The sequence below is a fragment of the Telmatherina bonti genome (assembly GCF_933228915.1).
Source record: "Telmatherina bonti genome assembly, chromosome: 9".
NCBI classification, from domain to species: Eukaryota; Metazoa; Chordata; class Actinopteri; order Atheriniformes; family Telmatherinidae; genus Telmatherina; species Telmatherina bonti.
Genome location: NC_136627.1, coordinates 25,532,976 through 25,677,154, shown reverse-complemented (window position 1 = coordinate 25,677,154; position 144,179 = coordinate 25,532,976). Strand labels below are relative to the sequence as shown.

The 144,179-nt window shown below is 39.2% G+C and overlaps 3 protein-coding genes across 9 annotated transcripts; all 3 read right to left on the bottom strand.

Annotated features, from left to right (window-relative positions):
* Positions 1-4,373: 4,373 nt before the first annotated feature.
* On the bottom strand, positions 4,374-6,813 carry LOC306760350 (ras-related protein Rap-2a). Its single transcript, XM_079246162.1, has 2 exons — positions 5,955-6,813; positions 4,374-5,368 (listed from the first exon to the last, which is right to left on the bottom strand). The coding sequence occupies exon 1, from the start codon at positions 6,557-6,559 to the stop codon at positions 6,008-6,010; it is 552 nt and encodes a 183-aa protein (XP_079102288.1). The 5' UTR covers positions 6,560-6,813; the 3' UTR covers positions 4,374-5,368; positions 5,955-6,007.
* Positions 6,814-28,081: 21,268 nt separating this feature from the next.
* p2ry1 (purinergic receptor P2Y1) lies at positions 28,082-32,459 on the bottom strand. Of its 2 annotated transcripts, XM_079246354.1 has the most exons (3): positions 32,421-32,459; positions 32,112-32,332; positions 28,082-31,865 (listed from the first exon to the last, which is right to left on the bottom strand). In XM_079246354.1, exon 3 carries the CDS (start codon positions 31,834-31,836, stop codon positions 30,778-30,780), a length of 1,059 nt encoding a protein of 352 aa, XP_079102480.1. In that variant the 5' UTR covers positions 31,837-31,865; positions 32,112-32,332; positions 32,421-32,459; the 3' UTR covers positions 28,082-30,777. The 2 variants fall into 2 exon arrangements, with proteins under 2 accessions (XP_079102480.1, XP_079102479.1); XM_079246353.1 differs by having other exon boundaries at positions 32,112-32,431.
* Positions 32,460-61,081: 28,622 nt separating this feature from the next.
* Positions 61,082-130,238, bottom strand: LOC306760845 (muscleblind-like protein 1). Of its 6 annotated transcripts, none has more exons than XM_079246856.1 (9): positions 130,151-130,238; positions 104,689-105,700; positions 79,319-79,489; positions 75,557-75,778; positions 72,524-72,763; positions 68,949-69,099; positions 66,999-67,090; positions 66,716-66,789; positions 61,082-64,833 (listed from the first exon to the last, which is right to left on the bottom strand). In XM_079246856.1, exons 2-8 carry the CDS (start codon positions 104,860-104,862, stop codon positions 66,733-66,735), a joined length of 1,107 nt encoding a protein of 368 aa, XP_079102982.1. In that variant the 5' UTR covers positions 104,863-105,700; positions 130,151-130,238; the 3' UTR covers positions 61,082-64,833; positions 66,716-66,732. The 6 variants fall into 6 exon arrangements, with proteins under 6 accessions (XP_079102982.1, XP_079102980.1, XP_079102983.1 ...); XM_079246854.1 differs by lacking the exon at positions 130,151-130,238 and adding an exon at positions 121,219-121,340; XM_079246857.1 differs by lacking the exon at positions 130,151-130,238 and adding an exon at positions 121,219-121,340 and having other exon boundaries at positions 68,949-69,066.
* Positions 130,239-144,179: the final 13,941 nt, after the last annotated feature.

Below are 144,179 nucleotides of genomic sequence, written 5' to 3'. Positions count from 1 at the left end.
ATTTGAGAAGCCCTGCAGACAGCTCAAGATTCTTCCATATTTGATTATAATAGCAGACAGATAAAACTTCAGTGCATCAATACCACCACCCACTCTATGACCTGATTTCCACTGCGTCATAATTAAAACACTGATAGTAACTGAGCTCAATTACAAATCAAGTCTTGAAGCATCCCTTCTCCTCTCTCAGACCAGTGAACAAATGTTGTCAAACCACACAAGAGACACTGTGAGTAACTAGTCCTGTCTGGCTGGCTCCTCTGGCCTAGTTTCCCTTTCAGGTTGAGCTCTGGTGTGAACCAAGACAACTGTGCAATGATTATCTAAAGATGGGTATAAAGAGTATTTTGACCATGTGCCCAGTGGGGTCAATCTTGTGACACAGTGGGGCGGTGTCTGGAGGCCTGTTTGGATGAACCTTGCACTCTCTTTTTTTTTTTTTTCCCCCTTTTGTCACAGCTGCTTCTTCTTTCTCTGACATTGTTATAGTTTATTTGGAGATATTCCTTGTTTGCCTTTTATCCGAGACATGAGCAGGAAAAACAAAAATACAGCAGAGAAAAGTACATTTCCACATACAAAGAGGTCAAAGCTACGATGCTAACAGCATATATCGCAATTTATACCATGCTTTATGAGATCCCAAACTCCCCATCCTCTTCCATCTCCCTCTCAGCTCAGGATAGAGACATGTCCAGACATTGCAGTTGAAGGAATGCCTGGAATGACAGGAATCGTGGGGCATTCCCATCTTGGCACAACCAGCTCAGAGTGAGGAGACCACTCCCTGGTTTTCCAGAGAACGCAGAAGGAAGGAACTGATCGACTGTCAAGTCACGACGGCTTTCACTTTCAGCTGCCCCTTGTTAAAATCAGGGGACAAACATATGTTTAGACTTTTAATTCCCCACGAGGAGAAAAACACACAACTGTCAGGTCTAAAACGGCCCTCTGATGCTGTAAAGAAACCTGGTAGCACAGAGGTGAGTGATGCAACCGCAGCCCGTGTCTGAACAAAGTTCTGGTGTTGGAACGCTGCGTGAATCTAAAGAGCACTGTGTTTAAATCTGCAAAATGTGAGTTAACTCCGGTCTGCGTGTGTGAGTGTGTGATCAAGTGTGGCCAAAGAAGAGGAAAAACAAAGCTCATTCAGCCTTTAACGGTGAGACAAATAAGGCGCAAATGGATATTCTGGGGTTGTTATGGTGATGCACAAGAAGAAACAACAGTAGCGCAGGCTAGAAACTGAATGCTCGCTGCGTGCGAGCTAAAAAATGAGCACTGATACGCGCAATCTTTCCTCAATTATAAATGTAAAGAGATTTGATGTGCCACAGGAAACAACATGCAAGTCATCTGACAGAAAAGAGAAAGCAGAGCTAATAAGAGTTGAATGGATTTCAGAGAGTGCACTGACTTGGACAGATACACAACAAGCACATCTGCCAAGAAAAAAAAAAAAAAAAAAAGGCAAAACCGCTCTGTTGAACACAAGAGAGCCTCAAAAATAGCATGATGATGCCGGGAGAGAAAGAGAAGCCTGTAATTCAGCAAGGAGCCTATATAGTGATTAAGTCCCATGTAAAAAAATGCAAACACACACCACCCACTCTCACTGGCTCTGTCGCAACACTTCCTGTCAGAGCAACTGCTTTCTACAGACTGAGCAAAAAATGAAAAACTTGCATCAGGCCAACGAGCAAAATTCACCCTCGTTTTATCCTATAAGGAGTCAATATTTTGGGTCAGTGTAAATATGCTACTTAAAATACTTGATCATAAAGTAAAATCACACCTCCTGTCATGGGGTAAAAGGATATGTGTGCATGTGGTGACTGGGAGAAAGATGATCAAACAAACCAACACCAAGTCACCATTCAAGCAGCGACTAAACTCCCATCGGTCATGAGGCCACCATGAGCAGCCATACCACATCCCAACCCCCCTTAACCATGGCAACCACATCACATGACCATCTCCCATGACCAACAAACACTGACAGACTGGGCCATCTGCAAACCTGAGCGCCACTGACTTCCCGTTAGATGCAACTGAAACCGGTAGCTTCAAATAGCTGAATTAAACTCTTTTACATGTAGAAGCAACTCAGCAATTCAAGTCCAAATGCCATCTTAACGCATGGACAGTTTACAGGTTGATAGCACTTAAAAATCCCAAACACAGAGACGACGCTGGAGCTTCGTTTCTCAACAAAAAAAGAAAACAGGAAGTGAATCTTTCACCTTGCTTTTTACCAAGAGATAGATAAAAAAGCAACAGGAACTCAACAGGCCTCCTTTCTCTCCAAGGGGCAAATTCTTCTGCTATCAGACGTTTATACCACAACAAGACACTGAAACTGTGGTGCAACAAAGGAGGAGGGTGTGCATTTACAGTAACTGGGGCAAAGCTGTAAAACCTTCCTCTTATGCACTACCAGTCGGATTATCATTGTTTTAAAGCAGAGTTCAGTTCGAGCTCCGTTGTTGCCTGATCACAGAATCTACATCGAGACCTTGAAAGAAACATGCCATTAGCCTTGACTTCACAAAGATAACACAGCTTGAAAGTAGCCATGGCTTGTGGTGGAGATGCAGAGAAGATCTGAGACCTGCTATCAAAAGTCACACGAAGAAAAACAAAGTTCCTCCACACACACACACTGAATATCAATACACAAGGCTGTCTTTTCAGCTGCCGGGAGAGGGAGAAGTTCATCACACATGGAAACATGCACATGGCTACTTCTCAAACACACAAAGCTGGATGAAAATGTACGACATTTACGAACACGCACAAGGTGTGGGTAATAATTCCAAGCTATTGGTTATGCAATTGAATCAAATTCAAATAAAACATCCAACAGAAATTAGTTAATTTCACAATGTGGATTTTAACTGCGATGTTCAACACACACCACTATTTTACTGCACCTGTTGAATGCAATAGTCACACTGCAGCCTGACCTCCCTCCATGCCTTTAAGTCACATGCTACAGGCAAAGCCAAAGAATACATATGATACCATTGCTTACAGTGGATAACGCGGATAGATACCCATGCCGTTGGAAACCCACACAGCCAGCACAGGACATTGACAGGCAGACACATGTGCTCCGACTCACTGAACAAGACCTACAGAATATACACCACAACGCAGATACAGTTCAGCTTGAAAAGCGGCGCTCTCAGAAAGACTGGACTCTCTGTGAGGATTGTCTCGTGTTTGTTTACTCTCTGCCCCTCAAGCCATGCTGCGGTCGGCAGGCCAGCCACCTCTAGGTAATCCCTGTAGGTAAACAGCAGCGGAGCGGTAGCTCGCTCAGTTCTGCCCACCTCTCCACATCATACCACAGAACCCACACACACACACACACACACACACACACACACACACACACACACACACACACACACACACAAGCTGCAGCCAGGCTGAAGCTCTGGGCTCAAACACTACAACACCCACACAGTTAAAAGAGACATTTCCTTTGAGCTGCATTGCCTGGCCTTGACTACGAAGATGCTGAGTGGATTAGAGGTGTGCTGCCTTAATGCTGTTGGTGAAAACTGCTCTGGATCACCAAAAAAGCAGAAATTAAATTCTGTCAAATCTTTTAAAATTGCCTTTCCATTAAATTCCAGCTGTTGAAGTGTGTTTAAAGTGCCCTAACTGTCTGTAAAATAACCAGATATCTAGTTGTCAAAGTTAAGTACTCATCTCTTTTTAACTTCACACAGTGTGAATTTACCGGGTGCTTTCTTTTTTCCCTTTCAATTTGATACTTTACATCACAGTGGTTTGCAACTGTGGCCACAAGGAAAGATTTGTTTTTGCAGCAGAAACAACAGTACGTCGAGGCAGCGGGAGAAACGCACAACTGAATTTTTGAGCTAACAGAAAAAAAAAACCCCTTTCTAGTCTTTACTAAAGCCACAAGAAACAAAAGCTTTCAGAAACGTGTTCAGAACATTTTGAAGATCTGAAAAGTAATAAAACAGCAGCGTAATAGCAGCATTTCTCTATTGCAGTTCTATTTCTTGCTTGGGGAGCTTTCACATATCGATAAATCTTAGAACTTTTAGCCTTACTTCGGTTACTGTGAGTGATGAATATTTGCTTTTTAAACTAGGGCATTACTATGAGCATTTGGTTTCACCTAATATTTATGTGTACTCATACAAAATAAAGATTGTGCCGATGCCTGTTATAGTAGAATTATTGTTGAGGTAATACACTGACACAAAAAAAAACCAGCCGGTCTCTCATTTTTTTTTTTAAAAATCCCATTTGTATTAAAAATCTTTTTTTTCTTTTTAAAAACAGCCGACTGTCAAGCGGCTGATCTGAAATCAAACTTACAATCAGGTTAGATTTGTCAACGATACATCATCACGTATGCTGTTAAAAACAACAAAATAAACAGAAGAAACAGAACTCCTTTGATTTAAGTGGTCTGGAAGGTAAGTGATGTGTACTGTTATCTTGCCAAGTCGGTTCCAGTACCTGTGCATTTCAAGATATAGATTCGGCCACACCAAGCAGACACTGTAGAATGCCGTTAGTTCACAGAAGGCCAACGTAAAACATACAGAAAATCACCGTTCCAATAACAAAAGAAAAAGAAAAAAAGATTGTAGTTATCTTTTTTTAGTTTCCACCCTTACAAGATTATCCAGAAGAGTTTACTGGCTTGTGGACTGCCATGCTGAAGGGTTATTTTGGTGATATATGTAGGTTGGCACTGATTTGTTTTGGAAAGGCACTCGACACAAGGGTGATCATGTCCGCATCCCCAAATCACTTCAGTTCAGGTCTTCTCACACACTTAGGAGGAGGTGAAAAAAAAAAAGTGGCACTCGTCATGTGTACTCCACCAGATATGTGGTTTCTTCTGACTTTGAAGGGGGCGGGGGGGAATAGGACTCAGAGTGTCACAGAGCATAGCTCCACATTGGGTTAGGATGCCAAAATCTTAACCCCAGACAGTGCAGTTATTTAACAAAATATATTCTCTCTCCCTGCCTTCTTCTTGTACACAAATATCCATTTATGAGTTTCTGTAAGTGTTAGCCTCCACATTGTTGCCACTGAGGGGTTTAGCTCCAGTAAGAAGTACAGTTGGAAATGTCGAAGGGTAGTTTTGCAGAAACTCTGGATCTGAGTTGGCGTTGACATCGATGGTGGACACTGATCGTGCAGCAAAGATACTCCAAGCCAGCAGAATTCCTGAAGAGTGGACCCCTCCCTCTGTCTCAGTGGCTCCCCTCCTCCTCCCGTCCCCCTGCAGCATTCCTCCCTTCGTTTTCCTCCAAGGCCAGGGCGAGACACGAAGAAGAGCTCAACAGTACAGACTTGCTGCAACACACTGCACACACAAAGCACAAAAAAGGCTCATGAATAAACGCCAACAACTTCAAACAAAAGATAAAGGAAAGTACTTTGCTTTTAAGGCTTATTCTACCCTCTGTTCAACAAAAACCAACTTGCTGATCCCTAAATGTAGGTCATACGAGAGCATAGGAATCTCCCAACTTTTAATCTAATTCAGGAAATTACCAGTTTAGCAGCTGTTTAACAGCTTTAAAGTGTAAGCTAAAAATTTAAACCAGTAAGTTTGCAAACTTTATCAAGTCAGCCACAGCTTTGTCTTCCAGTACATGATATTAACAAGAAACTTCCTCATTCTGCATAACAAAACAATAGATTACAAGTGCACAACTACCGCATTATTTAATGGTTTTGTTTGTTTTGTTTTTTTTAATCATGAACAGATAGTGCTTAAATCTAGCCTAATTTAGCATAGATCCGGTATGAGCCTCTCCACACATGCACATGTGCTAAATGAGGAGCTCAATAGCAAGTTTACAACGAGTGTACTTGCTATGTAGCGTCGTGTCACAGTTGCCAATGCCATCTTATCATCAGCAGTTTTCAGTAGTGTCTCAACTTACCATTGCAAACTTAAAACTGAGCAAAGAATGAAACTTTATGATTGTCTTTTTCCTTAAAGAATGACACAGGACGAGCAGCAGCGGTCGTCGCCGTTTGGTGTGGAGTTATAGTTCATCTGTCGGACTATTTCTGCAAACAGTTCGTCCACCGAGCTTTTATTTTTGGCTGAAGTTTCCATGAACGGGCAGTTCCACTCGTCCGCCAGTGCCTTCCCTTCACCGGACGACACCTCCCTTTCCCCATCCAGGTCCACTTTGTTTCCAACCAGAATCATCGGCACTCTTTCGTACCTTTTCACACGAATGATCTGATCCCTCATCGGTTTGATGTCCTGAAAACTCTGCTGGTTCACTAGACTGTACACCAGAATAAAACCCTGCCCGTTTTTTATATAGAGGTCTCGCATGGAGGCGAACTGTTCGGTCCCTGCGGTGTCCAGGATCTCCAGGACGGACGGGGAAGAGTCCACCTCGATCTCCTTCCTGTAGAAATCCTCTATCGTAGGGTCATATTTCTCTATGAAAGATCCCGTCACAAACTGGACAGTCAAAGCGGATTTACCGACCCCCCCAGACCCAAGAACCACTACTTTGTACTCTCTCATGGTTCTAAAAGCAGCCGACACTCCTGCTTCCTCTCCGCTGTGAGCCCGCTAGCCGCCCTGCTGGCTTTCAAACCGCTGCGCCGCCGCCAGCAGTTTTGTACGAGCTTTTGTACGGTGGTGAAACGGGGCGTGACCGTCAGCTATCGCCTGTTCGGGAGGTGAACACAGTTGCTTCGGACCACGCTCAGCATTTGTTTTGTTGCATGCTGAGTTCCCGACGACAGCGCAGCCGGTTCTTGTCCGAGCTTCCCCCGTTTTCGTTCAAGCGGCCACCGTGCGCTGGTTGCTCTCTTTTGCAGACAAGTGGCAGAAACCTAAAGCTTCCACTTCCTGTATTGATTGCCAAAATTAAAGTACCACAACTCCCCATTTCCAGTTAAATCACCACGATTACATTTTTACTACTTGGTAAATAATTACATTAGATATTAATTTAGCTAATGTTGTTATGTCTCCGCGTATTCATGAAATACAATTTTAGTTTGAAGTAATAATTATATTATTTCGAAGGCAATTTGTTTAACTTCCGGTATTATTCTTGCTAACTTTTTAAAACTTGACACCACCACGAGTGCTCAGCGCTTCCTGTCCGCACTTAGCACGCACTTTGCGTCCTACGTCACTCAATAACTATTCTCTAGTATTTAGTTAAAGGTGCAGCCAGCCTGTTATCGCACAGTCAGCGCTGCTTCTGCCCCAAGTACCCACGCAGACCTGCCACACCTTAGTTTCGACATCAGCAGAGCCGCACTGCTTGACTCATCATGCAACTTACTGGAAGTCGAGATTTCTCTAATAAGCTTGTTACATCGCCTTAAAATGAAGTAGTCTTGTGATTTTGTCATCAGAGTTGGTCAGAAAAGTTTTAGTGTTATGCAAAGGTTAGTTTTAGGATAATTTTACAAAAACACACTAAATATTCCCGATGGGAATGTGGATTTTCTCCCCTTTAAAGGACTCTAAGTGTTCTTTAGAATGCATACACACCAGAATGACAGGAATAAATCACCCTTTCAGTGAAGCATAACCTCACATGACATATTTTGAAAGCTGTTTTTGTCAGTGTGTATATGGGCTTATTTTGTTTTTTACTGCAACCCTGAAGGCTATCAGATTCATCTTTATTTCCTCCTTCATGAACTTTGAGCCACTTTGTGTAGAAATGTGAAGCAATATGTAACTCAAAGCTGCCAGAAAGTAAAACCGTCTCTTTTAAACTGCACAAAGTCTGTGACGCAAAATCAAAGCAAAAAACCCACGTGATGACATTTCAATAAGATCAGTTATTTAGAAGGCCACTACATTTCTTTATGTGTGACTGTAAGTGTCATCATTATACTTTTATTGTAGATTACACATGAAATTATTACCGTTTCCAATCAGTGCTGAAGAAAACACCAATGGTTAAATTATAGTTAGGACATCTCCACCTTGAGGGATTGTTGGGAAAACTTAAGTCGATCAATAGAAGTTTAATTTGATCACAAATCATTACCATCATTACAGCACACACCCGCGCATTGTGCTGAGCCTCACGAGTGGAAAAATAAGTCAGTGAGTCACTGTGTCGTTGTGATTGCAGGGGATTAAAGTCATGTTCATACACCTTCCCACAGGTGGAAGCACAAGCAGGCGCAAAACAGGAATTTGACACAGATTTATTTTTGCGAGACAGCTGATAAAACATGTGGACTGAGCAATCATGTGGGTTTTCCAGGTGCCCTGGAGGGAGCCACTCCCCAAATCCCATTAAGAAACAAGCCAAAGCCTTTATGAAGACAATCAGCAGTCTTTCCCCATGGGGTGTGAGGGGGTAATGTGAGCTAAAGCCTTGTGATGTGGGCTGTCACATCTGTGAGAATAATCACCCTGAATCTGAGGACCAGCTTGTCTTATCAGAGAAGACCAAACTTTGTTTTCACACACTACCGATAATTAAAAAGACATGGCGTGGTGTGCCAAGCCCTGTGGGTAAATTGTCAACAAAAAACAATCAAAGAGCAGGATGATGGTGATGTGTTGCTTTTCACACAGTTGCCATAGTGGAAGAGTCTCTGGCTTATCACAACTACCCTGCTTGAACAAAAAGACAGCATTTGTGGGAGATATTTCACATTGACTTCAACTCAATCAGGGTTAAAATACCTCCAGCAAGTGTTAAAATAACTACTTTGTTTTCATAAATGGATTGAAAGTACTCTCAAAACAAAATGATCAAACAAATTATAGAACAAACACAATAGTTACAGTCTTTAATTTTCAGTCTTGAATGGTCTGTTTTCAGGAGAGATTGTAGGGCACTTATATTAAAACTACTCTCCTCCATATGCCCTTGTTTCTTATTCAAGTGCAAGCTTAATTCTGACACTAAATATCACCAAATAAAGGGGGAAAAAAAATCTTTCAAGCATGCATGACCAGTATTCCAACCCATTCTTTTATGTACCGTTGTGAGTCTTCCATTTATTAAAACTGGAAAATAGCTTTACTGATCAGTGTTGGTTACATCTGCAACCACAGCCTCCCCCAAAAAGGTCAAAGATGTGCAATGTCCTAATAAATCTGACATTTGAGAAGTGCCTATAAGTTCTCAAACACTCAGGTGAGGAAGAGGGTCAGGTCATTATTAGGTCACCTTTGAAGCTCTTGCTGATGGAACACCATTCTGCATAAAGATCACAACCCTGCTGAATGCTGCAGACTTCATCCAAACTTACAATTTGAGGGTTAATTTTCAGTACGTTTTAAGTATTAAAAAAAAAAACCAACTACCTGGTCCATCAGTGATAATGTTTGTTTAACTTTAGAAAAATCCTTGAAATCCTTCTTTGATTTTTCAGTGTTTGAAAATTCATAGTGGCCATGTTTCAATGTTCCTTTTACTGGCCAAGTCTTGACCTCTATATATATATATATATATATATATATATATATATATATATATATATATATATATATATATATATATATATATATATATATATATATATATATATATATATATATATATTTTATTTAACTGTGTAAATACAATGTATTGTATTATTGTATTTCGATTAGAAGCTAACCAGGCAGTGGGTGAAGTGAGCTAAGCTGTAGCAATAAGTCACAATATAATACAACGTTCATAATCAGATGGCTTTTAGCAAATTCTACAAATACATGAAATAATATCTCTGCCACCTCTTCCTTTTACTTTTCTAGCCTTCAGCAGATCCTGAAAGAACTGTCTGGAACACTAGCAGCTGAATGTTGCTCTGTTTTTGCCATTGCATAATGTTTTTGTCTAGTATTTAATGTTAGACAGGTATACTTTCTCAAAACAATAATACAAAAAAGAAAATAGGAAATACAGTGGCACGGTCATTTACCAAAACAAGTACAAACATATAAAGCAAAAGCTTAGATTGTACAGTTGTACTGCCTTTGAAAGTTTGTATGAACACAGTTTTTCCTTAATATAATCTGAACCTTCTAGACACACTCTTCAGGAACAACTATCCATGTTTCTTGAAGGACTTTTCTCAGGTCCTTATTGGATGATGGCTGCCTTTTGGTCTATTTTCCATAAGAATGATCCTACACTGATCCAGTAATGTGGTCTAGGTAATGGGGCGGATTATTCTCTCAACTTGCTACCTTACCTTAGCGTTTTTGTCCTGATTGTCTTCTTTTTATGCACATGTTGAGATATGGCAAGTTTTCTGATAAAATCCTTTTAGGGTTAAAAATTTTTGATATATTATTTTATTTATTCATTTAGGTGGCATACTACAGCAATGAGGGCAAATCTTTATAATTTGTTATTAGCAAGAAGACACACTGTCAGAAATCCTGGAGAACTATTACTTAAGACCATTTTGAAAGACTGTAACAAAAGTCTGAAAAGAAGTGAAGAGAGAGAGTCAAGCCCTTTACACAGTACCGTAAATATTATATCTGATGTGGTTCACACACACACGTGATTTCATAACAATCCAAACTGCTTAAAAATTTTCATTATGGACGTCCTGCCTCTGTTGACAGACATGTACTGGAGGAGAAGTTGCTTTGTTTTAACTCCGAGGTCACAGAGTGAACAAAATGCAGTCGGGTAAAAATTCTAACCTTGCTTCATCCTTCTGAGTCATGGAAGAAAAACAAAATGTCCTATGTCTTATTTATGTAAGTACTTGATGAATGTATACTTACTGCAGCTCATTTGTGAAGGAATCTGTTGGCACAGGCTCAGTGTTTCATTTACATACACAGATAAAAGAACTGCAGACAGATATCTGATCGTTAAAAGAATCTGTTCACTAAATCGATTTCTTTAATTTCTTCTAGGTTATTGCAGCTCAGTTATGTTTCAGTTTAATCATTATGCCCTCAACCATCATAGCTCATAAATGACCCTCGAAGGGTCAATTTGACTGCAGGGCTGAGACTCTGCAAAGCTGAGTTGGCCACCCCCGCTTTAGAGTGTCCTTCCTCTTTAGTAAGAAGTCATATATCCCTTCTCTTCATTCCTATAGCTTGCTATATCAAATAAAACGGTTAAAGACTACCTTTATTCACATTTTTATGTTGTAGTTTACTCTGAAATCAACAACCAGCCTTGTTAGCTTCCTGTTTAAATTAAACCGGATTGTGTAATTCTTTCTTAGTCTGCTTGAAGTTACTTCAGGCATTCATTATATTTCATTTTAAGCTAAAACATGGAAACCTGGATAAACTGTGTTGATATGTAGTCCTTAAATAGCTCACTGAAAACTAAATATAGCTTCATAGAGGTTTCAATCTAGTTTAGTGCAACTAAATAGGTAGACAAGCACTGCAACACAACATCAGATAACATTAACATTAATAACCTTTTATAATGTCAGGTATTTTTTAGGAGCAAGAAGTTAAATCTAAATATTTTCAAAAATGACAAACAGGAAATAATTTTAAAATTAGTGACATTGGCGATTCGTATCTGAAAAAGAAGTTTCTGTCCTTCTCCTCTATCAGTTACCTACGGTGGTAGCTGGGGTGTGTAGATTGCATGAATGGCCATCCTGGCCTCCCCTCCAGACCTACCTCTGTTTGGCAACTTGACCATCAGGAGTCTACTTAAACAGGCTGGTAAAGTACTTATAATAAAAGTCATAGCACATGTAGGTGACTGTTTCACACATGACAGGTCGCATGCTTGCAGTGATATTTGAACCTACGAGCAGAATCCCCCCCACAATAAAATATGTTTATTTTGCAGTAAAGAAACAGAGTCAATGGAAGCATGATGAAACTTTATATGTGTGAAGAAGAGGAAAGTAAATACTGTATGAAAGAAAACCCTGCAATCCAAACCAGGTGGAGTTATTCAGGTAAAGGACATTCTTTCAACATTATATCTTGTATACATTGTTAAAATGTTGCTAATTCATAGATATTAGCTTTTCTTTCCCAACTTCCACTGAGGGGTGTCTGCTCATTGCTCTTAACCTAATATTATGTTCATCTCACATCATCCAATACACGCTGTAATTAAAATAGCCTGAAAAAGTCCTAAGATTTCTCTTGTCCTCGGCATTGAAGGTGAATATCTTTCCTAAATGAAACAAGAAAATAAGATGTGCAGAGACAAGTCTTTAATCCTCACTGCTCGTCCTGTGAGGATGATAGTACTAATTAAAGTGTCTAAGACCACTGAGCTGATTAATGACTAAGAGGTCCCTTCAAACATGTTTTATCTTAAAGAGAGATTTGAAACAACAAGTTTCAGGTAATAATTTCAGAGAGGAAAGACTTGTGCCAAACTTCTTTTTTAATGTGTGAAGTTCTTTTTATAGCCTCTTGAATTCACTACTTTAAATTCACAGGGTGTATCTACACGTATCCTTCTTGTTTTGTTTTATGAATCCAGACGGTGGAGAAGGACCATTCATCATTTCAACAGCGCCGAAACACAGTGCCAATCTTTCTAAAGCCAGTTTGCGATAAGACTTCACAGGTAGTCAGTGGAGTCACAAATGGTACAACTAAAGGATAAAGAAACCTCAAGTTTTTAAAGCAGCAGATTGTCCAAAGTCCCACCCAATTTAGTATCGCCTACTAATTAAAACACAGGATAAATGTCTTAAAATGAACATAATTTATGTTCGGTTGATTTTTTTCTCCATTTTAATAATATCATTGGAAAGTCTGATTAGTCGCCTTTACAACAAGGTTTAACTTATAAGGATCATCCTTCTGTGGATTGAGCAACACCGCTAAACATGTGGGTAATGTCTGTAAAATTATGCCACAATCTCCTGCAGTGTTATCCTTCTGGTACTCACTCTTGTTTTGAGCTACTTGGTGAACTGGACGATCTCACTCTCCTAAGAAAAAACACACATACTGACACAGTTTTATTCACTTGTAATTCAAATGATTGTAGTCCAGGCTGCACGGTGGCGTACAGTGGCCTCACAGCAAAGAAAGTCGCTGGTGAGATCTTCAGCTGGAGGGGAGATTTAAAACGGTGGTCTCTCAGTGTGAAGTTTGCATGTTCTTCCCGTGTATGAGTGAGTTCACTCTAAGTACTCCGGCTTCTTCCCACCTTCCAAAGACATGCATGTTAGGTTCATTGGTGTCCCTAAATTGTCCCCAGGATTGAGCGTGAATGGTTGTTTGTCTTTTTGCGTTGGCCCTGTGATGGACTGGTGACCTGTTCAGGGTGAACCCTGCCTCTCACCTAGTGATTGCTGGGATAGGCTCCTGCTTCTCCATGACGCTTAATCAGACTAAGTGGTTCTGAAAATAAATAAATGAATGAATGAATGATTGTTGTCCAGTTATAATCCAACTAAAACAAATTCATTGCATGATCCACATAAGTCCAAAAGATAATTACTAAGTTCATAACAGACAATTCATAAAAACAACTGCCAAGTAAATCAACAGATTGTAGTATTGAAATACTCTAGTTTAAATTTTGAAGTTCTCTGTTGTGACTCTGGTTCTGTGGGGGGGGGGGGGGGGGGGGGGGGGGGGGGGGGGGGTATACACACGCAATTGTGACTAAGACACACCCAACAGCTTTTTAACCTCAAAACAAGACTGAATACCAAAAGGAAAATATTGCTTGGGATTTTAGCACATTATTTAGGAGTGCTACCCACACATTTAGCAGCGTTGTTAATTCTACAGGAACATGACCCCTACAAGTTCTACCGTGTAGTGAAGGTGACTAATCAGGAACTGCGTATAATACAACACTAATCATCATAACTGAAGAGAAAAAAAAAAAGATCAAACACAAATTTCTTTACTTTTGTTCCACGTTTATTTTGGATTGCACAGAAATGGACAGAAGAACGTGGTAAAATAGGTTATTTATCTGAAGTAAAGACTGTGAGTTGTAGTTGTCATATCCTATTTAGTGCATTTTCCTTTTAAATCCACAAACAAAAATAGGCTGTTAAAACCTAGTTATTTCTTTTAAAATATAGCTTTATGTAATGCATGACATATTGAACAGTGGCCACTGCTTTATTTTGAGATTTATAGATGTTTAAATGGTTTATCACTGATTAGTGCTATCAGTAGTGTTACAATAGTACTTGTCCTAAATCTCAGATTAGTCTGTTTGGGGTTTATAACCACTTAATGAAGTAACTGACCTCACTGTGCTGTAATTTGATCCCAGACATCACCACCATAGGATGACATACAAAAAAGTTATGCCCTTACACAGTAATCTAAACACAGAAAATAGTTGCTGAATATAAATTTACAACTAAGATTTAATTTTGTTTGCATACATTGTTAGGATCTGTAAAATCCTAATTGGGAGCACAAGTATTCAAATACAGTGGGCTGAACACTGCCTCTCTTTTCTGCAGTAAGACACTTTGGCCAGCGGAGGGTAGCAGACCTGCATCCCATCATGTGAACCTGTTGACATTTCCTGCAGGAGTTGGATCCTATTCACAGCCCAGGTAAGTCACTGGCTCCACAAGAAGTGTGAGAGCTGTGAAATGTGTCGCATTTGTGTCATTTTACACACAAAGAACAGAAAAACCTTCGTGAATGATCACTCTAGAAATGTCCAGAAGGAGTTGGCTTTGGTTTGATTTATGATTATCATCAATAAACGTCAATTTATGCTTCAGAAAACTGACAGAAACCAATACAGGCCACATATACAGTGAGAAGAGATCTTTTTATCTTCACATATTGCTGGATGAGAACTCGGCATTGTTCAGAAAGAATGAGGACAAAAGGTTTTTTCTGCCTTGCTAACAAAGTCAGACCCGGGCAGAGACAAGCTGATAGTCATTGTCACACACACCATCTTGACATAAATGATCCTAAACTGAATCAGAAAACAAAGAGCGAGAGAATATGCGATGTAAGCCAAGATCAGAAAACAGAGGGTTGCAGTAAATGGGCAGAAACTGGGTGACAGTGAAAGAGCAAGACACAGAGTCTTTCATCCAGCCCACAAAGAAAGCCTTTCATGTGCAGAATTCTGCAGTCATTAATAATACATACAGCTGAGTCCAGCTCAGTACAGCGAAGCACTGGGGGTTAAAGTTTAGAGTTGAGAGTCACAATAAGCAACGTTGCACAGAGAAGCGTCTGACACTCACTTCCTGGCTGAAGCTGATAAGAGAAGTTCACACTAATGAGTGATGCTGTTAGTGAGTATATTGGTTACATGGTTTAAAGCTTGAAGGTTGCCTCAGCAGGATGCAGCACATTTATGAGGTCCTCAGGCAGATGTGAATGTAGCTGTCATTAGCAGACGTCATAGTGGGGAATGTGAAATGCATAGCTCAGTGCTGTAGTCAGAAAGACAGGACTGGATCCCAGCAGCAATGCAATTACTGCTGCCATACAATGAAGCAATTCATCTAATAGAATAAGAATGCTTATTTATGTGAGCACACGCTTCCTCTCAGACACTGTCTTCTAAGATAAGAAATAAAAAAGCTCTGCATGTTTAAAAGACAATAATTCTGCACATTGTAGATGAAAACCAATTTAATTTGGTGTCATTTAACACTAAAGTAAAGTAAAGTAAAGTAAAGTAAAATAAAACAAAATTTTGTTCCTCTTCAGCATAGTTTCACATCTGGGATTTCTTGAGTGAGCAAATGATTCTTTGGAATCAGGATGAAGTTAAATGAACAAAACACAAGTAATGGAAGCAAAAAGGAAACGACTGAATCCCAGAAGCCCACTGAGATCTACAGGAAATTTCATTGACAAAGTAAGAATAAAAAGAACAAGCTGCAGTGTTATACAGGCAAACTATTTCCTGCTTTGGCGTGCAAACGTCTTGCAGTCATGCCTTGACTCTGAGGTTGCCATGAAAACAATTGTTTCTTCTTGTTTCCTGTGTTTAACCCAACCACTTCTACTAAATTCTAACATCACGCAAAAGCTCAGCGGCTTTTTTTTTTTTAATTCAAAAAGTTAAATCTTAGTTTGTAAATGATACAAAACAAAATTAGTTGATCTTGGAAATGGCAAACATCTGTCACCACATCTGTCTAAGACATAGATTATTAAGGTTGCAAGAATTTAGGGAGCAAGAAAAGGATTTTAATTTCAAGGTTTGGCATAGAGGACATTATCTAATCTGTACCATTTAATAGAATGAGGTAAAAATAACTTCATATAAGCAACTGCTCCCAACATTTACGCTGGGTTATTATTGAACAAAAGCTGAGTAAAAATGTAAAACAACCCTGGCATGTTCACCCCACAGCAAGACCCTTCAATCAGAAAAAAAAGATTTACGTCTCAGACTCTACAAGCCTCAGTTAGCCTGGTGAACTTAGATATTTAAACATTACAGTTAAAATAAGACTGAACAAGTAACGCTTGTTGAAAGGGTTGCAGGACGAACCCTTTAAAGAACGAAAGAAACAAAAGAGTTCAGGTTTTTAAAGTTGCATGTGAACAAACCACAATGTCCTTTGGATTTAAAAAACTACAGTGTGGTTGTTTGGTTTGTACAGCTCCATGTTTGATGAAAACCAAAAAACTGCATGCCAGCACAAACACCACATGCAACACCATCTGCCCATCACAGTGATGGTGTCATGATGTGTGTTTTGGTTTGGATGTTTTGTCACTTAATTTCCATCTTATTTAGTAGTTTTTCCTGTTTAGCTCTTTTGTGTCTTGTTTCCAGGACAACCTTTTTCATTAGTTTCACCTGTTCTCGTTAGTTCATTCACGTCACCTGCGTCTCGTTTTGTTCAGTGGATTTAAACTCTTAGTTTTCTGTTCTCCTGTGGGTTCATTGTGTTTAGTTTCCCCTGTGGTTGTCTCCTGTGTTCCTGTGCATGAACTAAAGACCTGCTTAACTCTGCTCCCCTGCCTCTACTCTGCATTTAGGTCCACACCTCAGCACCCTCCCCGCGGCAGATGGAAGGATGGCGATTTGGGTTAGTTTTGCACCAACACCACCTGGGTATGTTGCAGTATTTGTGTTGACCATGAACTTCTCTATATACCAAAGTGAGGACATCTGTTGGCAGCTAAAGCTTGGCCTGAATTTAGTCAAACTATAGGAAATAATCACAAACACTGCAGCAAATCTACATCAGTGTGACTGAAAAAATAATAAAATCCAAGTGTAAAAATGATGCAGTCAAAATCCAGATTTCCTCACAACCTGACTGAAATACTGTGGCGGGACCTTATTAGTACAGACAAACTGCACAAGAAAATTTGCCTTGTCATAATAGTATTACCGATGGGTGTGCTGTCAGTGGTACATCTATTCAAGCACACCCATAAAGGTTTGACAGCAAGCCAACATTCTAAATGCCAGAAATCTGATACTGAAGTCATTAACTAGAATTTCAGTCGATCTTAATTATCATTTACTGTGTTAAATGTACTTTGGCATTTCAAAACTTTGTTCAGAGGAAAACTCTGTCGAAAGACAAACACCTGCACTGACAATACTGGAAATGCGAGAGATGTGATTACTAAGATGGTTGAAAGGTTAGTCATCTCTGAATCAATTCCAGTTTTCTTGTCAGACCACAGAGCCTGAAAGACTTACACAAAAAAATGAATCAATTTGGATTCTTTCCAGTGGTTAAAAATGCATACTCTACAGGGATGGTGGGACAAAATTCAATTAATCTGCATCAGTTTTGGACATGACCTTAAAACCACTGTCTGCCCAGTCTCTGTGACTCATGGCGGACCTCCCTTTCCTGTCTTCCCCTCGATCAATATTCACTTGATCGGTGAGGTCACGTGGTGTGAGATCTGCGGATCATGAAGCAACAGGAAATTGGGTCATTCTGCTCCGACTAGAGTGAATGAGCCATGCAGATGACCACTCCGTCTCAACTGCAGCCACTTGGCTAAGTTTAGCAGGGGCATCCAGGACAAGTGGATCAACTTACGCTCACACGCAAGCAAATGCACATGAAATAGCCCCGGCCGAATCACAAACGCAGGAAACGCAAGTTGTTACACACTGGACAGTCAGAAGACGGCTGTCTCACGAGAGTAGGTTGCTGTAAAAGTGCCCTCTACAATGTTAGTTTCACGGTTGTATTCCTCTTTAGTGATGCACAGATGATCACTTCCACTTTGTTTTAACTGTATCCTCATTTCAGTTTCCTCTGTGAAACAGTCCACAGAGTGAGACTCAACCCTCTACACATACAACTGCAATGAGACATGATATTAACAGGACACCTGCATAAGAGGAATGTGTAAGTGTGTGTGTGTGTTTGCATTCACAAAGGCTGTTGTATGTATATGGGTGCCACTTTTCACCTTCCCTAACCCAGACCATTAATCATTTGGGGACATAGTGACTACCACAGTTTCAAGCTGGCACCACTTATATCCTCCACAGACCTCTATGGGTGTACACAAGCACACATAGACACACACACTCACACTAAGATTCATGGGAGAGGCAGTCAAGCAGCACAGGATAATAGAATCTAAACAGAGCTAGAAGGGAAGTGAAAAAGGAAAGGAGGAAACACAAGACAGAGTGACGAATCAAAGGAGCCTAGAAAAGAGGATGGTTGGGGTCAGAGGTGAAACAGGCAACAGAAATAAAAGTGTTGCATATCTGAAATGCAAAATTCATTGCTGTTTTGCATCTGTCGTTGATTAGAGCTTGCTGCTTAGATGTGTGTAGGTGTCGGTGCAGCAGATTTGGAAGACAAAATGTTGTGTCAGCTCATTTCTTGAGAGAGGAATGCACTTTGTGGCTGATGGTCTCTTACTGATGGTCTCAGTAAGTTTCCTAATATCTGCAATGGAGAAAACAGGTGGTGCAAGAAGAGTGGGGGGGGAATCAAATTTAATTAAAAAAAAAAAAAAAAAAAATTAGCTTGTGTTTTCATTACACTTCTCAGCTCCAAGAGTAAACCTTATCTTGACGAGGATTTAATGGAGAATGACTAGACCTTCCCTTGGTAAATTTCCTTTACACACCTAAATCAATAAAAGTGCAGCAGTATAAGAGCATCACACCTGCTAGTCACCTGCTAACCACACAAGGTGGACTGAGCTGGGAGAACACACCTTTCAAGGGTTTTATCTGCAGTGTATAATTAATGTTGAAAAAAGAACAACCAAAGTGAGGACTTATGTTGCTCACTTTGGGTTGGTTAACATATTCAAAGTGGTTAACATAGTCTAATTAATTTCTGTATTTTTTTTGTTTTTGTCAAAAAAAAAAAAAAAAGTGGCGCATCCCAACCCACTGGAAACCTCAGGAAATACCTCTTTGTTTTTCAGTGTCATCCAAATGCATCAAACTGCAGCTGTGTGTCCCGAACTGTTGTGCATTATGTTGCTGTTGAAACAAATTACTGCACAGATCTTCAACCACTTGCTTTAAAAAAAAAAAAAAACAAGTATGTATAGCACATGCACAAATAAATGTGGATGCCATTTGTTAATATTTGGACAGAACAGTCATCAATTATGTCAGCCTTTGTACACATATTTGATAACGGAAAAAGCATTTCAGAAGGTTTAGATCTACTTGTGGCTTTATGATCAACACAAAATAAATATGTGTTTCAACCAGCTTTTGTGGGAAGTTGGACCAGTGATTTCCTGTTCTTTTCTTGCTCTTGGGAAAGGCTGGGCATGCATTACGTCAAAATGAGTGTTTCTTGCTTTTGTGGGGCTGAAAAAATAATTAATTGGCAGTTTTCTCTTTTTACCTTTCTATTTATTAAATAAAGGTAAACATTTATTTTGAACTGACTTCCCAGCTGCAGCTGCAGGTCGGTGAGAAAACTGTCGTCATGTGGTGTTTAAAACCTGAGAAGAAAGAAATAGTATGATGAGGATGACTGGAGAAGTAATATATTTGCACCATGCAAAGTGTCCAGTGGCTTCTGGCAGCGTGGAACCGTGTCCCCCTCCCCCTCTCTCCTCTGTTATTTAACTTATATCTACATGAATTGTCTATGCGACTGAAAGCATGTAACACTGGCCGTTTGATCAGATGCTGGAGAACTATTTTATGTATGCCGTAATGCTGGGCTGCAGCAGCTGCTTAATATATGTACGTATTATGATGGCCATCATTTTTTATAAAGTATAATGTCAGCAAGAGAGCTGTGTTAATATACAGAACCAAGCGGGACGAATGGCTTTATTTTCCAGTGTTTAAACTTTCTAATACACACCTTAAGGTTTGGCAAAAGGTTAAATACTTTGGTCATTTTCTTATAGATAAAATGAGTGCTGAAGATGATGTGTACATACAATGCTTTAGGTTATATGCACGAGCAAACACCACTATCGTGTAAAAGTTACAAGTTGCATACAGCGATGCTATGCAAACAATGCTTAAGGTCCCCAGAGGTGGGTGTGTCAGTTAGATGTTTATCACTGCAGGAGTGAGCACACTCGAAGCACTTCTAAGAAATGTGATGTTTAAGCTTGTGCAACGTCTGGAAGAATCCACAAATGGTATCATTATAGCTCTTTCAAATCCTACAGAGAGTTGCACTCGTTTTTTTATGCAGACTGAGGATGCACTGGATGACATGTATTTATGTTTATAGATGACCTACAGAATTATCTGTGTGTGTGTGTGTGTGTGTGTGTGTGTGTCTTTGTCTTCTGAGTATTCTTTGATGTACTTGAGTCTGTTTAAATAAATTTGATTTTATATTGTCATTGGTTTTCCAATTTATTTCTGTTTATATGCTCATCTTTCTCCCTATATCTTCCTTTACTTGGAGCTGTGAGATTTCAGGCAAATGAAATGTATATGGGAGGAAAAGGCTCCTGTTTTTCATCTGCCACCTGTCCTGTCTAGAACCGGCTTTGCATTCAGGAAATTTGAAGTCATGTCCTCAGATTTTATAAACTCCTGGCTTGAGCCTCAACTACTGAGACCCTGAAACTTAATTTTTAAATCAGATCCTTAAAATGAAAAATTGGGTCCTTCACAAACACAATGCTCCCTGCCAAGGTTAGACCAGCATTCAGTTTCTTCAAGCTGACTTCTGGTTTTCATTTTTCTTCAAGGTCTAGGCACATAAATGAAAATAAATGTTAAATAAAAAACAAACTGATGCTTTTGTTTTCTTTTACTTGGAACTGTAGGCAGCCTGTTTGGTCACAATAGCTACGTTTACATGGGAGTTTGAATTCCTGTTTATTTCTGAATAAAAGTTAATTCTGCTTTAAACTCATGAAAAATGACCATGTAGACACTTTAATTCCGAATACAAATATTCATTAGAAATTAACTTAATTCCAATGTAAGTGGCTGGTTTATTTGCATTTTAATTCTGAACTATTTAATTCATCTGACATGTTAATTCCAGTCATTCTGCACATGCTCGTTACCTTGTCCTGTCTGGATGATCCGTAAACCAGTGCGCGGTGGTCTATCTTTCTTCTTTCTCAGTTCCTGTAAAAAGTGAAGTAGTATGCTCGTGTTGAGCTGATACCTCAAAATTATAATAAAAATGGTAGCAAAACTGGTACTTATTGTGTACGTTTTAAAAGTTATGACTGAAAAGACGAGAAGCAGGAAGCGAATTTTATTTATTTTTGGTATACGTCAAACGTCACGTGCATCCTCTGTCCAATCAGAACCCTTCCCAACCCGCCTCTCCAAAGAGGAATTAAGTAAGGAAGTGTTTCATGTAAACCTCCATTATTTTCATGTGAACTCGTAGAACATTCGGAATGTTTTTTAATTCCGAATTAAAAAACATCATGTAACCTTACCTAATAAGTAAAATCTGATCAAACCTTTCATATCTTTATATTTAGTTTGTTAAAGCAATGCTTTGGTATTTTTTTTCACGCTTCGATATCCCCCCAGTTAAGACTATTTTAGGACTTGTTTTGCATCCTGTTTCTTCTCTGAGCTCTCTCCAGCCAGTCAAAGTCAGTTTGATGTTGACTATTGTTCTGTTACTTTTTCTTTCTTTTTCCTTTTCGTCCTGCCACTGATAATGTCCTTTTCCATTTCTATGTTGAATCAACCATGGTACACATTTAAACAGCCACTGTTTTCATATCCAGTTGTTTGCCAGTGGCACTATGCTGTGAAGCAAATCGTGGCTGTCATGTGATGCCCCAGGCGGGGAAAAAAATGTTGAAGTGGAGTTTTTGAGCCCCAGTGCAGGGCAAAGACAGCTCCAGGACTGTGCAATGAATGTCAAAGTGCCATCAAAGCGAGTCAGATGCACAGAGGGTTTTGGTCAAAAACTTAAGTAGCATTGCTTTAAGGTTGTCATTTCCAGGGAAACTACAAAGCTGATGACTCGTCTTACTCTGGAGGATATAACATATATTATTTCTTTCAGGATTTCCGAACCTAACAAAACAATCTTAAAATGGTGGGCGTTGTTTGGTCAGACCACTGGAGCCCACCAGTCATAGCAGATTGGGCTTTTCTCCAGCTAATGTCTGTTTTAAATGAAACAGGAAGAATTTTTTTTCAGGAGCACACAGCACTCCACAGCCCATTTAAATAGAGACTTTGTGGGGTCTTAATGACTAGGACTATTGTTGTCAATGTACTCTTGCACTCTTGCCCACCTCATCAGTCACTGGTGATGGTTACTCTTACAGTGGTCAACAAGTTCCTGCTTTAGAGTGGTTTTCCATTTGTAAATATAAACACTGCTTAATAAACTCCAAGAGATTAATTATTACTGTTTAAGTTTGATCTAAACAGATGTGAATCGTCGTGGTAGGTCATGGAGATCTTCTACTTCTTCACAGCAAGAGAAGCTTATGTTCCTCTCCAGTTCAGGATTTACACAACAGCAAATCAAAAGTGGTGAAGAAGAGTAGGCCTGTGAACATGATGACCCTTCTTTTCACTTGCTGACAGAACATCAAGTACCCTTTGTTCAATATTTCCATTATTCCCCTGCTTAGTTAAGCACGACTTGCTGCAAAAGGGGGCTCCTTTAACACACAAAAGTATAATTTTGCCCTCTGCAAAACACACAGCAGATATGGAGAAATGAAAGTAATTTGCCCGCATTTAAACTTTTGTCAAGAAAGATTCATCATCCTCTCTGCAGCGAGGCGGGGAGCAGACTTGCAAGTTCCCAGTTAATAAATGCAGTGGACTCATTAGGGTCCATCTCATCGTATTTTGAAAGTAGTTAAACAACCAGAGCGGTCTCACCAGAATATATGTAGTAGGTACATTTGTCTGCTTGTATAAAATGTAGCAGTTTTACAATGCATGGCTGTCTTCATGTGACATGATGGGAATCTCACACCCTGAATGATGAAAATGTACAAGTTATTAGTTGTATAGATTTATGTACCTCTCTAACCATGCATTCTGTTACATTTAGACCTTATAATATATAATAAATCTATGTCTAATTTGGTATTTTTTGTCCTAACATTGTGAGAGAAACACAGTGAGGAGAGGCATTATGAATAGCTGAGGATGTAGGTAAGAGCAAGGACTGTGGTAAAACGTGAAGAACAAGTCTTCTGAAGCAGCAGTGTGTGAAGAAAGCGCGGAACCATCCGCAGCATGAGGATCTGTGAACTTTGAAGAATTTGTGCCAGTTAAAATACGCATACTTTCTTTAAAAGAATTAGTGCCTAAATGCATACTAAGAAGTAGAAAATGGACCCCATGATTTAGCAAAATATTTTTTAAACATTAACAAACTGATTAATGAAACTTTAACCTATACGTGTGCATTATTAATTTGGTATTGATTCTATTCTGTGCTAAATTTGGCCGAGTCTTTCATTTCAATGTTTCATTTTTTTTTTATTTAAAGAACTTCTTGAAACTCTTTACATGTTTCTTTTCACATTTAAAATAAATAAATCTTACAATATACTGGAATGGTTAATGTGTGCAACTGTTCACAGCTTGGACTTCTCAGCTATCTTTATGCCACATATTTTTGTTTGATTCTCCATTTGTTTTCTTGTTTCTGTTCTCTTTGTCCTAAACGTTTTCACATGTGCCATCAGGACATTTTCTATTGCCTCAGGTCTTGGCTTCTTGTTCTCACTCCTTACCTTATCTTATCGCCTCCTCATTCTCCCGAGCAGCAGGAGCTCTTTTATTTAACTGCAGCTCATTTCAGAACCATATTTCCTTTCTCGTAACTCTTATCAGGCAGTTCAGCTCGCCTGAGCTCCGTCTGACAAGCCTCTCATCACCCAACCCTGTAAGGCAACTGCGTCCCATGATTTCTGTTAAAGGGGATCAGTTTTACTTTCAGGGAAGTATATTAAATCAAATCTATAGGATGAAAATGACAAAATGAATTGAAGTTTTGGTCCAGTAACAACCAAACAAGAGGACTTAGCTGTTTAGAGATCTTCCTCGTTGGGGTTAAGGCACTTGATAGGATCATTTTTGACCCCATTGCACAAAATCAAAGACACAGGTTTGTGGATGTCATCCAGTGGCCGATCGTTCATGTTGATCGATGGCAATGCCAAGAAGCGGCAGAAAATCAACAAGAAGCCAGACCAGAGCAGCTGCAGAGATGTTGATCATAAACCCTATGACAGCTAAAATATGACAGCCCTTCCTCCATCCAATGCCCCTCTTACATTTGATGTTCTACTTCAAACTAATACTCTCACATCTTTTGTGCATTTCCAGTCTCCTATTGTTGTTTTTGGAAGCAGTCAGAGAAAAAAAATCATAAGCATGACTGTGCAGCAATAGCCATGGTTTAAAGCTGTGACTATTTCACGGAATTACAGCAGGAAGATATGCTTGTGCTTGTTCATACAAGTGTTAAGTTGAACATGTCGGTCTTGACAACCTGAAGAAATAATTTTATGAGCCCAAACTTCACAGGCAGCATCCAGTTTGTTCCCCCAAAGACACTCATCGCAGTTGGATTTACAAAAGTTGATAATGTGGAAAGCAGTCACACCACAGGCGACAGATGCCTCTGACCTGTCAAAAGCAGGTTATCGTGTATTGTTAGAATGTTTTGTTTTTCATAATGCTCACACTCATTTGTGGTTGCTTAATCTCACTTTTATAAACACACAAACTGTCAAGAATCAAAAACATCTTCTTCCTAGAGAGCAAAATGTAGAATGTGTAATACTGAAGATACAAAAAAGAGAACATATTCCTATAGATGGTTCAGGTTAAGCTCAGTTAAAAATTCCTGACAGACACTGCCTGGCATGCAGTTTGCTTCTTGGCTGTGAGCACAAGAGTAACAGGTCTTGGAATAAACATTCCTTTCTTCTTTGCCTTCTTTCCAGTGTAGTTTGCTATTTTAACCCAGGGTTCAACAACAATAATGTTAAAGTATTAAAGTTTGTGTGAAATGCTGCACAAGCTGCCTCTCCGGTTGGAGCTGCATTTTAGTTGACAGTAGCTGCTGACGGGTGAGTTGATTCAGTGATCTGCAGAGTATTATCTGTGATGTCTGACTCCATAGATACACACTAACATCGACATGCTTCTTTGCATCTGGGAACGCACCAGCAGCCTCAGTCCTTTCACAGCTGTTTTGGCAGTAGCAGTATTCAGCCTGCATTTGGAGTCGCAAGAAGTCTGCTGGTTGATGCTAGTTTGGCTTGTGGACACGATGGGAGTCATTTTTTCAGATAGTGAGAATGATTGAAAGATGTCAATACAAACCAACACTACCATATAAGAGCAACACTTGTACCGTTCCTGTCATTTGTGGGTCGGACAAGGCTGATGGAGGCAAGCAAACACATGTTTATATTACCGAAGCGAATCAGTAGTGCAATGAACTGGCAGTCTCCTAACATAATATTTTTATAAGTTGTATACTTAGCTGCTGAAGTTGGGAAACACACATCAGGTTGTGTGACTTTTCTTGAAGAACTGCTTCATATTGTGTACAAACAGAGGTTATAAATAGCTGTCACACTTCAAAGCCTGCATAGTGTAAGCCGTTTCCTCAGGACTTCGCATTTATGAACATGCGCATGGCAAATAACACGTGCAGGGCATGGCTGTTAACCGCTGAAAGTCCAAAGTCCCCCAAATGTGGGACCCAACTGGGGGACTTTGAAAAAAAAAATGGTAGTAAACTGACACAAGTCATTTTAGAGACCTGAACTCTGCGGGAAAACCTCTCTGCTTTGTTCTGCTTCACTTTATTAGCTATTTGCAGGTTAATGTTTACATATTGTACTGTGATTTGATAAGAGGAGAAAAAGCAACAACGTATTTTTAAAGGGATATTTATTTTTATCCAGAAAGTGTTTTTCTTTCCTTTATCACATTTTATGCTACGTGCCATCTTCATTTATTCATCACTAATAACACATAAATGATAGGGGTATGGGTGTGTATTTGGCAAAAATCTGACGATATGTATTAATGATACAATGTATACAATACTATAAGCAAGATGATATATTACATTTTAATGCAGAAAACTGAGAAATACCACCAGAAACTGCTCGGCTGGTGTGGAGTTGTGTAGCTAACACACAAACAGTGAAAGGAACAAACCAGAGAAGAAGAGGAACAAGAAGAAGGAAGAAGACAGAATAAAAAAGCACCTGAAGAGACGAAGAAATTAAAGAAAACATCAAAAGATTTGTTGCAGTTCATTTTTTCTACATCTTCTGGTACTTTTGGACACTTATAAAACAGCTTTGTAGCAGTGGTTTGTTAATTCTTTATGGGTTGACAGCGCAGTATGGAGTCTGTTGTTCTTCAACCCTTTTTCAATCACACCAGATGTTGGATGGCGAGAAATTACCAAGAAATATTCACAATCTGATTTTACAATTAAAACTGGCTTTAGCTGCAAGGGCTGGAAAAATAGAACTCTTGGGAGTTGTTCCGATTACAAAAGTAGTTAACGATTACTAAACTTGCTTTGCTGCTGCAGATTACAATCATGTGGCGCGCAGATGTGTTGCGTAAATTGTTGCAAAATCTACAAACAACAGTGGTGGCAAAACCTTTTTAAGGCACATAAGTAATACCCAGGAATCAAAAAAAGACAAAGATGAAGAGAAAGGCGTATAAAATATTACATCTTTCCTTTAATCATTCCTCCTTCTCTCCTTCCTTCCTTCTTTTCTCTCTTTATTCTTCTCTGTATGTTTTAACCCGCAGGACGCAGGGGGGCGTGGATTACTGTCTTCAGCCAATGGAAACAGGGAGTCTCTTTGGTAGAAGATCAGACATGGCTTTGATTTGAATTTACACATCAGTGTTTAACTTAATCCTATCACTGTTTCTGTTTTTTTTTTTTTTTTTTTTTAATTTCCTTGTCTTGGAAGATGAGATTTAGGCCTTTATGAACACATCTGTAAATGGTATGTTGTTACAACCGTTGACAAAGACACACATGTGGAAACACTGATTAATTATTCCAACAGGATGAAAACATGAACAGCAAAACCACGGGATTATAAAGTGGAACTCGATAGTAAATAGGGAAAAATGCTGTAAATAAACAAGATAATTAAACTGATGAAACATTTTTTGATACAAGAAAGAAAAAATAAACATACAGGCCTCATCAATACACTGTAATGCATATTTTAAGGAAAGAATCATCTGAACAGTTTCTGACTCAAGAGACAAACATCGACTCACATGACGATATAAAACACCTTGAATAGACCAGTTTTTTTTAAAAAAAGTGAGACAAGGATTTATTTTTTTTTGGGGGGTTTTTTTGTTTCCCCCCCCCCCATCAAAAATAAATTTCAGAATAAATAGATAGCAGCAGGGAATGTTCATTCCTTCTCTAACTAGGAAACATTTAGATGGACTGAGAATAATGATTTCATCTGGCTAATCCCAGCTTGAAAAATCTGTGAGTATATCAAGGATGTCATGTCTTCCAGCCATGTCTTCCAGGCTGTTTTGCACATCTTTGAAGGCACTACTAATGCTGACTGACATCCAGACAGTCTTTTTCAGGGAAAGGTCTCACTTCACCAAGACAGTGTCAGAGTTCAACAGCAGGCTCTGTAGCAAAACTAAACTGTCCTGCTTCAAGTCCAAACCTGTCAGCCAATGAGAGCCCTTTAACAATTAAACAAAATACAACAAAAGAAGTGCTGCAGTGCTAAAGCTCAAATTCTTAGAGAAAAATGGGGAAAATATGAGGCTGTCAGAACCATAAATGTTTTCTTTAGACTGGTGATTTAAAAATAGAAAATATCACCCCATTCCAGCTTTTAAGACCGAGTACGAACACTGAATGCAGCATAGACATAGGTTAAAACATTAACACATTCTTTGATTTGTATGCTTTTATAATAGAGTTTAAATTATGTCCAAATGTATTGCATTTAATGCCGAATTATAAGTTACTAAAGTCGGAATTGTAATAAAGAGTGTTTTCTCTTGGTTTTGCAGCCCTGTCACATTGCACCGACTGATGCACAAGAATTTGCAGCTTAACTACATCCTGTGGCCTTCCGATTGTTTGTATCATGGGTTTCTCACTAAGACCACACAATGACATCTTGATTGCATCTGGTTATTGTGTAGTTGGCTGTAGTTTTTTTCAGTTCAAGCAGATGGGGCCTCTGTGATCTACATGGATGTCATGCCAGATCCAGCTGTAAATCACTGGGAACAAAGCTCAGTATTTCACTGTAGCTGTCCTGACTGTTCTCACACGCTGGGCGATGTTATATGACCAACACTGTTCTGAGAAAAACCCCAAAACTTTCTCAAAACTGATGTCGATCTCAGCGTCGTCCCCTGTTACGGACATTTTTCTTCTTGTGGTGCAGCAAGGAGAAAATCTTTTTTAATCCTTCATGCTAAATAGCAAGAGGAAGATGTGAGATAAAAGGGGGTGAGAGGTGGCTTGAAAGGGAGGGAAGAAATACTGGCAGAGATCCCAACATTCTGCAAGTCAAGATTCAACACCCAGGTTAGAAAGCGCTTGGGCCCGCTCTGAATCCAGCTTGTTTCTCCTTTAATAAAGCATACACAGCACATGCTACCAATCAATACGTAGGTCTGTGATCCGTGTGCATGTAACAGTGGCTTCTTTTGCAAATGAAACAGACCTCACAAACAGAAAAACCAGCCAGTCTCTCCATTACTTTCAGGCTAACACAAAGGCACACAAATGCATGCACATTTTTCAGAGCCAACTATGCAGTTTGAACTTTAAAGTCAGAAAATACACAGTCAATGGAGGCACAGGTCCATTTTTTTTGGAGGAGGAGAGTTTTCTGTGCCCACAACAGCCCACAGCCGTGCGCTCCTGGCGACAGCTTCGCACCGCTGTCTGCATCAATAACTCCGCGCCATTGTGACGGACACAAAGGCAGTCTTAGTGTTAGCCAAGAGAGAAAAAAAAAGGTGCCACTCTTTATTCCTTCCTCGTCCTCTCACTTCCTTCTGGTGAGGTTGAAAGAGAAAGTCAAATGCAGAACAAGAAGGATCAGTGAGGAGGACAGAACTCTGCATGAATGTCTCCAAAACCAGCAGGGTTCGCTCGCTTGCAACAATGCACATTTAACAGAGCTACAACAAAGCGAAACCATACTCAGTATGTGAGCAATTACACAAGTCTTACTGCACCATATATTTTTAAATATGAAAATTTATTAACAAAGATGCATGGCCCCCAAATGTCTTGCACAATAGATTTACTTCCGTACTTGACACTCATTGCCATCCACATTACAGGAATTAGTAGGCTACAAACATCAAACATCGACATGAAATATATTTCTCCAGAATATTCAGAACAAATACAAAAATCCTAAATGATTATCTGTCGAACACAAACACAGTGCACCATTTACTTTGAGGTATCTCAAATAAAGAAATCTTCAACATGTTGGTGGAGTCACAAAGAAAGAAAAGCTTTACAACATTTTTTTTTTTTTTTTTCATGTTGCAATAAACACTAGCAGTTAAAACCTGCAGCAGTGAGTCACTGTTTCGCTGCTGCTGGATTTGGTAATGGACTCATGCATTAAAAGGCTGGATTAGTAAAATTGGTGCAAAAGAAAACAGCCAATCTGGAACTTTACAACATTCAGTTCAGTACACCTACATAAAAAAAGACATTAATTGTAACAGTATACACACCAAATACTGTAAATATCTTATTTTCCCAGTTGGGAAAGGGTTAAGGAGGGAAAGTTTGTGGCAACAGACTTAAACTGACAAGAGCTGTCAGAAAGAAGAACGAGTCAACTGCTTTAAGGGGGAGAAAAAAGATTGATAGGCAGAGCAGAGCAGGGACTCTGCTAATAGTGCATTACAATGTCTCACCAGAACATCCGTGCAGCCGTCTTGGCTTCAGTGCATTCATTTTTTTCTGTCTAAAAGCCATCCCAGGTCCACTTCTTTCAACATGAGCTCTCATTTCTTAAATAGCTATTGATTTAACATCAACTCGATGCTGGAGAAGCTGCTGTCCATACTCCGCCTTGTTTTGCTTGAGCAAATTGATGAACAGTACATTATTACCTACAGGAAAACCTATTTCCACAAATCCAGCTCTTCATAATGCACAATTTGTCCAAAGTTATTTCATAAACAGGAAAAAAAGGTGACGTGACGGCTCTAGTAATTAGAATACAACACAGTACAAGACGGTACAGTAGCTTCTCAATACCGACAGGCTGCAAGCAAGTGATGGTTATCACAGGGTTAAATGGAATATTTATTCTATTGTTGGACAAGCTCATCAACTCCTAGATTTAACATGTAGTCTTCAGTCCAAGCAGTGGTTTTACTTAACCCAAGTCCATATGTTTCCAAAGCTAACGGACAATCCCCATCACAGCCTCCGGTCTCCGTTCTCCACATACTCAGCCAAGCTGTTGAGAGCTGTCTCCTCGCTTCTGGACTGAAGGACATTGTCTCCCTTCTTGGAGGGCTTTTTAGTGGCTCGTGACAGCTTCCTTCTGAAAGTGTCTCCAGCCAGGAAGTAAAGAATAGGATCCACACAGCTATTGAGGCTGGCCAGCCCTCGCGTCACCTGGTAGGTGGCATAGACACGGTTATTGAATTCGCACATGTCAGGGCTCTGGAAGTACAGCCGAGCCCGCATGTTGAGGTTTTTCATCACATGGAAAGGCAGGTAGGAGACTGCAAAGACCGCAAGCACTATGATGACAAGGTGGATGGATTTTTGCCGCAGGGGAGCGTTGTTCATATCATTGCAGATCAACGCTTTGACGATCATGCCGTAGCAGCAAAATATGATAATAAAGGGGATGCAGAACCCGAACACAGTCAAAATCATGCTGTAAATGAAATAACCCGGTAGCTCATCCTCAGTGGTGGTGTCGTAACAAGTGGTTTTATCAGGCTTCAAGCCAGTCCTGGAATAATAAAGAATTGGGGAGATGCCTACAACAACAACCAGCCACACCATCGCGCTGGTAATAACTGCATTTTTCTTCTTCAGTCGACCCAGAGACTTGAGCGGGTGCACCACCCCTGTGTACCTGTGAACGCTGATGCACGTCAGAAACAGAATACTTCCATAGAGATTCACGTGGAATATAAAGCGTTGCAGTCGACACAGTATATCCCCGAATATCCAGTCGGTTTTGTTGAAGTAGTAAAAGATGAGGAAAGGCAGAGAGAGGACGTAGCAGAAGTCAGCCAGAGCCAGGTTGAACATGTAGACGGAGATGCTGCTCCAGGGTCTCATGTGGAAGACAAACATCCAAATGGCCAGGCTGTTGCCCACCAGCCCCGTGATGAAAACCATGATGTAAACAGTAGGCAGGTAGTAGAACTGGAAACCTGTCTTGAGGGAACATTCTCTTGTTTGGTTGTGGAGATCGGTCACATTCAGCAGAGAGGTCAGGTTCAAGTCTGTGGTCATTGTGTCAGGGGCAGAGGGTGGTCCTGTAACTGCACGAGAGGAGATATTTCATGTTTAGGCTTAAAGCTGCTTGCTGTTACAGCAGTCTTTCAGAGAGATAATAGGAAACAAGGAAAGGAGTCTGTGAATTATGTTTTTTTTTTTTTTTTTTTTTTTAAAAGGCCAGAGTTGACATGCATGCTCTAAATTAATTTAGCAGAATATCTCAATTCATGCAGTCCGACAAAACACCTTGCTGGACGCACGAGGAATGATTACCGTGTCACGAGACTTACCGCTCAGATACACTGGTGTTCCACATTCCTATAGTCTTCCCAGTTGTAAAGATTGGAATCAGCGCGCGGAAGGGGCGTCTCAGCCACAGGGGTGTTCCAGTAGTGCTGGAAATGCTTTAAAAGTTGAGAAATCCTGCAGAAAAATCAGTTTACCAGCAGGCAGGGCGACGTTTCCCTACAACAGCGGCGGAGGCGGGACGCAACTTGGGCAGCTGCAGGCTCTGGCACGAAGAGCAAGAATTAAAAACAGGCTCCTGAAAGCCAGAGGAGCGGAGAGGAGTCTCTCACAAAAGCCACCGACTTCCTTACCGTGTCCTAACGCGCCGTTTCTGTTACGCCCTCCTCCAGCTGGACCCTTATGAGGTCTGACCTGCCTGCACGCGCACTTTACAGTAACTTACAGAAATATGCCCCCCCCCCCCCCCCCCCCCCCCTCTTTTTTTTTTCTTTTTTTTTTTTATTAGGGTGGAGTTAGTTTTCGTTTTTGTTAATAATCGATTAGGAACATGAATGCACTTGGAATGTACTGTGAAGCCGTTTGGCAATCCAACACTGGAAAAACACGCAACAGGCAGATTTGTTTACAAAAATGACACGCAATTTGTTGTTAACTCACACTAAATAATTTCAAATCAGATTAAATTTATTTGTATAGCACATTGTAAAACAGCCTGCTGACAAAACAAACAAACAAACAAACAAAAAAACAACAACAACAACATAAAAACAAGAAAAAATCAAATAAAATGCTGCTAAATAAGATGAAAACAATAAAACATAGGATGAAATAACGATAAAGCCTATTCATGAAATAATAATGAAATAAAAACAAAAGTGCAAGTAAATGACCATCAATCATACCAGACCATTATTCCCAGTGACTGAACTACAAATGAATTGAAAGTAGTGGTTAAACTGATGAGACATCATTCTGTAAGCTGTAATGTGATGACTGTTGTCACCACCCACTGCAAATTCCACATATCTTTCACATTGTCAGTGGTGGTGGGGAATAGGTTACAAAGTTACAAAGTGAGGGGCTGGTTGGGAAGTGTAGCAAGAATAAGAAATTCTCAGTGTGTACATCAAGATGGTGCTTGCTGTGGGTCAGAGGTGTGTGACAGCCAAGGACAAATCAAACACTTGGCACAAGCAGCAGATGGCAGAGGATGGCAGGGAACACTTGTGGGATGAAGATGTGGAGAGAATGAGCCAAAGGTTATTATACTTGAGAGGCCAAAAACCTTAATATGGCGGGAAGTGGAGGAAGCCAAGACTTTAGCAATACTCTAATGGATAACATTAATAACTCAGAGAGTTAACGTACAAGTCTAGCCTACATCATTTCCCATCTGTGAATTTGATAAGGTTGTTTGGTGGATCTTTTTCTGGTAACACATATGAAGTAATTAAATTGCTTTTCAGGCTGGGAATTAGAGTGTTTGATCACACCAACACGCAGGTGCTAAACACTCATTTTCAAGCTCACATTGGTCATCTTCAGATCTCCAGAAAACAAAGCCTGTTGTTATCTTCTGATTACTGGAAACAGTTTGCAATTATCTAGAGAAAAGGCACATTCCTGGATATGATGAAAAAGACAAAAGTTAAGTGTTTAAAAACAAGCTTAATGACACAGAGATAAGTAAATGATTAATCTTGATCTGAAGATAACAGCAAAAAAAAAAACAAAAAAGCAAACAAACTGGAACGGTTACTCTCGGCTGCTGTAATAATCCTCTGTATATGTCCCACATTGTTAGTCCGCCGCCTTTCTGAGTGAAGCTTGCTTGTTCTCCCCGTGTATGTGTGGGTTCTCTCCGGGTACTCTGGTCTCCATTCAAAGACATCCATGTTAGGTTAAATGGTTACTTTAAATCCAGTCCTAATTGGCAGTTTTGCACATTTTCATTGTCTGTCAAGGCTTACTCAAGTATCTCTTTTTGGATACTTAAACCATGGCAACTCTCCATAATCAGTTCAAGGCATCCTACAGTGCACATCTGCCAAAACACAGAGTAGAATATGCCCTTTGTGTTTATTGTTTTTGTGTTGTGCAAACTCAGCAAGTGTACAGCAGTTGGCACTGAAACAAGATTTAGCTGGAGACAGATTTCAGAAGAAATGATAAGCAAGTTAGACATGTGACATGCAGAGTGCTTATGTTGTACTTTTACGTCTTTGGCAAACTGTTCTTTTAGTATGAGGAATTTAATAATAATAATAATAATAATAATAATAATAAAAAAAAAAGATGTTCAATTCAAAGGTTCAAGGCAAGCTGGGATTGCTTTATGCACTTTACCTTTATATTTCCAGCCAAGGACCCTATTTTGCTCTGACCTCCATTTTCTCCCCCTGAGGCTGACAGGAACTGAGACATTTTGGCCATGACTGGAGGTTCTCTGTAACATTAATTTAAACGTATTAACCACCTACATCGACTGGGTCAGTGCACCTCAACCTATCAGAGAAGCCGCTTTGTAACCTTATGGTTTATCACCACATTATCACCACATTGTTTTCAGTACGTTTTATTGCATTCTTTCTGGCAAATGCAAAGAATTTCTCAAAAGAATTATGCTTTAGAGTTGCTAAAAGGATAAACGAAGCGGATTAAGACACAAAAATTTCAAATAAAGTGATTAAATGTTTCAATTAAAAACCACACAGTGTTCTCTCATTTCGCTTTGTTCCGTCATGTATTGGTCTTACCTGTTTCTTAATGTTCCTGAGGCTTTAATATGAGAAGGCTTTGTACTTTCTGAGAAGCTTTTGCAAAGCCTGACTAGCATAAAAGCTGGCTAGCTTCTACATAAAAAGGAGAAAAAACAGCTGCAAACAGCCAATGGGGGAAAAAAATCAAATCAATCAATTCAGTTTCTGACCAAAAGGTTCTTTTTAGCTTATATACGACTGACTTTTTAAATTTTATGTCCAGCACAGCGACCTTTTTACTGTGATGTGGACCCTGGCTCGACATGTCGCAGTAGTACATATAAGAGGAAGAGACCAGATTATGTGTGTGCTCTTAAACAAAACAAACGCTTTTGAAAAAAATGTGAGGTCAAATACTTGGGTGTGTGAAGATTTATGGATTTAATATGCAAACATTGTATTTTTTTTTTTATCATGTAAAACACTTTGTGATACTTTTTGTATGAATTGGGCTCTGTAAATAAAGTTTGATCTGATAAAAATAACACAAAGCATCTCATCAAGAAGATAACAACCTAGACAATCTGGACCAAGTCATTTTAATAAAACTGTACAGAATGTTTTTGCAGTAAAAGACTTTTCTCCTAAAGGTAATATTCTCCACTCAGCTTTTAACCATACCAGCTCATTTTTTTTCTGCATAAAACTTATATTGTACTGAATTGTAGACTTGTTCATTTTCCTGAGTACTTTGAGCGCCCGAAAATATGATTTTGGACCAAACTGTTCTTTGAGCTCCCGAGGGTCATGTGATTCTGAGGGGGTGGGTTGGGGTGGGGATAGGAAGATCATTTCTTTGAAAAAGCTGTCAAGCTTTTAGGTGCATTGCACATTAGAAACGCTGAAAAGATCACATTTTGCATTTACATTACAGTTCTTTAATCATCACTCCTCATTTTGTTTAATATTCTATGGGGTGATGTTGAGAACTTTTCTTTCAGCAGACATGTTTTGACTTGACCTGTTTCCTTTTTTTTCTTTTAGTATGTTCTTCTGTTACATATTATGCATTAAACCCGTCGCTGTTAATTTTTACCGTCTGGGTTAGTCATTTTGCAGTTATGCCCCTGAGTATTCTTGAGAAAACTTATATGTGATGACTAAGGCTAAAAGAAACAGAAGAATGATCAAAGAAAGACTTCAAGCCGTATGCATTTGCATTACCTGCAGTGCAGACATAAAGAAAGAAGACTGACTTCCTCTATGAATCAACTATTGATAAGTTCCACTGGTCTAGAAACACCAGCTGATTCTCACTTCCAACTTGCGCCATAGTGAGAACAACCTGCCATGTTACTATCAGGGAACTGATGAAAAGAGAAAAACACCAGTGTAAAAATTTTGATTTGAACGCTGGTCATTTTGAGCATTTTGAGTCACTTCATCTTCAACTTTGTTAGTTGTTTATAGGTGAGAACTACAGAATTGAGTTTTTCTGCTTGGTCTTACTGTTGCCATGCTGTCTGGCATTGCTGCTGGACAGCAGCTTCTTATACATCAAAAAGTTAAAGGAACCTGTCACAAAGGGCTTTAAATATGTGACGAGGTGGAAACAAGTTGATTTTTTACTTTATTCAGAGTAGTCAAGTAATCATTTTCTAAGATCTCTTTAACATCGTTATCAAGTACCACTCCTTAGCTACAGGAGTATTTGATATTAAAGATGCATTACGTAATTTCTGACCTTAAAAATCAGATTTCCACGCTTGTCCAATGAAACAGTGACATCTATTATGTGCATTTCCAGAGCCGCTGCTACCAAGCAGCACCCTGATGATGAGAAAGCGCATAAATACGTTTACATCCGGGACACTACGTGACGTTTTGTTTCACGGTATGATAAGGAACTGGCTGTGCAACACACAACACCTCTGATTCAGCAAAAAAGAATGAAAGGAGATTAAAAGAGAGAAAGAGACAAAACAAGAGTCATCATAAGATTGTCTTTTGCTGGCTGGAGAGAGCTAACAGGTCAGGATGCAGGACGGATGGCAATTCATTTTATTTATTTTTTATGGTGAAATAGTTCTGTAGTGTGTCTTTAATGATGGGAAGTTTGGCTTTTTTCAAAGATTTGGCTTTTTTTTTTAAACTCAGTTCATTTAGAAGAATCTGCTCCTTTGGCTCCCTAATGGCACTTAATTTAGTTTTACTCAGAGCTCCTATTTTAGTCTAATTTAGCAATAATGACAGGTTTGTTTGTCGGTAAGCAATTTTTATACATTTATTTATTCATTTATTTATATAATAAAACCTTTGCACGTTTTTTATTAGAAAATATTGTTGCTTAATATTTTAATCAAACCTTTAAATGAAAAAACACACAGAACCACACCAAGCAAATCAAGTAAGGCCAATATCTGATTATTATGACACTTTGAAATTACTAATTGCTTCCTTTTTTTTGAAACACTTGTAATTTAAATCTCGCTTCCAGCTCTCTCTGTGTACCTGGTCTGCACTGCTACACTATGATCCTAGTTTTTCCTCGTATGGAAAACTGCATAGTGTGTCCATCAAAATAAAATCCTGCTCCCTCCAAAGATTTTGCTCTCTTAGATAGTAATTAGTTATTCTCATGCCGCATAAAGAATCAACTCTTGAAGCCAACTCATTCATGAACTACGCATCACTATTTAATATTAACATGTGTGAATTTAAGTATAGATGTCATCCTTACCCATCCTGGAGCTTTTTCCAGCAACATCCTGTAATAGGTGCAGTATAAGCTCTAACATATGATGACAAATGCTTGTTTTATTTACAGCACAAGTCAAACGTCTGGACACTTTCCCATTAGCTCTAATGGGAAAGTGCTGGTGCAGCTGAGCATTATTTATGGATTAACCTGGTATGAGTTTCCATTTACTGTGTTCACAATGTTGCAGTTTTCTGTGAGTCAGGCGTTCCAATCAGAGCCAATCCATGTCAGACTGAGCAGCACTGCACATGCTTCCAGGTGTGAAGGAAGATAAGGGCAAAGTTGAAATTACCTTCTGGAGCTCCCGTGTCCTCACTCAGTATAGCTTTATGGATCATTGGTTTGCAATAGAAACCATCCTCACCAGTGCTCCACTGGGTATGAGGAGTGTAAAATTAAAATTAGTGGACCAACTGCATGACATCATTACAGACAACAGATTGTAACTTGAGATTTTAGCTGAGAGGATGCTTTTTTTTTTTTATTCTGCTGGTACTTTTCATTGGCAATATCAAATTTATTTTCATTTCCTGTAAACGTGATTGCCAGTGACTGATTTTCATTGTCTGACCTTTATTCCTCTAATTCCCACTTGCTGAAAATCCATTCACCATCAGAGTGGAGATAGTTAACAGCGTTTCCTGCTTGTGTCATTTTCATTAACGGCAATGAAACTGGGTCTCTGCAACAACACAGTGTGGGGGGAGAAAAAAGACGCTAAAGCCGATTAGCATACTAACTTCAGGATGTGTCTGTCTCAGAGGGAAAATCTAATTTGACAAATTAGCAGAGTTGTGAGACAACAATTTTCCGGTTTGCTTTCAAGTATTTTATATCTCCTGAGCTGCAGCACATGCACTTTCCTTTTACTGCTTTGTGCTACGTGTACCTTTGTCTGTCTTTCTGCCCATTTCCTGAATACATTTTTTACCCTATTAAATTTATGTGGGTTTTTTCTTTCATTTATCAAATTCCACACTTATCCCATGCCCATAACAAGAGCAACACACACACAGTTCTGATGAGCATCTCCACTGGTTTTGATCTCTCTTATCAGCTTTCCAACAGACGAGGCTGGAAAATGACGAATTCTTCTTTTGACTCTTCTTCTGTCACGCTGCATCACTTCACCATAAAATTTAAAGCCCTTCTTTTATGTTTTTTTTTTTTTTTTTTTTACAGACTTTGCTTTCCATTTATCCCCCAACTCTTTCCTGCAGACCAAAGAGGTGACTTTAGTTTAATAAAGTTTTTTTTATGAACATTGTAACTTTCTTTTATGTTTATAGCCTAAACACTCATTACTGTTTTGACTGCGAATGTTGAAAATCCGGTAGAAATTTAGGTGGATATCCTGTAATAGCATGTCTGATAGCCTAGTTGACTCTTTTCCCGGGGGTCTCCTGCTGTAATGATGCTGCACAAATGACTTGAAAACAAACAAATGCATTTAGGCTACCATGCAGTAAAAAATGTAAATGCAATGTCTGGATGTTGGAGCAGCAGGGCAGGATTCATAGATGGTAGTGAGATTTTTTTTTTCTTTTAATCTTGCAAATATGGGAACATTTTTTGAACATGTTAAATTTAGGCTTCATACATTGTGCTTAAGTTGGACATGTGCTTTACATAACATAAAAGAATAAATGAAAAACACATTGAAAACAAAAGAAAGAAAATGAAAAACTGACCACCACCCCATAATACTGCCACTTCCATGCTTGACTGAATGGTTTTGGAATAACAATTTGTGTTACTTGATTTTATACTCATAAAAAGACTTTACATTAACAATTAAAATTTAATTTGTTTCATCAGATCTGGAAGTTTTCTTGAAGTCTACAAAAGTTTCCCTTTCTAAGGCATGGTTGAATGGTCAGAAAATATACCTTCTGTTCCTTTCTCTATGCTCTTGTCCTTGATTTTCTTGGGCGATGAGGTAGAAAATCAGACAAATTGTAGGCAACTACATTGCAATGAGAATTGCAATATTTCCTCTACTACAATCACAATAAGATCCATCCATTGATTTGCTGTTTTATCAAGTTTATGGTTGTAGGATAACAAAACGTTTTTTTTTTCTTTAATCAGGTTTGTAATCAAAAACCAGAAGAAAAATGTACACAAATAAAATGTGTTTTTGTCATACTATACATGCTCACATTCCTGTCCTTTTGTTTATCCATTTCAATGTTATTTAGGATGAAGGATAAAATAATGGAGCATCACTTTGAACGCTGCAACCACAATGAACTGGAAGACCCAATGATCTGGTTTCTGAAACCAGATTTGCTGTTTTTTCCTTTGCTAAATGAGATGATACAGAAAGCACTGAAGAATTTAGAGAATTTTAACAGCTCTTTGAGACTGTTGGGGATGTTTCTCTGGACTAGAATCCCACTAAGCAAATTAGATCAATCTGCTGGACCCCTCTTTCCAGTGGCATGCTATCATATTAGTTTATGTACAAACTTAGATCCACAGGATCTCAGGTTTTGGTCACCTTTCTGAAGAGGTGGTTGGTGGTTCTTCAGCTCCATGAAGAATTCTAGACGAAAAAATCTCCCCATTTACAATTCATGGAGGTTGAATTGCTGATGGCAATGAACGCAGAAATTCAAGCAGAACATTTCTGAAGCCCCTAATCTGTCTCTCGACACATCAGAGTAGTAATCAGAGTAATCAGAGCAGCTTTAAAAAAATATGAAGAAAACATATGAATTCTTAGTCCAATGTAATATGTATTTTTCTCATTTTTTGTAATAAGTTTGTAAAAATGTCTAAAATTATCTTTCCACACAGCCATTATACACAGGTCTTTCTGGGGGTACTGGAGCCAATCCCTGGCAGGCTGTTTATAGTAAACAAGTCATTACACGGTCTTTGGTTGGTTTTCAAAGACATGCTTTGCTGGTCATCTGATATCACTGCCCCACATTCACACTAGATGGACCTTAAAAGAAAGGTCAGTTAAGTCTCTCTTAGAGGTGCACTCTTTAATTTTCAGTAAACACCACAGACACACAGACACACACACTCACTCACACAAAGGTCAGCTGCTCCCTGGGGCTTCTCTGACTACAGCTGTGATCAACAGGCTAAACCTTATGACCAACCCAACATGCAACCTTCTCTCCACCTTTTCTCCTTTTCTAATCTCCTGTCTCTCTCCATTTTGCCATCACCCTACCTCCATTTCACATAGACACTGTCTGTCTTAACAAACTGGGCAAGTATAATTTACTTTTACTGCTCCACGTTCAGAAACAGCCTTTTCTGTAATGCGATTGACTTTGCTGAATGTCACGTAGCCAGTCTATCAGGTATGAAGAAGGTCAGATTGTCTGCCCTGTGCAAATGCCACTGTAATGGAGAGCCAGACTGCCAACCTGGAGGCCGATGTTTGAGCATTTTTGTAAGAAGAGTGATACTAATACATGAATATTATTATTGATATTTGTTTTTAGAAATTTTAGATGGCGCAATTTAACACATCAGCTTTAAAAAGAAGAATCTAAAAACTATGATGATGATGATGATGAACTATGATAAAATTTTAGCAACATTTAATTAACTTAGAATAAGAATCATTGTCTTTCCAAGGCCTTTGTTCCTTTATGTTTTTTTTGTTTTTGTTTTTGTTTAACTTTTCTATTTACCTGCATTGTTCTCCCTTATCCATATAAAACCAAATAAAATCTTTTCTGGAACCCAAACAAACAAACAAACCGCAAAGCTGATGTTTTACATTGCCAAGTCAGCCCTTATTTATTAAGTGGGTCTGCATTTACCACACATCTATTAACACACTCGTCGCTCATATTTCTGCTAAAAGACGTGTATTTGCATTAAACAGAGAAAGCATGGCAGGGTGAAAACGGCTTACAGAGATTATTATATGTCCTGTTGAACTGTGCACACATTTCATTGTTTCATTAGCTTATACATTTTATAATAGATCCCAATTACACGTGAGAGGACAAAGAGTTATGTTTGTAGCATATATGAAGAAAAATACATCTTAAAACAATGAGATGTATTTTCAAGCAGCACAGAGTTGTTTGTGACAGCAGGTGGTGATTGTTGCTCTCAGGGGATGAGAGTAAGTCCTCTGGCAGTTATAGGAGTGCACGCTCTACCGGAGCAAGCTGTTGGAGTAAATTAAATTAAGGTAAGACTTTGTTTGGGTGACTCATCGCTGTGGAGGCATTTATGCTCTTTGTGTGATGTTTATGTTGTGATGGCGCATTAGGATACATTTAGCCAAATGGATGCATAAAACATTTTGCGGGATCAGATTATGATTGGCATTTGAACAGAAAGTACTTCATGCTTGAAGTTAGGCCTCCTCTTGATTTAGGCTTCTCGTGTTTAATTTGCCACACAACACCCATTATTTTCTGTGATGCGGTCTAAAATAACTAATGTTTATTTTAATGCATCTTGAAAACCCCACAAGAGCAATTTAAAACTGTAAAATCACTGTTACTTAATGACATTGTTGCATAGAGCTTGTGGAATTAACCAAACACTGCAGCAGCAATGGAGAAAAGTGATTCTGCAGCTGCAATTAAAATTCTCAACAAGCAGATCAGAAAAGCCCATTTAACCCGTTCAGTCATTCTTTGTAAACTTCCATCCATCCATTTTCTAAACCGCTTCTTCCAATTAAGGGAAGCTGGAGTCTATCCCAGCAATCATTGGGCGAGAGGCAGGTACATGCCAGTCCATCGCAGGGGTCTTTGTAAACTTTCCAACAAAAATAAAAGAAAATTGAAAAAAGATGCCTACATATTTGTTGAAAATGCTTTTGTGAAATAAATAGTTAAGGTGGTTGTAACACAAGAAGCAACTTATTGTATTTAAAAATAAAAGGGTAAAGACTGACCACCTGAGCATACTGAAAATGTTCATATAAACATTTTAATCATACTTTTTTTGTTGTTACCTCCACCAAGGAGATTTAGTTTTTGGCGTTTATCTGCTTGTTTGTCTGTCTGTCTGTGTGCAACATTACTCAAAAAGTTATGGACGGATTTTCATGAAATTTTCAGGACTTGTTGGAAATGGGAAAAGGAGGAATTGATTTAATTTTGGTGGTGATCTGGATCACCGTTTGGATCCAGGAACTTTTTAAAGACCTTGAGAGAGGTTTGCGCTCTCTGAGAAAAACTGTGCTCTAGTTTTGATTGGTTCACTGATTTATACTGCCGAGTCCAATTCAGGGTCAAGCTGTAGCTTCCCCTGACTATGTGCTAAAGTGTCCTTGGGCAAGACACTGAACCCTAAGTTGTCCCCTGATAGGCACATCAGAGTATGTAAGTCGCTTCAGATAAAAGAGTCAGCTAAATTACTTCATCTTACATCCAATCCAATCCAATCCAGTTTATTTATAAAGCACCGTTAAAAACAACAAAGTTGACCAAAGTGCTGTACAGAAGAAACAATAAAACATACATATTTACATCATAATGGGGCATCAGCACATTGTTAATAGTAAAACAACCCTTTAAATTAGTCAAACGCCAAAGAGAAAAAATGAGACTTCAGACAAGACTTAAAAACAAGAAGCGATTCAGCCTGTCTAATGTACAGGGGCAGCTTATTCCACAGCTTGGGACCAATAACAGAAAAAGCTCGGTCACCTCTCAGTTTACGCTTCGTCTTAGGAACCACAAGCAGAAGTTGATCTGTGGACCTCAGAGAGCGTGTAGGGGAATACCTCACCAGCAGGTCTGACAGGTAGCGAGGGGCCAGACCGTTCAGGCATTTAAAAACAAATAAAAGAATCTTAAAATCAATTCTGTAACGGACAGGGAGCCAGTGAAGGGAAGACAAAATTGGTAAAACATGGTCAGATTTTCGAGATCCAGTTAAAAGACGCGCTGCAGCGTTCTGCACCAGCTGCAGCCGTGCGAGAGAGGACTGACTGATCCCACAGTACAGGGCGTTACAATAGTCAAGCCGTGTAGTTACAAAAGCATGGATCAAAATTTCAAAATCATGTCTTGAGAGTGAGGACCTTATTTTTGCAAGCTGTCTCAGGTGGAAAAAACTTGCTTTCACCACAGCACTAATTTGTTTGTACAATTTAAGTTCCTGATCCATTTTCACACCAAGATTGCAGACAGTAGGCTTAACAAACTGTGACAAGGATCCAAGGTTAACTGAGACAGCATCACCAACACTGCTAGGTCCAAGAAGAAGAACCTCTGTTTTTTTATCATTAAAATGCAAAAAATTTATTGACATCCAAATTTTAATTTCATCAGTGCACTTTAAGAGTTCAGTGGCACTGAAGCTTTCTTGACGTTTGAGGGGAATGTAAATTTGGCTATCATCAGCATAAAGATGAAAAGACACACCAAGCCTTCGGAGAATAGACCCCAGCGGCAACAGATACAATGAAAAAAGGAGCGGACCAAGGATTGATCCTTGCGGCACGCCACAATTCAAGGGGGCCGAGGATGAAGCAAAGTCACCCAATCTCACACAAAAACTCCTATCTGCTAAGTAGGAACGGAACCACTCCAAGGCAGCCCCGTGAATGCCCGCTGTGTTCTCAAGTCGGCACAGTAGGATTTCATGATCCACTGTGTCGAACGCAGCGGTCAGATCTAACAAAACCAGTGCAACAGTATGACCAGAGTCAGTATACATCAAAATGTCATTAAAGACTTTAAGTAGAGCAGACTCTGTGCTGTGCAAATTTTTAAAACCAGACTGAAAGACTTCAGGGATCTCATGTGCATCCAGAAATGCCTTCAATTGACAAAATACTATTTTCTCTAGTATTTTGGACAGGAATGGAAGCTTAGAAATTGGACGAAAGTTTGAAGGATCATTGTTATCAAGGCCAGACTTTTTTATTAATGGCTGAACAACAGCGTGCTTAAAGCATTTTGGCACCACTCCTTTTACCAAGCTTCCATTCACAAGATGTACAACAAAGGGTGCTATGGTTGGAAACACCTCTTTAAAGAGGCACGGAGGAATGGAATCATCAGGTGAGCCCACAGGCTTCATTCCACTAACAACCTTCTCCAAAATAGAGAGAGTCACAGGCTCCAACTGAGAGAATAAGGCAGTGCATGTGACAGAGTCAGACAGACAGACAAATTGAAGGGAAATAAGAGCCCTTGTGGTTACAACCTTATTCACAAAAAAGTTCAAAAAGTTCTCACACACTTTATGTGAGGCTTCAAGGCTGTCAGATTGGGGGACATTAAGAGAAGCATTCACCAAATTAAAGAGAGCACGTGGGTTGTGCCTGTTAGCAGTAACCATATCAGAAAAATATTTTGACTTGGCTAATTTTACACATTTCTGATATCTGTGCAGACTGGCCTTTAACATTTGAAAAGAAATTTGCAACTTATCCTTTTTCCACCTGCGCTCAGCTCTCCTGCACTGACTTACATGTCATATAAATTGTCCTTATATTTCTTAGAGTTTGTCTGTGCCATAATGGATTACAGTACATATGACAAAGTGTGAATGTCTCATTTTCCCCACACAATTTGTTTTTTTTTGTTTTGTTTTTTTAAGAAAAAAGTGCAGTAGGAATGTATAAACATATAGTCAAATACTTGTTGAAAAACTGAAAGAAGAGACAAAATATGCCCAGAAACAATAAACAGTCCTACTAGAATATAGTGCAGTGTGATGCTTTTAACCCCAGCTTTAATTCTTATTTCCTATAACATATTCTGAATTCATTTTAAGTCATTTGCATTCCTTAAGTCATGATGTTAAGGATGGCCACAGAAGATCAGATAAAGACGTATAAAAAAGGAGAATGAGTGTTTACAGATCCTTCTGATTTCCTGGTGCACGACTGATTCGAACTGCTCTAGGTTTTCCAGAACTGTTTAAGGACAGCTAGCATACTATACTTCATTTGTTCTTCCCTGTCCTCCTCATTATCATCTCTACACAAGGCTGTAGACTATGTAGACTATATCTTTAGTCTGTTGAACATGAAGCAGGAATAGCTATCTATTATTATTATTATTATTATTATTATTATTATTATTATTATTATGTATTCTGTTAAATACATATATTTTTCTTTTGAATATCTAAATGACTTAATTAGGAAGGGCTACAGTTATTTATGGTTAAAAATTGGAGAGGAAATCAGGTGTCTGCTTAGTTTCTATAACAGAGAACCATTTGCATACACACATTTATAAATCTAGTCAAAGGTGTGTACAGTTGATTAACATTTCTACCTTTATATTGCCAGAAGTATTCACTCACCCATCGAAATGATTGAATTCAGGTGTTTTAATCACTCCCAAGGCCACAGATGTATGAAATCAATTTCTTTGCTGCTAAATCCTCCACAGTCAACTGTCCGCAGTTTTATAATAAAGCTGAAGCACTTGAGGACAACTGCAGCTTAGCCATGACGTGGTAGCCATGTAAAATGACAGAGCGGGGGGAGCGAGTGCTGAGGTGCATAGTGCACAGAGGTCACCACCTTTCAATTACTAGAGACCTCCAAACTTCATGTGGTCTTCAGACTAGCTCCACAGCAGTGCTCCGTTGTTAGGTTTCCATGGTGAGCTGCTGCATACAAGCCGCACATCACTAAGTGCAGTGACAAAGCATCAAATGCAGTGGTGTGAAACCTGCCATCATTGGACTCTAGAGCAGTGAAAAAATGTTCCCTGAAATGACAACTCATGCTTCTCCACCTGGCAATCTGATGGCTCGGGATGGTTCCTTCCTGTTCAAACATGACTGCACACCAGGACACAAAGCAAGGTCCATGAAGACATGGATGAGCTAGTTTGGTGTGCAAAAACTTGACTTGCTTGCACAAGGTCCTGACCACAACAGGATAAAAAAAAAAAAAAAACATCTTTGGGGTAAATTAGAGAGGAGACTGTGTGCCAGGTCTTCTTGCTCACCATCACTGTCTGACAAATGTGCTTCTGGAAGAACAGTCAAAAGTTCCCATAATCTCTCTCTGAAACCTTGTGAAATTTTTTCCCGGTGAAATTAAAGCTGTTATAACTGGAACTGGTGAGCTGACATAATATTAAACCATATGGATTAAGAATGGTATGTCGCTTTATTTTATATGCATCTAAAGGCAGATAAAAACACATTTTTTAGAAATATAATGTATTTAATTTGACTAATCCAGATGCTACACCTCAACTGAAAAATCCTGAAAATTGCTCTGCATTGATTTTGCTCATCCCAACCAGTGAAGCTTGAAAGACGGCAGTGAGAAGAATTGGAGAGACATCTGATAAAACAAGCTCATAAGATTATTCCCAGAAAGACTAGCAATCCTGCAAAAATGTTCTTTAACTAAAAACTACACAAAGATACAGAGCCTAAATGATACATTTCTTTTCTTCCAAAGACAAATGTCAAGACATCGATTGGATTGACTCATTAAAATAAGGATACCCTTGAATTTATCAAGGATTTTACCAATCTTGTTGTATAGTATTCAGAAATTGAGTGTGATTCATTGTAGGTGCAAAGTCCATTTAGCAATGCAGAGGAGTTGTTAAGCTAAATGAGAAAACAAGCTCATTTTTTATACGTGGTTTACAATATCGAAGTTTTAAAATCCAGCTGAAACAATGCACTTAACGTGATTTATGAGGGGTGTCCTATCAGATAACAAAAGCACCAAAGTGCAGGGTTTTAAGCATTGTGCAATATGTAAGAGAAGAGAATAGCTGGATGGAGTGTTTCTGTGGTGGTGTCGTTGTCTAATGGAGAAGGTCATCTCTGACTCCATAATTTGTTGCTGGAAACAAGGATGCTGAGATGCCTCACACTAAGTGGGAGGGAAATGTCCTAATGGTGCACTTAAGTGTAAGTCTCCATGTGTAACCGTGTGCTAGAGTTAACAACCACAAAGACGCAGGAGCTGGTTTATGCATACAGGATGTACTTTACACCGCTTCCAGGAGAGACCTACATCGATTTGAGCTCTGCCAGTACACACAAGCAGTGCTAAATATGATTAAAGGCAAATGCTTTCTTGATTAATTCCATTTTTCTCAACATAAAACTGTAAAGGACTTTGAAGCACTAAGCAGGTAGGAGCAATGATTACTTTTACATTTCTAAGTGGGTATGTATAAGTACTTTTTGGAACTATCTCATGCTATAGGAGACTAGGACCCAAGATCAGTGGTACCATCTGAATGTGTCTTATAGCATAAAAATACTGACCTGTCTGTGAACCATACAGACTTTGATTCATTAATGATTCATGCAATTCTTCATGGAACAAAACTAAATAATAAGGAAGCAAAAATACATGTAAACACCAAGATAAAGTGGAAACATTGTCAATGAAGTTGTGGATGAGATGAACAATTCCAGTGGGTCAAAGACAACGTTTATTTGCTGCGTTTTAGACAAAGCTCTAAGTAAAGGGGGTAAATGACTCACTTGAAGTAGAGATCTACTGTCTGGTGTTTAAACTAGCATGCCTAGACATGCTTGGGAGTGTTACTACACATTCAACAGCATGATACAAAAGGAAGAATGGGAGAGAAAGTAAAATAAATACAAAGAAACAGGAGAGGGGAATACATGAAATGGCATGATGCAACACGTTTACACACTCACCAATAAAATTATGGTGCTTCTCTCACACACAAATGGATTTTTAAGTGGGTGAACAATCACTGCAATTCAGATTTCCTTAGGATCTTTTAAAGATAAAAATGAAAGCTTTTTTGTCGCTTGATTTCTCTGAGGTTAACTTGCGTTTAGCTCTGTCATTATAGTTTTAATGGTTTAATGCACACCATAATAAAACATAGGAAAAAGTTAGTGGTTTTGGTTGCATTCATAAATAGCCGTTACAAAATGACAGATTTAAGTGAGACCACATGGCAGCGCTGCACGTCAAGCAGCTCTTGGGTTGATGAAAATAAATAAAAGAGAGAAAATGTGAAGGTTTAAGAAGAGAGGCAGCTAAGGGTTTCACCTCACCAGACAGCTAACTCCATATTTTAGCTTAAGAAAATGTAAAAGGACACATGAAAGGACAGCAAACTGAGATTATAGAGATTTGACAAGAAGAAATATTTGTGAAAGAAACAGAGAAAGAGAAACCACATTTTAATGAATGACAGAGGAGCAGAGAGAAGAAAAGGGGAAAAGGAGGAGACAAAGTGGAGAACAGAAAACAGAAGAAAAACTGAAAGCCATGAAAAGAAAAAAAGGAAGAAGTGTGTTACTGTACATCTGGAGTGAAGGGACGACCAAGAAGTGAAACAATCTACCCCTTTCTTCTAACTGAAAGCACAGAAAAGAGCAGAAAGACAAAAATGCACTATGGGAGTTCAGAGGCATATAAATGGAGATTAAGGAAAGCAGGCTAAGAGTCAGGTTTAGCGCTGAAATAAACAACTGGAGTTCAAGGAAGGAAAGTCCATTGTATCCACGGTAACGGTTCATAAGGTGAAATGGAATATTATACATTCTCCTTCAGATGTCAGAAAATGCTTTTCAGAAAACGTTCATTTGCACCATTCCAACATTTTATTACTCCTTTATCACTGGTATGAATAATAGTGTTTCATCAAACTGAGAGCAGTTTAGGAATTACAGTTTCAGTTTGCAAATTGACTGCAATGTTACAGAAATAAATGCAATTCCCATGAAGCATAATTGTTTTGACTTTGCTTAATACATCTTTTAAAAGTGTTGCATTCAGATGACACGAAAATACAAATGTTTGTTTTTAGAATGAATTGTGAAGCCTCAAAATACTTTTATTCCATCTGCCAGACATGGTGGCTATGGTTTGGGCTTGTTTTGCGTCATCTTAACAGGAGTGGATTATAAAGTCCAAAATGTTCTAGTAAATTCTACTGAAAATTTCCGGACATCTGTCCATCAAAAGAATCTCATGACATTGTGAAACATCTGGTAAGACAACAACAATAAACACAAAGGTTGTTCATCAAAGTATGTTTTTTTTTTTTTTTTTTTTTTTTTCTTTTTAAAAAAGAAATTTCAGCGTCCGTCCAGTAATATTTCTCTGAACATTCTCTCTGGGGAGGGAAGGAGGATTTCAAGTATTTTTTGCAGTTGATTGTGGGAAGATTGTAGTGGGAAAATCTATTGTGCATCAATGCATTATTCACCATGATGTGGGCTCTTCATTGGTCTGTTGGGGAAAAGAAGGACTCGAGTCAAAAGGCAAAGCTCTTAACATATCTGTCTATAACAGTCTATGTTCATATCCTGACCGATGGTCATGAGCTGTGGCTAGTGGCTGAAAGAATAACAATGCAGATACAAGCGACCAAAGTGAGTTTCCCCCAGAAGATGGATAGTCATCTGGGAAGACGTCAGAGTAGACCCGTTGCTTTGCTGCACCAAGAGGAGCCAAATGAGGTGGATCGGACCAGTTAGGGTCCCACCAAGGGTGCTTTCACGCATTATTTCACGATTTAAATCCAATTTATTTGTTCAGAAAGTCTGGTTTGTTTGGGGACGTGTAAATGCGCAACTGAACTCTGATGTGGATCCAAGAAGCTAATTTTGGCCTGCCTGCAAAAATAAGTCTTATAGTCAACTTCAGGTGGAGCAAATAATGGAAGTGGACTAGAACGCAAAGGGCATTGTGGGTAAACACAACCAAAACACAAGCGTTTCGGACAATCGGCAGCTCTGACCAGGAGAAAAGGCTGGAGGTCTGATGTGTTATTATAACGTTGAAAAAGTTCAATCATTCATTCATTTTCCTAACCGCTTGTTCCAGTTAAGAGCTGCGGCGGCGCTGAATCCCTAAACCTATTCCAGCAACCTTTGGGCGAGAGGCAGGGTACAAGTTCTGACAGAAAAAACTAGTCAGCCCAGAAACACTGGATCTGATGCAGCTCCATGTTTTGGAAATCGGGGTTGATACATCTGGAATCTGTGGGATGTTTGCTTTCAGCAGAGGTGTTGTTTGTCTATTTGCATGCCGCTGGGTGGAAACAAGGGTCCGTTGTTTTTGTTTACATATTTTTGCAGACATGTTCACTTGATGTTTTAATTGTTCATTGTTTGACCTGTGTTGGTGGTTTGAGCTTTTAGCTAAGAGGTTGGACTTTCTGTGGATACCACACATGTCTTTTTTTTTTTTTTTTTATTAGTTACACAAAGTTACACCCTTGAAAATAGGATGTTTACTCCTGCATGCCCTGGTACTGGGAGCTTGGGGAGGAAGAGGTTTTAAATATGCTGCCCTTGTTACCAAACTTCAGATAAATGTTACAAAATGGAAGGACTAGTGGATAATATAGTATGTACTATTACTAATTCATTTGACTGGTAGTGTATTTATTACATCCAGTGTTTTGTCCTCCTACTTTCCCAGGCACATTAAACCTTTGAATAGTTTTGCAACATTCTTGACTTCAAATCTGATACTTGAATGGTCTACTGGGCACAGTTTTTCCAAACCTAATAAGGCGGCAGAAAGGATTATAAAAGGAGGTCAGTGCAATTTTAAAGACTCCATCCCATCCACTGGCACTGGTTGTGTTGAGCTAATTCATATTGGGTTGGAAAATACACAGATTTGCTAAAATATGGTTGAATTCATGTGTGGGGTTTATTTACTCTAACAGTGGCTCATGTAAAAACAGCCCCTCCTGCGTAGCTGCTTGTCTTAACGTGATAGAGTGCCTGATTCAGGATGCTGTTCAAACGATTCCAACACAGGTTCATGAGAAACTGCCTGCCTCAGGTTTGGGTGCCTACATGAATACAATCACGCTGAAGGTCACATAGAGAAGCTGCTGATGGGGTAGGCTCACACACAAGATATCAGTTATAGCAAAAGTAAAACAGCTATTCCCCTTTCTTTCTGTATTTGTGAGTGTTTTCAGACATTTTGTGGGTTTCTCCTACTCCTCATCTTACTTTCATTTATATATTTCCTTAGCTATTTGTGAGCATTGTCACTCTTTGTCCAGTGAAGTTGTGGGTGTGTGACTGTGCGATGATCACCGTGAATTGAAAGAAGCACACAGCTGCTGGTTATAAATGATTATTTAGCTAGAAATCGACAAAAGCACCATGGAGTAATCCTGAGTTACTTTATTTAATCCATAAGAACCCAGCGTGAAATATATGAAATATAGATTTTCGGAGACACTTGGCATCACTTTATGGTACAAACTTTGCTCAAAATCCTCTGGAAAAAAAATCAGATTTTTGTATTCTGCCTCTTACAGGACACCAGAAAGCAGAAAATTACACAAAAAATTGAACTTACAGATGGTAATAAATGTGAAATAATCCTATTAAATTTTAGTGCTTTTTTTTTAATTTTTACATTTTGTGAAAGGGACAAATAAAGACTTCGTATATAAAAACTTGGCCTTATCTAACAATTTTTTCATGGGTTGGGTCTTTATGATTTAAAGAGCAATGCATTACAATACAGGCAAAAGCAATGATGTTACAGTAACACGATACTGTCAACACTGAATGGATCTAAAGCTAAATCTTTGCGGTATTAATAAACTTAATTTAGCTTAGCCTCTGGCAATCCGGGGCACTTTCTGGTCCAGTGCCTGACAAAGGTTTGTATAATAGAAAACAATCCAGAAACACACAATTTTAATACTTGCAAACTTATTAAGTTTTGCTTCAGTGGTAACATTAATATTTACACAGGGGGAACCATGCATCAACAAATGTGGAATGAAAACTATTTGTAGCACTTTTGAGCCTGTGAAAAAAAAGCAATGCTGTGAACACTACTGGTGCCTTTTAAAGCATTGGGTGTCTTCCAAAAGAGACTGTTTAAAAGCCATAAACTTGGTTTTTGGACATTCTTCTTCATTCTTTTTCTCGGCCCTTTTTAGACTTGGCTGTATCCCATAACTCATTTGTTATATTTCCATTTTCCAAATTAGTTTTGAGTGGTTTGTCAGATAACTAACACCAAGTTAGGAGTATATCAGTGGCTAACCAGACTGGGTTATGAGATCTTCCAAACAAACTGTTTACACAAGTATTTTCTGGCAAATTCAATCAGATTCCTGGGGCAACATAGCTAGGTTGTAATGAAGAGGTAGGGCAGGGCAGGTTCTTAAACTCCAGTTTCCCTGCTCTAACATACTGTATTCAAAGTAAATGAATCCCCTCCAGATCTTATCCTTGTGAGATGTAGCAGACATCATTAGAGTATAAAGTACAAACAAAGAGGCTTGATTTAAAAGACAACTTAGATTATCATGTTGTTTACTTTTGTATCAGGTGGATAAAGATAGAAAATAAGGATTTGTAAACTTATCTAGTCTTGCTTTAAATGGTAAAAAGTTGCACACAAGACTGTCACTGACCCCATATTACACAGGTAAGCTGAAGCAACTGAGAATAGTTCACTAATTCACTGATGAATCTTCATTCAAACTGAGTAGCGGAAGTTTCCAGATAAATATGGATCCATAAAAACAGTTTGTATCATATCAGCAGAACTCCCATGCTGTCTAGACTTTTTAATCTAACTGCAATATTGACTTGCCACATGATGGATGTGGACTGGCAGTCTGAGAACAGCCTTGTTTTTATGCTGAATGGCTCATGCAGATTGATTCAAGTCTTCCCATTCAATAAAATAAATGTCTGGCCGATCCTTTCCTGCCATTCCCCACTGCAAACTTCACAGACTGACTAGTAAGGAAGTAGATCTTCTCAACTGATTGTCAGAAAAGTGTCAGCTACAAAAGTATCAGTAGGTTCCTTTGAAGCTAATGATATCAGAGAAAACATCAGAGACAAGAAAAGCTGAATATAGCAGGTTTTTTACGCCAATCTGCCTGTCTCAGCAGCGAGCCCTCTCACTCTTTTTGCATCACAGAGAATTCATCGCACCACCGGTGACTTACGGGAGGTGCCACCTGCTACTGTGCCGATAGCTTGTTGATAGCCTCAGTGAGCAGGCTGCTTTATGAGCTAAACATACGTGACAGAGATGGACTAGATAAGGAGACGTGAAGGGGGGAAATGAAAGATGGAAAGCCATTAATGAGAGGGATGCTGCATGTGTGTGTTACACATAGACACATAACATGAGCAGAACACTGATTTATATGCTATCTACCTGAAAGTGAAAATTTATATCAGAGCCGTAAATATTCTGTATTTGGAGTGACAGGGTGAGCCTGATCCCCTCGGCCTTCGCTTTCTTCCTCACCTTCTCCAGCTGCAGGGTGAGTGTTTGACAGCTGAGCTGAATCCACTTTGGCTTTTCATTCAGGGCTCTTTATTTCATTCTCCTAGCTGTCCACAGAGTCCTATCACAAAGATGAAGTTTAACACGGCAGCTGTTACAACAACAACCCCCCCCCCTCCCTTTTCCTTCCTGTGGGCTCGACAGTGAGATCTTTCTTTAGGTTTTATCCCTCGCAGTGCAGTGTAGCTCTCATTTTCTGTCATTCTCTGTCAAACAGCACGGTACTTCATAAAAATGCCTGGCTAATTAACTTACAATAAGAGATATAGGAGATAACATACAGAAGCTCCAACATGCCTTCTGACCTTCTTTTCTTTTTTTTTTTTTTAAATTCTTGTCTTTGTGTGTTTCATGTGATGCCAAGGGACATCCTGTCACCAGCTGAATAGTGGCTCTTCATCTCTGGGTACAGCTGTGCCTTCACTACCCGCATTGTATGACCCATATTCTACCAGCAAAATGCCCTGCGAGTTATTAATGTGCTACTGCCTTCCCTCATGTGGGAGCTGGGATATCTGGTAAACTGCAATCTGTCAGTTGTTTAGTAAACTCTTAAGGTCATCTAAAGGTTGTAATTCAGCTTTTTTTTTTTTTTTGCCAACTCAAATAACCCAAAATTTGGATTATAACCACATAGGAATGTTCAGTCACTGAAAAATGCATAAATGTTCAAGCAGTGAAATTCATTAAATTTATCCTGGATGCAAATATGTATTTCTTTGGATGAATAAAATCAGTGCCAGTGTTTGTGCAGAATTAACTGAAATATTTGAAACATTTAGTCTTCGTACACAAGTCTTTATTTATAAAAGTTTTACTTGAGTTGTGAATACTTTTGGATAAGTTCTGACTGCTGTCAGATTTACAGATGATGGGCTGCAACCTTGTGGCAGCAGGAAAGTACTGCTTGTTTCTGATATCATTCATTTCCATCAGATTTTTGCCAGATACTGATGATTGACCTTTATAAAACAGTATTATTTTATATTCTCATGCCATTTCCATAAAAAAAAAAAAAAAAAACTAATTTCACAGATGTTGTGTACACAGATTTGACAATTATCCTCATTTATGTTTGATGTTTGTTATTTACTTTATATCAGGCAAGCATATTACTGCATATTCAGTTGCTGCAGAAACTGCTGCATGCAGCATTATTGCACATCCAGGCTCTACAGGGTTCTGATTGCAGTCTTGGTATGATAGACTTTACCTGTTCAGAATGTAAAGTTTGTAAACTGGAAACCTACGTAATACAGCTTTAACATATGTCTCCTCTATTCTTCATCACATGTTTGTAATATGCATTAGAGTGGAGGTAATTTTACAGCTTTAAAAAAAAACCCCACTGTATTGCTAAATTGTTATGAAAACAAGATGTGCTTTTGTTGACAGTGACATTTCATGTTTTTAAAGATAGAGATTTTGTGGGTTAAATACTGCTGAAAACTGTTAGTTGAAACTGGAGTAAAGTTTTTATGCTTAAGTCTGAAGTAGAGACAAAAACTGCGGTAGAGACAAAAGCGTGTTATGGTTGTGGTGTAGACCCCAGCCCGCCAGGGTCTGGGCTGCATCTGTGGTGGTGCCCTCTATGGCAGGGGGTGTGCTTGCTCCTGGTGTGAAGGGATCCCCAAAATAGCATTTCTTTTATTAGCAACAGTCTTATGTCTATATTTAGCTAAAAGATCATAACTAAGGATTGAAATTTATGTCGTTTGTTTAGAATACAAAAGATTGGGGGGGGGGTATGTGTGAAGGAGATTATTGTGTGGTGTCTGCAATCATACTTGCAGAAATTGTTTTTCCTTTATGTAAAAAATTATGTGTTGCTGGTTGCGTAAAAAGTGCTTATTAAATAAAGAATGCTTCAATTTGATTTGATTAATGATAACTTGACCATCCTTTGATGTAAAAAAAGTAATTTCTTGACATGAATAAATTAAGTAAAATTATGTAGATTAAGTGAAACCTCAATCAATAATTTTCTTTCAAGAAAATATATCCCAAATGTATTTCACTTCCACTAATCAGGCTAATTACAAGTGATTATTAGTAGTGATATTATTGTGAAGTCATCATTAATGCCCTCCACCCACACCAATGTTTTTAAAGAGTTTGTGAAATCTAGCAGCCTTTATTTTACAGTAGCTAGAGAGGGACAGAGGTAACTTGCAGCAAATGGCCCAAGACCAGGATTTGAACCTGGGCCAGCCCCATTTAGAGGATGGAAGAGCTCGGGTAATTGACTAATTGATTCTCCATTCACGTCTTTTCTGAACTGTTGACTTTGGATCATATTACTAGTGTGTTTTACCATTTCTTATTTATGCATTTCAATGGACACAGGAAACAGGTGCAGTGATTTATACAAAAATACAAACATTGAAGGAAATACAGTATGCAAGGCAAAAGCAGATTACTCCTGGTTTACTCACTCCATTTCTTTTATTTTTTTATTCTTATTCAGTCCAGTTTAGTGATTTTGTACACCTCAACCTGTTTCAGACCATGCTCTCATTCTTTTCTTGACCATTTCCAAAGATGCTGTCTGCCTTGGGTAAAAGGACTGGATGCAAAATGAGTCCAAAAGCAAATACTTGGAAAATAATTTGAAATTCTAAAGAACATTTAATTAAAAACAATTCAAGAATGTCTTCCTTCCTGACAGCAAAATGTAAAGAAAATGAGGAGGACTGCTCAAACCTGCTGTTCGGAAGCCATCCTGGCTCTGTGGTCCTTGGACATCGCACACCCGGCAGCAATTCAAATCCGACAGTCACAGAGCGCACCAATGTAACCTCAAGACAAATGTTGTGCAAATGTTCTCTTGTTCTTTCCTCTTGTCAACAAAGAAAAGCTTGGGCTGCTAAGAAGGTGTTTCAAGAAGCTTAGGGATGATGTTGTGTAAGGTAAGCAGCAGCCTTTATTGTTGGTCATGTTATAGCCTATACACAAATATAAGTTGCAGTATAAAAGACCCTGAGGCAAAATTATTTTTAAAAAAAAGTGTAAACTGACATTTTTTAAGAGAACATCTACATACACAATATGTAGATGTAGTTATGAGCTTTAACACTACACACTTTCTGCTTTTAGTCTGATGTAAGTTACACAACTTCATTTGAATACAAGCAAACGACAGGCCTGTTGCTGGTAGTGTGACAAGCTGTCTCCTGTTAAATTCACTGACAAACTTCAACCGAACTAATCAATACCTCTCCTCTTCCAGCAGGAGATGTGACTTTTCCAACCTGCTGCAACTCTTCTACTCTTGTTTTCCATCACCACAGGAAAAACGCTTCCACTTATTGAAACAAACATGAGCGAAAACACCTGGACGCAGACACACATACTCCCACATACACTCTGGGGAAAACGTAATGTTCACACTGGGCTCCAAGCAGCACTCAGCGAAAGTCGAGCAGTGATGTAGCTCTTAGATAACGAGAAAGCAACAGAATCTTTGGTCGAGAAGGGAGAATGATGCATAAAAATCATAAAAATCATTATTTTCTATCTTAATCCACCTGATACAAAAGTGAACAACATGATCATCTATGTCTTTTTAAATCAAGCCTCTTTGTTTGTACTTTATACTCTAATGATGTCTGCTACATCTCACAAGGACTGCATCATCATTACTTTACACGCTCACTGCCGCAAATGGTACCAAAGTGATTTAGAGACTTGCTTATTTCACCTTATCTTCCTAATTTGTTTTTTTCATGCTCTCTTCCTCTTCCTCTCCCCTTTCTCATATTATTGCTTTCATAAGGTCACAACTGTAGTCCATTAAGAGTTTCTGTTTTCTTTTGTTGAAAGCACTCAAGCTGACTGCTTATCTTCCCACTTAATTGAACACACATTTTTCTGTCTGCACCTCTGAATCCAAAGCAGAAACACTTACATTTTCATTGCATTTTGCTTTATTTTTGTCCCCTGGGAAGTAATTCATTAAAAAACAGATTGTGTATTAATGAACACTTATGGCTGAGCGCAACCTGTCTGCTTCATTTTTGCCTTTCACAGCTTGACTGAGGATTTAGTCTTTTTAAGCTTTTGCAAAATAACACACACAAACACACACTCACACACTTATGAGTATACAATTGAAAAGGGAACATCTTTGAAAGGGCACGTTAAGGGGGGTATTGGTAAGTGAGGTTCATGGTGCGTTGCAGACATCGAGTCATACATCATACTTTGTGAAGCAGGGAACAGAAACTGCCATTATTGGATCAGCACTGCTTCATTAAGCCTCCACATGACAGTTTGCTGCTTACACCCTGGACAGAGAGAAGCCAGCGAGGGAGGGAGAGGATAAGGATTTCGAAATTAAAGTGAGGGCAAGAGCTGACAAAGAAATGAGGCGCAAAAGGAAGAAGGATTATGACTGTGTGAAAAGGAAGGAGGTAAAACCCCCGAATAAAAAAAAAACAAAACAACAACAAAAAAAAAAAAAAAAACAACCTGAAATTCCGTTCAGCAAAAGAAGAGGTGAATGTGAGATAATGGAAGGAAACCAATCAGCCATAGAGGTGTTGTTATGGAAGTGTTGCATCTGTCTGTAACTGAGATTATTGTTCTTTGTGTTGTATTTTTGTGTGATTGGCCCAGTTAGAATTTTTTTTTTTTTTTTTTTTTTCAGTTTTTTTATGTTGAACTAGAAACTCCAGTTCACAAAAGGATGCTGCCATCTAGAGGCTGTACAGGAGATCACATCAGTGGAAAAGCTTTCGTTCATCATTAATTTTCCTAACCGTTTAGTCCAGTTCAGGGTTGCAGGGAAGCTGGAGCCTATTCCAGCAACTAACAGGTGAGAGGAAAGGTTCAACTTGGACAGGCACGACGGTCCATCGCAGGGAAAAGCAGCTTATCTCAATTCCCAATTTTCACTCATTTGATTCCTCCGCTTGACTCCTGTTTTAGCATTGCAGTCCCTTTCAAGTAAGATGTGAACACCAGAGTCGGAGAAGGACAGACAGGCATTAAGAAGTGGATTGTAGGATTGATGATTATATGTGATACAACCGCATGATCCAATCCAAAGTTTATGAAATATTTATTTATTCCTGCCATGCACAGTAAATTTGTTTTGTGTTGAGTGCATATTTACTTTTACAGTGTAGGAAAACACATCTGGTTGCAAAGGAACGTTCTGCAGGACACACCTGTGTATTTTCACAACTCCTTACTCACAGCCCCTAAAACTTTCTGTGTTCTTGATTCCCTCTCCTCCTTTATGTAAGAAACAGTTTTTAAACAACTTCATTGCGAATTATTTTTCTGTGACAAGGAGGACAGAGGAGTATGGAAATGAGGGGGCTAAAGTGGGACAAACGTGATATATTTAATCTGTTTCCTGAATGGATGAACAATCTAAACGTGGCTTCAGAAAGTCACATTGAGATGCTGTCAGTATATTGATATATAACTAAAAGAAAATGAAGCACTCATCTTTATCTCAAATCTTTGCTTGTAATTAGACGCGTCAGTGATCAGGAAAGGGTGATTTATCCCCAGAGTAGAATTTTAATCACAATCAAAGTGGTTTCTCATTGTATTGGGGTGGCTAAAATTAGGCTTGCAACATTATATACTAGTACCTTTATAAATTATTTACACTTTTCTCTGTGTGAATGTGGGTATTGCTTTTGGTATGCTATTGGTATGTGCTTGTGAGAAATGTACATTTTTAACCATACCAGTTGTTTATACAAAAAAAAAAAAAAAAAAGATTTAAATCTGGGGCCTAAATGATCTGTAAATGTCTTTGTAGTTTATTTCCCAACATGGAACATGTTTTACCAATAAAAACATGATGAATGAGTTGGCTTTTAAAAGGTATGGTTTGCATGTCAAGGTATTAAAAAATTAAAAGTTCTCTAATTATCATTTGTAATTTATTTCTGGTTTATGGAAGTTTATGTTGGAGCAGGAACTGATCTTGCTGGCAAAATACATTGGAAACACAGAGGCCCACAAATTTAGCTGTTGCTAACTACAGAGTCATTAAATGGAGTTGATTTATGTACTGTTATGTGGCTTCACTGTTCTTTGTGCTCAGAAATTTATAAAATATTGGCTTCAAAAACAATTTCCCAAATTCATTAGGCTGCTGTGTGAGATGTTAGGATCAGCACAAGGAATATATCAGTATGGAAGCCCTGCCAACAGTCCATTAGCTTAACAAAGGCAAGACACAGCTTGTTTTGTTCAAATATATTTACATGAGCCTAGAAAATACATCCACAGTTTATCTGTTCAACACTTGATGCTGTGTTTCTATAACACTTCATAAAACTAAGTGGATTTATGTCAGACAACCAGTGCTGCCACTGTTGCTACCTGATTTCTATCTTTATGCAAAGTGAAGTCAAATTCAATCCAACTCAGCTTTTTTTGTTTTACTCCAATTTACAACAGTCTCATCTTATTTTACAGACATAATTTACTATAATTATGATACATTTAAGTGTGTAGTTCTGTTGTTTCCCATTTCGTTTTTACTATCAGCATGATACTAATATATGCTTCTATTGTTTTTTTGGTTTTTTTTGCAGATGTCGCTCGAATCAATCTATGAATCCTGTTAGGTTCCATATAATTATTCATTGGTGGTGCAATGCAGTTATATGTATACGTTATAAAACAGTAAGTGGAGTAAAATTAAAGTATTTGTTAACATTAATAATGAAAAAAAGCAAATTAAATAGTTAAAAGTGATCTCACTGGAAGCCACAGGACCAGTTCCTTTACGGGTGTTGCCTGTAAAAGCAGTTGTCGACCAACTGGAAAGTCGGTGAATTAATTTCAAGCTTCACTTGACGACATGCTTGTCTATAGGCAAGACAGTGAACCCTGCGTTTCCTCCCAATGTGTCAATGGATGTATGAATGATTGTAGTAGTTTAAAGGCACTCAGTATAATGAACATTAGAAGTGTTGTAGGAGTGTGTAAGTGAAAGGGTGAATGTTGCATGTAGTGGAAATGTTTTGAGTGGTCAACATAGGACTAGAAAAGAACTGCACAAGTACAGTCCATTTAGCCAGTGAAGCCATTTAGGAGCACCATCCAAAGATTCTCGCACTTCCCCTGCAAGGAAAAAGAGGAGAAAGAAAGACCAGAGATTTCTGCATGTATGTCTGATCTGATAATAGTCGCCTGTTATGGCATTTTGAACGGTTACATAATATCAACAAGATTTAGAATAATAGTAAAATAGATCCCTTTTTTTCTCACACAAAATCACCTAAATCTTTTTTTTCTTTTTTTTTTTTTAATAAAAATTAAATGACCCATTTTAATGAAATTCTTCACTTCGTTTGTAAATTTTTTATTACTTTTTTTTTAAATTCATAACAGCAATAATCAAATATAGCAATGCAGGCCCCATGAAAAAATTAATCAAAAACTTTTAACTACACACAACCATCATCATTGGCACAACACTCCACAAGTTATATTAACTACCCATCGTGCTGTGACTTATTGCATGATGTTGTTGTTAATAAAACCAAAGCAAACCCATTTCTATCTGCTTTGCAAGATTTCACGTCCCACCTCGTTGCCCTTTCTTCTCCTATTTCATTCAGATGATTATATTTTATGGCTTTAGACTGTTGCAATCAATGGCAATCATACAAGTTTTTTTTTTTTTTTTTTTTTTTCCAAACGAGGTGACCAGCATGCAAACATGACACATCCTTTCAGGGGGCCTGGAACAGTAAAACAAGCAGAAACAAACTGCAGCAGAAGACATTAAACATCATCTCAGCACTACAAGCAGAGAAAACAAACAGAAGAAAAAAAGTTCTGTTTACATTGTATTCTGAGTGTAAGCATGCGTGCTTGTAGAAGATGAGAGATGATTGAAATGATCAGGGCAAAATCTTAGACAGACGAGTTAATAACTGAGCCACAGAGCAGTTTTTTAAACAGCAGCTGTTCTTAAATTCTGCCTGATGTTAAAACAACTTTCCCGTTTGGCCAGTTTCATCTACTAGAAGCACAGCTTACATAAACAGAAAGAACATACTTATAAGCTATGGTGTTTGTGTTGCATGTATTTTAACTCTCCAAGTGGTGAACCTTTAGTGAGTATAGTCTCTGGAATATTTTTTTCTTTTTTTATTTAAATAAACCACTATTCTATTTTTGTATTTTTATATATATTTTAATCCATTACATTGATAGAATATTGTATACTGTAAATACATCTTTCTGTTTAAATGTTTTCTTATTCAATATTACTGTGTTGTGATATTTTTTCCTTCTTTTTTTATTTCTTAAACAGTAGAAGTATTTTCTTTAACATGCATTCCTTTCTGAGTAAGGTAAGGAGACAGGACGTGTTGTGTTTGGTTGGGCCTGGAAGGGGTGTGGCCATGACACACAGACCTGTGAGTACAGGCAAACAAACCCAGTCAGGCTCTCTTACTGGAGGGCAGTGGACGCCTCCTCCGGAAGGTTACCTGGCAAACTACAAGCTGCTGACAAAAAAGAAGAGCAACACTTGGCCTTTTCTGAAAGGGGTAGGAGAGTGAGAACTCTATGCCCTTTTAATGCAAGCAATTGTGTTCAGCCTTTCATAAGATTTTTGTTGTTATCCTAGCAAAATTGTCATTATAGACATTAATTTTTTTTTTATTCAAAATAAGTTCTCAATATACATGATTCTCTCTTTTTTGACTATGTACAGAAGTGCAAAAAAGTCGACCTTTATCACCTTTACAGCCTCAGTATTCCCCACCCACCCTTGTTGTTTGCAGTTGGCAAAGTAAGAAAGAGTGTCAAGACTTGTTTCCAACTTGCCACGTTCACCTTGACCCCACCAGAAACGCCCATAAAAGTGATTAAATATGCAGCTTGTTTTCCAACATGGCCCAATTTCCAGGGAGAGTAGAAATATTAAAACAATATTTACTAATTGAAATGGATACAGTAGAAAATAACATCTTTACTCTAAACATCTAATAACTAAATTTTCATAATATCTTTTTCTTTTTTTAAGTGACTAATTACAAACCTTACAATCATTAAAATATTACTCAGGTATTTGACGGCGGCTGCCATAGTGACAACCGAGCCTCTCTGTTCTATTATTTTATCACTGTTAGATACTCATATAAAACATCTTTGTTCAAAGAACACAAAAAAGACTAGAGAAATGAACAATATGCATACGGTTCAACAATATGCATAACATAGAAAATATTGAGTTTACAATCATAATCATACTAAAATGAACATTACATGGAATTTCAGAAAACTGTGCATGAGGGACACACAAATAAACACACTGTACCTTATATTCATTATCATGAAGATAAATATAATACGGTAAGTCAAACTAAAATTCCAAACTAATATCAAAATATTTTCTAAACAAAACGAAACACTCTTTGTCTAAGAAAGAAACAAACTCCAATAAAGTTAAGAAAACACTGACAAAAAGTGACAGTTACATAGTGCTCTGTGTGAGTTAATATGGCGTGGATTAGGCAACTGGATGGTTCATAATGGCATGTTGCATTGTGCTGACCCGATGGTACATTCTAAGGCTTTGGATGAGTAATACAATCGTTTATTATTCTTGCCACTTTCCCTGTATTATCCAACAATTAAATAGCCTGAAGAACACCCATAACACAACAAAAAGAGTTGTAGAGATCTACTCTAAACACCCAAACACACCTTCCTTGGGCGATGCAATTTTAAAATTCAGCCCCTCTACTCTATCCAAAAACACTTACTAACAGTGACACAAAAAGACTTTGGCTATCTGAAAAAACAGTTCTCAGGTATTAAACAAATACTTTTAAATATATCAGACTATATGTACACTACGTTGACTCTACTTCAACAGCGTGCCTTAAAATATGCATAACCATAGCAATAAAGAAAACCAAATCATGTCATACAATTCACATACCCATCACCAGATGCTTCGCAGATTTTCACTACTGTCTCAGCAGTTTGGACACAAACTGATCGCCCTGTGGCTTCAAAGCTATTCATCACAATGTCTTATTCGTTGAGAGAGTCTTTGGTCTCTCACAGGCCAAAAACCTACACATAAGTTAAAAGTTTTTGCATGGACGGACAGATCTCTGCTAGAAAAAGATCCAGTCATTTCACGTCTAACAACTGACATCAACAACAAAGTCTAAAAAAAAAAACAAAAAGCAGTTTTAAAAAGCGAGGGGTAAATAGCAGATTTTGAGAAAGTAATCAAATTATTGGTGATGGGACCAGGATTTACAGGTAGTGAGAGGTCATGAGACATGAATATTTCATGCTGCCCAAGAGGAAAAAAACAGAGACATATTAAAGGGAAGTGTTGATTCGAACACTTTGTAACACTGCTTGAATACTACTGATGTCTTTTTGAGATGTATGACACTTTACAGGGATGCCTGCAAGGTTAAAGACATGTGCTTAAGAGATAGAAAGGTAGGCTACAAAGGTTTGAAAGACACCTAACAAACATTCATTGCTATTTTTACTCTGAGTGCACACATGTAAATTCCCTTATCACTGGTTTACCCAAACAGAAACAAATAAAAGCAAACCAAAACCAAACAAACAAACAAAATAAAATAACTGTGCATGCATATGTGGTTCAGTTAGATTATTTCTTTCTTTTTCCCCAACTGAAATACAAGGTGCACCTTCGTGTAAACAAATGAGGACATTTTGGTCAAAGACCAACAACCAAAGAATAAAAAAACAACACATGATTCTTGGTCAATGGATGTACCAATTCAGTCGGCTTTCCGGACGACTGCTCCATGCATTTACCTCATGTTAACATTCAAAATGTGTCTGGTGAATAAAGGTTAGTAGCCTCTGCAGAACCAAAGGCAGTCTTTAATGTAATGATGTTCCTTGCTGTTGTTGTGTGATAGTGAACCTCACATGAAGCATTTCTAACAAACTCTGCCTCCCATGTTAACATGCAGATTTATTCCAAAGTAGTTCAGATTTGGCTTTCCATTCCGCTCTCGTTGTTACGGACATGAAGGGTGACTGCTAATCTTGGACTCGACACCAGCACGCTCCAGTTCCATCTGGACAGAAGATCACAAAACACATCAATATACATAAAATGAACAATCAATCATAATTAGGCTGAATAGCAGAATGCTCAACTGATCAAAACCTAAATGGTGAAGTTTACTGCTATGCTATGCAACAAAAGCACTGATTTTTAAATAAGCCAGTTATAAAATTGTTTGTGAAAGGTGTGTATATTTGTACTCATGTTAATGTAATTCTTGGGGATTTTCTTGCTGAGAAACACAACACTGGAGCAAGCATTGGCAGCAGTTAATATTTTTACAGAAAAAAAAATACAAAAACATAAAACACAACATATTTAAAAGCAATTCAACAAAACAATAAACGTGTTATTAAAATGCTTTATTTAGTTATTATGATTACCTCCACTAAGGAGACTGTTTTTACTGGTGCACCTGTTTGTTTGTGTTTAAGATAACACAAAAAGTTATGGACCGATTTTCATAAAATTTTCAGGAGTTGTTGGGAATGTGAAAAGGAAGTATTGATTTAATTTTGGTGGTGATCTGGATCACTGGATAACTGCGGCCCTTGGCGGAGGTTTGCGCTGTGCGAGTGCTTTCCTAGTTTTTTATGTTTTTCATTTTGTTGCTGTAATCTGGGGTTTGACTTCATGCCTGCTGTAAACATCTTCAACTGTATAAAACTATTTATGTGTTACAGAAAGTAATTATTAAAAGTATGACAAAATTCTTTTACACTGGGGAGTTTGTATTGTGTGAATATACAGGGATAGTCATGGCTCAGGTCAAACCTTATGGTAGGTGGTTCTATTCCCAGCTCCTTAGTGTCCTAAACCATCACAGTGATTCCAAGATGTTTATTATTGACACTGTAGGGACGACACATAGTGGCCTATGTGGTATATAGTGTTAAACATAAGAAGTATTCATGAGTGAATGTGAACTGGTGAATATTTTGTAGAGTCTTCTGCTCTTACTCAACTGCTGCACTCTTCTCAGGAACACTGTTTTCTGAATTTTCATTTGTGCGTCCATGATGGTGATGGTCACTACAATTCTAGGCATCAGACCCACCCAGCATTAAGTGTTAATGTTTTGCATCCATAAAAATGCTTCCTCAAACACTAACACACCACACTTCCACTTCTTCATCTCTTCTACTTGTACGTGTACTTTTTTTTTTCCCATGCCGAAACAATCCAACTAACATGCCAAAACAGTGCTGGTCAGCCGACTCAGGTCGGCTGACCAGCACTTCTGTACCTGTTTTTAAATCACGTCTTAAAACCCACCTGTTTTCATTGGCTTTTAACACCACCTGATATGTTGACATTATTAATCTGACTGTTTTTATCACGATTCTACCAGTTTTAGATATTTTATATGTTTTTGCACTCTGTATTTGTATTATGATCATTATCTCTGTTTTATTCTGTACAGCACTTTGGTCGACTGTGGTTGTGTTAAAAGAGCTATATAAATAAAGTTGCAGTTGCAGTTGCAGTAAAACATACAACTTCCTGCAAAGAGACAACTCCTTGATGTCAATGGTTATGGTTAAAAAAATTACATTAATTTATTTTAAAATTAGAATCTAAACAAATAACTTTTAGGAAAATGTTTTAACTTAGGCCCATGTCCGTCTTTGTTTGTAGGCCTCATGCTAAGCTCATAAGCTTGTTCATATGTGAGGGGTAATAATTCACTCAGTTAACTTCCAGATAGCAGATCTAGAAGTTCTTTAAAAGGAAACTGCCTTAATAAACAATATGATAACAAATTTAAATAATAGCAACAGGTTGTTAAAACTTTGCCTAATGATTGTTTTATGCTTTTTGGTAAAATATTGTAAGCGTGGTAAGTAAGTATGGTAAGTGTGTGAAATGCTGGAAAAGAGTGCAGTACATACTGTTCTGACTGAGACTCCTACATCTGGGTCACATACTTGTGACTAGTCAGATGGTCTGCAGATATTATTGGAATCTGATCAAGAGGGGAAAAGAGAAATAGAGAGGGGTGGTTTATAATCACAGATAGAACAACCAACAAAGATCAGAGATAAACCTGCCGTGCAATTCATGCAGTTCTTTGATTCGGAGGCATGTCAAAATAATCCGATTTAACAGAAACAGAAAAGTCTAAGCTGACACCAGAGGTGAAAGCGAGTGAGAGGAGGCAGTAGAGGGGCAAACCTGATTTGCTGTTGCTGTTGCAAAGGGAACACTTGTGGCAGATGTGGTGGCTGCAGACACAGTGGCTGGAGAAGCACCGTGCATCATGGGTACTTGAGGGAAAGATCACACAGGCAGTTGAATCAGAGCAGATTTAAAGCCCTTTGTCTTTTACACTTCACTTTCTTGCCTGCGTATAGAATGCTGATAAACATGAGAGTTGTTGCTGTTGTTGCAGCTACAGTACTTTTATTAATTTGAGTAGAACAATAGCAAAATAAAATGCACTATTTAGAATCCATTATAGCTTATCAGTGACTTGAAAGACAGTCAGATGGGAATATGTTCTTGCATGGCACGTGTAGACTCACCTACTAACATTACAAAAAAATCAATAAATAAATAAATAAGGCAAAAATAACCTTGCCACAATGATGATTACCTCTGCCATTTTCTATGTTACTAATAGTTATTCCTCATGTTTATGTGGCATTTATAACCAGACAGTAAAATGAGGTGCTCAAGGGGTTAGAGAGCCTGGGATGGAGACATAATGAAGGAGGGGATTTTAAACTGCAACAAGCATTAGGTGACAGACAAACCTGTGGCAGAGCGAAAAGGGAAGCATTCCATTTTCTCACACATTTTGTGCAGACTACATTAAAACACATAGGTTCTGGATGAACTTGCACGAATTCAAAACTAAGATTTGCAAATCACATTTCACTTGATACAGAGAGATTATAAATGTGCCACTTTAAGATGCAAAGCCTAACTTTGAAAAATGGAAAATGTGCTCACTTTATGTGGTGAGTTGAATGAGATATGAGAAACTACAATGGATTCAAAGATAATCAATAAGGAAAGCTGGCACCTACCAACACTTGTTGCAGGTGTCATGCACAATATCGAGCCTGCCCATCATGCATTGCAACAAGGAGTGGAGTGAATAGGGGGAGAAGAAATCAAGATGAGTGTTTTAGAGTCAGACAATACTTTAATTTGATTTGAACAGTGTTCTGAAAATATTTGCCTCTTTTTTTAGTATTTGCTTCAACTGATATTTCATATTATCAGCAATTACTTATGTAATAGTAAAGCCCAGAGAGGAAACACCTATAAATAAATAAATAAATGATAATAATTGCTGATCAGGCAAAGTTTGTTATTCAGTTGCTCCATTGGATTTAAATGGCAAAATAGCAATAGGTCAATTTCCCCATCAGCAGTGCAGCAGCTGTTTGCGGTGTAAAACATTCTGATGACCTCCTTTTTGCAGCTCTGAAGTATGTTGTCGTGACCTGACAGTCCAGTGGTGTGAGACATATGAGGATCTGAGTATCTGAATATCTCACAGTAGGGGATCGATGGCAGGCTATTCTTAGGCTATCAGATGAGATTATAGAGCCGAGTGTAAGATGACTGTGCAGGTCCCAAAGAAGAGCAGTTTAAACAAGCTGTGCTTGTGAGAGAGTTTGCATAACATATGTGCATATTCCCACACACCAGAAGGACAAGGTTCACTCTGTATTTCAAAGACACTTTTATATTAATTACATGTTTTAAAATTGCATCATCTGTTTATGTTTATTTAGTTCACGGTGTTACATAGTGTTTGGTTCCCCGGCTTATCGGCTGGGTGGGGCTCGACAGGGTTACCACATTATTATCATCACGTTTTTTATTCATAGAAATTTAATATTACATATCTGCTAAATGCAAAATAGCATTAACTTTAGATAATCTTTGAGAAAACGCCGATTTTGGTTATCCTCTTACTTCTGCCACCAATCCATGCTGTATGTGCGATACAAGTGCAATTAAATCCATGCAAATTGTGTTCAAAACTGAAACATTCAGCACATTCTTTTTTGAAGCCACAACACAATCCGGGAGTGAGAAACATGTGATTTTACAGCCAGCACTGGCATAACAACCACAAACACGGATTAAAGAATACCAATGCCTTACCTGATGGTATGAAGGCGGCCTGCTGCTGAAACTGCATGTTGGCCAGGGCCTGTTGGTACTGGAATACGCCAGCATTGAACATAGTGGTGGCACCGTTGGCTTTTTCAAGTGCAGGTCTCTTTGGTAAAGGAGGCAAGACAGGAGGGAGCCCCTGATGAGGGGGCAACACCAAAATAAAGGATGGAAGTGAGGAAATCAAAGGACAGTGGTCGTGACATTCAGGACAGAGAGAAGAAAGATTTCCATTAGAAGATAAAGTTGCTTTTCAACACAGCTATTACAAATAACAGCAAGTCAGGGGTGGATTACATTACTGCTGCCAGAGTAAGGGAGGAATGTGGTGCTAGCTGACTAATTGTGTCCTCATCTAGCTATGGATGGCAAAAACAGTCCTCAGCACATTGTCATGAACCTTATTACATGATTTTGATTTATAGCTATGCTACAAACAAAACTTATCTTACAGGGTAAAGGATAACTACGTCTTTCTGGGAATGGGTTTTTAGTGACAGTGACGACACAAGACCTTGTAGCTTCTTATTGTTGGACCACCAACAGAAATGATAGTTAGGAAAAGCTGCCTGTGACAGCGGTAAACTATAAGCCATGTTAACTCTTCAAGATTTACTCGTGCAAAATGGAAAGGGGCAAAATCATGCAAAGACTTTCATATGGTACGTTATAAGAAGCTAAAGTATTGCCCAATAATATATTTGAAGATTCACTGGAGGTGATGAGCTGATACTGAAATCTGTTCACTTTTGAGTTCTTTTGCAGTTTAGTGTCTCTGAGGTTTTAATTCAGATTTGTCTTGGAAGATTTGTCAATCTTCATTTTGCTACTAAAGGTTATCAGGTCATCTTCTCTCAGTGTTTCTTCATTTATGTTAAAAAAAACAACAACTATTCATTACAGGTATATCTATCACACCACAACTACATGCCAAGCAAAAAGGTGAAAGGTCATAGTACCAGGTCAAAGGCTGCGTCGAGGGGTCGCTTCAGTGATTTGACAGCCGACTGAGTCTTAATTAGCAGGCAGCGAGCACATGATGGCAATGGGCCAATGGGGTTCAAGCGCAATAACATAAACCAGCAAGCGGAGGTGCATCATGGGGACAGCAGTGCAGTGTGGGTTGGTGAGAACAGAAAAAAAACCCAACAAACAAACAAACAAAAAAACAAACAAACAAATAAAAAAAACAAACAAAAAAAAAACAAATCATTGGAATGCAATATACACCATTTACAAGACCAGGGCATGCACATAGGGTTACTTAAAAGAGTTATGGCTTCAATGCCATTTACTGGTTTCAGGAAAATTCTGTTTTATGAGTTATAATTTTAGCTCAAGTTGTGTTCTGGTCCAGAAAGGAGGATTAACTATTCATCCACATTTGTTCAATTTAGTTGATGAGTAATAAAATGAAAGTTAAGTCCCACTGCCACCTCATCCACCAATCAGCTAGAAAATATCCTCTTGCCTTGAAAATTTCTTGACAGATGACAAAACACATTTTTCCCCATTTAATGAATGAGGATAAATAAATATGAGAATGTGGTTGCAGTCCTGACCTCACCTACATCCCCACCTGCCAGCAGCTGACACTGACATCCCTTATGACTAGCCCTAATTTAGCTACTAGCCACTCAGCTCCACATGTTGGAACCAGAGTGACTCCCAAGAAATAGACTGGACATGTTTGTTTACACCTGGAGGTATAAAAGTGTTCATGTATTCACTTTTCCTTTTTTTTTTTTTTTTTTAACTCTACCAACAATCTGGGAACTCAGAGCACCAGAAGCTAAGACCTGACAGGCTAGGTCTGGGAGCTAACAAAGAGGTCATTGGACAATTTTTTTTTCGAAGAACCAGAAGCTTGTGGGTTGTAAACATGACACAATGTGAACACATTAGCAGTCCGATCCATCAGCTTACATACAAACTTGGCAAGTTTCTTAAATATGTTGAGTTAATCTGGAATTCCCATATAAGCAGCAAAATAACCTGCAGTTTTTTCAGGACTTACTGGAGCTTCTGGATAAATAAGTTGTTTTTCTTTTCTTTTCTTTTTTTTTATTTCACTTCAGCAATTTGGATTGTTTTTCTTTTCAACATACAGTCCCCCTAACGTCTTCCAAATGCTTTTGCACACCACTATAACCAGTCTAGCTGCTGCTCTAGACACTACTTTTGCACAGCCTGCTGTGACAGGGTGAATAATCTTCTCTGATCAAAATGCTATGGTGGCATTTTTACTTAATCGGCTTAATTTTAATGGATAAGCTTCTGGGTGCAACATGTGTTTTGTTTTTAAATAAAAGTCAACACTGTGCTATGAGCCCCAGCTTCCTGTGTCAATAAGTATAAATTAAAAAATAACTCAATTAAAAATTATGAACTGATTGATATCCAACTGTTATGTTATTTTATTTTGGCAAATATCTGCATCTTCCGATATATACACAAAGTTTACTTGTAAAAGCTCATTCAGAGTAAATCTGTTACTTTATTATATATTGATCACTACTATGCATTTTAATGATGTATAATCTAATTAGATGAGTTAATTAGTGATGACAGTTTATGTTTTAGAGAGCTAAAGATATATAGAGGATATACACTGACATTACTGTTCAAGTTTGAAGGCAGGCCTAATTTTATGAGGCTTAATTTGACTTTATTGAATAACCAGAATGTGAAGGCTTCACTGAATTTAAAATAATCCTCCTTTCTGGATTATTTGCTGCATGTCATATAAAGTACTTGGCAGAGCAAAACCTTATTTTATCCCCTGAGAGAGTTATCACTGCATTGCAGAAACACAATTAAACTGAACAGGGGTCTCTAGACTTGTCTTTCTCAGCAAAAAATTAGCAAAGAGAAGCTACTGACTGTGAACAGCAAAATATACAACTAACAAAGCAGCAAAACAAGAGCGAGCAGGAAGGGGAGCAGAAGGCTCAGTCACATAGTAGCACCATCACTCCAGCCTGCTGCTAATAAAGCACACACCGACTCAGTATTTTTGTATTATGTAGTGAGTCAGAGCTGAAGAGTGCAGGGACGATGGAGACTTGATTGTGTGGGGGAGAGTGTGCTGGCTCAAACCAGTCTGTCGATACAAAACTACATACATAAGAGGGTTTTTTTTTGTATATATTGTGCTCCAGTCCCACCTTGCTTCCATTGTTAAACTAAAATGCTCCTTATGATTTCATGCAACTAATCAAGTCTGATTTGTTTTGGATTGACTATCTAAACCAGAGGTGTCCAGCTCCGGTCCTCGAGGGCCAGAATCCTGCAGGTTTTCTATGTATCCCTGCTCAGACACACCTGATTCAAATTAATTAGTAGTAGAGCTTAATCAGTTGTGCACGTCATTGGCTGTTTGATCCATTTAGTGGAAGCTAGATGTGTTGGAACAGGAATACATGGGAAACCTGCAGGACAGCGGCCCTCGAGGACCGACTTTGGACACCCCTGAATAAACTGTGTTTTAAGGTTGTATTTTTTTTAAAACATCCATTGACTTGAGTGTTTCCTAGTGGTATAATCTGAGGCTAGATACCTACCATGGCTGCAGCAGCTGCAGCCTGGTTGACTTGGTGTTGGGCAGCTTTGATTTTGGCCTGCAGGTGGGCCGGAGGGTGAAAGTACTTGCACTTCTCCCTCGAGCAGCGGCCCTTTATGTAGTCCATGCACACAGTGACTGTGTTGTCGTTGGTGTCAATCATAGTGCTATCTGCCGGGTGGGCAAATCGACAGTCGTTCTCTCCACGTGTGCAGTTACCTCGCTGGTACTCCCGGCATACCTGAGTCACAAACACAACAAGAAGGACTGGATTATAAACCCAACGATGCATGAACATGTATATAAATCTGACCCAGACACGCGTCATGCAGGTACTGTTCACTTTCCTTCACATTTGATAAAGTCCTCAATCTGCTCAGTCATTTCAGAACTTGAAAATCACGGCACCAGACAAAACCAACCAATCATAATGGTGGGCTTTGGCATTATTGTTGATTGATAAGCAGCTTTTTCACAGCTTCATCAATCACACATCATGCAGTCATATTCAAATGAGATGTGTTGTTGCTGTCCTTCCTGGCATGAGCAGAGGGGGGCAGCACGTGCATGAGCAGTAGGGAGCTGAGGGGGGAACCAGTTGTCTCAGTATGAAAGTTAAGGCTAATGGGAGACATGAGAGTGGTCACCCTCAAGCGAGACTGTTGATGACGTAACCATCAGTTCATCAGTTATATTTGATAAAACAGACACACATGCATTCATACACTGGAGGAGTGTGTATAAATAATGAAGTCATTTTTTTTCCTCCAAAGAAAAAGCATGGAAAAATATTAATTTTGACACTAAACAAACCAAGCAATCACGTAGGCTCTCTGTTTGAACACTAACTGAATCACACCAAAAAGGCTTCTTGATGACATTTTATTTCATGGTATTTATTGATCTATCAGTTATGGATCACTAGTCTCTCTTTCTTTATGCTAGAAGGATCTGATCTGCAGAGCAGCAGTTGCCAGACAAAAGTTCACCAGCACCGTTATCTACAAACTAACCCTGCTCTACATCCTGTAATGACATCCTATCAGCTCCTATCACCGATCAGACGGATGGATTATGGGATCATCTCTCTCAGTTTACTGTTTCTCTGTGCATATTTCCACCACTCTAATACATTCACCTACAAATATATGTGCACACACATGTTTATTTCCAATCATTGCAATCATTACTACAACAGCCAGTGGTATTGCTTTTTTTCCTTTAATTTTAAGAGAGAGGGATTGCCTTGTTGTCAGGCAGATGTTGCTGAAGCTGGGGAGGGAGGGATGGGGAACAGAAGATGTAAGCATTTGATGAATAAAGAGAAAGGAACTGACAGCTGGGACTGAGCAGACAAAGGTGAGTGTGGCTGCCACTGACAAAAATAAAAAAAAAAGAAAGAAGAGCAAGTGAAAACCTGGATAAAAGCAATTATATACTGAGAGCAGCAGTTGTGGACCTGCTAGCTCTTCTAAATAGCTGAAGCTAAATATAGTTAAAATAAAATAAAATAAAATAAAATAAAATAAAATAAAATAAAAATTTTGTTACCATGGTAACTTTCCCTCTGGGACATTTAGATCACCACAGTAGCAAGTAAGCAACATCTGATTAAAGACATGTTGGGATGTTGCAATTTCCTGAAGGGCCATATAGAGAGAGATTCAGAGATTGCAGAAAAACACAGTTGTGAAACAGCCTGCAGGATTGTCTAAAATAGGAATTTCTTTCAGACTCAAGGAAACAGCCTGCAACATACTGCTTGGTATGTGTGTGTGTCCACAGAATTCCAGCTATGTGTTTTCTGAAGACACTCAAGGAACTAAACTAAAATATCCCTGTACATATATATATATATATATATATATATATATATATATATATATATATATATATATATATGTATATTTGCACCTTTTCCCAGAAGCCAATTTCAGTCTTCGATCTAAATAAAGACATGCATCTTCCCCTGCTAAACAGCTTTCTAATTATAATTATCTTAAACCATCACATTTTTCATGAAACTCAATCACTGCTACCTCTTTTGTTTTTGCTCTCTGTGTCTCCACTTGTTCCAACCTTCCACTGATGACCACAACATTGATTTCCAATCTCCTGCTCCATCCCTCCTTCCCGTCATTGACCTGTGCCCTCATGCTTCAGGTTGTCCACTCCTTCTCTGCATCTGGTGACTTACTTGGCCTCACCCCCCATTAATTACCCCTCAACCAAACATTACAACTTAAATATAACCTTCCTAACGTTCTCACACGCCTTCTGCCTACCTCCAACGATTTCCCCATTATTCTTCTGCAAGTGTTTCCCAGGTGGAACTACATAATGAATGAGATTGACTTACTGTCCAATTAAGGTTTATCTGAGTGCAGTGAGGAGGGAGGGGGCGAAGAGGTGGACGAGGACAACTCATCAGGTCTCAGATGACTAATTGCTTTCATAGAAGAAGTAAAGATTTTTTTGAAAATGACAAATTTGTACAGAACAACTAAAGCCAGTTCCAAACAATGTTATCTCCTGCCTGCTGATCTCAGTGACAGGGAAGATGTTTGAGGAGAGATTTCTCTCATTAACGTACCTTTATCTAGGCTTATGTCTTGATAATAACTATATCATGGTAAAAGGATGTAGTTACTGGAACAGAAACTGTTTACCAGATTCATAATTAAAGTCTACACACGGAAACTGTTGAGGCAAGACTTTCCAACCCGTAGCTTTAATATTCAAACAGGCGCAGCCCGCATTTCAAAGCCTGCTCTGTTTGAGTAACTGTGAAAAAAAAAAAAAAAAAAAAAAAAAAAAAAAATCTTGCCGGGTGGAGCTTTTACAAGAGCTTTGTTAATCTTTTTTCTAATCTGTGACTGGTTTGAAAACTGACTAAATAATTATGCAAATCCCTTCATCTGTGTGATCAGTCGTGTGTTGGTTTTTGTTTTTATGTTCTTTTCTTTTATGTGGCGATATTTTCTCCCCTTTATCCCTGTATCGCTGCATTTAAACGTGTGTGTGTGTGTCTCACCTCCAGTCTGTCTGTCCTCATGAGTTTCTGTGCAGCGGCAGCAGCAGCAGCAGCAGGTACGGGGACGCTGGGGTTGCTGGTGACCAGTACAGGCGCACTGGGCAAGATGTCAGCAGGCATCAGACCGGGCGACATGGGGCCAAGGTAGGGGTTAAACGCAGCTGCCGCTGCTACAGCGGCATTGGCATTGGTTGCAAGGCTGGGCGTGACTGAAAACATGGGCTGCAGGGCAGATAAAGAACAAAACATGGTGGAAATACAGCAAAATAAAGTTTCACAAAGTCCCCATATATGCACACATACGTATGAGCACACACACAGACACACACAATAAGCTTAGTACTTGACACAAATGATTGCACATTGAGAAATAGGAGATGTATGCTTTGTTTAGCATAGCAACGAAGAAACTGCAGCCATGGCTGCAAAAAAGAAAGAGAATTAACAACCTTACATGTATGGAATATAAATATATGTTTTTTTATGCCAGCTTGGCTTATATTTGCACCAACATCTAGCGGAGGCTTGGAGTGTGTGGCGTCACCTACTGTCTTTGATCACTCAGAATAATTTACTTCATACAGCAGAGATCACACAGATAGCAGCAATAATGATGAGGACGTCAAGCTGTGAGTGCATGTGAGGTGGGAGGGAGGCTGTACTGTCTATATGCGTCTTCCCAGAGTCTCACAGAGAAAACATCCTCCTTACATCTCCCCCTGCAATTTTCTAAGAGAGAGAGAAGAGTTTGCAAGCTGACATGGCACGCTGCAAGTTTTTCCTGCACGTTCCTGACCTCAGCCCCAGTCTGAGGATTGTCTCTTGAGTTCCTGCCAAGAGGACACAGTGTGTAATAGAGCAGCAGCAGCCAGAGCTGGACAGCTACATTCTTCCACAAATCTCCTCACTGCTCCTGGATGACTCAGAAAATAAGTAATGATGTTCCGAACTTCCTAATTCCTCTGGTTCTTTGCCCAGGAATGTCTGAAGAATTATGCCTATCACAAAGTGCTCTAGAAAAATAAATGTACTCAGATATCAGTCTGAAATATTCGGAGCTCAAGGTTGAGATGAGAGAGACATGATGTCATTAAAGACACACACAGTGTGTCACAAGGTTGTAACAATGCAGTGATGTCATGCAGCAAAGATTTTCTGACCTTGCTTGTGGCCTTTTTTGGAAATTACAGATTCTTTCTGCAGCATAACTTTGCAACAGTGAGTTGTGTTGTTATCAGTTTTTGCAGTAGCGGTGTGCATTTTTCCCTTCTAAAATAACTCTAGATTCATATGTAGACACAAATGGTATGATATGAGTCAGGGGACTCATATCATTCCTTTACCTGCTTAATCCAAATAGGTCATTAAGAGGCTGTAGCCAATCCCAGTTCCCCCTAAGCAAGGATAGATTATTTCCTTGTCTACCAAAGGGCCAACACACTGAAAAGAATTAAATAAATAACCACCCACAGTCACACTAAGTCCTGGGGTCAATTTAAAACCACAGGTTAACCTTACATGCATATTTTTAGATTGTGGAAGGAAGCACAAGAAATCAGAGAGGGACTGTACGTTTTTAAAACAGAAGGACTTTGTGGGATTTAATGGATTAATTCAGATGTTAATCATCTCCTCTCAAAAAAAAAAAAAAAAAAAAAAAAATCAATTTCTATACCTTTGTTTTTTATTTTTAAATAGTTTTTGTTTGACTTTGTTTTTTACTTTGATAGGTGCCTCTGGCAAAATGTGTTTTGGTGAAATACAGTCTAGTTGGTGACTTCAGATCAAATCAAAGGATTAAAATCCTCTCACTCTCAACATTTCTTCCTCCAAAGGGACAATGATTTCCAGATTAAATTGATCCATTGTAATCCACATCAGCATTGCTTTTCGAGCATGTTTCGTTTCTTCCTCACAAGCAGCGACTCTGAGTGTTTATGTGGATTTCACCACTTGATCTGAGTGGAGACATGTAGAATGTGTCAGTCTTTTCTGCTTTTTAAATGACGTGGAAACCTCTTTCAGACTTAGTGCAAATTGACTGACTTAAACTTAGGTTTGAGGATTTTGTTCTTGGTGAATGAGTTGAATTAAGCCAGCTCTCTCTCTAAACACCATTTGTGGTTTTGACAGTATCATTAACTGCTATTTTTGCTGCAGCCTTAGCACCAAACAATTACACCAAATTTCCATTTGTGACAGTTTTTGGTCATTGATGGTGAATCGGGAAATGAATTAGTGACACAGCATCGCAGACTATATGTGCTGTATGCTGATTCTGATTCTAATAAAAAGTATCAGGAGCATCATCACTCTCAGGCAGACGTAATGGACCCTCATTACCTCACCCTCTGTGCAGTTCCATGCATGAAATGAAAGCCCTCTTTTTGACACACACACTGTGGGAGGAGGGACAGATGTGGGAGAGGAGCGGATAAAATGTGGTGGAGATAATGATGGAAGTAGGAAACTATGGTGCACACACACAAACACAAGTGAAGGGGTGGAGGAAGGAGGTATAATTCCTGGAAAGGCTTGCACCTTGTTTTTGTTCCCTTTACACACAACATGCTTTTTTTTAAACCATTCTTTGTAGGGCAGGTGGAAAGGTCTGCTGTTGTCTCATTGCCTTCACTTTACCTGCCTGCTTTTACTCTGTCCATTTATCTCTTCCTGCCACATCGAGTGCTCTCTTTCTTCTTCTCTTGTGTCCTTCTCTGTCAGGCTGACTTCCTCCCCCTCGCTTCTCTTTACTTCCCCCCCATGACATAAACAGAAAGGGAAGGTTTTGCACACCCAGGGAGATCTATTGCTTCTTTAAATCCTGCCACGGCCTCCTCTTTTCCTCTCACTGGACCTCTCAACTCGGCCCCCGTTTCCGAGATAAGGATGATAAGCGCTGAAAATGTGTGCATTTGTAAGTCTAAGAATGAATTATGCGAACACACTCATTCATCTGCTCTCAATTACACACAAAGGATCAGAGGAGAAAGATTACTTAAAGCCTGACTGGCATGTCTGGTGGACTCTGTAAGGTCTCAGGAAGAATTCATTTGAAGTGGCAGACTCGGGCTCTGGCCATCACCTTGAAGATCCTTGGGGGGGCTGACGCTCTGTCACAAAGCAATTTCTGATAGAATTCTCCCTCTCTTTCTCCCTCTATATGTATGGGTGTGTGAGTGTGTGTGTATGGATTTGTAGACATGTTAACAAGTACATGAGAATGATATGATACTGTCAGATCAGTTTGCTGTAAATAACTCTCTGGGTGGTTTCAGACCTCAGCCGAGTCCTTCTACCAATACTTATTAAGACTGAGCAATTAAACAAGCAAGCAAATGAACAAAAGATAAATAAAACAGAACTAGTGAAAATCTTTCTTTGTTTTAGGTTTTTAGTTTGCTCAAATTGCACACTATAACTAGTTAAGTCAAAATATTATGCAGCCATTTAATTAGATTATTTGCCGTTAATCTAACAATTTATGCACTTATTTATTTATTTTTTGTCATTTTGCATGGCTTGGAAAAAGAATGACTGCTTCTGAATTCCTAAACTAGGCAGCATAGTGCTGTTAGGAGATGATGGGAGAGACCATGCTGTAATCAGCAACTATTTATAACTATTGCCATTTGTCAAAATAACCAGAAGAAAATATTATCCCTTGTACAAAAAGAAGGACACATTGTGCATATTTGAACTGATTTCAAAGGTATATTGAATTATCTTATCTGTACTGTTGACATATACGTGTCTCCTCACCACAGGCTGTAGCTGTGTGCCAGGGATCATGGCATTGGCAAGCTGCATCTGCTGGGCCAGCATGGCCATGTTTTTCTGCTGGATGAGGTTGTTCCTTCCATTGATCTCCAACTGTGTCTTTAGATGAGGAGGAGGATGCAGGTACTTACAGTTTTCCCTGGAACAGCGGCCCTAATGGGGTGGGAGAGGAACACAAAGTAAGAGAAGACAAGTTAGGAGGAGGGATGAGGAGGATGAGGAGGATAAGGACATGGAAAGTGGTGGATTATAATAGTGTTCCCTTTAACTGCAGCCTAATGTAAGGAAGTAATGAGCCTTGACTCATGTTGTTGCCCTCCCATTTAGCAGGGGTTGACCTTACATCCCCGACATCTGGGCCTGCCAACCTATTTGCCGTAAAGAAACAAATCATTTTTGCCTTCCTTTTCCTATTCTTGTTGAAGCCACAGGCTTTCTAACTAGCCTATTTTCACAAAGTCCCATCAAGGGACAAATTAGCTCCAAAAGCCAAGATAAAGGGGATTAGCTGTCTATCTGCTTGTGCAAACAGATTGAGTTACACAAAGCAAAAGGTAGGAGAAGACAATGTTGCAGTTTCCCAGGGATGATTTTCATTATTCATTGTTTCTGATAAATCTGTTCTCAGCTTTACCTAGATAATATCTAACAAAAATGAGAAAAATGTAATTGTTTTAATTATTAGTTGTAGTTTCCAAAAGCCCAAGATGACACATGAATGCATAAATGAAGAAACCAGCTAATTCTTAATTTAGGAATCATTTCTTTAAAGCTGATAACAAATTCTTTCCTTAATTCATTGTCTAGTTGAACAAATAGTAAATCAAGAATTTGCTGAAGTGATTCTTAGATAGCAACAAAAGGCTCAGAACCTTGAAAAGATCCAGTAGATATCTCTTTGTAGTTATGAAAGATGCTAAATCAAAGATAAAAAGGAACAAGAAAAGGCAGTGCAAAACTATTTCAACCTTTCCTGCTTTGATACTTCAACCAAGATGTAATATTTTGGGAGTGTCATTTAGCAAAACTCCATGCTACCCTTTGTTCAACCACTTCTGAGGCTGCAACTTCATGGGCGTGTTACAAAAGTCCACGAATTGCCATCGATTGTCTCCAAAATGAACCAAATGAGTAATGTGTCAATATTTGACACATTTTCTGAAAAGAACAGGCAAAAGAACTGATGTGGGATCGATACATGAATGGAGACTTCAGTGGCAGCGGTAAACATACACACATCATGGCAATCTAATATTATGCTAGTGTCTACAGACAGTGTTTGGGTTTTTTGCCACTACAGGTGATTATTTTCATCCAGCAGCCCAAGGAGACAAGGAGAGGATGTAATTTACACACTTACAATGCCTACTCGTCCACACACACACACACACACTCACACATATAACTGTAATATCTTAGATATCTCCTCCTCTGTTTTTTACTCCCCCAATCTTGTCATTCTCTTCATTCTCCCTCAGTCATGTTCCCATCCAGAGCCCCTTGTTGCTATTTGCGCCCCTTGTCATGACTGCAGAGCAGTGCAGGTGCTGAGGTGTTGCTCTGATCTGTGTATGTTCATGCTTGTGTGGTGAACAGGACTGCTATACTCCCTGGCCTTTCTTCTCATCTGCCTCATCAAAATGCATCTTCTGTCCATTCCTTCCCCATGCTGCTTTATATAAATCTTGGGGACTAGCCCTGCGACAACGCTCCAGTAGCACCTCCCATGAGGAATTAAAGGCTGGCTGTCATGCTACTGCTTATCGCAGTGAGATTACCTGCTGTTCACTGCGACCCACTACAACACCTGCTTTCACAGCCTAACGCATATGCTCTCCGACTCGTTTTCATTCCTATCACCTCCCATCTTTTTTTCCTCTGCTTCGATCTCGTCTCGCTCTACGTCTCCCTCCGTACCTCTTATTTCCTTATGCGGGCTGTTCTGCCTGGTTACAGCAGCGAACATTTTGCACACTCACTTTGCATTGGAGAGCAGCAAAATGTCAGGAGTTCTTTCAACATTTTCATTGGCTGAGAGCTGAGAGGAATAGTATTCCCAGCCTGCCTCCTAGGCCTAGATGCACACATTAACTGCGCTCCAAGTCTGGCTCAGCCCTGTCTGGCTGTGACTATTGATCAGTGCTAATTGGTTGATGTCTTTTGATTTTCGGAGTACTTTCCCTCTGGCTGACTAAACTCAAGTATGTCATCTCCAACCATGTGTTTATGTGTGTGTGATCAGCTGTGACCATACACAGATCACAATGACATACTGTGTATCCGTCCTTGGGAGATTGTCTGCGTTGGTTTGTAGTGATGAAAGTTTAGCAGGTTCTTATCACTCAAAGACTGTGAAAAGCTGAACTGGGAATATTTAGCAAAAAGACCTCTTGGGAAGTAAAAGTAGTCTTATTACTTGAGGAAAATCATTTGCTATTTTACAGAGAAAAGAGATATACAGGAAAAATTTCAAAATTGATGAATTGCCGTAACATTTGGGGTAAAGTTTTTATTAACAGAATGTCATTATATTTTAATTTTGTTTTTTAAAAAATGGTCATCTGTAAATAATTTAAACCCTACATTTAACTGAAAGTAGTACAAAGACAGCATATCGAATGTTGAAAGTGAGAAAAAACTTGGCTGCATTTTCACTTTTATTTTTCAAATAAGTGCTCATCTTAAGTTTGTGACAGTTTGTTTTTTCTAAAGTCAAAACACAAGGATGCTTTGTTACTTCACTTACTGGCCGAAAGCAAAAATGTTTTTCCATTTGTCATTCAAGTTGCTCAACTGTTTACTTGTGGCTATTTACTGGATGTTTTGTTTTTTGTTTTTTTTACTGGATGTTTTTAATTTCACAATACACTAAATGCTTTCTGTGGGTGACAGGTCAGGGCTCAACAAATCCTTCAAACAACAAATGGGTCATTTTTTTAATATCCTTCGATGTGACTCATCATCACATTCTTTACGGTCCGGCCTCCACAAGCCTTGTGTTTAAGAAGCCACAAGGTTTTAAAAAAGAGGAATGATGGAAGCAACTGTGTGTTGTGTTTTTAACCATGTGATGCAAGATTTACACCAACATATGACAAAGCCTTGCCCTTTCTAAGTCATGCTCAACCAACAGCAGTAAACTGAAACATTTCTGTCATTTCCTGGTTGGGTTTAGACAACAACATAACTTTATCAGGGTCAAAAAGAGCTAATTGTTACTGCAATATGCATTTATTTTATAAAGTAACAGTTGCCTTCATGGATACCATTTAGCTGGTTGCCATGATGATATGTAAAAATGAGAATTTACTTAAACTCCTCTGACATTTCCTGGTTGGTTCAGGCTGTAAAATCATTTAGTCAGGTTTAGAATTCATAGATACTTGAGTTAACCTGTTTAGTGTTTGTGGTTATAAAGTTTAAATACACTTTATGACTGTTACTTTTATGGACAAAGTTTTTACATATCTCAAGTAGTTTTACCAATAACCATAGGATGTTACCTATGCTTCTAACATATTTAAAAGTTATAATTAAAGGTTATGTCCTCCCGCAAAAAAAAAAAAAAAAAAAAAAAAGAAAGAAAAAAATCTGAACCATTTTGGGGAGGAGAATAATCTCCCAGACTACAGAAAGGCCAGTTTAATACCAAAATTATTCAGTTGAGTCACGCTGTTGTAACACAAGCATAACTTACACATAATACAAGAGCCTTCATCTGTTGTATATCGTGCTGCAAAACCAACATAAATCAGTAATTGGAGCCTTTAATGATGTAAGAGTTGCAACATGGCACAAACATACACTCTTTTGGCTGGCACATTTATCCAGAGCAGATAATAAATGACAAGCACACTGGCGGGTTTCAGTTGGGACCCATGACAAGAAAGACTAGCATATGACCTTCTCCAGACACTCACCATTTATAAATAATTGCATTTTGTTTTTTGGAAGATTTTTAAGAGTCTAAACCTTTGGAACACCTGGATGCAGCTTCAGAAACTATGGAAACTTTCACTGAACCGTCTCTGCGTTAGAAAAGATCAAATCCACTCTGAACACACAAAGTAGATTTAGACAAACCAGAATTACACTTATTGCTTGCATTGTGTTATTGGCTGACTTCAGAATGACAGCACTTCTGCATTTACCTTCTAGTTTATCTGTAGCTATGTTTGATAACTGAACATGGAACATGGCCACCATGTTTGAGCCTGCTAATGTCCAAACTTTCCTTTCTCAACATTTGTCTAAACACCGTGAGAACAAGTTAGCAGACAGCCTCTCTGATCTTCTGCAGTGTTTCTTCTGGCTAAGCTGTGCAACAACCAAACTCACCTTCAGTTGACTCTCTTCCACCTTCTCCTGTCTGCCTGTCCTCCACTGACACGTTAATGTGCCAGCAGACTACTTGCGTGTCTTTCATGCAGTCTCTCAGTTGCTTTATAGTCTTGTCCTTGTCTAATCCACTTGCCTGCTCTCAGCTTGTTATTCCTTTTTCATATCCAGCTCTTAGCATATTCAACAAATTATTCTTCTTTTTAAAGCTACTTGCAAATATTTGAATCTCTTAGTGTAAAGTGTTACCCTAAGCCATATTTCAGTCTTAAGACACATGTACTATTGGAAACACAGATGCATGAATTTACTAAAATTATTTCCTGGGATGATAAAATGGTTAAAAATAGAAGAGAGTTGCTGACACCTTAAAAAATAACTGGGAATTGTGATTTTAAGATAATTTCCCAGGTGCCTGAAAACTGTACATATGCAAGTGCTGATGCTTACAGACAAACATTTAGCCTAGCTTTGAGTTCAATTGCCGTTGTGATGTCATTGTTGTATTTGCAAGCCTGTTGTGTAGCTGGTCTAGACTGTTGTAATAACAATGTTTAATCAGCTTTACGTTATACTTTTCATGTCAAAGTAAACCGGATTTTTATATCCTTTAATCTCCACATCTCAACTATTGATAGTGGTCTGAATTGAAAGCGGTGCCATAACAACCTGCTGGCTGCAATGCCTCAGCTTTGCCTGCATTTTAAAGTCTTTCAGTGGTAATCATCTAATAAGGATTTTTTTTTTCCATTTCTTTTCTTTTTTTAAAAATTGAAACATCTGTTTTAGATTGCCTGCAAGAATACCTGGGTCTCTTGGGTCTGATGCCATTATCAGTGTGTCTGAGGAGTCTCTGCACAGAAATTCATCCATAAGGCAATTTGTTGTGACATCTATGATGCTAAACTGCTTGGCATTTATGATACATGTCATCTAAGTTAACCGGATTCCCACAATTTTCCAAAGCTTAGACAATTTGGCCCCAATGGTACAACCTCACTACAGTTATCCTCAACTACTTATTTTCACAACAGGCAAAAACAAACTAAAAAAAAAAAAAAAAAAAACTACTTGACCCCTCATATTGTAATATCAGACATCTAACATTAAGAGATGCTGAAAAGATGCTTTTAAGAAAAGATAATTATGAGGTTTCAGATTTACACTGACTCCAAAACACACTTAATGATACTTATGAAGAAACAGATGACTGATGTTTAGCTTTTTTTATCTCATCATACACAGGCATACACGAGTGATAACATAAAATCCTATTTTGTTTTTATTTTGATTCCAAAGTATAGCTATCATTTTCTACATTAAAATCTTTTTTTCTCATCTTTTTTCCCTTTGATAATTTTTTTGTTCTTATTCAAGAGCTCCAGATAAATTAGATAAAACGTTGCCTTGACTTTATTATTTTTATTAAATATTAATATGCTCCATGATATTCAGAAGCATGACTAAAGATCTAATGGTATGGCTCATATGCTATCACACAGTTCCAGTTATGTTTATTTTGCCCTAAATTCCCATCTTTTCTCCTATATCTGTATTTGTTTAATACAAGTTGTAAGTGGGTTCAGTTAAAGCACTACAGAATATGTTCCTTACTCATACAGGGACAACTGAGAAACAGGCAGACTGGTTGACATTTCTATGATGTTACTATTGCATATTTTGTGTTTTTGCCTTAGTAAAAACAATCATAATGTCACACTGTCAGGTTAACATGGTGCTTTTAGATTTGTTTAGCTGTGGAACCTGAATAAAATCCATAGTTGAATTTCTCTGACTGACTTTCATCCAAAGAAAAAAAAATCAGTCTGTGACAGTATCCAGCAGTGTTTTTAATACAGTAGATACTGTAAGGGTTGAATGGTGCCTTTTGTATGTTCACCCTTTTAATCAACCCAAGACATTTTATCCACCTGCCTAAAATGAGTCATTCTGACATAACCACATAAAATCCAGAGTGTTTTTAATCAGTTCAGCATTCTCCCGCTCTGTCTGAGCTAGCTGCAGCAGCGCCATGAACACAGTGAGCAGTGGGACAGCAGTGGAGCTCAAGTCTGGGCTGCCAGGATCCCAAACCGCTCTGCATTATTAATTCTCTTTCAAACGCACTGCTTCTCCTGCTTTCTCTCAAAGACAACCATCAACCAAGAAAATTTTGTGTTTGTACATGAGTGGAGGCACACACATACAAATACACACACACAAAAATGGGCACGCAATTTCCTAACCAAAAGTTCCTGTTGGCAAGCATACGTCAGACAAATTATGACATCAGACACGGCACAAAGACCAGCCTGTCTACAGACTGAGAGCAACACACACACATTTAAATAACACACACACTTTCTCTCTCTCTCTCTCACACACACACACACCCTTTAATAGCTTATTTGTTATTGAGCAAAACACTCAAACAGTTGTCCCCTTAGCCAATCATGGTGCATGGTAAGAAGGAAACCTCGTGTTTCTCTTCATCTTCTCTTACACCATCTCCTTGTGTGCTAATACCAGATGTCTACGTGAAGTCTCACGGTCTCTTTCCAATCATTTATCAAATCTGGAACACTCCTGGTGCAAGAGTATAATAGCCTGGATCAGTTAATGACCTTAAAAATCTCATTTAAGTGGGCAGAGAGATAAGCCTTTGAGACAACGACAAAGATAGATCTGTGGACAGAACTCATACTCAATGAGAGAAAGAGGTAACAAGATGGCGTGGGTGGAAACTATGATTGGGGTAAAACAGCTGATAAGTTCACTAACAAATGCTGCTCCAGAAAGTAACACTCTAACACGTCACGAATGGCATACAATCCGAGAAAAGCTTTTATCCGCAGAGCTCAATTAGCCAAAACACCAATTACAGCCCCCGATGGCACCACTTAGCCTGTAGTGTTAGCATGTTTTGGGTGGATCGTTAGCACAGGAAGCTAATGATGGAGCAAAATCATTAGCCATAATGGTTAATGACATTGTTCTGCTACTGTTGAGCTGAACTTCCTGCTTTGTGATCCACATTGCTAAAAAGTCACTTCAGTTTCATCACTGGAAATCAGATTCTAATGCGTTGAAAATAGTGCATCTTTATTACGAGCCCATTTTTGTAGATTTGCAAGTTTTTCCACATTGTTACCACCTTGTTACAGTATATTTAGGCATACTTTGAGATCTAATTGCTAATTTTATATTAACATGATGAGCTCATCTAAGAAACAGAAATTCAGACAACGAAGCCTCATATCCAAATAAGCTCGTATTTTAGATTGTGAAAAACTTAATGAACTGATTTTCAAATCACTTAGGAAAACTAAGTTTAAAATAAAAAAATTAAATTAAAAAAAAAAACATGTACAGATACAATATACTGTTGTCTTTCTGCACTAACAAATATTTCCCCATTCTTTTTTCATTTGCATCGTAGATTATTTCCTATATCATACCATGTTTCACTGTGTATGTTTTTCTTAATACATCTTTATTTTAATGCTAGGGTGAACCAGTAAGCTCGGTGTAAACCCAACCCTTCAGCCAGTAAAAGCTGGGATGGGCTCCAGCCTGCTGATGGCCCTGAATGGGCGGCTGGAATGGAAAATAGAAGGATGGATGTTTTCAGTGGGTGACAAGTCTGAACCACAGACAGGCCCACTTAGTACTCAGAGTTCTCTACTGTGGAGCCATGCTATTGTAATGCAGCTGAACATGGTTTAGTATTGGTAATGCCTTGGCTGAAAAGTGACTGTCTCGATTGCAGCATATGTCCCTCCAAAAGCCATTCATATTGTATCCCGTGCACTGATGCAGCTCATGACATGTTTCATAGTTTTTTTTTAATTGTTCAGCAACAACAAGCTGGACAGAACTGTATCATTTTAACTCGTGAAACTAAAGGATAGGTTTCCCCTGGATCTATTTGTTTTTTCTCTACTTTACTTGACACTTTTGGAACATGTATTTACTGACAGGCATTTAGTCGGTGAAATTATTTTTTCAACAGATTTGTGTAGTGTTTATTTTCCTTAAAACATAAAGTTTACTTTCAGAAACAAGCAGGAAAGTAATCACTGAATTATGACTGAGTAGGTATCCAGTAGAAACTTGTTACAGAAAGGGTTGGCCTTGGTGGCTTATGGACACAGGATGACTACAGGGTTAGACACTGGATTTGGGCCTACATTTAATATTATCATCAGATACTCTTGGATCTAAAAAAGGGGGCATTTGTCACTACTCCAAAAGTGAACCTTGTCATGGTCTGAATGGTCAGAATTAGCATTTCAGAAATAAAGGCTGCTGTAAGCAGGGGGATTATATATCGTGCCAAGCTCACCCAATCACCATCACTGTTTCATCTTTGCTCGCTCGACTCCTTTCACTGACCTGGATGCAGTCACAAAGCCAGAGCTTTTTTTTTTTCTTTTTTTTTTTTTCTTTGCTTAAATAATCTGCTCTAAAACAAAAGGTGGAAAAGTTCAAACGAAAAAGCCTCTGCAGTGTCTTTCTCTTTCTGGAGGCTTCAACACAGGTGGCAAGTGTTGTGGGTCCAGCAGGAACGTCAACTTCCGAGTTGTGCAAAGCAAAGTCTCTAATTAGCTTTGTTCTCATTAGGTCCACAACACCATCTCCCTTCAGACAGACAAATACACATTCACTTACACATGTGTAGACAGAGAGGCAGAGAGATGGAAGAAAGTCTACCCCACAGCCCCAGAGATCTGGCCCTTCTATTTCTCTTTCAATTAACCCTCTCTCTCCATCCTCTACCTGTTCATCAGTTTTTTCTCTGCTTTCTTCTCTTCTTCACCTTCAGCTTCAGCTTCATTCTTCACAACCTCAGAAGTTTATTCTAATGTAGTTTTATCTCCCATTCACTCGGCCAAGGAGGCAGCCGGTGAGTAGACCCATTAAAACAGCCTCAATGGAAGACGGGGGAACAGACACTGAATTCAACTGCTTTTAGGCCTAATTATTTTCTGCCCGTCATTGTAACATTAATGCTGCAGATATATGGCCCTTACTGGGCTTCTGGGAATAGACCTCTTTCTTTTTTTAAACATCTAATCCCCCCCCCCCCCCCCCCCCCCCTCTCCCTTTATTTTATGTCTCACACATCACCTATTTTCACAATGATCTTCATATGCTTCACAGACATTGTCATTAAGTGTTAATCAAGCGCCGGGGAAAGTGCTTTTGTCGGATGGTTTTTGTCTTTCTTTGAAGACTGGAGAAAGTGTGGTAAGAGAAAGGGATGAAGTTGTCCTTGTAGATGAACAAAAGCTGATAAAGACTGACAGCTGCCTTTGATTTGTGCTGCGATCTTTAGAAGCTGCACAAAGACAAAACAAAAGATGCTTCTTCAATAGCCGGGAAGGGAAAACTGCATTTGCGAAGACAAAAAACAGACAGCTGCTTTAAAAAGCAAAAAATGAAAAGTAATAATTTGACCCTGATATAATGACTTCTGGAAAGTCTTGGTATCAAATGTTTTTTTTTTTTTTTTTGCTTTACCCTGCTGATGAAATGAGTCAGGATCAGATGCAGTGGAGTCAGAGGCCTGGAATGTTCTTTTGAACTCACTTTCTGGTGAATCATGGGGGACGTGGCAGATAATCACAAGAGCGCACCCTGAAGCTTTTTAAGAAACAAAGAGGAAACAAAACAGAGAAAGTTTTTAGGTACTAGAGGAGACATCTCCCTTTACATGCATGTGTGGTGCAGCTTCAAACACGCACACACACACACACACGATCCTATTCCCCCGACAAAGGCTGTCACTGTCCTGGCATCAGCAGCCAGTGTCATTGCCTTGAGGTTGAAGCAGATAAGGAGGGATTAGCATTCATTACTCTATAAAGTAATTGTATAACCACCGCAAGCTCACATCAAACAATGACGATTCTTAAAGCACACACACATATGCGCACACACACACACACACACACAGACACTGTTGCAAAAAGGGATTGGACAGTATTTTTCTCTACAATGTTTAAAAGTTCATATTCAGACAGCATGACCCTTACAAGGGGGAAAAGTTAAATATAACAAAATCTGTTCCACCTGACAAATATTCAATTTTATCTGCCATTAGAAAACTTTTGGAGGAAATGTATTTATTTATTTATTTACTTATTTGTTTTTTCATGAGTGTGTTTAAATGACTTTTGTTAACACATCCCTTAAGCAGTTTTTATTTTTAACATAAACATATCAAAATGAAAACAATTAAAAACAAACTATGGCTGCTATACCTGACTTCCCCATGTCTACACACATCTCACTGCAGGTCCTCTTTGGTCATTACTCAAACAGAAACGTAAAGCATTTTCTTTTGTACACTGATCTGGAAAGGTTACTTAATCAAAAGAGGGGATTCCTCCTGTCTACAAGGAGTCTTGTCATAGCCTCTGTGGTGCATATTGTAATTTAAATAATTCATATAGTTCATATTTAACAGCAAACATGTTTAAGCAGATATTAAACCTTCCCCTTTGATTTGAGAATAAATTTAGTCCTATGTTAGTTCGAATCAACACTCAGCTGGTTAGGTTTAATCCAGAATAAGCCAAAACTGGGATTTATTTACGCTGAGTCTCTGAAAATGAATGTGAGTTAAAAATCTGAAATTAGACCTCCGGGTGTTTTTTTTAGTGACATTTTAGTGACATCATTATTTCTCAGCCTTAATGATGATTACACACATTTTGTCTATGCTACACACTAGTATGAGACATTGGTTTGGAAAGTCTTGCAAGTTTTAGGACAACCAGTAGCTTCCACTGAAGCTACAAAACTGCAGCTAAGAGAACGAAGAGACCATCAGAAGTTCATACACACAGAGTAATTAAAACAACGCCAAAGATTCCCGAGAAATAGAGATTAACCTTTCCATCTTTACGTTTCACAAAGTAAGCAGAACTTGCAACTTTTGTTCTTGACTGGTAAGTAAAAAACTTTTACTTTTATTGTTCTGGTTGTAGCTTATGTTGCAGTTTTAACTTTATGAGGCTGGTTTCACTATATCAGCTGTTGTGTGTGTTTTAGAGCTTGACTGCTGTGTAATGTGGAGCTAAGCCTCCTTGATATATGTGAATTACCGGCGGGACACCGGTGGCTTGACAATATATTTTTTTGTTTGTTTGTTTTTGAAAGAGAGAAAGAAAGAGAGGAAGTACAGCAACACAGACAGTCACTTATGGGTTAAGGATATACTTTGTTAGCACGATATATCACGTAGAGGCCCATGACACTTTGTGTCTTAATTCCCTCCCACACACACATTGTGCAACCAAGCAGAGGCCCATAACCCCCCCTTCTTCTCCAACACAGCACCTTCCGGCTGCACACTCATCCACATCGATCCACATCGATCAAAGTCAGCTTGTACCACTTCAGCGAGGAGTGAGGGGGACAGTAGCGAAGGTTATCACCTCCTCTCAGCCTGCTAAAAACAAACTCATCTGTTGCGGGAGGTCCTGCCCCCCCATCTTGTGTCTGTGGTCACAATCAAACAGTGTTTTCTGTCACACCAGCACAAATCTAATCAAAGTGACATCAAAGACAGATATGGAGATGAACAAATTTGAAAACTAAGTTTTTGTTTTGAGAGAATGGAGACTTGAACAAGGATATGTCTACATGTAAAATTCAGACGGCATATTGAGAACAACATGTCCGATCCAGGCTGGAGATTTGTTGGGAAGCTTCAGTGACGCGGTGACAGGGATCTGTCAGCAGACACAACACAACACAGTAGCTGTAGTTCTTTTGATGGCTGAGCCTGATACAGCTATAATCCAGTTAAAGCCTTTTGAGGAATCACAATGTCCAACAGCTATCTCTGCAACATGCACTTTAACAATAAAGGGGTATTGCACACATCTTTCAGTCGGGAACATTTCAAACCGATGACTGACACAACAGGGAATGATTCTGTTCATTTCTACACTCGGCTTGGGGGTAATTACTTCCTTCCATCCATACTCCGTCTATCAACAGTTCCTTCCTCTCCCTTCTGCCAATCTTCGTCCATATTACATCATTTAATGTCCATACACTCAATACCCAGAGGGAGAGGCTGGCTGCAGGGCCAGGCAGGAGGGTTCCCCTCCTAAGCGTGTAGACTGCCGCGTATGCTCCTGTCTGCAGGCCCTGGACGTGACGTCGCCGAAGGAAGGCTGAGAAGACTGGATCCGTCGCTGCAGAGAGGAGGGCCACCTCAAGCCTCACAGTGGCCATTTTAAAGGACATTTTAGGGACATTTTAGAGGACTGGGGTTTTATTATTTTAACTTTTTAACCTTTTTATTATTTTATCTTTTTATTAAATTGGTTTTTATTGAGACTTCAATGTGGTTGACTCTGCTCCCCCTGATTTTTAAAAGAACCAAGGTGGCCGAGAGAACTCTCTTTTATCTGTTTTTATTTTCTTCATTTATTTTATTTTAACATGCCCCGGCCACCCCTGTGTTACAGTAGCATTAGCTGTTTTCAGAGAGCTGAGCCGGGAGGTAGAAAACTCATGCTGGTAGCAGCCAAAAACATCCGTTCCATAACGGTCATGAAAGATCAATATTGCATGGAGACAAAGTGCTGCTAAACAGTGTGGTTTCTGTTAATTAGCACTTCTTTAATGATCTATCTCTCCGCTTTGTTTTCATTTTTCTATTTCTCTCCCTCCCCCTGTTTGTTGACGGCTATTAAAACAAAATTTTCTTTGGCTTCAACACTTGATTCCTTCCCTGTCAGTAGCTGAGTCTGTTGTCCAGCCACTTTTCTTTCTCCAAGCAGACCTGCATTCTCCTCATATACGTGATAAATACCCCACTCCTGCGTTTGTAGCTGATGGCTCTCAAGGATGAGATTTAATGAAGCTCTCATCCAACTCTGATTATTTTCTAATTAAAGGAGTGAGTGATGGGAGCAATGACTACATTCATGAATACATGTTTATAACCACAGAGGAAAGAAACAAAACAACAAGCACTCTGATGACAGATGCAAAGACAGTAATCATACTCCTCATTTACCGGGCTCCCTCGGGAGCAGAGCTTGTTTATGAGAAATCCATGTTTGAAGCTCTTAAACAAATTACAAATCAAATGCCATCTAATATGTACTGTAAGATATGCATTTTTCTGTTGTTAACATATTTTTAATTGCATTAATTGTGGCATATCCCCCTGCTCAAAGATTTGCCTCTTTCTAATCAAGCAGTAAGTTTAGAAGTGAAAGATTCAAACAGAAGAATGATTGGTATTTTCCAGCTACTCTGCTGAAAAATCATTCCTTTTCTTGGCTAAAGTCAGACATGTGATTCCCACAAACTTCATGGTCTTTGCTTTGACTTCTTAATAGTAATTTTGTTTAGATTTTAGGAAAAACTTGACAAAGCCCAGATGGGAAACTGGAAGGCAGTTGACAGAAACTGCAAGACTCAATCGGAAGCTTTGGCTTCTTTTTAGTCCAACATTTAAATTTAATTTGCTTTTTTTTATTTCACTTGCTGTTTGCTTAGGTTGAGGCAACCAAGCTGTTCAGGTTCGGGAAAAGTTTTGATTACAAAGCAAACTCTTAAGAAAAGGGGCCAATGGAGACATAAACTTACTCAGAACTGTGAGAGGTCACTTAGATTTGGTTCATAAATAGTACTGCAACAGCTTATATACTTTGGATCACCAACTTCAGATCTGGTGGACTGGTGTCCTGCAGGGATTTGATTTTTTTCTGCTCCAACAAACCTGATATTAATGAATGGATCTATAAAGACTTGTGCAGAACTTGACAACAAGCTGTTGGAGATTCATTTAATTTTGATCAGATGTGTTGCAACAAGGAAACATTCAATACCTGCAAGACACCAGCCCTCAAGAACTGGTGTTGGCAATCCCTAGATTACACCAAGAATATTTTGTAAAAGAAGTAAATAGCTTCCCGCTGCCAGCAACTGTTGCTGGTGACTGATTTGGGAAACTTGTAGCATGCAGAGCTTTTGTGTGACCTGTAGTGGCATTTTTCCATTCTAAATTAGGATATTTTTGTCTGCAGTAGATTCGTGCACATTTGGTACCATTTTTTTTTTTTTTTAAAAGATGAAAATGTTCCTTGTGCCAATATAAATTTCATGGTGACCTATCCAGTTGGATTTCACTCAAGTCGCTCAAAACCACAACTGTCGACTATACTTTACCGTGGCAGACTGCCCACCGAGGAACCACATAAGTTCATATGCCATCAAAAATAATAACACATCTGTCTTTTTCCAATTCCGTTCCATTATGTTACAAACTGAGTTTTCATGCAGTGGCCTCCATTCCTACACATGCATGCAGCAGCAATGAGACACATACCCAGCCTCACTTCCCTGCCAGTTGTAGCCTGCAATACCATTAACAAACCACAGCAAAGCTACTCTAAAGTGATTACCTGCCTGAGGTGAAAGCCTGTGACTATAGAACTCCTTTCGCTTTACCAAGATCAGTGTTACTGTCATGGTCCCTGGTTCCTGCACTAAAGAGTAAAAGCGCTCTCTGTTGGTGTTGATTTGTCTATTTATTTGCTAGAGATTACAAGTGAATGATTAATTATCAGAGAACAGAATGCATAGAGATCAGTTAAAGAGCATGTGGTCAGTGAAAGATAAACGGGAAGAGGAGATGTGGGACAGACAAGACAGAATTACTGCGCTGCCAAAGGATGACAGCGGGAATGCAAGTTGGCAGATGACTCCTGTCCAAGGCTGAATGATGATCGGTAACTGCCACCCTCTCTATTTCCTTCCTCCTATTTGCACTTACACCTTACTTGTCTGTGGTCTGATTTAAATATTTGCTTTGCTGCATTTAAGCTTCGGAAGCAAAGGTTTGTAAGGTAAAAGTGGGAGGAGAAGTGATTGGTGTAAAAAGAGGTGAGCAGGAAGATTTTTTTTTTGTGAGATGAGGTGGGAGGGGGGTGTAGATACTTAAACAGGAACAGATCTGCATTGCTGATTAGATATTCTGTTCACAACAGCAATAGCAGCAGGAGCAGCTATAGTGGTAGGACATCAGGACTCAGCACGAGGAGATGCTAATATTACCTTCAGACTGTCTACATGTTCCTACAACTTTGTAGGAAAATACAAACAGGTACACATACAGAGACATCATTACACTGAGAAAGAGAGAAACATAAAGAGAGGAAGACACACACAGACAGAACAAAATTAGAATTAAAAGGTAAAGAGTGAGCGGTGCCAAAAAGTAAGAGGATGATTGGCTATGGTGGGAGGCTACACCTCAATGCCCTAGTATGTTATTTGGGTCTGGGGTTGTTGTGTCACGTCTCCATGCTGATACAGCATGTCTAAAGATGGATTTGTGTGTTTGTGTTTTTGTGTGTGTGTGTGTGTGCTGACACAGCGTATCCACAGATGGATGTAGAGATGGTGGCCTCTCTGTGGACAGAGACATTTAGAGGAGACGTTTCAGACAAAGTTAATAGCCGTTGGCTGTGTGTTTACTGCTTCTTCCATCGCACCAGGCTAAAAAAAGCGTCTTTTCATAATGTCCTGTGTGGGTTGAGATGGGTGAGCAATCAGATACGGTATATCCTGTTCAGTTAGACCAAAAAATATGTTCTATAAATGGATCTGCAGAGTGAGATCCCAACAGTTATACTCCAACATCTTCACAATAAAGTTTTAAAGCACTGCTAGACACACCAGGCCAGTCCTGTATGAAATAGTAATATGTGAAAATATTTCCACATAATCATTACTAGTTAAAAGTTATGATATATATTAACCTAAAGTCATGCATCGTGGGATACGTAGTTTGTAAAGTTTTTGACATAATTAATGAATAGAGTGGAAATATTCTGTTGCTCTTAGCGATCCAACAGGCTGAAGTCATAACAATGTATAACAGAGGATATGTACCACGTAAATCTTTTTTGATAATAAAAAACAACAAAAAAATAAAATAAATCCATTGTTTTATGTGGCCATAACAACAGTTCTAGCTACATTTCATTCCTTCATACATTTTTAGCACCTGATTTAGCATGCATAGGGTTGTTGGAGGGAACAGGAACTTATAGCCCAGCTTTAATATGGTAAGAGGCGAGAGTGCCAACACCCCCACCAATATGCCGCTGTAAGAACACCCTCCCACATAAATAAGTAAATAAATAAACAAAAAGACTCAAACAGCTTTAACCTGGGGTCTGTCTCAATGTCCACACTACTCCCTGTATATTGCCCTGGATGGTGGCCACACCATATTCTAGGGGTGTCCAGAGAAAATAAAGTTGTGCGCTCAAAAGTAGTAAGCATCGATGGTCAATATAGGCCACATGCTCACATGATCTGCCACAAGGAGAAAAGCTTCATGTCCAAATCACCAGCAGAATGAGTGCACTATATATAGCATGTATAACCCTATGTAGTAAATGAGGGGTTAGGGATGAGTGAGGACATTTGGACACAGTCCTGTTATTTTTTAAGCTGGGAGAGTGAATGATGATACTTTGTGGGTGTTTGACATAGAGGGCAATTAGCATTATGAGCTCATGCAGTATGGTACCAACTGTATATAATCTCATGCAGAGTCTTTGTTTAGATGGTGTGTAGTTCACAGCGTGCATCAGATGGATTGAATCAACTTAAAAGGCTCCTTGAAAATGTTGAATCCACATAGTAAAAACACTGACCACATCAGGAAAAACCATTTGTCCAGATACAGTTTAAGGCCACGTCAGAAATCTTGCATTGGCTCATGCTGACCACATGGGACTTTGTGGATGACCAAAAGGCTTCATTCATACTTGTTTTGAGTGAGTTGATCCCTGAAGTCATGTTGTAAGAATACATGTAAAATGTAATAGCGTAAATATTGTCATATGTGTGACTTTTAAGGTCTATTTTCATGATAAAGAAAATAAATGTGCACAAAGACAAACCTTGCTTCCTCCAAATAGAAATGGGTAAAACTGGAAGTGTAGCCACTAATGGCTGTTTCTCTTTTGCTGTCTTCTGCACAGCTTGCAAGTGTGTACAGTCTGGATTCAGGACTATAAGCAAACATCCTAAACATCCTAAACAATGAAAAAAGTCCCAAAGGAGTTTACATTTACCCTCACAGACTTTTAACACAATTAGGTTAATGACGTTTTGATCATTGTACAACACAGATGATTAGCTGCTTGAAAATACCTGCTAGAACATAGTCCTGTAAGCTGTATCCATCCATGCATATCAGTTTTGGTTTTTTATTTCTGATTGTTGACCACAATGGGAAAACAAAGACTGACACTAGTTCCTACAAAAAGTGATGAAAAACCATAAAAGATAAAAATCACCACAAGTGAAAAGGGAATGAAATTGTTTGGAGCTCCTGGAAGACAGAAAAAAAGAGGACAGGGGAGCAGGGGGGTGGAGGACAGGCTGAGTAAAAACAGATTAGCAGAGGTAATGAGAGGAGAGGATGAGAGCAGGAGCATGGCAGCAGAATACAGATACAGAGCAGATTAACTCTGTTTGAGTACGTTTCCTTTTCAAAGAGTTTTTATCCAATATACTCCATCCCTGTGTGTGCTGCGTACTCGCACACTGTTTTCTGCTGGGGCTGTCATCTCAATATATATTGCATTACCAATTCTTCTATTATCTGTTCTCTTTGCTTTCTTCTCTCTCTCTCTCTCTCTCTCTCCCTCTCTCTCTCTCTCACTCTGTGGTGTACTCGCCCTTTACTTTTTTCATTTCTTCTTATTTGATTTATTTATTTTTTTTTTTTTTTACTTTTTCAAGGTCTTGGAAGTGTATCCAATATATAGGTCACCATACATTCACAGCAAAGCAAAGAGAGAGAGAAAAAAAAATCAATCACATGAGTTGAGTGCATGTCAGTAAAAAATAAAATAAAATAAAATAAAAAAAATTAGAGCACATAATTTCATACAACGACCAAAAAGCAAAGTAGGTATAAAATACTAAAATTAATCTATTACTACTATACTATACCAGCTTGGCATCTGGAGAGATAAAGATATAGTGTTTCTTCAATCCAAAAGTTGTGCACCATAGAACCATGAAAACTGGGTAAGTTTACATGATACAAGCAAGAGTTACATTTACACACAGTATTAACATTTACAAATATCGTTTAATTTTACAATTAGAAATTGTATTCTCTACTCCAGATGCTGCCTGTGATTTGTCGATCCAGGTGTCGAAAGTCGAAGTATTGTAACTTTTTGATCAGGTGCTGGTCAAATCTAACTGCACTTATTTTTTTACATGTGTTGATAACAATTTAGAGAAGTTCTTTTCTTGTATTAATTCTGTTTTCTCTGACATTTTAGTTCTGCAGGAAGTCCACAAAAACAAAGTGAAACGTTATCAGAGAGAGGAAGTAGAGCTAGAGATCGACCAATCAGAGGACAAGACACATCAGTCAATTCATTCATTTGCAAGTTATTTAATCTTGAAATCTGCATAATTGGAGGCGTGTCCTATTGAGTGACAGGTATCCTGTATCCAGCTGCAAGAAGGCAGAGGTCGTACAACCGTGTTCTTTTGCCGGCTAACAGCACCCCGTAGCTTTAGCTCGCTGACTTGTTTGCTGGTTTACTGTCATTCAAACTGGGTTAACTGGGGGGACTCTTAGCAACAGGCAGCTTGGAGTTTGATGAGTTTCAATCATCCACCACCACGCTCACAGTCCCCCTCTCAGCTATTTGCCTATTTTGGTATTTTCAGGGACTGATGACACAAGTGACACTGTCAAGATGGCGATGGTGGGAACCGCCTACCAAGCTTTAATTCACCTCTTCAGGAACCTTTTATTCACAGCCAATGACTTAATCACAATGTTTTATCTATTTTTGTCATCTGAGTTAAGAAAACTATAAATATATGACCAGGCATTGCTCCATAGAGTATTTGGTATTGTAATAATATGTACTCAAACTAACTAAAGTGTTTTTACAAAACAATAAAAAAAAAAAAAAAAAGTCATTTATTATTAGTCTTTGTCATCTGTTTACTAGATGGAAACTTTAGAGAATGATCAAAGCACCTCATCTAGTTATTGGTTTTACCTAAAAGGTGGTTCAATACCTCAAATGCTTCAACTGTGTGTGCTTTTTTCCGCTTCAGAAAGTTTAATTTGAAATTATTTCTGTCAGTTTCATCTTTCTTTGAGAAAACCAAAATCTCTAACATAAGTAATAATATTTGCTTCGCTTCCCCACCCCACATACTAGTGGAGTCAACTTTCACATGTTCTTCAAGAAAAAGAGCAGGAACAACAAAGGTTGAAAGCAGCTGCTGTTAAACAACATTAATAACTCTGCAAGCACCTATAATGGTGATCAACACTTCAACAATTAAATGCCTAAGAACCAACTGTGAATTATATAACATTTTAAACAAGAGGATCGGAAGAGGCCTTTCACAGAAAAAAAAAAAAAAAAAAACCCTTAGAAGGGGTTTTATAATTTATGTGACGAAAATAAATATAGGATCAATTTAATATGCATTTGAAGTGCTATTATCTTATTTGCTTTGTAAATTATTTCTAATATCTGCCATTGTGAAGTCCAACATAAAAATATCATAGAGATTAAATAATCAAATACCAAATGAAAGAAAATTGGGCATTGAGAAAACTGACAAATAATTAAGAAATAAATACATAACAGAAAACAATCATTTCTATTTAAAAACACACTTTGGGTACAGGATTATGTGAATATTACAATCCTCTAACACGAATATTACAAATTAAATTACAGCATAGTAAAATACAAGATGGGTTATCTCACACCTGTAGGCATCAACAAAACACAAAAAATAGGTGGAAGTTCAAATTAGACTTGCTACCATATTTCAAATGAGCATTTCACAGGAAATCCTTTTGTAGTGGGCACTTTTTATCCGTTTGCATTTTAAAATGTGCAAATTGAATCATGTTTTTGGCTGAACGTGGCCTTGTGAACTGAAAAACATGGATGAACCCTGTTATAATGAAGAAATTACAGTTCACAGGCAGTTGTGAAATATTTTCCTTCAAAAATCTTGTAAAAACATATACTGAGGAGCATTTTCAGTCTTATAACAGAAAACCTATCTAACATAGAGCAATTTCTAATTTCAATTCATTTCCTATTTTAACTTAATTACATAAGGGTTTTTTTGTTTGTTTTTTTGTCTTTAAACGGTTTCTGATGCAATATTCTTGATTTTCAGTGGCTGAAGAGGCGAGCAAATTAATAACAAAGTATTAGGCTGATTATTTTAATTATGCCATAAAAGTTTCATTTTCTTTAGGCCTCATATACTGCCGAAAGAAAAGATGCTCACACCGTAGAAGAATCATAAGGCCTGTGAAGGTGATGTAGGCAATCCTTAATAAGAAGGAATTACAAAGGAAGTCAACCTCCTGCTTGATCATTTTAGCACATCAGCAGCAGCTAGTGAATCACCTGTTTCCAATCACAGCCCGGTGGTGAGTTTATTGTATTTCATCTGCCTAAATACCCCCAGATTTGCTATTTATTCATTTGCAATGAACCCAGCTTTGTCTCCTGCTGTTAATAGCAACAAGCTGCTGAATCCCTTCAGCAGAAGCCAATGGCTACACACTATTCTCTCTGACTGTTGATTGTTTATCTATGCTTTCTTCATCAGACTATTCGGCAGATGAGTTTCTTTTTTTCTGGAACATTTCTGGCAAAGGTCTGTCATGTGCAACAGCATAAAATATTTGATTGAGGTTGGAGTAAGATGACTTCCCCGAGTGCTTTGGAGAAGTTGGGTTCAAACCCACTCCAGTGTTGAAGTCTTGATGAACCATCTAGTCATGCTTTCATGATACTCTTGGGACGTAACGAAAAGGTTGTGTTATTGGAAGGCTGAATGGGAATTTAAGACAAATACATGTGTGGGAACAACTAACATTTATACACAATTAGCCATGAGGAAAGAGCTGGAAATCAGTTTAACTGAATTCAAAATGTGAAATATGACATGTTTTGACTTGTTGCAGCCTGTAAGCATTATCTTTATTATGGCAATGAAAATGAACAAGACTATTCATAAACAAACTGAAAGCTGCTTTCCAGTTCACATGCTATCAATCCTCCATCCTTCCCAAACCTGCATTTAAGTTGCAGTGGTGTGACAAACTGTGCAGAATTTGGAAGCAACATTTACCAACATTTTTCTCTTTACTCCCTTTTTCTCTCTCCACATCTTCCTGCTCGTCCTTCCCTTATCCCCGTGTCCCGCTCTCCAAGTCCAGTATGTGTTACGCATTCATCTGCAGATAAAGCAGATCTATCATTCTGTCATGAAGGCAGGGAAGGGAGGTAGACTGTGGAATGCCCTGGCACACACAGCAGGGAAGGGCTTCATGCATGGCGCTATGCTTCCATGCACATTCCCTGCTAGGCCTGCTCTTGCCCTCTCCAGTTCAGTTTGCCTATCTGTTCTCATGATCCATACAACACCCACCCTTATCCATTCCTGTATTACCTATACCAAACAAACCCCCTGCAAGCCATCAGAGCTCCAACCAAACAGCCCACAACTGCAATAACACAGCACCTGGTTTCTCAAGAAATCCAGCCCCAGGTAGAGAGCAAACCGAGGGAAGCAGCGGTCTGGACTGCTTGACTGACTGCCAGCTATGGTCTCTAGTTACGCTGAATAACACTCTGCTTGCCAATCAGATAGGAGACAAATTAAAGGACGTGTGCACAACATGGAACACAGAACTGATAAGTTCAGAAATGCTGTCAAAAACCCAGGTTTACTCCTGAATCAGCTATATCTGACACATTTAGAAACTTTAAAAGATGAGAAAAGCTATAAGAAGTTTGTGCACACAAAAACTCATGTTTGTCATATTTTATTACCTGTACTTAGAATATGGAGTTTTCATATTCACAATGCAAATATTTATCTTTGACTCTCAGCTTTGACACACAGTGCAGTGACGTGTTATGGTAAGTGGCTTTGATGATACCGTCACTGATGTAAGCAACGAATGTAATGTTTTCTCAGTTTTTGGGTGCTCATAAGTGTGTTCTGATTTTATGTAAATTAAAGAATTGTTTAAAAGGTTGATAGTACCTCACTTGTCTGAGATATGAAAAGGTCATTTATCCTGTTCTGCTTCACTGACTTGCAATAGAAGATAAAAATGACTTATTTTCCCAAGATGATCAGTGTTTACTCCTCATTGGAGCTGACAACTATTTTGACCATTTTTAAAAAACTTTGTGGTCCAGAATTTTTCTGTCACATGTTTGCAGAGTATTGCATCTGATCAAATGGCAGTGGGAGGGGGGAGAGCCCTTTGGGCTGTTTGGGACTGGCACAAGCAAAGCAAACATAGCCATAATAATTCATTGCAATCACCATTTGATTATTAATCAGAGTAACAGCACAGCACTACTGGGACAGACAGACGCAGATCAACACAGACCAGATCCACTACCATTCATTAGGGTCAGAATTTATTTATTCATTTGTTTTTTTTGCTATCCTGCCAAGCTCATCAAGCATCACATTATTTGCTACTGTAGTGTGAGAGCAGAATTAAAAAATGACCAGAAAACTTGTGCAGAACAGTGACTTATTTCTGTATTCACTCAGTTTTGGTTTCACAGCAAAGCTGTAGTAAAAATCACACTTTAATAACATGACAATATACAGTGTCCACTAAAGTTGAGGCCGAACGTCTGATACGCTAACATATCTATGCAAAGAAGATGGACAAATGACTAAAACCAGCACTTATAACAGACTTGATATTTTAGAAAAGACTTCTGGAGGTGGAAAGTGAACAGTAAAACTGGATCCATCAAGGTTAGCCAAAGTTTACATCATCAAAAGTCTACAAAAAGATCTCTGAAGGACAGTACGAGCCAGACAGTTTTCAGAAAGCCTTTTTTCTTTTAGAAAGAGCAGGTGAAATCTCAGAGAGAATGCCTGCTGGAAGTTTCTGAGCACTAACCATGCAACATTTCCAAACCTTTGTTTCAGCCTATTTTCTGTTTTGTCGTGGTTGATACTGTAACAATGAAAAATCTACCTTAAGTGCCAACTTATATTTATGTAGTGTTGTGCAAATTGTATATATTTAATTATTCTATTCTATTCTACAATCAGATGCTTTTATCCAAAGTGACTTACATTACATACCACAATAGGCACATCGGGGGGCAACATAGGGTTCAGTATCTTGCCCAAGGACACTTTGACACATAGTCAGGGGGAAGCCTGGAATTGAAGTCCCAACTTCCCAATTACAAGCCGACTGCTCTTCCTCCTGAGCTACAGCCGCCCGTATTTTTAATTAATTTTAATTAATCTCATTGTGTTCCCAAAGTATGCTCTAGTCAGTGTTTTCATTGGTTTCTCACTTCTGCTGTAAAGCAAAGTAGATAACAGTTTATGATTGGATAAAGTGTCGCTATGAAGTCTACTTTTGGGATTTTGAGTGAGTTGCTGTTAGATTCTAATGAAAACTGGAGCAGAAATATATATTTGTTGCAGAATTACCTGGAAAATAATTTGCGTTCCACTCATTTTAATGACCTCGATATGAACATTCATTCATTTCATTCATTTTCTGAACCGCTTATTCCAATTCAGGGTCGCGGGGAAGCTGGAGCCTATCCCAGCTGGCTTTGGGCGACAGGCAGGGCACACCCTGGACAGCTCGCCAGTCCATCGCAGGGCCTCGATATGAACATATTAAATTCTTCTTCTCCTCAGATGAACTTTGTGTTTGCTTCTCATTGGTAGGAGCTGGCATGTCAAAATTAAGATGGCTACAGAGTTGTTGCCATGACTATGGACTCAGTTTTGATGAAAAACATCCCCAAGAAAGGGGCTTTTCATGCCAGTACTCAATAACAAGCATGGTTAAAGATGTAAATCTTGAACTTTCCAAACTGTTTACCATTATATGCACTAATGCAAGAATTTGGCTTTACTGACAAGAATATATAAAGTGAGATTCATTCAAGCTGGAATCACTTTTTTAAAGCTACTTAGTGGCATATAGACAGATTTTATAGAGACCATGCTGTTGACTCTCACATAAATAATAGCTGGCATCAAAATCAACTCACTTTCATAAAATATAAAAAATTACACTTTAACATTTACAGTTTACAGAGAGCAGCGATGAGCCAAAAAACTATGTGTTTAACTCTTTAAGGTCCTCGTCTATCATTTGGTAGAGGTAAATTTGCAGCGACTTTGCTTGAAAACACAAAAAAACCTTTTCCCCCGGCCTTTTTGAAAGTTAAAGGGTTAACAACTTAATATCATATTTTTGTTTTCCACACAACTTCCAACCCCTGTCCACTCCATTTCCCACCTCTTCCCATCTGCTGTTTGATTTAAATTCTCTGAGCGGAGCTGAATGGTGGGAGTATGTTGTCTCAACGCCAAGGCAAAAATAGACAGTAAATTACAGGGCTTTCTGAGAAAACCCCACTGTGCAGCGTGACCTTAAAATAACACACAGACATATACTCACAGAGTGACATACAAATGTGAAATACACAGTATGCTGTCCTACTTCTGTTCCCCATTCAGCCTGCTGAAGTGATGGCAGGGCAGAGTGTTTCGCGATGTGCCAACTGACAACCCTGAACTGAAGTTATGTGCCTTTGAAGGAAACTCTGAGTCTGATTCACAGATGTTAGTGTGATTATGGCCTCATCTCAACTTACCAAGACACACATACCCACTCTTAAAAGTATTTATATGGCTATTTATTAACTCCCTGGCCAAGACTTATGCTGTCACTGCTATTTCCTTCCATTGAACTGAAAAAGAGAAGCCCCTGATAAATTCTTCATCAGCATCTGAATCAATATATATGTTCTTTCTTATGCTTGCATTACTAAACCGCAGACAGCGCTTGTCAGCACTGCGAGTGAGAAAGAAAATGAACACAGCAGTGATGAATGCACCTCACAGGTGTTTGTCATACTCACCTTGAGTGAGTCAAAACAAGCTATGACTCTGCCATTTTCCACTTGACAGCTCTTGGCAGGGTGAGCGAACTTGCACTCGTTGTCCGGTCGTGAGCAAGTTCCTCTCTGGAATTCCCGACAGACCTCCAGCGTCAGCCACTTTGTGTCCCGAATCGGTGTCACATTCACCGCCATTTCAAAGCAGACAGGAGGGGTCGATTAGGAGGAATATATTTCCAGTAAATGCAAGTATGTTTATGTTGATATATTTGAAAAAAAACTGGGACAAATGTTGACAAAGAACAGGTCAAGGACATGGGAAAACGCAAGAGTTCAGTGGCTTTGTCCCCAGGGTTGGATCTGAATAAAGCCTATGAGGCCTTCGACTCCCCCTACCACCTGTAGCCCATCCTAAGTGTCTGTTTGAGGCTCAGATGAGAATCCTTCAGCACCTGTCACCCAGGGCCAATGCTGACGATGTCCAAAGAGGTTTGCTTTTTTATCTCTCTAATACAACCACTAACACATACACCAGTTATCTTGATTTGCTTGCTCCTCAGCGGGACTGCAGGATGAGACGGACGTGAAAACGCATTATTGATCAAGCCTGCCCACAGTGAAAAGGTGCATGACTAAAAGAGCAGAAACAGGAAGAGAAGAAGGAGTAGGAGAAGAATAGTCGAGAGGACGGCAATGAAACAATTTTCCTCCGCTCGCAGGAACTGATAAAAGCTGTTTGTCTTCAATATCAAGTTCTGCCTGCAGAGACGGGGAAAGTTGTCGGCTTCCACAGAGGAAGGCTGAGTGGCGTGGATGGAGAGAGGCCTGGTTGGCAGACTGAGCAGGAGGGAGGGGAGGCAAGGGAGAAGAGAGGTGTGTGGAGACAGCCTCAGAGGATGAAGCCAGCAGTCACGGCAGTCCAAGTGCTTCTGGTGTGGCTGGCAGCTCCGGCAGACACGGACAGGCACAGAGGCGTAGGCAGCTTCAGTGGAGCCAAACAGCCACAAGGGTCAGCAAATGAAGGCACTTCTCTCTGTGGAGAAGCAGGGAATTGTGTCATTGGAGCTGGGCTTCACACACACACACACACACACACACACACACACACACACAGTTATTAACACAAGGCCAAACGTGTAAGCAGATTGATGCACATGACTTTTGAATATGCTTCATTGTCTTGTTCAATTTTCTAATAAAAAATAAAAAAAACCTAAGAGAAGCCATCAAGGTGGAAAATCAAACAGCTTCATGCTCAGTGAAGCTCAAGCATCCAGGCATAAAGAAAGAAACCAAAGAGAACAAAGTAGAAAGGGGAACTTTGTAACTAAATTCACTATTCTTTGTTAGATGCCAATCAAATCAAACTAGATCAAATCAATTCAAATGTTTTATGATAGCATTGATTGTAATACTTTGATTTAACCATAATATTAATGACTTTCTTTACTGATTCAAAGGGAATTCTCAATCTTAATGATTTTTTTGTGAAGTAAATCTACCTTCATATCTAAAAAAAACACTACCAATATTAAAACAGTCCTGTGCTGCAACCCTGCAGTGATGGAACATATCAATTAGAAACTGAGAGGGACTGAACGTGACATCAGTGATTACTTAGTTATCAGTCAGCTTGTTCCCTGGAGAGAGACTGAGAATGACCAATCAGCACACTAGATGGTTGCTGCATCATTGTGGCAGATTGCCAGGTAAGACAACAAGATAATGGCAGGATGAAGATATTAAAAAGGAGAAGAGAAAAGACACTAGACTGAATGTCGCTTAAATGCACTCACCCATATTACCCAGCAGCTTCTACAGCTGTTTTCCTAAAAGAAACGCCCACAAACCCTCATCCTGCATCAACTTACATCACTTTTACTGTCTATGTGTAACAATGCAGTTATGTGTAGCAAACATAATGTTTTAGTGCAACATTGATTTTATCTTTACCAAACATAAAGTAACAAATCTGCATTTAAATGTACAGAAAACTTTTTAACTGCTTTATTCATGTGGGCATATTTTAACTGCGCTCTCAAGTATGCATTCTCAGTTACTGCAAATCCCTTCAGTTCTGTTACAAGTCCCTGCTGGACCCCAAAGCAAGAAGAGTTTGGGTCTGTTCCATTAGACTGCATCATATTACAACAACTTTTGTTCTGAGTGGATGCTGCTTTGTAGATAAATGTCTAACCAATACCTATTAATCAGAGGTAAAGATGAAAACTAAACATACACGCTCACTAGATTACCTACAACTAAAATGACTTTCATGGCATAAATGGTTTCAGAGCAGCAGCTGAATCGACGAAAGCAATATTCTGCTAAAAGAATACTTCAGGTTTCCACTGAAATGCTCCCAATCCAACTGAAACATAATGGGGAATTCTTTGTTTACACTTGAGTTTATCTTGACAGCTTTTAAGTGATTTTCTGAACAGACAAGCAGCAGTCATATACCCCCTTACCTCAAACCTGCCATGGAAATAAAAAACAAGAGAAACAATTGTCTCGGTAAAGGACTTCTCTGTAAGAAGGTAAGACCTGAAAGTCCCGCACTCACCAGGAAACATTTTTCTGCTCAGCTGGATGACTTAAATCCAAAAATGTTTCTTTCAGAGCTGTAAGAACAAATCCTGGGATCAGAAGCTACACTGAAGCTGAGGATGAATCTGGGTGACAAAAAGTACTAAATGATCAACCTGGGAGAAGAATCACTCATATTTTAGGTCATGACCTCTGACCACTCATCAGTTTCACATTTATCCGATTCTGGTTCAAATTTACACACATACAAGTTCATTGATCGCAAGCTCTGTCACAAACATAGTAATGCCAAGGTTTGAGAAAAAAAAATCTTTCCTCTTATTTAGGTGCTTGATTTTTAAAACCTATCAGGCAAAGGTAACCCAAAAAGGAGGAATCATAAATGTGTTTAAAAGACTGACTTAATTCAATACTTAAGTCTACAAGGCAAAGCAGAACAAAACAAAACAAAAGTAATGAGTGCTCTGAGCCAGCTAACAATAGAAAGCAGCCCAACAAATGCTGCAGTGCATGTTTAAAGGTCAAGGTTTTATCATAAAAACACAACTGACACCATTGTCAGGAAATTATTTGTCAAAAAAAAATGCTGCAAAACAAAAAGTGGGAGTATTGAGAAAGCAAAAAAATCATCCATAACCCGATTCAACGGGCCACAAATAAAGAAATAAATGAATCCAAAGAGAAAAAAGCAATAGTTATTACAAAATGAGCCTGTAATACAGCAACTGTAAATGACAGTAGAAAAGAAAATGCTCCGCCTGATAACACAAATCCAAACGCTTGTTTGTAGACCATGAGGGACTAGTTTAAGAAAAAAAAGAAAATACTTGTTCAAACATCGCTTGCTTATGTGTCACACTCTCGTCTTATTGGGGCCAGTCATTTGGCTGAACTACTTTTACAACCCAAAGCAGATATTTTGGGCAGACTGTGTGTGGCGACACATATACAAGCATTAAGCCGAGGCAGCTGTACATGACAGGGTGGTTGTGATAACGAATACAGCAAGAAACACTATTAACAATGCATGTCCTAGCTCACATCCTGACCTATTCTGTTTCTTTTTCTTTATTTTAGCATCATTACAAAGTATTAAAGATCATTAAAGCTCATTTATTTAGGAAGATTCTAATCTCATCCTTGTCTACAAAGGATCTAATCTAATAATGTTTCTGATGAGGACTCAGCTTACAGCCTTACAGCCAGCATGTAGGAAGATTTACTGGCTGTCCAGGCTAATATGTGGAATCATCACTACTTCTGAAAGCCATACGATCTAACAAAGAGATGCAAACGATTACAGAAACATTAAACTGTTCCACAGACTAGATATTTCAGGGATTTCTGTCAGATCAAGTCCTACCACTGTTTCACTGAATAGGTAGTTTCATCAATCAGGCCATAGCAAAAAATCATGCTTTACGGTCATTTCCCTGGTGAAGATGCAAAATCCAAACCATTTCTGTTTTATATGCAAACATTTGGTGCCATAATCAATCCAACTGGTTTTGCTTGAACCTGACCAAACATGGTTTTTGTGTCTAAACCACCAGACTGATCTTAATGGATACAGCTGTCTGCAGTGATCACTGAACAAGATTGTGACTCAAATCAGATTCATTTCTACACCTAAACCACTAAAGTCTTCCAGTTAACTTTTACAAAAACTATATGCCAATTTACAAACCTTACCCAAGTCTGTCCAAAAATAAAACACAGACATTTTATGTTTTAGTAACTGCAACCAAACAGTGTTTGTCTTCCGTAGGTTGTATTAGTGTAACATGAGTACATTTTAATTTATAAGCAAAAACAACAAAAAAGGCAACATTTTCATAGTACCTGTATTTGTAATGTGTTTGGGAAGCAGAAACACATGTTAGGTAAAAGGTTATTCAAACAAGAAATAAAAAGAAGGAAAAGCTCACTAAAGCTATGCTATTGCTCTTTCCAAGGCCATGGGTTAAAGCAGATGGGAAATGTGGGATTAGTGAAAAATCCTAGTGAGTATCCACTAGTCCTGACATGTACATGCACTTAACATAAATGAGAAAATTCTATTTACAGTGGCTGCATAGCTTAAAAGGAAGCAAAAAGCTCGGACGTGTAGACAAATTTGATTGGGCCAACTCACTCTGAAGTCTTTAACTCAATGACATTCCAGTTTTTTTATCGAATTTATACTTTCTATGGATTTTTATTGAACTTATGAAGATCTGCTAGAAACAGTTACATGTGACTCAATAAATGTAACGCCACTTCCACCAGTATTATTAGTGCCAGTTCAACACAAAGGAGTGGACGAGCCTCACTTCAGAACAGAAGATTGGAACAAAGGGGTATCAAACATGAGAAATGACTCTGGCATTGAGGAAATATATAAATAAAGAAGTCATCAATAAGCATCCCAGTATTTGTGAATAATGCATGTGGCCATTTCCCATAGCCAGAGGCAGAAGATATTATTACACCATCAGATCAACTAGCCAAGGTAATAAGTTGGGGCAGTGAGGGGGGTGGAGTGTGCTGGCTATATTACACACCGGTAAACACCCTATTCCTCTTAAATCCAAAGCATCCACTCAAATGCTGAGGATGTCATCAAGGTTCATGAACAACCTCAGTTGAAGAAAGTCACTTGATCTTGTGCTAATCCATCTGGTAAAACTGTGCCACTCATTTGGCAAAAGTCCAGGATATTAACTATGTTATAACAACTTTCTATTAAAAACATTTTGATCATTTGGAACGTACCCACTCCTGCTGCATCACTCAAATAAGGGCTCAGTTACACACCGTACACACACAGTGACAACCTCGATGATCTCAAAACCAGAGAAAGTGTCAGTTGTGTTTATAAAAGGCTATCATGAGGGACAGTGGAGGTCAAATTTTATTTGTAAGCAAAAATGTGCAGTAAAAGAAATAAAATGTTATTCATCAACTAAGTTAAAAGTACTTCAAATGCTATCAGTTTGTGGATAAATGTTATTTGTTGTCATCAGTCCCAGAGATAATGCCAGCAGATGCCCTTCTCACCCTCAGAATAGGTACAAGAAAATGTCATCATCCATTGTAATCCCAGATAAAGAAAAAGCAACCCAGCCTGCATTAAAACATTTACTGCTATCAGTGTGTATAATTTCAGTTTCTCAACAACAAAAAAAAAAAATTATTACTTTGTTTGATTGTTTGGTTTTTTGTAATTGCCTACCAGGTTGTTCTGTTTTGTAAAACCAGCCCAACTTATCTATCCAGAGGGAAATCTGATCAATATTTCTTTCAAAATATGTGCTCATTAAAATGGGATTGGTACTTCTTTCATATTGTGCGTTCATTGTTGTTATTAATGTTAAGTCCTGTTATACAGCTGTTTGTTTCTGGCCTGTCAAAGCCCATTTCCACTCAAACCCCTTCATGTGAGACTTCTGCACCGTTTACAGAGACAGAAGTGGATGTGGCTTTAAAACAGGACTAAGCATGTTGTGTGCGTGTGTGTGTGTCAAGGCAGAAGACACACATGTTTCAGATTTCACTTTTAATTTTCTTTAAAAGTGGCGACATCTTGAATTGCTGGATTAAATACTGTTCCTTTTGCTTTGGCACTTCACCTGAGAACAGCTTTGAAGCGATAGCACCATCTCACACCGGTCAAGTCGTCTTATGTTGTGACTTTTTTGCAACATCAGACTTCTCCACTGCTGAGCACAGTCACGTCCCATCTAAATGAATTCAGCCTCAGGGACAATGTCTTTGGATGGACCCAATAAGAGCAATCCAATAAGACCCAATGAAAGAGCATTTCCTCACTAGCCAACAACTCCGCTGTCACTCAGCTTATTCTATGACGGTGCGACGTGTAAGCCTACGCTGGGGCAGCTAGTTCTAGCTTTACATTCTACTAAGCTTTGTCACTTCCATTTTCCCACACTGTCAGACACACTTCATTCTCAACTCTGTTGATACTCTGATCCACTGGTTTAGCCTGACACTCTTTTAAGCTAGTCACTCCACTACTAGACAGACAGTGCTGTAACCTTCCTCCTCCCCGTCTCCAACTCTTCCTGCTAATCTTCTGCTCCAACAACATGATTCATAAGAGTTCACAAAAATGTCCTAAATTCTTCTTCCACACATTCACTCACGCTTAAACAAATGTCAGCAAGCTGTTGGCACCACAGAAAAAGCCAGATAGATGAATTCATTCATTACTGTGAATGTCTAAACAAAATGTGGAAGTCAACAAAGTTATTTTAGACCGACTTGTTTCAAATAACAGAACAACTAAAAAACAGATGGGCTGACAGACCAGCTGACAAACTGCTTCTGCCAAACGCTGGCATGACAGTAGGTGATATATGTGCGGGAGTTGGTTTATGTTGATGTCAAGACCACATTTTTTTGACTGCACATCTTGATATTATTGTGAACGATTTGGCATCAGTCATGTGAAATTCTACAGTTAACTGGAACCACATTCAGCGCCGTATGGAAGAGCTGGACACGGACAAAGCATGAGGGAGAAGAGTGAACACAGGCCAGACATGTGAGCCGCTCTTTCACCTTGAGTGACTCCACGTGGAAAAAAAAAATACATGTGAAAAAGACAGACGAATGTAAGAAAGTTGGGTCGTCAATGTTTTATTTCCTTTACTACCTTAAACTTTGACCCAGAAGCAGGACAAACAGAAACTTGATATAGGGTAAGAGGAAACATTTTTCTTCTAAATAAAATTTCCAAAGAGAAACCCAGTGTAAACCAATCATTCAACGTGCCCTTGGAGGGGGTGTCTAGCAATGAAAAAGACTTGTTTGTTTAGGCAGAACGCTGACAGTCTGGACATTCCTCAAGTGTTGCCGGTTCACTGACAAGAATATGATTATTTTCTCTTAGGGTCTTGCAAAATGCAGTTCATGAAAAACACAGAAATGATAAGAAAATACGTTCAGTTTCATTACCTTATATTCTAAAACAGCAGGTCAAAAGTCTGTAAATGTAACTCACATAACTTTTGAAAAAGCAACCGTAAAAGAGGAAGTACAGAAGGAGGAAGGAAAATGGAGGGAGAGAGAAAGAGGGAGGGAGGATATTCGGTAGTGTGAGAGGTTAAAGGGCTCTGACTGCAGCAGCAAAAAGCAGATGCTGGAGGATTCGCATTACACTGCATCACCGGCTGACCAGGATATCATCTATAAACGACCTCAGCTGCCCTTTATACTGATAGGAGCACGACGGAAAGTTGGAATAGGAGAGGGGAGTCAAGAAGACCAGAGGTCTGGCCTGGAAATGGATAGATGCTAGATGGAGAGTGATGAGAGGCAAACGGGAATGATTAGCACAAGTTGGTATGCAGCTGAGGTTGGTGTCAAGTAGTAAGACGGGGAAATTAAGGGGGGTATTGGTGAAAAAAACATTCAGGAGAAATCAGATTTAAAAAATAAAAAAAACTATGGTGGAGAAAAAGAGGTTTTCCGTCCTTTTCCGAGCTGCTGGAACGTTTCTGTGATACCATCTTGACATTTTTCTCCTCCCATCATTTATCTTTTTCCGATCCCCACCTGTTCTCGTTGCCTGTTTCTCTTCACTTCTATCCTGCGCTGTTTTTGGTTTTTCTCCACACATTTTGCTTCTTGGTAAACCTGCTCACCCTCTGCTGTGAGTTGCAACCGAGAGTATCATGTGACATAAACAACTCTATGAACGTGGCTCGTCTTTTAATAGTAGCTGTCCTCATTTTATTCGCCCACTGTCTCAGCCCCCTCTATCTCTCCTTCTCGCCGTCTCTCGTCTCAGTCCTTGTTCACACAACACCTTATGCTGCAGTTCCACAGTGTGTGCTGCAAGGTCATCATCACCAAGGCAACTGGATAAACCACGCTTAAAGCAAGGACAAAGTGGCTAATGGTGTCAGGTCCATCCTAATATCACAGCCATATGGTGAAAAGTACATGAAAGACTTAAATGAAGTTGTGACACTTCCGTATGAAAGTACGAATTGTGGGGGGGGGGGGGGGGGGGGGGTCAAGCTCCACAATCCTGCAGATTTTTGATGTTTCCCTTCTCCAATACACCTGATTCAAATGAATAAGTCATTTTTGAGACCTTTATCGGTGGTTGCAATCATTTAATTTGAGTTGGGAGTGTTAGAACAGAGATACATTGAAATTGTGCACTACTGCGGCCGACTTTGGACTCCCCTGGCCTGGGGATTCACCAAGATGCCTTCAAACCTATTCAATTTAAAGGTGTAAATTGTAAAATTTGTTATTACCATAGACCGTATATAAAGAGATGGACGGAGCCTCCGTGACGTTACCCATAGGTTTCTGAAGAGCTGAATTGAAGCTCGGTGGGCGGTTCCTACCATCGCCATCTTGGCAGCGTCATGCATGTCGTCTCACCCGGAAAATACAAATATGGGCAAAGAGGTGGAGCTGAGAGGGGGGCCGTGAGCGTCATGATGGATGACTGACATCGAGCGAACTCCAAGCTAACCGAACTAACGAAGAGCTAACAGGAGCTAACCAGCTAACGGAGGTAAGCGGGCTAAAGCTAAGTCATGTTGCTAACCGTCTTAAAACCACGGTTGTTCTACGCTATTCTGATTTGAAGCCCGGGATTGGTACATGTCAATCAAAAGGACACGCCCCTAAATATGCTGAATTTTGAGATTAAATTACTTTTAAATAGGCGAGTTAGAAAAAAATTCACTCCCCCCACAGTTGTCATGAAGGTAAACCTGACCTATTAAACCAAAAATGGATTTTTGAACCAGGCTATAAACATATTTATTTCTGCTGTGAAGTTGGCCTTTTTAACATGGGAGTCTATGGGGATTTGCTCTCTTTTGCAGCCAGCCCCTAGTGGATGAAGGGGGAACTACAGTTTTATGCACCTCCGCATAGGCTTCACTTTTAACCGTCGGAGGTTGCCGCTTGGTTATTACCAAATCTTTTAAGATGTACTGCAGAACTTTTGAAATTCCCCAGCGATGAGTCCCCTGTCTATGACTAATTAAGCATCCTACTTACTATCCTACTTACTACTAATTAAGCATCCTACTTCCATCCTACTTGTAGTATAAGCTTTCCAGCCAGTAAAAAACATCTTGAGTAAAATCTTGAGTAAAATGTCGACTCTTGTCTTATATCTTGTCGCGTCTCTTTCTTTCTTTTCCTCTAATGCAGCATAAACTCATTCTAGTCCTACAACAGCAAGATTTCCATGTGTTCCCCCCTCCCCCCACCAACACACCCTACTTAAATTAATGAGTCATTGTGCAGAACTTGATAAGATGTTAGATTAATTTAATTTGAAGCAAGAATACATTGAAAACCAGCTGGATTGTGGTTGTCGTAACAACTGAATAAGTAACCCTGCTCCAATGGCTTCTTGTTTTTCTTTGCTAAATCAGCCACAGTGCATGTTCAAAACATGTGTTTGTATCCGTTTGCTAGTGTGTAACATGTGTAAAGTGGAACTCAGCTGCAACATCACGCAGCGTTACAGATGAAAAAGTTGTATAGTGAGGTTTCTCAGACTCGAGACACTGCAGAAATACATGTAATAGATGCCACTGTGCCATCAAACAGACCAATGCACAGAGTTGTGTAATGTGTCTTCAAAAAAAAAGAGCTCAATAAACCTGTAAAATATGACAAAAAAATTGTTAAGGTAGTAAGTCAAAATGCATCGATATCTGCTAGAGGTAAGCAGCAAGTGACATCTTTCTTGTCCCACTTTTCAAAAATGTTTAGAGTGACTAACATTTAGTCTGCCCTCAGTTCAATCTTCAGTCCAGAGACTGTGTTTTCCTTGATATGGTCTGTGATTTCACAGATGGTGCACGAAAAAACATCAGTGATTGTAAAAGTAAACAACATGGTGGCAGAAGCCTTTTGGCTCAAGCAAAATTCTTCCTGAGACTCAAAAATTGCTTTATTAAAATGAGAAACAGCTTTTTTTTTTTTTTTAAAGCCATTTTAAGGAGTAGAATAAGGTTTATTTTTAGCTATTTGTTCTCATCAAACACTTTAACCTGAAGCAGCTTAAAAGTGGAGGTTTTTGTATCGGTTCACATAGTCATCCACATCCAACTGAAAAAACAGGGTTTAAGAGGAAAACGGAAGATCCTAAGTGTCTGGCAAGTAAAGTTGTGCCCATTGGCAATAATAAAGATGCTGCCAGCTCAAATTCCTCACAACGTCAAATCCTCTATCTGGCCTGCAGGTAACAAATTTTTAGTGAAGTGAAATTCTTGTAAATCAGAGAAGGTTTTTACGCTTTTAAAGCAAAACTAGTAAAACTAGAAAAACACTTGACAAGTGTTGACTTCTGCCTAGCAGCTCATTTCCACCCACAGCGTGATTTCCACTCTGTTGCAGCCCTACATTCATCTCCTACACACTCAGAGACTCACTAATGATCAGCTTTTAAAGAATTAGATTATTAACAGCCAAATTTTATTAAAGAAACATCAACCTTGTGACAGTTCTTGTTTTTCATTTTTATTTCAACAGAAAAGTAACAGGTCATGTTGTATCTATATTTTTTAAATGTGAATGTAATATATGGTACAAAGTAGACTATTAATAACGTAGCACAGTTTCTGAATCTTGCAGTGGTAAAAATTCCCTGTTACACCTCCAGATCACTTCCAAAATTTATTGGAATATAAATTGGACCCATTCTCAAGAAAAAAAAAGAAGTTGCTAACAGACAGACAGACAAATAAGGCAAAAAGAATAACCTCATGGCAGAGGCAACAAGACTTCATTTAAAATGTTAGCATATAATTATACTGATGAGTTCTCAAGCAGGCTTATTAAAGATTTACATAAAGTCTGCGTTTATGAAAGTTCATGAGTAATTACTTATTTTGCAAGACATCAAATCACATAACTAAAGAACTGGCAGTAGTGCAATTAGTAATTTATTATAGCTATTAATCAAACAAAAACATTAGTTGTGTCAGAGTAATTCTTTATGGGTGGGGGAGTGGGGGGGGGGGTGTTTACAAGGTACAACTTTGCACCTTGTTACAAGCCTCTCATGCCATGGACACTGACTCACTTCTATACCATCACAAACTCCTGGCTTTTACCTTTTTTATCTTTCTCTGACAACAGCCCCGATGGCTTCTTTCTGAAAATGCTTTTTCAAGGCACTCCGGAACAAATGTGGATGTATTGATTAAGGTTTGAATGACTGTTTCCATCAGGTGCTGCCTAAGGGTGCGAAGGTCATGGTCATCCAACAGTGATTTCTGTCCAAGGGCTTTATACAAAGAGATTCCCTCAGGAGTTCCGAGAATGCAACACAATGCGTTGTACATTTTGAAAGTTTCTAAACAGCTCAACCTTTCTTTGCAGCTAACAAAGCTCTTTTGGATTGTCTTGCTTACATCAAAACTTAATTTGTACACTGCAAAAACTGAAATCTAAGTAAGATTAAAAATCTTAAATTGAGTACACATATGCTTATTTTTTTTAAAGGTAAGATAATTCTTAGTTTTTATGCCAGAGAATTCCTCTTGTTTTAAGAGTATTTTTATTTGTTTTGGGAAGTCTTGACAAGCCAAATTTTCCTGTTCTGTTGGCAGATAATTTATCTTATTTTAAGCAACATTTACATAATTTTTGTATATTTTTTTCTTGTTTTTTAAAACTGAGTTATTGAAGTGTATTATAGCAACCCCACCACCACCACCATCTCCACCGCACACAAGCAAATTTTATGAAAGCGTGATGCTTATATGACAGTGACATTGCCTTATCATGACATTTCCACAGAATTTACCAATGGGGTAATGTTATACTTTACACTTTTCCTACACACACACAATAATATAGACCATAAAGCATGAAGCAGCAGATTTGCATCAGCCATTACATTGCTATTCAAGACACAACCACGTGAAGCATTTATGCATATGCGCAGCTCTTTCTCGTGCTCTCTCATTCTCACACACATATAAACAAAGTCGGTCTACATTATGACTCCTCTCTGTAAGGCAAACAGAGGGAAGGAGAGGCGACGAGTGCAGTCAAGTGGCACGTGTGCAAGCTGTCGTCTGCACCGTTCTATCAGTGCAAGTGTTTAAAAAGCCTAATGTGTACATAGAGACAGAGTGAAGCATTTATAATGGACAAGGGATGTGGGATCATACGTATTTAAAGGTATTTAGTTGTTTGAGGCATGACTTGAGATGATTACATGTTTTCTACATGTATGCATACATAGGTTTGCATGTGCAGGTGCTTTTTTTTTTTTCCTCCCTGCTACCTCCGCTGCAGTGTGGCTACCTGTTGTGATGCTACTGTGGTGTAATGCAGCGACAGCGAGGGTGTCATTGAGTTCATGGACATAAACCAACCCACCGCCAGACTAGTCTGCTCCTCTCAGGAATAGCAATGGCAGAGTTGTGTATATGATTCTGTATGTGTAAGTGGGTGAGTGGGAAGAGTAAAAAAAGATAGGAAAATGGCTAGAAAGAGAAAAACAAGATACCCAGAGACAGAGAGACAGACAAACTGAGACGATGAGCGATAGACGTCCGAGTGATAGATTGTGTAACTGGAAGGGAGGGGGGACTTGCCAGTGAGAAGGTGTCCACTTTGAAAAACAAGCTCCCTGTAGATTCATCACTTCGGCATGTGGGAATTCAAGCACAAGGATCATTACCACCTATGAAAAAGTGCAAAAAGCCACACACACAAACACTTGCACACATACACACATATTGCAGTCATTCCATTTCACTTGTGTTGCGTCTCTTTTGCTCTTACTCACATAAGCCTGGACAGACATGAAAGCATGACGGAGAACGATACAAACAAAAAGATGAGAGACTGTGATGGACAGACAGGTAGACGGGAGGCAGGCACTCGCAGCATGGCCTAAGAATATCAGAGTGGAAATATTCGGCAAATAATGAGATGGGAACAGACAGAGAAGGACATTTCAGACAGAGAGAGGGACAATGAGAGCAGGAACAAAAAGATGAGAAAAGACAGGCTGTAGAAATCACATGACAATGGACTGACAAGTTAGAGCAAGATGATTGCAGATTAGCAGTGGCTGAAAAACATTTTAACACATTTATAAAGATTGTGAAGCTCAATAACTTTAGAGCATTAACACAGATAACACACATCTTTCCTTTTTTTGTTTCTTTTTAATTCCAAAGTCTGGGTTTTTCTTTTTTGATCAAATCAGGAAATACCAAAAGAGTGGATGCTCCCTGAAAGAAAATACCCACGCTCTGCTTTGCACACGCTCATGCAGAATCTGTTACTTGTCATCAGAATAGCATTCAGCCAAATGGGATAATCTGTACTCTTCAGCTGTCTATGGCCAGTGATTCACTTTGACACCTTAATCTGTGGAAATCACACAGGGCTCCTCCATGGAGCCAACTGTATTTACTATAGATTACATCTTCCACTAGCGTGCATTAGTCCAGTGACAGCTTTGCAGACTGCAGGGAAAATAGCAATCATACACCATTGACTGACTCCCTGTGATTTTACTCACCAAATAGCCCCACAGGACTCCCAGAACCATTTGTCTGAACGAATGTCTACCTGTCATGTGCATGCTCTGTGTCAAAGTTTGGAGGCTTGGGAATCAATGTCATCTCCTCTCACGTTCTCCTGCTTTCACCTTGATCAAAGCACCAACCCTACTTTTTCTTTGATAACTGAATAATGCAAATCAGGCTAAGAGCAAGCTCGTGCACATACACATTCATTCCTCCACACAAACGCGGAGCTCATCAGCATTCGACAGACTGCCCTGTGACTGCCGAGAACAGCAAGAAGATGACATCACTTCCACGGGACAGATTAGTTGGGCGATGGAATTAGAAGGAGGAGCATAAGAAATGAGGACAAATTCATTAGAAAAATGTAGAATGCTTTAAAATGAACACTACTGAAAGCATATGTCCTCCTTTCACCCGCGTCTTCTCTCACACACACCAGAGTCGGGTGATGTGAGATTCACAGCCTCCGTGCTCTCTGTTGTATACTCTAATGACCTTGTAGATCTGCCTGCTCTGATCTGCAGAGAAGTTTTTTTTTTTTCATCCAACTGGGAGCCAGACACAGAGAGAGAAACACAGAGTGAGCCTTAATAAAGCCCAAAGACAAAGAAAGAGACAAAAAGCTGCAGACTTAAAGACATGAGGATGTAAAACTCAGAAAGACGAGGGAGGTTTTTAGAATAATTTTTAGGAATTTAGTAATATCGCATACAGTCATGACCTACTGAACCTTTTTTTTTCCATAGAACTATCATTTTATTAAATTAAATTAAATTAAATTAAATTAAATTAAATTAAATTAAATTAAATTAAATTAAATTAAATTAAATTAAATACTGATTCTATCATTCAAAGTTGTCCTTTGTGTTTCTGTAATAAAAAGATCTATATAAAGATCTAAAATATTTGTTTCTCCACTTTTAATGTCTAACAGGGGTTGGGTCCACCTTCTGCTGTTCCTGGCAGCACAGAACTCCATCAGCAGCCAAGACTCTAAGTAGAAGCATCAGCAAATGTTGTCCAAAGGACACTAAGCATCACAAAGTACTTTGCAAAGAGATTCAGACTTATTTATACACTGCCAGCACTCGGTAAAATAAATCATATTTCTAATTTAAATCAGATTTGATTTTATGTCCATTAATTTGTTAATGAACTCAATTCATACAGTTTCAACACTTTGTCCAAACTGGACAGAGAAGCTAAAACAGGGACTACAGAAGTGTTAAAGGCCTGTCTTTGTTTCTTGTGCAGACCAGCACTTTTAAAAATCCTTTTGTTTTGTGCCTAACTTCAATGATTTTTCCCTTCCAAGCACAGTTTACTAAACAATATAGTTCAGTTTAGCCATTAAAAACTAATTGGTCCAAAATTCTTTTTAAAACAAAAAAAAAGTCAATTTTTCTAGATGATGGGAATAATGAATCATGCTGATGAAATAACCCAGCTATCTGATGCAGGCCAGATCGAAACCTCCAGCTGATACACATTACTGTCCAAGTCTCATTTCTGACTGAACTGAAAGCTGCACACAGCTTGTTTCCGTCAATAAAATGATTTTCAGTTTGTGACTATAATACAGTTAACCACAAGCGTTGGCACCCTCCCAGGCTTGTCCAAAATCCCTATTTCATTCCATAAAAGTGTGATAAAAAATGTTGCAGAATTATTTCTCAAACTTATATTTCTGGATGGGAACCCACTTGAAAGAACACTGTCCTTAACTCGAGTTACTTTATTTTCTTGGCATTTATTCTATAGAAAACATTCATTATTTTTCTCTTTCTGATTAAGTGCATTTTTCTTTTTTCTTTTTTTTAATTCTCATGTTTGTGTTTGTGTGTCAGCCAACCACAGACAGCCCCGGTGACGCTGGATTTTGAATCATTTCCTGAGAGCAGCAGAAGAGTAAACACCAGTCGTCTTGCTATTATAGAGGAAGAGTGTGTAAGAAGTATGATGCGCAAGAATCACACAGTGTGTGTGTGTCTATGCTCTTTGAATCATCAGTGCCAACACTACTTATCACAGAACTAAGATGGCAGTGCGGTGAAAGACGAGAGCCTGAATCAAAGTGTGTTTTCCAGAAAACTTCACATATGTCAGTGTCTGCTGAACGTTACACACTAAAGCTGCCTGATATTTTGCCTGCTCAGCTCTTTTCCCACATTAGAACTGTCCCGAGTCAAACTACCAACCATTAGCAGTGAAGTGAGGTGGCAATCTGCATATGTACACAGGTCTGAGCACACACTTACAGGCACACACACTCATTTAAACACACATCAGCATATAACACTCAGCCTCCAGACGGTGAATAAAAAATGTGGGATGGCAGGACAAGGCAGAAAAAGTAAGGACTGGCAAGTGAGTTTTGTGTTGCAACAAACACAAAGTAGCACACAGCTCACACACACACACACACACATAAACAGTGTAAACAGCAATGACTTACTGTATCTCTGCAAGGACTCATCTGACTGCTGCTAAGTGCAGTATGGAAAGCAAAAACCTCATGCTTCCTTCGCGGCACTCCTCTCTTTCACTCCCTCTGTCACTCCCCCTCCTCCTTCCTCTTTTCCTTTGCTTCCCCCCACCCCCTCCCCTGTTTCTTTTCCTTCCTCCTCCTCCTTCTCCTCCTCCTTTTCCTCCTTCCCTCTTGGCAGTGCTTTACTGTATTCAGCCACACCAGTCTCCATATAAGGCAGCGCAGCTAAACATGTCACACATAATTTATCCACAGCAGGCTGCAAGTTCACCTTTCACAGCTCGCACTTGGATCGTATGCAAAAGAGGGAGGAGAGGAAAGGAGGGCGGGCAACGTAGGGGGAACGGACCAACTTCCACTGTCAACAGCCACGTTCCCATAATTTCACACTGCGTGAGAAGTGTGTGTGTGTGCATCTGCGTGCGCGGGTGTATGTTAACAAATGCTGATAATCAGACCGTGAATATGTTACCAGAGACCAAAAAAAGCAATTCACCAGCACCCTTCCCTGTCTCTCCACCATCTGTCTGCAGGCAGTAAATCTTCTACAGATGCTGTTTGTGAAACCTGTCCACCTGCACGCCCACTCCTCTGCTCTGCCCATCTACGCTACAACCTTTAAACCATGACAGACAGAGAAACTGCATTAAAAAAAAAATAAAAGATTGTTAAAAAAAAAAAAAAAAGGACTGAAAAAGAAGATCAACCACATCACTTTCTCATTGAAACTGAAAGATGCTGCATGTGAGAGTGAAACAAAAGTGAGATATAAATGTATGTCAGCGAACCAGATCCCTCCAGAGTGCGTTGTGGTTGTGGCTGTGTGCATCAGTGCAACTACTTCTGATGACGTGTCAGGTTTTGCACAATCAATGGCTTTAAAAATACACGCTTGCTGACCACTCTTCTACCTCTTTTACTTTTGCTGGTTGATTTTTTTTTTTTTAAATTGAATTTGCCGCCTTGATGAAACACTTAAAGATCACCACACAGATGACAGCAGTGGGGAAAAGACAGATAAAGGCAAAGCTGGGAGCGGAGGGAAAAACAGATTGGGAATAATAATAATAATAATAGCTGCTCTTGAGTAGCAGTGCTGGCTGGTATTCTCTTCCCTCCTCCACAGCTTCAGTCCACTCACAGGACAGCGAGAGTCACAGCTCTGTTGCCATGGCGTCTTAACTCCATCAAACACTACGTCAGGTGCATGTGTATGTGTGTACGGTAAGCATGTGCGAATGTTGTGCTTGTTGAGGTGTGTGTGTGTGTGTGTGCGTGTGTGTGTGTGTGTGTTCGTATGACAAGTGGGTGTTACCAAGTGACTCAGAGCCACATCACCGACTGTGGCTGCAATATATCAGGTTGTTTGGAATTTATCACTTTATTGGCTTGTGTGTTCTGTGAATGTGTGTGCGTGTGTGTGTGTGTGTGTGTGTGTGTGTGTGTGTGTGTGTGTGAGTGTAAGAGAGAAAGGTGTTGATTGAACAGCAGCCCGCAGCCTGCCCTCAAAAGCACCTATGATGGATCTCTGAGCTGCTCTACGTGTTAATGTTTAGTTCCAGCTTCTATAAATATTTATCAGGTCGCTCATAGAGTCGGAGCGACACACCACAGAGGCCGCTTATGGGGAATTTCAATTTTAGAGTTGGCAAACCATTGTCTTGTGCCCAAAAAAGGCCCTGCAGTTTTCTTGCAGGGTTATGCTGAACTGTAAACAGGATGCATTGTCTCCAAGTGTGTGGATGTTGTATAGCGATCATCGAGAAACCAGATGGATTCTAAAACAGCAGTGCTTTGGTAAAAGTGAACTTTGTTAGATGGAAGTATGGTCTGGAAGAAATACTGATAGTCATCTCACTTAAGAGTACAGATGTTGGTGATTTATGGAGCCTAAAGTAGGCAATATATTAAAGTAAAGGTTACAGTAGTTTCAGATTTTTACTTTGGAGAAGGTAAAATGATATGCAAGCAAATTTAGCCTTAAATATCTGTTTTAATTGTTGTTTCTAACCATCAAAGTAACATAACTCTTGATTGAGTTTCAGGTAACGTGGTCCAAAGTCCAGTTTGAACTCTTGTCATGTTGCTCTTATTTGGTTGCTGTCATATGCAAAGCAAATTATGCTTTTTTTTTTACCTGCAAACTAGTCGGTATTTCTCAGCTAGTGTCTTCAGCTTTGGCTAAGTCTCACACTGGTCATTTACGCTCTTATCTTCATGTATGTGCAAACAGAAAGTGTCTTGAACATTTGCATACTGTAGGAGTGGAAGACAGAAGTATGACTGCAACAACAGTTAAAAAACCTGCAAAAATAATTGGATTTTTAAATGATTATTACCTCCTCTATTAGTATTCCAGTGTTGTGGCTTTGGTCTATAATTACTGTGTGTCTGACATGTCTACATCCCAGCTGAATTTACTGCCTAAAGCTCTTTTTATGTTGGCAGTCTTCATAACACATTGCCCCCTTTTGGTAAACGGCGATGGCAGGAGAGGGGTCAAAGTCGATGCACCAGAGATGCACCCTCAAGCCAGAAACAGAGGAAGTAACAGAACTGGATTGGCAGGAACATGTTAAATAAGAGGCGCTGCATTGTAGCACACTGCTCTCAGGTCAGCTTCCCATCGAGGGCGTGGCATATGTGGGACATGATGGGTTTCATTTCAGCCACTATGTTAACAGATTAGAGCAGCCATGCAAGCTTCATGAGATGAATCCTAGAGTTTCTGTATTGTCTTTTTTAGCAACATGATGTAAGTGTGAGGAAAGTAGATCCCGGCAAAATACACAGTAAAAACATTTGCAGGGGTCATCATAGTGACCTCCGCAGCAATACAACATTCACTGCAGTTTCAGAATCAATGACATCACAACATTTTTGTAGATTAAAGATTATTTGTGGACCAATGGACTACTTGTATCCTTGCTGATGTAACGGGACAGTTTTTGTTGCAGTATCATCTGCCACTGGAGTACAGTAGGCTAGATCTTCAAAGATAAATTACATTGGCGACTGATCAGAGATAAGTGTTTACTGAAAATTGTAAAGATCATTTAAAACTCTAGAATCTTCCTCACGTCTTACTGATGAGACATTTGGTACCAATGTGTTACATACAGCTTACCTTGTTCGATTATGATCGATGAATACAATTAAGAACTTTGAATTAATGTTGGTAAAAGGCATCACTGACTGGCTACTGACTGTTCTGAAATTACAACTATACAACTTTTATATTTACACTTTTGAGTCATTTTCATCATGTATTACACATAAACTGCCATCATAAGGTGTTAAAAACATGTTTTAAGCAGCTGCAACTGCAGCAGAACAGTTGTTGGCAGAAAAATAAGGGAGCTGCTTCAGAGACAGCACACATCACATTTCTAATGTAAAAGATTGCTAATAATGCTAATTCTGTATATATATATATATATATATATATATATATATATATATATATATATATATGTGTGTGTGTGTTTATTGATAATCTCTAAACAGAAAAGTTTGTCGCTGACTCTGCATAACATCTGATTTTATCTTTTATTTAACCTTTATTTAACCAGAAAAGGCTCACTGAAATGAAAAATCCTATGTAGCAGCAGTAAAGTTAAAAGCTTTACAACAGACATTCAAAGCTGGCTTAAAAGGTTTGAAAAGCAAATTAAATAAAGAAGTAAAAATCCCTAAATCAAGCAGAATATCTACAAACAAGTATAATTGCTTCTAAATCTTCTAATATCATCACCTTATGAAATCCAAACTTCTACCAAGTCAGAATTCACCCCATGCTTGTACAGTGTTGTACAGTGATGAGAGCTTCAAATGCAAACATAAGCATACAAACAAAACCCATCTTTCAAACAGCAGCTATTTTGTTTCTTAGATTTGACTGAATTGTGTTCACTGTTTGCTCAGGCTAAGGCAATTCTTTGGGTCTGCAAAAGGTTGCTCATATATCTACTGCTCAATTCACTCTGAATTAACAATTAACCCTCACTCCCCATGTTTTTCTGGTATGGTATGTTTAACCTTCGACACAGGTCAGAGAGCGTTTTCTTGTCAAAGAGACAGTTGGAAAAATATGCCAAAACAAAAAAAAACCATGGGCAGAATAGTAAAACACTATCTGAGGTATGATCAGCGTGTTAAAATGCTCTGTAGAGCTGAGATTAATGGCAGGCCGGTATTATAGTCTTCTGCTGAATTGTTACTTTTTATTACATGTAGTAGTAACTGGAGCGATTGTCGGGGGAGAAATATTGATAATTACAAAAGAAAGCTGTAAAAGGAATCTCTGTATTATGAGTTAATGTGTAAAAACACTACAGGAGATCAATGACCCTGTCGGTGCTGAGCAGTGTTATTTGTGATTTAAAATGTATACGTCAGTGGAGGTGCTTTCTAAAGACAGGCTGTTAGTCTAAAGGGAGAGAGAGAGAGACATAGCAATGAAGAAATAAGGAACAGTAAAGAAAGGACTTGCAGATAATTGCTGCAATTGCAGTCATTTAACACGAGCTAAGGTTCCTGCTCGCTGCTCTGCTGATGTGTGTGTACTGAGGAGAGAGTGAAGGACTTCTGAAGTGTTGCGCTCAAACACAAGTCAGTGTCCCTCATTCTGACTACATCAAAAACAGGTCATGGACTCTTGAACATGTGTCATTTGTGTTCCGGACCATTAAAGATAGGAATGAGGTAAGTTCTTGGGAATGAGAACAAAGAGCAGGCCGGTTAAAGTTGGATGAAGAAATCTGGATCCATATATCACCTCTGGTTCAGTCTGATGAGCAAATCCAGAGCTGGACCAAGAGCAAAAGAAGAACTTCACCGATCTTGCCTCATGGAAAATTCCAACAGGGCAGCCTGGTGGGACTCCAACAGGTTTTCAACATTCACAGCAGACCTGTGGACTGTTGTTGAATTTCCAATCATAAACGCACGAACTTGCAAAGCCTGTGTGTTTAAACCAAACCTGAACAGCTTTGTGTGCCAAACCTTAGTTTTTCTGGAGCTCTTTTTTTTTTTTTTTTTTTACTACAATGAAGAATAAAGGAATATTGCAGCTCTATAACAGAAAAGCAGTAAAATATGTTTATGTTTATCTGTTTAACCTTTTAAAACTGGAGGTTCTCCTATCGGAGGACTTTCAGAACAAATCCCAAAAAATGCCATTTTGGAGATCTCGCCTGTACTGCCTGTACTAAAACATCTGTAATTCTGTTCTATTTTACTTCATCAGAGTTGACATTTGCAGAGATAATGTTCGTAAGGTTTACACCTACAGCTGCATTTCTCAAAAGGGATATGCATATTTTTCACATAAGTGTGCGGAAAATATCCGAGGCAAACCTGGAACCACGTACTGTTTTCATTTATTTTTCACCAGTAACTCATAAGGAACATCCTCAGCTTTGCTAACTGATCATGTGACATGCACGTCAACGACGTTCACGGGTGGCAAAAAGATAAACCCGGCCTACATACTGCTGCTGGCTCGACTGCAACAGCTTGCTTTTTGTCTTGGGAAAAAAAAACCCAAAAACAGTATATTGGTGCTGTGCTTTCAGATGTTCCAATCAGCTTCCCAATGATGGGATTTCATTTTCCAGAGTGCCTCCTGACCCTGAACAGTCGGTTAAAAGGGTTGCTGCCATCAAATGAGATAGCCAGAAGCAATGCTTTGTTAGCAAGGACTTTGTTGGTGTGTAGCAGAAAATGAACCCAAAACATCTGAGTGATTTTAATGAAAAGTTACAGCGATTTTTGCACCTTGTGGTGTCAATAAACAGTCATAAATGACCATGTTTTCCCACAGTAATCACTACATTAACTCCTAAATATAACACAGCACCATCCGTAATTGTTACACTAAATCAACATTATCGGTCTGCTGTTTTTTTTTGTTTTTTTTTGTTGTTGTTTGTTTGTTTGTTGACCCTCCTTTGTCATGAAGAGGAAATACTTTGTTTGGAGCACTTTCCACATCTGGAAGTCTGATACCCATCATGCCACAAAAAATGAATACCCCTCTAATGACTTGTAAGCTTTTAACTCCGCCTCTGTAAAATTGAGAAGGTAATTGTAAATTTCATGGTAAGTTAAATCTGGTAGCAAGTTTCCCTCAGCTGACAGGAGGTTTGTCAACCAGGATTTAAATAATGCAGGTTTTGATCACAAAGAATCACACCATAAACAAAAAGAAATCTGTCTGACATGACCACATAAGTGCTGAACTGGTCTGCAAAGTGTAAAGTTTGCCAGCACCATCCTTGTGGAGAAAAAATTAATAGCGTGAGTCACTCGATAACGGCAGCTAGCTTTTTGCTACTCAACTGTGACATTGCTGAGAATGGTCGATGTTTACACATTTGAATGTGGAACTATTATGTGCATTTCAGGCTAATTTATTTTTATTTCTGAGACCAGAAGCTCTGGGATTGATCGAGTTATCGTCACAAATCGCTTTATTTACTTCGGACCGACCCTCTCCGTAGGCTGTCAGATCAGCCTGTGGGCAAAACGAGTGGATTGAGACTCTTCCGCATTAAGCCCCGCCTCCCGCCACTGCACTACATCGGGAGCGCGCACCGCAACTGCTTTCGCCGTCGTTGTAACATCTCATAAACAGAAGGATTAGGCTAATATGAACTCAATAGAAAAAAAAACAAACTACAATGTCAACACACAGCATACAGCCCTACATGTTGGAACCTGAATCAGACCCTGAAAATGAAGTGGAAAACAGCAACCCACAGCAACAAGCAGCAGGATGTCTCTCTTTGGTAAACTCACCAGCCATCGTTGGAAATAACTTTATCCCACGTTTTCCACCCGCCTGATGTATTTGTACATGCCCTTGTTAACCAGTAGAAGGTAACCAATCACCGAACCTTATCCCCCGGGACGTCACAAGGATTTCGAAGTCGAAAAAACTCTACAATGATGTGTTTTTCGTACCCATGGAAACCGAACGGAGAGCGTGCTGGAACTCAAATTCAAACTCAAACATGTGTTTAGGTGATAAAAAACAGTGCCGTTCACATGTCTGATGAGGATTCAACACTGTAACACTGTAGAAAGCTCAGAAAACTCCAAATACCATAATAGCACCCCTTTAAAAAAGTTTCCCTTTACTCTTACTCTAAAAGTACATATTCGTTTCATTTTTGAGCAAAGGCCTAGAATATACCAGCTCTCGAGCAGCTACTTTAAGCCAAAGAGTTTCTGGATTTTCACTTTAAAGATTTTTTTTTCTATTTCCAGCACCACTGGAAAACCTATACACCAGTCATAACTGCACACATTTTTATCTGACTGCTTTGAGCACCTTCTGAATTATTACAAAGCACAGTAAGAGCTATGATATTACTGTCACACCGGAGCCTGGTGGATAATTCTATAAGAAAATAACACAGATAGTGAAGGCAAGATCTTAATGAAAGAAACCATTATCCAAAGGAGAAGCTTCTTCATTTACATTTTTGACAGGTGGATTTCTGCAGGATAACAGCAGACCGAAGTGGAACTCTTTCTGTGCTAAATAGATAAACTGAAAATTCAAAACGTTTATTTTTAATCTTATGTGCATTTATTTCTTTTATTAATTTCCAAGGTCACGAGGCTCTTTCAATAGCCTGAAAATGTTCAGTTAAAGCAACTATTGACATGAAAAACACTGCCAAAAGGTATGAAATAAAACTGTCACATCTCCTTTGAGACTTTTGTGATAAAAGTAACATAATAACCAAACCAAAACTGCCTTTAGTTGTTGTCTATTCCAAAGTTTAAATCAGATTAGCTTTAATACTGTTTGTCTTTATTTTCTTCACTTGGTTCTCCACATGCATTTATTTAAATAAATTTAGGTTATCAGTTTAATTAATAAATTATCAGCATCATTTCCCACTGTGTAAGCTTTTATATTGGTCCTGTGTTGTATCTCCACATTGCAGTGTTACTTTATGACATGGCCCAAGGGGGAGGCCTGAAATGTCTCATTTGAGTATTGGACTAATAATGTTTAAGAGTCCCAGCCCTGATCTGCTGCAATCACGCTTTTCCAGCCTGCCTGTGTCTCTGTTGCAACTGATATGGTCACGAGCCTCAGTGGCCGTTAAACCACAAAATGACCCGTAAAAGAGAAACCGCCCTTTTACCTGCCAGCTCACGCTGTTGTTATACAGATACCTTAAAAAAATAGGCTTTTTTTTTTTTCTTTTTGCAGGCACTGTTGCGGTTGATCCACCGATTGCTTTTGGAAGTTGATTCATACCAGCCTGTTCAGTGATTGTTATGACAGTGAAACTTGTTCCTCATGCGAATTCTCAAGAAATTGCTTGACATTAAAACATTTGAAACCACAACTTTATATGTGACTGCTCTTGTGTATTTGTTCTTTTTTTTTAAAAAGAAAAACAAAAAACAAAAAACAACTTTTCTTGAAAATCCCTGAAACCTACGGAAAGAAAAGTACTTTTTTTAATTCTATGACACAAGTCATGCTTTCCTAAAAGTTACATAGTGCACACCGTTATCTAAGCACATGCAAAACCTTCCTGTGCATAATCAAATTCAGCTTAAACAGTAACTGCAGTACTGAGAAAAAGGGGCAAAAACAAACTCAAAGACAGACCAAAACTCATGTGCATGACAACCAATCAGATTATTTTCTCTTCAGAGGACATTTGCTTCTCCAACATGACAGAAAGAAAGCAATCACTAGCAACAGGCAAGGAAGTTGTTGGAAGCATAACATGTCAAATATTAATAACACCCTGGCATCTGTATAGAGCAGCTCTGCACTCTCCCTCTGTCACCGAGCAGTAACGGACACAGAAACAAATCCTCTTGTAACAGCAGCAGTCATCTGCACAGAGCCAAGCCGACTTACCTGCCTGCTTCTCTGGGTTATTTCTCTTGCACTCGGTCTGGGTGTATGGGTGCGTGTGTGCTCACACACACACACAACCCCCTCGAACAGGAACTGATGAATCTGCACGACTTCAGCCCTGCAGCATGCAGTGCATTATGGGGTTTCGCTCTCTCTCTCTCTCTCTCTCTCTCTCTCTCTCTCTCTTTCTCTCTGTCCGCCTATCCTCTCTCTTCTGGCTCTGTGTTCGAGGGGGATGTCCTCGCCTCCTGTCTGGAGAGAGGAGGGCGAGCTCACACACAGTGTGTCCACACACACACACACGATGCAGAAGCAGCCACATGACGATGACTGCCGCGGCTTTGGTTGCCATGGCAACAGCCTCCCTCTAACCCCCCCCCCCCCCCCCCCCCACCCCACCCCACCACTCCTTGCATCCATACTGTAGTACAGGCTGTCTCCAGCTTTATTCGGGTTAAATAGTGAAATACATTCTAAAAAAAGTCTTTTAAAGTGTGTTCTTTCCGCTTTATAGCCAGAAAATTTGGATTCTGAGCCAAACAGAATAGAGGAAACACTCCTGCGAACACATGATCTCTAACTGTTGCTTCTGCCATCTGAGATAAAGAGGGAGCAGTGTTTAGTGAGAGGGGCGAGACACAGACTGGGTGTTTATACGCACGCAGTTACATCTTTGTGCTTTTGTGTTGGTGTGTTGGTTACAGGAAGTAGATTACGGTTCCTGTTTATGGTTTATTTCCCCTTTTCCTTGGCTGCTGCCAGTGAACTGAAGCCTGCAGCCTTTTGATAATGCACATGAAAGTCATGTTACTAACAACGGATTGACCTGTGAGATGAGTGGGACATATACTCATGTACTGTACATATACTGAAATCATCATTCAGTATTCCTGGTTTTAACCCTCAAGTTAGTAGGTTGATGAATAATCATTGTGGTAGATCAATGTGTTGTTATGGAAGCATTCTCCCTTATTCTCTTATGGGAGAATGCCGGCAGACAGAAGAGCAGCAGAACGAGAGAGGGAAGGTAAGGGGAAACAAAGGGAAGGGAATGAGCGTGAGGGAGGAAAGGAGATGAGATCACCTCTCTAGTGTCTCCCTTGGCGACAGACTGGGTGGAAGGCCGTGACTGTCCTTCAGGCTTTGCAAATCAGCAACTCACTGCTGAGTCACGTGAAGCCTCCAGAAACTATTACACCAGTAACCTCCACTACTCAGTTTTTACACATCAATCCTGTTTTATCTGGCAGCTATCGGCACTCTTTCGGCGTCAGAGTGACCCACTCTGCTCCACATCCAGTCCAACCCCACAGAAAGGCTCAGTAAGACCGTCACTTGTTCAGAGTAAGGTTGCTGATACTTCCACGAGTTAGAGAAAGAATTAAACCATTTAGTTTGACCAGAATTTAAAAAAGTCCCTGCCACGCCTGTTTTTCCAGTATCCATGGGAACTGGGATCAGCTGGGGATCTCTCCAGATTGATTATTAAAATTTTTCGATGATGATTAAATAAGCATGACTGGCGAAGTAGGCAAAGGGGAGCGTGAACATTGTGAGAGGCAACAGGTGGTCTGAATTTTAGGCTCGCTATGTCTCATACATGCTGAATTATGTTTTTAAAAGGAGGATTTCACCTTTATTTTGGTGAGATAGTCTGAATATGTTAGACGTCTTTGTGCCATTTAAAGGATGAAATTTTTGCATTTATAGACTTATAGACGTTTGGTATCAACCCATTTGTCAACTGCATTAACAGAAAAATGTCACAATTGCATACAGTTGTTATTATCACATAATTCAGTCGTGAGGCAACACCTGCAGGTTGCCAATTTAAACTCGCCTCGATATATTTAAGTCTGCAGAGGAAGCGCTTTTAAGTTTAAACGACTCTTCCACATGTAACCTTTTGAAGGAGAGAAAACTGAATACATCCATAAAGCAAGATTTTCCATTCCGCTTTTGCCTCTGGAAGACGCATACATCACCTGCGTTGTCACTGAACTCTCTTGAGGCCTGTGTGATGAAGGGTCCTTCAGTTTGAGGGACACTGAATAACCTGCTTAGATTTGAAAGCCAGTGTTATTAGTCTGCTCTCTTGTAGTAACAGCAGTAGCAGGTGTCCACAGGCTCCATGTGCCACCTCTACTTATTAGAGACATTAACACTAACTGCATTCACACACACACACATACACACACAAAAGTATACTGATTATTGAAACTATTAATTAGTGACATAGACGCTCCCCTCAAGTGCAATGGCCATTGATTAGGTTTATATTTAATGATGGTGGCAGAACTGCTGTTATAATTATTACTACCCTGAGTATTTTATTCACCTGGGTTTGCATTTTTTATAGCACACCTGCAGATGCAGTCATAGATGCAGGCATAATGCTCTTATTCACACTGTATTTTTGACAATAAACCTGAATGCATCACTGTGTGCATGACTTGCAGAAATGTAAGACCTGAATTCCTGCTCTCACGTACATATACTGCATCTTCTTTCATCCAGAGTTCCTGAATAGGATATGACTCCATGAAGCATAAGTTACTGTGTAACAAGAACAAATTATGTATGTATTTGACACGTTTATTCAACAGGGAAAGATTTTAAATGAACAGAGAAAACAAACAGAGATCAATACATTTTTTAGCAAGACATTAACAAGACTAAGAACATATACAATATCATTTATGAAGCTATTTGAGCAGGCGAATAGGTGGGACTTTGGGGTAAAAAATAAACGCAGCTATTTGTGAAGCTCCGTTTACAGACAAAGATCATTTAGCAGGAGTTTGATGGAATTCCAGATGGGATGGTGAAGTCAGATTCATGTGAAACTGATAGTAGATGGGGATTCAGTCCGTGGAGTTTTTATGCTGCCAGTGCAGACGTCTGCCAGGGCACTGGCATTTCAGCCTTTGTAATTAAGACACAGATTGAAGAAGATTTGTGTATGAAAGAAACGAAACCTGTATTTACTCTCTTAAAATGCAGTAGTTTACCTTTTAATTTGCCCTGTCTCTCTCTCTCTCCCCAACGCGTCTGAAAATATTCACAGTTCTGTGAGACAACGTTGACATTAATTTAGCACTTGGAAGCTAATGTTGACTACGTGCATCCTGGCTCAAATCTCTGTTGCTTTCTCTCTGATGGAAGATATTTTTCATAATCCTCATCTCTCCCTTGTGTCTTTGATATTTACCAGACTCATTATTAGTCTTGGTCTATTATATGCTTTGGACATTTAATCTCTTCAGCAATAAAACTAAAGTGTGGATCTGTGTTTCTGATTGGTAAAGTTGTCCTCACTTGGCCGCTCTTTATCATGCTACATCACTGCTGAATGTCATTGTAGCACATGGAACACATTTATGAGCATTTTTAACAAAACACTCAATTTGTTGTCACTATATCAACAACCTAATAATATAGCATTTACACGTCACTGGTTTTTCAGACTATCCACAGAAAAGTGGATCTACATCCATAATCACGGAGGAAACTCACACAAAGCGTTTTCTGTGACAATGACAATATGACTTGTTTTTTGACATTTTTATTGTGACATTATTTGAAATATCTACCTTGTGCCTTGCTTTTAGGGATAATCTTTGCAGCGCTCCATCAGCCTACTTGCAGATAAGGCATGGTAGACCAGAGGTGGTATTCGTTGGCACAGATGTCATTAGTTTCATCTCAACAGGCTCAACTAATGCAGACAGTCGACGTCTAAAGAGTAAAGTTATATTATCTCTTACTGTCTGCAGTTGCTTGAGTGAACATTTTACAAAAAGTCTAATTGGCTGATCAAGCCCAGAACCACATCCCAGATGTTTGTAGAACACTTCTAAACAGATCTACATTTTAAACCTCATTTTGAATGAAAACATCACAGATGTAATTCCTAAACAACAGAGTTGCAATATTAAAGGTTTGAGTTCCTGTTGTTCTGGAAGCAAAATAACATTCACACATTTGTTGTGAGACATATCCTCCTTTATCTTTATCCTCGATATGGATCAGGGGTGTCTGCATCAGTCTGCCTCCTCAAAGAAAGAGTCACAACAAACAGAATGGGCAAGCGTCACATTGCTGATTTCTTTTTAATAATTCCTACCATGCAGACTTTCAACTTTCTCCTGAGTATCATACCAATATTAAATGTGAGACGTCGTGCTACACTCATCATGCCACAATTGTGAGCATCAAGCGTCCCTCTGAACAAAATACATCACCCCTTTTCTTGTTGCTAAAATAACAAGATAAAGTAAATGTATCAATCTTCCAGAAAATCTAATAATTATTAAAAATAGAACTTTAGAGATACACTAAAGAATTTTTTGTCATTTTCCTCGTCTTACGCCCCATATCGATGATCAATTCAGCATCCATCTTGCATCCTGCCTGACCTGCTTGTTCTGTCCAGCCAGCAATGATCTTGCAATGACTTGATTTATTTATTGAACTCTTTCAGAATAGCCACTGCATGTTTTATCGTGAAGCAGATGAAAAAGTTTTATAGTATGGTTTCTCAGCTCCAGAAATGTACACGATAGATGTCACTGTCATCAAACAAACCAGGGACACAGAGTTTCAAGGCCCGAAATTTGCAAAATGCATCTTTAAAAGCAATAATCTTACATATCCCTTATGAAAAAAAAAACCCAACTAAACAAAAAAGTTAAATGTAATGTCAATCTCAACTTATACCAAATAAACTTTGCATCCTTGTCAACATGTCTGTGTTGCATCTTCATTTGCCAAAGGACACATCATGACATAAATCAGCAATAAACACGATCCTGCTCAACAAGCTGAAAAAGCTGAATCTAAGATGTTTGATTGAGCATTAAGTCGAGAACTCAATGATATCATTTATCATTACTTTTTCCAGTTTTTTGAGCAGAGTCCAAGGTGGGTGGCTGCCAAGCTGCCATGAGGTGACCTGACTTATTTGGGTATGGATCCATGGGTACCAGTGGAAGTTTAGATGGATCCTGGATCTAAGTCATTAACAGACATGACCTCACTAATCTTATCAATAACGAAGTCTAAATACATTTTTTAATGGAGACAGATGACTTCTTTGGAGTTTAATCAATGCAAAGAGAGGAACTCTAAAGTTATTGATGTTTGAGGCTGAGTAACCTCACACCAGTGTGAAGTCAGGTTCAACTTACTAAAGCAAAAAGCAACTTCACACTCTTTAGCACTGCAAGAGGACCTTTTGCACTGAAAGGTTAGGAAGGAATGTGCTCAGAGATCACAGAGATTTTTTTGTTTAACCTCGATTTCTTTCAGAAAAATTCCTCTGCAAAATGTGGGACTGGTCCATCTGTGGACATTTTCTAAGTAAACTAAGTTTTAAAAAAAATGGACATTGTAGATTCCTACAACCAACAAACATCCAAATTTAATGAAAGTTGTTCTCATGAAGGCCAGAATTGCAAATACCAGTTGGTCCTCCCCAAAACCATATTCTATTTAAACTTAGGATTTGCACGGCTTTGAATTTCAGAACAATTGAAATCAGTATGACAAGACGCATGTTGCATGACACCACCCTGGAAAACAAATGGAGTATATAGGGTATAACATTTCATTTTAACAAAGTGTGTGTCATCAGTAACTCATCCAAAACCCCAATCATGTCCAATACATGACTGCAGAGAGCACAGAGCAACTCTATTCCAGAAAAGTAAGCATGTCGGTAAGTAAACAAGCCTGCAGAAGACACATAACCTTAATGGTTCCAGTTAGAAGCCTTTTAGTCAACTCTGATTATTATGTGTGAGTTCTGCCTGTGTCGGCTTTACAACCAGTTCAGCACGGCTCCCCTGACTGCAAACCAAAGATAAATGTTGGGACTGCAATGTTAAACTAAACCTGTCTTGTTAATGATTCTCCAAACAGAATGGTGTAATGTTGTAGCAACCTTCTGATAAAGTGTGGAAAGGAATTTTAATCCAAATAGCAAAACAGTGAAAACATCTTATAGCCTCCTCTGAATGTAGAAGAGAGCAAAACTGACTCAACTCAAAATTCAAATACATAATGGCATGTTTAAGCTAAATCACTGTGGATATGCAGTACAGTGCATACAGTAAGGTGTGGGAGAGGTCTTGACATCTTGGATAACATGAGGATTTCTCTGGAGTTTTCATCAAGAGACCCGAGGCTGCTTAGAGAAAAGAATGCAGAAAAACAAAACACACACACAAGCAGTCTAAAGCCCAAAGAAGCATGCACGCACACACAGTAAACATGGTGGGAGGGAAGAATCTCCACAGATTGCCCTCAGTAACTTGGCAATGGTAAATATTCATAAGTGCACTCTCCTGACTCATTGCGACTTGCAGAAATATGTGTAAATGTGTGAGACATTTGCAAAGATATGAGGGGATAATGAATATTGAAGACTGTGTTGAACATGAAAACAGATGCTGAGGAAGAGAGACAGAGCAGTGAAGAATTACAGATGAAAAACAAAAGGAAGTGTTGTCTGGTAAATAAAAATACTTTATGCAGAACTGAAAATCTTTAGCCTGAGAGATGCCCACACTTCTTTAAACTATATCGGTATTAAGTTACTTACAAATGCATGAACACAAGTTGTATGCACTTTGTTGTTAAGCAATTTATCAACTAAATAAGTGTGACCAATGATATTAGAAAATATGGAGCACAACTGCATATGGTTTGTATTGATTCATACATTTTAACTATTACCTTCACTGCAGTTAAGATTTAAAAAAAATAAATAAACAACCTGCAGCAGGCTGGGTGATATCACTTCAACCCTTTAAAGCCTGATGATGAAAAAAAATATTTCATTTTAAAAAATACATTATTTGCAAATTTTTTTTTTTAATAGCAGATCTTCACAAAACGTAACAAAAAATGTACAAACTTATTTGAGAATATTTACCATTAATTACTGTATGTCAAAATTATACAGTGTAGTCTTCTGGTTTTTCATATGTATTAGAGGGCAGGACACAAGTATCAAATTGTGTTCAACAGGATTTTGAACAAAGTTTTTACCATGCAGTGATGGAAACTATGCATGACATATGGCGAATTGGACTTTACAGGGTTAAGAATTTCTGTTTGATTGGATTTAAAAACTATTTAATGATGAATGATGAATGTGAGCCTTTAAACACACACTTCATATTCATGAGGTTGTTATTCATTTAAAAAAAAGATATTAAAGATTTAAAACATCCTTTCACGACTCATTTCATAATACAAGGTCACCATATCTTCCCCTTCCTGTAGAAGTGTGCATGCGATCCTGTTTGCTTTGGGTGCTGACATACAGCGACAGAAACCTTCAGCTCAGCTTTCTAAGACAGACAACATTCTGCCATGTGGCAAAACAAGATGCTGATGATCTGCTGACACTCTGTCCTGATATCAGTGCTGAATATTTTCATATAGGGTGGCTTGTGTAACCTTCTACAACACAAAACAGACTCCTTTTGGTAATGACAGGATCTACTGAGCAAGAAATTTGGGATATTTCACCAGTTTTCACCAATTCTGTAACAAACAATTGATGTTTGTCTTCCATATATATTTATTTTTATAATTTGTACAACCAGTAATTCATAAGTGAGTAAGTGAATGTGTTCAGAAGAGGGTTAAGATTGCAAAAGATCATCTGCAGTGATTCAGCAGAATATCTGTAGGACTTCACAACACTGTTATAATGTATGGCATACTGGGGGGAAATTACCTGCAGAGAGCAATATTCCAAATTGCTTTGTGTCATTTGCTCTGTGTGTCTGCAAGACTACACAAAAATGTCCAAAATAAAAAAAGAGCCTAAGGAGCAGCGCTAACTGACTCACAAAATGCTGGCTTCAGAGTTGAAGAGAACACACTGAAGTGAGCACACTTGTTTGAATTTGTTGCCCACAGTCCCTGAGGACAAAGCCAGCTGAGGAGTTTATTGAAAATATTAGGCTTTTTCAGCTCAAGGGCTCCACAAGCAGAAGCAAACACTTTTTCAACATTAGATCATATTTTTACAGTAGATGGAGATATAAGGCAGAGGTTCTCTCATTGTGCACCTGAAAAATGAAGCTGGGGCAAATGAACAGGGATGCAAACATTTTCATATAGCGTCATGACTGATGATGACATTTATTTCATCTGAGCTCAGCTGCATCATTGACACACAAACACCAACGTGATTGCATGATGCAGCCAGTGTGTTGTGTAGAAAAGTGTGCACTTCTGTGAATTTTCACCTTAATGAGGCTGTTTTTAACTGGCAACCCAGAACTGAGTGCAACCCCTTTTCATGGCATGTAATGATGTTCCTGTCCATGACCATCATATCAAGCTTGATTTTTGCATGTAGTGTGTGTGCCAGCAGATGGCACAGAGCTTTCAGTGATGTGTGCTCCAGACACAGGCATAAATACAATACAACTAATGCAACTGTATTACAAACATACGACAGTAGAGAAGTTTCTTCTTCTCTTCTTGCTGCAGCAGGAAGTTGTGACGCAGCTATTATTTTTAACCTGCTGCTGATGTTACCTTGTTAATGTGATGTTAATTATGAGACTGAGGTTTTTGTTTAATAAATATAATTAGCAAATCCAAAGTGGTGCTGTGTGTCTGCCAGTGAACATGCTTATAAAGAAATTATAATAGATTTAAAATTATTTGATGATCATTTATAGAGTAAATAAAAGCAAGTCTGCTCGTCAGCTCATGGGACCCTGGTTCCAGTGTTATTAAAATTTTTAATAACATCCATGTCATGAGCTGCCTTTTTAATCCAATCACTACAGGTGTCAGGAATCCTGTATGCCATTTATTTTTCTCAACCTCCTTTGACCTGTCTGTTCATCATCTTTGATTTTGTGTGGGGGGGATTATTCATACATGAAACTTATTCTTTTGGGCTTTTCTTCCCCTTGATCTTTTTGAAAGATCTAGGGTTATTATTCAATCTCATTTTTATGCGTTTCATTACAACAAAGGTGAAAAAAAAGGTGGTGGAGATTATACTGCTGGGCTCACCTCAAGCAAGCAATGACATATGTTTAAATAAAAAAACTGGTAATTACATGGCTATTAACACAGCATTTTCTTCCATTTCTTAGTGAGATAAAGATAACATTTCTACAGACTAGAGGTTTTATACCCGCATTGACTCTGCAGAAACATTTTGAAACACAGTTTCTTTCTTGACACTTAAAGGATATTTTTGTAAATAATTTAAGACAAAATATGCTGAATGAATCTGATCCTTTGTATCAGATTTAATCAATGGCCTTTTCTCACACAAAATAACACATTTTTTCCTCCTAAAAATACGTCTAAGCCAGATTTATAGACAAATTAACACAAAACCCTTGCAGTATTGTAAAGGCAAAGGGTTGGAATAAAGAACACCTCACACAACACTTAGCATAACATTAAAGCCGGTCAGACTCCACAACATGAACAAACAAGCAAATCTTGGTTACACACAAATTCCACGACGCAATGATTTTTCACTTTTCACAGCCGTTTCCCTTTCCTTCGCAGACAGTAATCCCCAGCTGCAGCACTAATAGCATTAGCAGAGCATATCCAATCCCCTTATACCCCAACAGGCGGCACAAAGCTCAGACCTACCCTTTACAAAGATGCTGCAAAGGACTACTTTACCCATCATGCCTTGAAAAATCTATGCACTTTACTAACCTTACCATTACTTTCAGGGAACTACAACAAAGATTATATGATTATTAGAAAAGCCAAACATATTTAATCTGTGTTATTACTTGAAAACCGTAATGTATTTACTGAAGTGCTTCTTTCAGGGTGGAATGGGTTGGAGATAAATACCAAAGGAAAGACAAAAGAAAATGATAATGACAGCTGTAACACAAGGTAAAACATCATCTAGTGTTTATTATCACTCAGCTCTGTTGGCTGCATAATAGGTAAAACATCTTTTTCTTTCTACACCGAACAAATACACACACACACACACACACACACACATATATATGTATATATATATATATATATATATATATATATATATATATCTGAGCTCAGATGAAATAAAATGTCATATGTGTGTGTGTGTGTGTGTGTGTGTGTGTGTGTGTGTGTGTGTGTAGATGGCACTGTTGGCCTACAACTCGCCAAAATATGCAGTCAATCAAACACTAAACAATAATTGTGTCATTTAGCTGCAGATACCCAGTAACTAAATATGCATTTGAGTTATTTGATCTTTTTTTTTTTAACACTGAATTAAAAGAGCAGAGTGATCTGTGTGAGTAGATGTGTATGACTGAGAGTTCACATTGGGTTGCCCAACTGGGATGGACTTTGAAGAGACCAAAAGAGATAAAGGGGATAAAAGGTTGGTCCTCCTCAGATGTGCAGTGTGATTTAAGGTCAGGTATGAAACAAGAAGAAGAAAATATAGAATATCACAGTTGCGGAAGAGACTATGATGTCCTAACAGAAGTTTAAAGAAAATGCAAGAATGACCAGCATAGAGATCAGTTCAAGAGGAGAGCCAACACGTAGAAGTCTTACTGTGATAACAGTGCAGGTTGACAGAGCTACATTGACAGTTACTAATTTATGTCTCATGTAGGCCTTTAGTGATAATGAAATTATAAACTAATTTTTAAAAAGTGATCTTTCTTACCCTATAATAAGGTTACACTTGAACACAATCAGCTTGTTTAAACAATAATTTTCCGACATGACTGGAGCAAGTGTTAAAGGTTGGCTGAGATCTAGCAAAAAACAGGAAGCCTGTGTATTGTATTTGTTCTCAATGAGGCCCAAAACTTGCAGGGAGGTTTACTGACTCAACTTTCATAAGGTAAACTCTACAAATAGGTTAAAACAAGTTGATGAAAAACAAAGAAGTTCAATTCAGCCTATTACAAGACGGGTGCTCCCACGGTCTGATAAAAATGTATCTCTTGTCAATCTGACATTCACAACCGCTGCTGGTGTGTGTGTGAGGGTGTGCTGTGATCTGAGCTTTCTGGATCGTCTCCCAAGTTTTCATTTCCACAATGAGCATACATAGTCATGCATTTGCATGCATTAGTGTGCATGTGTGTTTTACTCCTTGTGTACTGTGTAAAGGCGATATGAATGACAGGTGGGAAAGCAAATACAAAAGGCTAAATGTGCAAACATCTGAAAACGGTCCATTACACTCACAACTCAAACGTTATCCCCAAATAGAGCCTTCTAAGGCAGAGCAGCAGAAGCCAGCAGAGGACGTGTCTGCCTTTGTCCCAGCCCCTGTAAGCCAGCCTCCCAACTGCTCCATCTCCCATCCGTTACCGATCCCTCGCAGTGCATTGCTGACTTGAAAACAACAAGAGTCTGCCACTGCACCAGCTTAGAAGTAATCATGTCACGGTCAGAGACCGGGGTGGAGGGGTGGACCCAAAAGCAGAACGTACAGATGAAGAGGTAAATGAAGTATTTATTTAGTACTCAGATCCTGTTGGTCTGGTCCAGGGAAGAACTTCTCAGATAATTGGAATTCTGATGATAGTGGAGGTTGCTGGGGGGGGGTGGCCTCTGGTTGTGGTGGTTGGCCTTGGTTTGAGGCAGAAGCAGGCAGGCACAAGCAGTTGGGGAAGTTGGCTGAGGAAAATGATCTTGATCCAGGAGGATGTCCGTAATGGTCTTGACGTGCTGAGGAGGCAAAGAGAAACAAAATGAAATCGCTAGCGATGAGCCACAAGGTAAGCACTAGAACTGGCCTGATTACCACGCAGTAAAGAGAGACAATCTGGCAAAGACTGGAGCTCCAGCTTGTCCTTAAATAGCAGGATAAATCAGGAAGATGAGCTCCAGGTGGTTGTAATTGAAGCTCCAGACTCCACCTTGAGTCCCCATGGCAACCTGCACAGACTCAAACAGCAAACCATGACAGCACCCCCACCTCAAGGGACGCCTCCAGGCGACCCAGGAGGCACAAGACGGCGGGAGCGGCGGAAATCAGCAAGCAGGGAGGAGTCCAGAACGAAGCGACGAGGAACCCAAGAACGCTCCTCCGGACCATAGCCCAACCAGTCCACCAGATACTGGAAACCCCGACCCCGGCGCCGAACATCCAGGACACGGCGCACAGTATAGGCAGGACCACCCCCAACGATCCGGGCGGGTGGAGGGGGCCTGGCAGGAGGGCACAATGGACTGGACAACACAGGCTTGAGCTGAGACACATGGAATGTGGGATGGACGCGGAGAGAAGAGGGGAGACGAAGACGGACGGCCGAGGGGCCCACCAACGAGACGATCTCATAAGGACCAATGAAGCGAGGGGCCAGTTTAGGGTAAGTGCCCTTCAATGGAATGTTCCGGGCAGACACCCACACCTTCTGACCAGGCAAAAACACAGGAGCAGGACGACGGTGGCGATCAGCCAGGCGCTTGTTGCGACCTGCGGTACGAAGCAGAGCCTCCCTTGTCCTAGTCCAGACACGCTGAGCCCTCTGGAGATGATGTTGCACCGAGGGTACATCCAGATCCCGCTCCTCCGTGGGAAACAACGGAGGTTGATAGCCAAGGGAGGCTTCGAATGGAGAACAACCGGTAGCAGAAGTGGACAGAGAATTGTGGGCATATTCGATCCAGCTCACATGACGGCACCAAGTAGAGGGATTATCAGATGCGACACAACGCAGAGCAGCTTCCAATTCTTGATTGAGTCGTTCTGTCTGGCCATTGGACTGAGGATGGTGGCCAGAGCTCAGGGAAACCTTGGCACCTAGGGCAGTGCAAAAAGCCTTCCAAACCCTGGAAACAAACTGTGGTCCCCTGTCAGACACAATTTCAGTTGGAATGCCATGAAGACGGAAGACATGGTTTACCAGGAGCTCTGCGGTCTCGGACGAGGAGGGCAGCTTGTTCAGGGGAATGAAATGGGCAGCCTTGGAAAAGCGGTCCACTATAGTGAGGATGGCTGTCTTGCCTTGAGACGGAGGCAAACCAGTGACGAAATCCAATGAGATATGAGACCAGGGTCGGCTGGGAACCTCTAGTGGCTGCAGAAGTCCTGAAGGAGGCTGATTGGAGGTTTTATTCCTTGCACAGACTTGACAGGCTGAGACATATTCCCTGGCGTCCGATACCAGAGACGGCCACCAGAAATGTCTTTGAGCCAAAGTGATGGTCCGATGAATTCCTGGATGACACGCAAACTTAGATGAATGGATCCAGTGTAGAACCGCAGAACGGGCAGAAACGGGCACATAACGGCGGTTGGGGGGTCCCTCCTCGGGATCAGGATCCAAAAGCAATCCTTGGCGTATCTGATCCTCCACATGCCATGACACTCCACCAACCACCACTGACGGAGGAAGAATGCGTGCTGGTTCAGAAGACTCCTTGGCAGAGTCTTGCCTGGACAGGGCGTCAGGCTTAGTGTTCTGGGACCCAGGGCGATAGGAAATAGCAAAGTCAAAACGATTAAAGAACAGTGACCAACGGGCTTGACGGGAGTTCAATCTCTTTGCACTCTGCAAATAGGCGAGATTCTTGTGGTCTGTCCATACTACAAAAGGATGTTTGGCCCCCTCCAGCCAGTGTCGCCACTCCTCCAAGGCAAGCTTCACCGCTAGGAGTTCTCTATCGCCGACATCATAGTTCTGTTCAGAGGGGGTCAACCGTTTGGAGAAATAGGCACAGGGGTGTAATTTGTCCTCCTTACCAGATCGCTGGGACAAGACGGCCCCAACTCCAGCCTCAGAGGCATCCACCTCCAGGACGAACTGTCGCTCAGGGTCTGGCTGAACGAGAATGGGTGCTGTGACAAATAGTTCCTTTAAACGGCCAAAAGCTTGATCCGCCTCCGGAGTCCAGGAGAAGGGAATCTTGACAGAGGTCAGCCTGGTGAGGGGAGCCGCGACCATACTGTAGTTTCTGATGAAACGTCGATAAAAATTAGAAAAGCCAAGAAAACGTTGTAAATCCTTCCTGGTACTGGGAATAGGCCATTCCGCAACGGCCTTGATCT

Excerpts from the sequence above, each read along its gene's own strand:
- LOC306760350 (XM_079246162.1), bottom strand. The coding sequence starts at position 6,559 with ATGAGAGAGTACAAAGTAGTGGTTCTTGGGTCTGGGGGGGTCGGTAAA.
- p2ry1 (XM_079246354.1), bottom strand. The coding sequence starts at position 31,836 with ATGACCACAGACTTGAACCTGACCTCTCTGCTGAATGTGACCGATCTC.
- LOC306760845 (XM_079246856.1), bottom strand. The coding sequence starts at position 104,862 with ATGGCGGTGAATGTGACACCGATTCGGGACACAAAGTGGCTGACGCTG. Across the intron at positions 79,490-104,688 it reads CTTGTTTTGACTCACTCAAG|GGCCGCTGTTCCAGGGAAAA; the intron begins GTGAGTATGACA and ends CCACCCCATTAG. Across the intron at positions 69,100-72,523 it reads CTGCAGCTGCTGCAGCCATG|GGGCTCCCTCCTGTCTTGCC; the intron begins GTAGGTATCTAG and ends CCCCCTCATCAG.